The sequence below is a fragment of the Marmota flaviventris genome, chromosome 2 (genome assembly GCF_047511675.1).
Source record: "Marmota flaviventris isolate mMarFla1 chromosome 2, mMarFla1.hap1, whole genome shotgun sequence".
Taxonomy (NCBI): Eukaryota; Metazoa; Chordata; class Mammalia; order Rodentia; family Sciuridae; genus Marmota; species Marmota flaviventris.
The window spans coordinates 199,295,337-199,437,297 of record NC_092499.1 but is presented as its reverse complement, the minus strand read 5'-3'; the positions used below and the strand labels follow the sequence as shown (position 1 = coordinate 199,437,297).

Sequence of the window (141,961 nt, the reverse complement as noted above, 5' to 3'; positions counted from 1 at the left end):
GTTGGAAACTGAGCAGTGTTGTGTCTGCCTGGGAGAACAAGTTGTCAGAGCCCACAGTAAGGAGGCCATGCACACAGAGGTGTGCCCTGGCATAAAAAGTTGGAGCCCAAGATGGGTGTTATGGTTTAGATGTGAGGTGTTCCCCCAAAACCTCATGTGTACGACAATGCAAGAAAACGTAGAAGTGAAATGATCGGATCATGAGAGCTCTAACCTAACTGGTGCATTAATCCACTGACATGGATTGACTGGATTGTTGGCCAGGTAGGGCGGGCTGGAAGAGACGGGTTGCTGGGGGCATGCTTTTGGAGTTTAGATTTTGTCTAAGTAGGAAAGCACGACAGAGGAAGGCAGCCCTCTGTTTCCTGACTGCCAGGTGCTGAACTGCTCTCCTCCGTCGTGCCCTCCTGCCAGGATTCTGCCAAGGCTCTGCTCACCTTGGGCCCAGAGCTATGGAATCAACCATCTCTGAACTGAGAACTTTTAGAACTGTGAGCCCCAAATAAACTTTTCTTCCTCTACATCGTTCTTGTCAGTTTTTTTTGATCGCAGCAACAAAGAAGCTGACTGAAACACCAGCTGAGAAGGGCGTCCACCTGAGGGGGCGGTATTTGAGGAGTCCACCCACAAATGGGACGTGACCTGGAGTAGGAGGTTTGAACCCCTGTAGGGGGAAGCGGGAAGTCCCACCTAGGAGGAGCCTGGCATGTGGGGGAGCCAGAGCCCAAACCTGAAGAAGATATCCTGGCCTGGAGATCAGGACTCACTTGAGGGAGCAGGGCTTCCACGCAGCGTGGGCGTCCTAATATAAGACATTGGGTATGGTCACTGGGAGAAGGATTTATCAAATAATCAAATATTAAGGATAATAGAAGTTAATTTGTCTGAGATTTGCTACAAATATGCAAAGGGAGAAATCAGAATAGAGATAATAGTGTAAAGTCTTGGCTTCCAACATACAGACAGATACATCGTAGATACACTTGCTGAATATACACGTTCAATATGTGGACGCACAACATCCACACTCAGGGAGAAGGCAGTGTTGATTTGCTGGTTTTGACCACCAGAAGGAACAAGGAAACGTTCTAGGGAGAGAGTGTGCTCAGGCTGAAATGATAGGGACAATTCACCAGCTAGCAATGCTTAGCCTCATGAATGAGGTTCTAATGGTGGAGCGTTCAGAAGGAGCGTTGTCCTTGGTTACTGGGAACTCTTCAAAGTCCTTCCAATAGTTCCCATTTTCTCTCCACTGAGACAGTCTTGCCTTTGCTTGGCATAGAGCTCAGCAGCAAGACCTAAGCCAGTGACCAGCTTCTTTCCTCTTCTGCTGATGCATAGCATCATTGGGTGTCCCTTATCTCAGATGTGGTCCATCTGCTCCCATCTTGGTTTGAGCACAAGGCCTGAAGTTTGGACATCACTGATGCTCTGATTGTGCCATGTCCAACATATTCATCTCTCTTTACCTCATCCCTGGAAATCACTGATATTTTCACTTTCCCCATAGTTTTACCTTTTCTAGAGTTTTCATCTCACTCCAGTCACAATGGCATCTATCAAGAATACAAGTAACAATAAATGTTGGTGAGGATGTGGGGAAAAGGGTATGCTCATACACTATTGGTGAGACTGCAAATTGACACAACCACTCTGGAAAGCAGTATGGAGATTCCTCAAATTGGAACCACCATTTGACCCAGTTATCCCACTCCTCAGCATATATCAAAGGATTTAAAATGAGCAGCCTCCAGTGCTGCAGCCACATCAACGTTTACAGCAGCACAGTTCACAACAGCTGAGCTATGGAGTCAACCTAGGTGCCCTCTGACAGATGAATGGACAAGGAAATTGTGACATATATTGTAACATATAAAATAGCCATAAAGAAGAATAGCTTTATGACATTTGCCAGTAAATGGATGGATCTTGAGACTACCATGCTAAGTGGAATAAGCCAATCCCCCCAAACCAAAGGTCAAATGTTCTCTGATACGTAGAAGCTGAACCACAACAAAGATGGGGAGGGGGAGAAGCGAAGTAGATTAGCCAAAGGAGAATGAAGGGAAGGGCGGGGGATAGGTATAGAAAAGACAGTAGGATAATTTTCCTATGTACATATATGAAAATGCCTAAGTACATCCACCATGTGTACACTCACAAGAATGGAGTCCAAATAAGAATAAGGTATATTCCTTGCTTGTATAATTTTATCAAAATGGATTCTGCTGTCGTGTATAATTAAAGAGAACCAACAAATTGTTTTCGGAGAAAAAAGAAAAAAATTTTCTTGTTTTACCTTCTATTCTCATGCATTCTTTGAAGCTCTTGCTTTGTATGGAGAGCTAGTTTGCTGATCTATATCATTTTCCTTCTCTCTTAAGAATTCCTTTGACATTTATTAAAGGCTGCACTACTGGCCACAAATTCCCTCATTTCTTTGCTTGACAGCATCTTTATTTCTTCACTTTGGAGGGACAGTCTGTCAGGGTGCAGGGTCTTAGAGAATATTTTTTTCTCTCTCAACACTTCATTCTCTTCTTGTTTTCATGGTTCCTGAGTGCTCAGGTGTATTTCTCATCTTTTAGAATAAGATTTTTTTTCCTATGGTTTCCTTCAGGATTTTTTCTTCATTTTTAATTTTTTATAATTTGAAAATTAAAAGTTTGAGGTTCGGGGTGGGGGGCACTTCTCAAACCTTGCCCATGGATGTGTCTTCTCTGGAGTTGAGTTTAGAGACACCTAGAGGGATCTGCAATTCTCTTTTTAGAGGAGTTCCTGATCTCCTGCTCCCTCTGGCGTCTGTCTGCTGCATCACAAGTTCTCTGCAGGTGCACGACAGGGCAGCCCCAGAAACTAGGGTATGTGAGGTCCTGGCAGGGCTCCGACACAAGGGACACAACCAGTCCCTGAGCACCCCCTCGGGAGAAGTCTGAGTGCTGGCAGTGCTTTTCAGTCTTCTCTTCTCTCTTCAGGGAGAAGTTGGGGGTGGTTGGCAGTTTCCCAGTTTGTGCCACACTGAGCCCTGGAAGAAATGATGGCAAGAGAGTGCCACAAATATGCCTTCCAGCCCTGATGTGTGGCTTCACGCTTGCCTGGGATACGGGAGCCTTCCAACTGGTCCCTGCATCTCTCAGAAATGGAATTGGGCCATGTATTGGTTTTGAACTGGTATCAGGTGGGAGAGAGAAAATCCAGGGCTCCTTATCGAAACTTCTTGCTGAAGTCACTCTCTAAAGAGCAATTTAAATTCAACTAAATTTAAAGTAAATATTAATAAAGAAGGGTTTTTAGAGTCTGGTTGTTTTATTTTCAGTGTGCTGAATATATGAAACTATTTATTCTGTTAGTGGATTAATGAAATAAATATTCAGGTGTTTAGGATTGAGTGTGATATAGACTTCTTTAGAGTTGTTAAATCCATCATGTCTCTTACATAATTGTCAAATCGAGTTTAAAAAATAAAACACCTTTACCTAGCTTAGCTTGTTTTCTGGTGCTGTTGACCTACAAGAGAAAATTCTTTTGCATATACAGGTGAATGTTTTTCAATTTATGTATATAAGAAATTGTAGGCATTAAAGATATTTTATAGATTAAAAAAAGAAGGGCTTCTGCCCTTTGCTATTTGCTTTCTAATTGTCTTACATCTACTTTGTTTCTCGATTCCATTACTGTCTTTTTTGTGTATATCTAATTTTTTCTAATATACCCTTTTGATTCCCTTTTAGTTTACTTTTCTGTGTTTTAAAAATTATTTCTTAGGTATTAGCCAAGCCAAGCTGATGATCCTACATAATCATTCCACTTTTTTTTTTTTTTATTTTTTGGCACCAGAGATTGAACCCAGGGGTATTAACCACTGAGCTACATCCCCAGCCATTTTTATATTTATTATTAAAGACAAGATCTCACTGAGTTGCTTCAGGGCTACTTAAGTTGCTGAGGCTGGGTTTGAATTCTCAATCCTCCTGCCTCAGCCTCCCAAGTCACTGGGATTACAGGCATGCACCACGGTGCCTGGCAGTATTCCACATTTGGAGACTGGCGCCAACTCCTAGACTGTCTAATTTTATATACAGGAAGAGGGTCTACACCTGCATCATGGAACAATTGTGGCGGGTGGTACAGGAAGTTTATTCTATGAGAAAGCCTGAACCCCACAGTGCTATGGGGCAGCTGGGGAGCTGGAGGTCTATAAAAGAATTTCTGATAACCCATCAGAACATGCTGTTACCCTGTTGCGCATAACTGCGGGGCCAGAGGTGTGCCGTTCTCTCAGGGTGCTCTGCTCTCCCCAGGCTCCGCTGGTTTCTCCTGCGGCCCTCCCTGGGGCATGTGGTGGGCTCTGGGCAGTTGCTGTCACTGTCAGGCCTCCCGGGAGTGCAGGTCTTCACCACTCCCCTGCCTTGGCTGCCCCAGAGCTGTGGGGCCTGCCAAACTTCCCCATGACTCCAACACAGCTCAGTGGCTTCTTGTGCCTTCTGGGTCTTCAGGTGGCAAGAATTGATCTTCCAGGCACATCCTGGGCTTTCTTCTCTTGAGTTTCCATTTTTTATTTGGTCCCAGTGTTATGGCTGAACTCACACTGACTGGACTGTTCGGGTCCCTTTCTGTTCCCTCCCATCTTTAGAGGCACAGGAGTCCGAGCGGCTGCGTCAGTCTCGCCTGCCAAGTTGAGTCGGGAGAGAGAACCAAGTCCTCCTCTAGTTATTTCTCTTTTCTTTTTAGTTGTTACAATTTGCATACCAGGAAATTCGCCATTTCAAAGTGTGCCGTTTAGTGGCTTCAGATATATCCACGAGGTTGTGCAGTCACACTGCTGTCTAGTCCAGGACATCTTCATCACCCTTAAAGGACTCTGTACTCATTAGCAGTCGCTGCCCTCCCTCTCCCCCACCCAGCCCCTGATGATTACTGACCTGCTTTCTGTCTGTAGGAACTGGCTTCTTCTAGACTTCGGAAGACAGGGGGCTTTTGCATTGGCATCTTTTCCTTAGCACGTTTCCCAGGTTCCTTCTGGGTACACCCATCCGCACCGCATTCCTTTTGATGACTTACTGTTCAATTTTGTGGGTAGACCACATTTTAAATCCTTTTGTTGGGTTCGTTTCCACTTGGGGGCTACTATGAATGTAAGTTTTTATATGGAAGATGTCTTTTAATTCTTCTTGGTCTGTGTCCACGAGTGGCATTGCTCAGCCACGTGGTAACTCGATGCTTAATTTTTCTGAGGTTTTTTTTCCCATGTGTTTACCTTAGTGGCTGCGCGTTGTCTGATCCTGCCCGCAAGGCGCACGGTTCCAATTTCTCCACATCCACCAACATTTGTTATTGTTCACAGTGTTTTTTTAAAATCATTCCATTCCAAGGGTGGTATTGATATGTATTTAATTTGCCTTTTCTTAATAAGCAATGACATTGAGCCCCCTTTCATGTGTTTATTGTTCATTCATACATCTTCATTGACAAAATGTCTATGCAAATACTTTGCCTATGGTGGTGTTTTAAAAATTTCTGATTTGGGGGTTTTGTTTCTTGAAGAATTAATGGTGAAATCCAAGGCTTCACACATGCTCTGCAGGCCCTCCACCACCAAGCCACGCCTCCAGCTCCTTCGTCTGGTTTGAAACTGGATTGCTTCTTTTGTGGTTGAATTGCAAGAGTTCTTTATGCATTCTGGATACTAAGCCCTCATCAGATCTGTATTTGAAAATATGGTTGCCTTTTCATCTTCTTGATAAGATCCTTTAACACATAAAGATTTTTGATTTTGAGGAATTAAAGTTTTCTTCTCCAGCTCCTTGAACTTTGAGTAGCCACGTCTAAAAACCCCTACCTAATCCAAGGCCATAAAAATTCATACACTGATTCTTTTCTAGGAGTTTTATAATTTTAGTTCTCATAGTTTTAGGTTACTGTTTTGCATTAAGAATTTCCTTAATGCATTTTGAGTTAACTTTTGTATATGGTATAAGTCCAAATTCACTCTTTTACTTGTGGCTACCCAGTTGTTGAAGACTATTCTTAATCCATTAATTATCTTGCATAATAATTAAAATTAATTGTTAGAATTTATATTTCTTTACTTTCAATGAGACTATCTTGATATCTAGTTTATAATCTATAGCTCCTTTTTAATTTTTAAATAAGTGTGGTTTCATTTATTTTAAGACTGAAGACAGTCACCATAGGGAATACTAGATAATACAAAATCATATGACAGTTAATATCCTATACAAAATAACACAAAGGAAAATTAAAAAGACATAAAATTAAAAAATCAAAGAACATAATGAAATGAGACAACAGCTTAAGAGATTTAGTTCATATTCTTGATATCCTTTTTATTTCCATGGATATCAGTATTGCTGTCTTGTATGATAGCTTTAGAGTTAAATCCCTTCCCCAAATACTTAAAATTATACATATTTATTATATAAATATCTTTCAGTATTTTAAAAAGCTAGTTAAGAGCATCAAGAAGTAAATTAAAATTTTAAATCATCAGAGACTTAAAAATTCACCACATATGAACTGGGGATGTGGCTCAGTGGTAGAGTGTTTGCTTAGCATGTGTGAGGCCCTGGGTTTGATCCTCAGTACCACATATAAATAAATAATATAATGATCTATTGACAATTTAAAAAACCCATAATTTTAATTGGAACAATTTTTTCTGTATCTGAATTCCCCCAACATTTTCTGTTCTTTGCAATAATCAGCTCCTACATGATATAAACATATTTCATATTTCGAGCATACTTGACATATAATTTTTGCGTGCATAAAAGTGATTTTATTTCACTCAATTTCTTTCAAGTAATGTTCACACATTCTGGCCCATTTCCAAACTTTAATAAGGATTAACATGGGTATCTCTAATTTTATATTCTTAATGACTAATTTATTACCAGAAAAAAAGAAATTCAAAGTTGCTTTCTTTGAGCTTACCTAATAGCTAATAAGTTTTCCACATCCCAAACAGGACAACCAAAAATTTGGCTTAATATTCTGGACCTCAGTAGGAATAGTAATTTATTTAACTTAAGTGGCCCCTGATCCTACGATCTCTAGAAACTTAAGGAGTCACTTCATCTCTTGGGCAGTATGGGGCGAGGGAAGAGGCTGATGATCAAACACACAGAATGACAATATGTTACCACCTACTGTTAAGCTAACTAAAGGCTTCTTGTGGCCCCGTGTTGAAACCTTTCTTCTACCCTGGCTTGCAGGGAAGACCTGTGGCCTCCCGGTGAAGAGGCCTGGAGAAAAACTGGACTCACCCTCAATCTGCCCTCTGCTCTAGGGCTCCTCGCTTTGAGCAATTTTCACTGGAGGCAGCTTGATTCCCTCCTTGTTCTTGGTTCTTCCTTTTATGTTCAGTAGCAGGAAAGCACAGCTCTGTTTCATTAACCCCTTTCTAATGGTGCCCCAGCTTCCTCATTGCTTCTTCAAGAAGTCTGATTGCTTCCAGGGTATGAGAGACGCAGGACAGTGGACATGCACGGCTTGCCCGGGGGCTCTGACTGGCTACTACAGTCAACCCAGTGAAATCGTGACTCCTAAGAGCAGAGAGCTTTTCTCTGCTCCAGTGGGTCAGAGAGATGAGCCAGAAGGAGAGATGTGAAGTGTGGGAAAGACTCAACTTGCTGTCCCTGCCTCTAAACAGGAAGGGAGACCAAGCAACGTGGGTAGCTTCTAGAGGCTGAGAACAGCCCTCCGCCAACAGCCAGCAAGGAAAGGGGCTCTTGGTCCTCCACTTTGAGGAACTGGATTCAGCCGACAATCTAAATGGCCAAGAAGTGAATCCTCTACGGGGAGGAAAGGCATCAAGGAACGAAGCCCTGCTGAGCCCTCATTTCCGATGAGACCCGAGCCAGACTCCTGACCCACAGAACTGTAAGGTAATGATTTGTTGCTTAAGCTACTAAATTTGTAGTGATCTGTTAATAGCAATAGCAATAGAAAAAAAAACACAAAAAACCCACATTCATGTTTCAATACCTTGTTTAACCAGAGGCCCTGCTTCTGCCTTGCGCTTCCCAAGCCCACCTGGATGTTCCTGCCCCTCTCCTGTCCACTCCTCTAGAGTTCTTCCGCCAGCTGTTAGATGTCTATGACTTTTGCAATGGGCAAAGACTGTTCTTAGGTTATTTGGCTTTATTCCTAACCTAAAGATTCCACGTAAACTCCATACTTCTGACAGTCGAAGCCAAATCTTGGTAGTTGCAAGCACAGAAGAACAATTCTCCTCTCTCAAATATCAGGAATAACTTTCAAAGTGATTTTGGACCTCAGATACATGAGCGCAAATGGTTCTGTCCATATTTGTTCATTTTGTGATCTCTGTTCCCAAAAGAAACAACCTTCAGCTTCATGTCCTCGTTCCAATGGTGGCAGGGCTTGGTGGAAAAGAAGGAATCACAGAAGCATAAAATAACAACTTGATTAATATTTTCAATATCCTATACCACGATATCATCTTTTTAAATCATTAAGGCCTTTATTATAAGACTCCCTTCAATGTTTTAAGGAGCAATCTATTTCATTGACTTCTAGTTTTGCTACGGTTTGAATTTTCTTACTTTAACTAATTTTTTAAAGAATGACTAATTGTGTGTGGGGGGGTGGATAACAGGGATTGAACTCAGGGGCACTGGACCACTGAGCCACCTCCCAACCCTATTTTGTATTTTATTTAGACACAGGGTCTCACTGAGTTGCTTAGTGCCTTGCCGTTGCTGAGGCTGGCTTTGAATTCCCGATCCTCCTGCCTCAGCCTCCTGAGCCATTGAGACTAATTTTTTAACATGAAAAAAACACATAAAATAAATTCACCTGCAACATGTGGTAGAATAAAATGTATTCTACCATATATTCATAACTGCATGCACCATAACAACAGAATGGGTCTCCAGAAGCATTACATCTTGCGTGACTGAAACGCGATACCCACTGACCAACTCTCCATTTATCTTTCCTACAGCCCTTGGTATCCACATTCTACTTCATGATGTTTCTGAGTTTGAACACTTTAAAAGCCTCGTAAGGGGGCTGGGGCTGGGGCTCAGTGGCAGAGCACGCATCTAGCACGTGTGAGGCCCTGGGTTTGATCCTCAGCACCACATAAAAATAAATAAACAAAATAAAGGTATCGTGTCCATCTCCAACTAAAAAACAAAAATTTTTAAAAGCCTCACAAGTAGAATCATGCAGCATTTGTTTTTTGTGATTGGCTACTGCACTTAGTGTGATGTCCTCAAGGTTCATCCGTGTTGTAGCGTTTGATGGGATGTGGTGACCTCCACAGTCTCACTTTCTTCATGTCCATGAGGAAAAAAAAAATCACACCAGAGCCTTGACCGCTCTGTGACCCAATCAGCTTTAGATTGTCCCCAGCGCTGATATAAGTAACTCTATCATTGCCCCAAACATTGAAAGCCGCTGGCCCTGGCCCTGCGCCCAGTTCCTTAAGCCTTCTTAAGAACGCCATGCCCTGGCCTCCTCGCTGCAGGCACTGTAGGCAGAACACCCCTTTCCTCGAAATCCATTTTGAAGACAGGCTGCAGCATTCAATAAACAAGTTCCCTGGTGAGTGCACTGGGCAGATCACCCTGGAATTCAGCATTTCTTTCTCTGGAATCCCGGCTGGCCCTTCAGGACGACACGGCAGAAAGCTCACTGGGCTCAGTCCGTACCGTCCAGAGCCTTTGTGTCTGTGTCTGCGGGGCTGACAAAGGGGCAGTGCTGTCCGTGTGTCCACATTTTACTGATCCCTGGGATTCCTTCCACTTCTCGGCCAGTGCTCTTTTCATTATAATTATTAGCACATATTAGTTGTATGAATTAATTGGACTCACTGTGATATTTCCATACTTGCAAATATCATGTGTCAATTATATCTATTCTCCCTGCTTTTACCCTCCACTCCTTGTTCCCTGCTTCCTGACCCCCTTACCAATCCCTTGTGGTTTCTCTTCTAATTTCATGTCATTTTTTTTTTTAACTTTCCATGCATGAGAGAAAACATATGATGCTTGTCTTTTGGTGTTTGGCTTATTTCACTTCATGTGATGCCCTCTTGTTCTACCTATTTTCCTGCAAGTGACAGGATTTCATTCTTGATGGCTGGGTATTACTCCATTGAATGTATATATACCATATTTTCTTTATCCAATTGTCCATTCACAATATGCCAATTGCTCTTTTGCTGATATTGGCTAAGTCACATCTTCTCTCCTTTCCACCCCTCATGACCCAGGCTTGGCATGTGAAGGTAGGAAAGGGATGTGATATTGAAGTAGGGCACCCAAGAAGACAACACTTTCCTTTCTTACTGCTTCTTTGGGGATAGCTCTATGTTTTTCTTGACATTTTTTTGGGGGGGGCGGTTAGGAAGGAATAACCATCTTCATTCTAAAGAACTGCAAGTCCTCCTATCCCCCAAGGTTAAGGCAAAGCCTAATTTCTGAAGAGTGTTTACCTGAATCCCTCATTCCTGAACTTTCCATCAACCCTTTTAGTTCCTCTGAGCAATAAGGTACTAACTAGTGTTCTCTTGGACCCTAGCCCTTGCCTGGACTTTTTCTTTGATGTGTCATATCCCCAAACCTTTGGTTGGGCTATGAAGTTGATCAATACAACATTCAGACTCATCTACCTGAGACTATCTTGTCCTCTGTCTCGGGGGCCGGGGAGATGAGGGGAGGCATGAGAGTGGATACATAGTAGGTATGCCAGAAATTCCTCATCAAGAGGAAGTCACATCTCTAAAATGATTTTCTGTACATAATTCAGGAAAATTATATGAGCAGCCCTGCATTCCCTGAAATCTCAAGATATGAATACTATCACCAGGTAAAACTGCCAGGCAGACAGAACTGACCTGATAGGCGAAAGAGGAGACTAGGATGGCAGAGAGATGAATCTATTCTAGAAGCTCCTGGTACCCACCTGGAAGGCAGGATGCTTTCTATAATGACAGAACAGTCCTATTTCTTACAAGGAAAAGTGCTTATTCTGTTGGACAGAGTGAGATGGAGGCCAGGGCCTTGGGTCTTTGCTGAGGACTCTAGCTCTGCATGAGTTCTCAGATCACACACTACCATGTGTTCAGCAAATTCCATTTTCTTTTCTTGAAAACACTGCTAGACTACATTTCCCAGCCTCCTTTGCAAATAGGTGGTACCATGTGGTTACAGGAGGGCCAATGGAGGATGAATAACAACTATGAACTCTGCTTCTAGACCAGTCTGTGAACATCTTCTGTATGGGCCGCTATGCTAACTCTTTTCTCTCATCTTCTGGCTAGATGTAGAGGAACCAGCAGAGGAGGCCCTGGGAGATGACAAGCTACAGGTGGAAGAACTTAGGTCCCTTATGGTGCAGATGACTGCCTACTGACCACTTTGGGTGACATCTATTGTGAGTAAAACTGGACTCACTTTGTAGTTTTGCTACAGCCATTACCCAGGCTGGCTAACACATAGGTCTGATGAGGAAGGCAGAACTGGGTACCTATGTTCCCAAGGTAATGGGAACAAGTCTTGGGGGCTTGTAACAAGGGAAATTAAATTGTAGGGAAGGAATACAAGCTCTCAGGCTTATGATTGATATATTAGTTTATTTGGGAAAAACCTTGAACCTTTTCAGGATGTAGAGATCGAGGAGATTCCAGCAAGATCCTCAGCTGGAGCAAGCAAGTGTCCCACCAGGGAGCCAGGCAGCACTCTTCCCAGACCACACAGCCATCCCGCGCCCACGCCTGAGTTGGGTCACGCAGAACCTAGGGGTTTAGCATGGTTTTCATGGGCTCTCTGGAAGAGAAATGCTAGGTGATTAGAAGTCAGAAGCCCTTGGGGAAATCTGTTTCCAAACTTACTAGCATCCTCTGTTCCAGAGGAGAACAGAAACTCTTTCTGTTACATCAGGAGTCACCAAATTCCAACCAATTTTTTTTTTTTTCCAAGAGGTTTGCTGACTTTCCAAACAGCTGGAGATCAGGTCTCCTTGGGTCTGGTTGAGAGAAAGAGTCCAGTAATTGGGTCCTTGGACAAAGGAAGGATATATAGAATGATGTTTTGAAATACAAAATGAAACTGGAGGAAAAAGTTGCTGTCTTGGTTATTTTGCAGAGTGGTGGCCTGGATTTAGAGACTGGAATTCGGGTGACTGTAGTCTTCTAATGAGGTGACCAGCTTCTGACTGGTGAGTGCAGAGCAGACATCAAGCACACCCAGGGCCTAACCTCCCAACCAACCAACTTACTCATTGTCCAGGCAGATGTTTCCACAGTAAGTCCAGCAGCATGTATGGTTTGGAATTAAACAGCTCAGGGACTTCGTGCACCTTTTCTCACAGTACTTTGATGGAGGCTGCACCCAGCACTGTTCAGTTTCTTTTTCTTCAACTGAAATGGAGATGGTAGAAGTTGGCGGGGTCCCTCCACTTACAACCTGAAGAAACCTTTTCAAGCTGAAGAAACCTTTCCGGAACTAGGGCTTCAGGTCGCAAGCGAAGTAGTTCTCTGACCTCCAAGAAAATTCCTTCCTCAAATTCTAACCAGCATCTCTTCCCCAGAGATGCCTACTGACCACTTCTGGTGACATGTATTGTGAGTGAAACTGAATCTCACTTACATGACATATGCTCCCTCCTTCCACGTTACCACAGGCCTGCAGGATTCTGGGTACTAAAAACAACACCTGGGATACCCTCACTGTGTATGAGACCACACCACTAAATTCATTCTCATATAACCTTAGTTTTAAGGCTAACAATATTCTCTAGCTCCAATTTCCATATCTGATTAGCAGAACGGGAAACCTGAGCTAAGGGAGAATAGGAACCTAATTGTCTCCCTTCCTATTTGTCCCCTGTTGATACCACCAATGAACTCGCCCTCTTCCTAGATTCTATGCTCTCACTGATCACCACATTTCTGCTCAGTTAGCCTCACTTTTTAATCATATGACCCCACGATCCATTAAAGACTCCTTATTTGTCTTTTTCATTTTTTTGTGTGTTCTAAGATGTTCTTCCCTTCAAATTAAATATGCATGTGTTAAACATCATCCTTTTGGCCCTCATCAAAGGCTCATCCCCTTGGGGCACAGAGATCTGAAAATATGGCCTCAAAGGGAAGCTCTGTGTCGATATTTCCTTTATTCCAGCTGGATACCCTCACATTGGGAAATATTATTCCCTGCTAGTTCAGGATTGTAGGCAAAAGCTGTGCTCCCTTTCCATACACTCAATTTGCTTCCAGGGATGGGGAGGGAGCTTGGAGGGATGCCATCTTGCTTGGATGTCTCGGTTAAAGAGGGCTCTGGTTCTTTAAAGGCTGATCCTGGAAATGTGGGTCCTGAACCAGCTATGAGAGATCCCCAGAACTGGACAGAGCACCGCCCCCCTCCCACACCACCACCGCTACCCTCTTTGTTCCTGAAGCTTCCCAGAATGGGCGGAAGCACTGCAACCCCACAGGCGAACAGGATCAGCAGGAGAATCCCCAGCCTCATGGTTGGCTCTGCGTGTGTTGGGTTGACTTCTGGCGGAAGAAGGGTGGAGGTAGAAAGGGGGCCGAGGAGAAGAGGGTAGGAGAGAGAGGGAAAGTGCTTATTATCATATTAAGTTATTCTTTTTCCTACTCTTCTTCCTCTAGTACCGACCACAGTTCAACCTCCAAGCTAGGCATTGCTTTTCTTTTTAAAAAAAAATTGCATTGTTTTATGATTTAAAATGACCAATCTTCAGATTATATAATTTGTAAAATAAATCCGTAGTTCACCACCTAGAGACGACCAGTACATGAGTATACTTTAATGTCACAGTCATTTTTTATGAAATCGGACACATTATGTGTCCTGGTATTTAATCTGAAAATATATGTAATGGGGGGGGGGTGTACAGTGGACACTTCAGTGAAGGCATTAAGACAAGAGGTCCTGGATCAGACCAGAGGTGTGGAAGAGCCTCTACCACAGCCTCCACCAGGAGTCAGTCCGGCTGACACCTTGGTCTTGGACTTCTAGCTTCCAGAATTGTTACAAAATAGATCTATTTTGTTTAAGCTGCCTCACTATGATACTTTCCTAAGGCAGCCCTGGCAAACTAACATAATGCATGACAAGTGCTCATTAAATATTAACCAGTATTCTTAGCCCTGTGCACTTTCAATCTAACTATACTAGGAAAATCCTGTTTTTACTCTTAAGTTCATTTTCCAGATTTTTTTTAAAAGGTCGTAGATTGATTCCAAAGTCAAAGAAACTGTTCATTCAGCAGAACTTGAGAAAAGTTGTTGGCAACAACAGGTTAGGGCTCATGAAACACCCACAGAGATGATGCCGAGTTGAAGGGATTGGAAAGAGGATCTTCTTCTGCTTTTTTTTTTTTTTTTTTAATGGTCCTGGGGATTAAACCCAGGGCCTTGTTCATGCGAGGCAAGCACTCTACCAACCTGAGCTATGTCCCCAGCCTGTAAAGGGGACCTTGAAGTGAATGTGAAGGCCATCCTGAGAGTTTACTGCATGTCCCCAGAAGTGGATGGGCACCCAATATATTTGTGTTAGGGTCAAGAGACTCTGAAAGTGTGGGCATCTGGCTAACGTGGCTTTGGTAGCAGAGAGGAGGGCTTCAGTTTGGGAGGTGTCCAAGTTATAACTGGCCAGGTGACATTTTATGTCTCCAAGGAACCCGCGAAGTCTCCTCCAGAAGAGCCGGGAGGTGAGCACAAAGCCAGCTTATGATGCTATCTGACGTGCCACGACTCTCCCCACTCCTCTCCGTCCTGGGAGACTCTCCCCACTCCTCTCGGTCCTGGGAGACAGTCAGCTTGGGCAGGAGGAGCAGAAACCTGAAGCACTAAAGTAATAGCATAGGAGGGATCTTGACCATGTCCTGTGACTTCTGAGGGAGGAGAGAGGCCACGGCTCTCAACAGCTTATGGGGTTGTTAATTGCATGGGCCTGGGCCAGCACAATTGAATTAATAAATTGAGAAGCTAGCCTGTGGTTGAAGAGTCACATAAAATTTGTCTTTTCTAAGTTTTCCTGAAGAAACAAAGGAAATAACTAGCCATTTTGAAAAAAACAAAAACAAAGACTTGATGACATCATACAAGTCATGCCAACAGTCCAATTATTATCACTCCTCATGTTCTGAAGGCCTGAATATCTCCTTCCTTCTTTTTTATATTTATTTTTTAGTTTTAGATGGATACAATATTTTTATTTTATTTTTATGTGGTGCTGAGGATCGAACCCAGTGCCTCACGCATGCCAGGCGAGCGCTCTACCACTTGAGCCACATTCCCCAGCCCCCCCTCTCCTTTCTTCTTGACAGAAGAATATCCAGATAAACCTCCTTACCGCTGAAGTTTGGCACATATGATATTGTTTTTTATAGCATGAGTTAATGGAGAAGCGTTCCTGGGCTCTGCTGCCACAAAATCGCTGCCACAATTTTCTCACCAAGAGTTGAGTTGCATTTCTACCCCCTGGACATGGGCTGCTCCCTCCCTGCACCTGTCCTACCCTAGGCAACACCAAGGTCATTTGTTTGCTGCTTAGTATTTTACAGAAGAAAGAATGTGGGCACCAGAGTAAGAGAGGCTTGAGCTGGAATCCTAACCCCCACCTCTCAGCTCTGGAACCTGGGCCAGCCACCTAACTCCCAGGACTGATGGAGGAGCGTCAGGGAGGGAGACTCCCTCCCGCCCACCTCTGCCCCCTTCACCCTCTGTCTGCTGCTCTATCTTCCTGAGACCAAAAAGGGAGGAATATCAAAGAGACACAGCAAAGGGTAAAATTCTGATATTGTGACAACAGGTGGTGATTGTCCATCTCTCTGAAAGTCTTCATGCTTGTTCAGAAGTTTTCAACCCAAACGGAGGAGACTCGTCTATACTGTCCAATAGGACAGCCCTTGGCCACATCATCATGTGAGCCATCATTCAAATTTATTAAATCAAATTAAAAATCCAATGGTTGGCCATCTTAGGTACTCAGTAGCCACAGGTAGCCAGGGGCCATTACTTCAGGGTAACTCAGACAGAGCATTTCTATTATCAAAAAAGTCCTACTGAACAGTGCTGCTCTAGATACCCACCAAGACTACTCTGCTGAAAAGCAGGTGTAACTGCAGAGATCACTTGAAAGGAACTGTGAAGACTCTTTCTCCTCTTGGCATTTGTGAAATTTGGAAGTTGGAAAAATACATGTTTTAGGTACATGGATCACTAGATACACTGACTTTTAGGAAAACTGGTTTTAGAAGATTGGAGGAGAGGCAAGAGATTAAGGAGAGAAAGAAAAGGAGAAATTGTGAACAATCAGGTGTTTGGGGGTTTCCACTCCTCAACACTTGTATCTGCTATTGGACCTTCTCCATTCAAACCAAGTCCCTGCTGGCTTGCCTCAGTGGGCAGGATGATAGAACATTGCCAAGTTGAGAAGTTGAGACTTCATTTACCACCGGGTGACATTTATGACAAAAAATACAGCTTAATTGGTGAAGGCCAATTAAGAGAACTTCAGGCTATCAGAGAACCATCTTTGAAGCATGGTAGATTTCCAGAAATCCTGCAAATCACTCGCATTCTTTGCACAGGGAAGTTAACTAACCAGGGCAGTTTGCCCAGCCTTTGAACCCAAGGCCCTGAGTATTCTGATCCCGCGAAGACACCAGCAAGCACCGTGTGAGGTGGGCATGCAGTGCTTAGACTCTGTGACCCACTTCCAGGTGGGGATGCGCGGTATGGGCCACCTGGCTGAGGGTGGGCATGGATTGCAGTGGGCCTCCGGGTTCCTGGCACCTGCCTTTTGCATAAAAAAGGAGGAAGACTGGAACCTAGAGACAGAAACCCAGTAAACCCAAAGCCATTGGTTCTATGAGGCTGTTTCTTTGTATTCAAAAATATCATCCTAGACTCAGGTTTTCCAGAGCTTTAAGATCTGTTCACTTAGAAGGTCACATTCTTGTTCTAACATCATGGCCCCCAAGAGGTGTTCAGGATCCTGGAGATCCCCAATCCCTTTCTTGCACACTTTAAGAACCCTGAATTATCTCAGAGGAGAGACGCCATCACGGCCGGGACACATCTCAGATCCTGTCCAGGCTGGGCGCTTCTCACATACAGAGTTCTAGGTGAATTCTTTGGTCATCTGAGATAAAGTGCAAGATAATTAAAAGATCTACAGGTGTCAGAATGACACAAGAGCTACTGCTGACCCCCAAAATATGGGATCCTGGGTTTCCCAGATACTGTTACGAGAAAGTTCTGGATTTAGAGTCAGGAATGCTGGTTTTGTCTGTGCCCCTTTTGCTTTTCGGGACCTCAGACAGGTCACATTACCTCTCTCTCTGTTTCCTTATTTGAACAAAACAAGAAGGTGACCTAGGGATTGTAGAAATGTGGCTCCTAAGAACAGCATTGCCCCCACCTGGACGGGAACACACCCAAGCACCCCACAAACAACAGCGCAAGCCTCAAGACCTGAACCCCACCTACCTCTGGAGGTGACTACGGACTGGCTGACAGCTCTGTGTCTTGCCTCTTGTTACTGGGACGGGGTGACTGAAAGCTGAAACAGAGGCCAAAGAGCAGGAAAACAAAGTGTAAAGGTCTAGAAATCAATAGTGATTTAGGTATCAGATATTTGGTTCTCCCCAAAATTACTGTTGGCTGTATTACAGACATTTTTTTAAATACTCACCCATCCAGAAGTATTTTCTTTGATATAGTCAGTGTCTCCTGTAAGCTGGAAAGAACACTGTGTACGGGTGATAGCTCTGGCTACCCACGGGATACCTAAGTGACTCGGCTCCAAAGTCTATTGATGCGTCTGAGTTCGCCCACAGATAGGGGTCGAGGGCAGAGTCTGTCTTTAACATCCATCCTGCTCAGGACTGATTCTCCTTTGCCAATAAATCCACAGCCCTCTCTCCCACCAAATGCTTTCCAGATCTTCTGTAGATAAAAGGAGACGGAAGGGAAGGATTTTGGAAGAGCCTGATGACCAGCTAACAGATGAAGGAAATGAAACGATCAAATCCAGCGGTTGGCACAGGCTTGTTGGTAGAGGGTGGAGAGATGCAGTCACCAAACACCAGGGCGGGCATCACACCAGACACGTCCGTGCTGTTTGGGGATCTTTAGAAAAGGTCCAGTGGACCAGAGTCAGGGGCCCTCGAGGAGCAGACTTCCTTCTCTAAACCCGTCTCCAGGAATGTTTACACAGAGGCAAGAGCAGCCCGTGTGTCACACTTGTTCCCACAGGAAGGACCGCCAGGAGGAGGACGAGCCAGTACAAAGACAAGCACGGAGCGCAGAGACCTGGGACCAAAGGCCTGGGATAAACCGGGGGCCACGTGCCAGAGGCTTCGTCCCCAGCGTGGTAATGTGAAGAGGTGGTAGAAACTTTAAGAGATGGGCGGGTCCTTGGGGACACCGTCTTTGGGAAGGGTTAGTGCCTGTCTTGTGGATGAGTTAGTTCTCACCAGTAGGTTGTTATAAAAGGAAGCTGCCCCACACTGGGGCTCGTTCTGCACACAGCTGTTTCCCTTTTCACTCCTCTGCCAAGGAAGCCCTCATCAGAGCAGCCCAGGAGGCCCTCATCAGAGGTTCAACAGATGAAACTGCCCAATCTTGGAATTTCAGCCTCCAAAACAAAACATTGTTTCCTTTTTCCAGTTTCAGGGCCTCACACATGCTAGGAAAGCAGTTTACACTGATTTACATTCCCCATCCCCCAATACCTTTACTTTATAGAGTTCTCTAGCCTCTGGTATTTTGTTATAGCAACAGAACAAATATAGTGCTTAATCTAAAATAATTGAATTATGCATTTCCAAGACATTGGTTCATATGGCAGGAAAATTATGTTCTGTGCAGAGCAATCATTATCTTTTGCTATGTCTGGTCCAGATCCTGATAGTCTTAAAAAGCCTATTTCCTCCATAGAGTTCAAGGTCAATGACTACTTCCTATAAACTTGCCCTGAGCCCTTGGCTGATAGGTCCCACCTTGTATTAGTCAGCTCTCTGTCACTGTAACAAACACTTGAGGTAGTCAGCTTATAAAGAGAAAAGGTTTATCTTTGCCTGAAAGTTTTGGAGTTTTCAGTAGATGATTGGTTGACTCTGTTGCTGCTTTGGGTAAGGCAACACATAGGGCAGGAGCTTGTGGTAGAGCAAAACGACTGACCTCATAGCCAGAGAGAGAGAGAGAGAAAGGGAGACGGAGACAGAGAGGTGTCCCACCACCTTCTTCAAAGGCATGCATGCTGTCCATGACCTAAAGACAAGTCCCCATCTCTTGAAGGTTCCACCACTTCCCAATAGCACCAAGGCCTGGGGACCAAGCCTTTAACACCCAGTCCTTGGGGGTTGTTACAGATCCTAAAGTCCGCATGTGGCTTCTCTTCCTGTCTGAGTTCTAAGATATTCATGTGTACACACACTGGCCCTTTCCTCCCACGCCCTCCACTACCCTATCTCTCACTTAGGAACATACACACCTGTGTGTATTAGGCACATTTTAAACTCCATGACGTGTCCATACGTTTCTGCTAACTGCAGGGTTGGGTGTGGGGGTCTGCTCCCATAGTCCCCCTTCCTGACAGCTATTTGCATTTTGAAAGGGGTCTGGCCTCCACAGGGGGCGGGAGTGGCAAATGACAGGAACAGAAGCATCACCTAGAGATACTCCTTGGACCGGAGGCCTGTAGGAGTGACCCCAAAGGGTGCGGACCTGGTGTCTTTGAGTAAAACTACCACACCCCGAAAACAAGTTCTTGGGATGGAGAGAGGGGACAGGAAGCAGAGGAGGAGGCAGCTGGAGGGAGGCCGAGGGGTCAGGAGCTGTGCGGAGGCAGGACTGCTGCGGGCTGAAGGAATTTAAATTGAAAAATGAGGTTGTCATTGACTCGCAGCCACACGGGGACGAGGAAAGGCCAAGCCCGCGTCCTACACCTGCCTACACCTGCCCACCTTTGGCGGTCTCTAAGAGAGGAAAGCCACGCGTGGCCAGTGTTTGAAGTGGCTGTTCTGGGCTCTGAGTTCCAGTTCTGCTTCCTCCACCAATCCACACGGAGTCGGTGAGCAGCTCGGCTGAGTGTTCAAATCTCTTGCCCATCCAGGATCTCCCTTCAGGGGGCTGTGAATCACACCCAGGGGGGTGAAGAGATGCCTGAAGGTTCTGGACCTGGTGCTGTGATGTGGGGGGAAGAAAAATAGACTACATGGAGCACCTACTGTGTGCCATGATGGTGCTGGCACATATCGCCTATTGCATCCTCACAGCTGAAGTTCAAGACACCGTGGTCCCATGCTGTCGGATGGGTGTGACAGAGGTCATGACTGGGTCTGTAGAGGTGGTGGGATTTCCCCAGTGTTACGAGGCTGGGGAATATTGAAGACAGGATTCGCACACAGGTACCAGAGCATAAAATGTTTCCAAAGTTCCTGACAGAAAATACCCACAAGACTCTAATGAGTCTTGCTCCATTTATTCTCTGGTATTTTCCGTGATTTGCAGAAGTTAGTATGTTCATACTCTCCACAGAAAAACAGTTTATTTGAAAGTCAAATTGCACTCTCTCTTTTTCTCTCCCCCCACCCCCCCCCCCCCCCCCCGCTCCTGTATGTGGGAGGTATCTTGGGGAGGGAACAAAAGGAAGAGAAAGGTGCAGGGGGTTGAGAGGATCCTAAGAACAGTGAAGGGAGGTCTGTAGACTAGAGGAAAGGGACCGGGGTGGGAGGAGCGTCGGGAAAGGGGAGAGAGTGGGGAACGATACTGACCAATTCTGTCGTTACGTTGTGTGATTGTGCAAATATGTAATAACAATCCCACCATATGTACAAGTATAATGCACCAATAAAGATAGGAAAAATGATAAGCCAAACTCACAGAAGTAGAGGATAAATGGTGGTCACCAGAGGTGGGGGATGGTGATGGGCGGGAAAGAGGAGATGTTGATGGAAGAGCACAAGATTTCAGGAAGACAATAGGAGCAAAGTCTCAGTGATTTTTTTTTTTGCACAGGATCATGACTTTAATAAATAGTAATGCATTGCACATTTTGAGATTATTAAAATGTAGATTTAAATGTTTTCACCCATGAATAAAAGTCAGGTTTGTGAAGTGATGGATTGTTAAATTATCTTGATTTAATCTTTCCACAATGTAGACATATATCAAAACATCACATTGTACCCCATAAATATATGCAATTATTGCTTGACAATTAAAAATAGTAATTTTTAAAGGGAATCAGTGTGAAAATACTCGCAAAAACAGGTTGAACCAACACAAAATTACTCAAAAGTTCAGTCAAATTTTTTTAAAGTTTAATTGCATTTTTCTTCATTCCCCACTTTGTGTATTGTTAATATTAACTATGGATAACAAATCTACTTAAGACCATGTTTAAAAAAAAGAAGAAGAGGAAAGAAAACATGCCTATCCACTTGCTCACTTAATTCTTATGGTACCAGTGGGTTGTACTCTATTATTCTTGTTTGTACATGTGATTGTGAGTTTCAGAGAGACAGAATAACCTGCCAAAGTCACACAACTAGCAAGTGACAGAGTCAGGTTTTATAGCTGTGTCTGATAAGCCTACACATTAATCATGGCACTACACCTGTGTGAGCTTCCAACATCCCACGGCTCCTCTGACTTATCTCTGGACCAGCCAAGGTGAGGGTCAGGATGAGGGGAAATGGGCTGACCCATGCTCTGTTGGTGCAAATATAACCCACATCTTGTAAAAAGGAAAAATCTTGTAAAAAGACGAATCGTGTTTAATTCCATTTTTATTTATATTGTCTTTCCCAAGGAATAAAGAAATACTCAAGGAACTAGTTATTTGTGTAACTAATAATAGTGAAATGATTTATTACCAGGAGGAGAAACTAGAACCACCAAGATGCCCAATGACTGGTGATTAGTTATCAGAATAGTCTGTTGATCTATGAAGTTTTATAAAATATTTAGGACTATAAGAAAACATCTTACCTGTTAAAAATTTAAATATTTACAGGATTATCCACAATTTAAAAATAGATGTGCACAAGAAAAAAAAAAGACTCCGAGGATATATACATAAATATCACCACAGGGTAACAAATGAACAGTGATTTTGGAATTTCAAAAGTCGTCTTTATGGACCCATAAGGTTTATACACTAAGCTTGGATTGCTCACTAATTAGTATGAAAGCAAAAAGTGATGCTGCAAAGAAATATTTTTTTTTTTGTACAGAAAGACGTGAGACGAAGAGATGAGGGGCCCCACAAAGAGGTCAAGACCGAGCATACACTGTAAACTAAGAAGAGGGAAGGAATCGAGCTAGAGAAGAGAATGTTAGGGCAACCCGTAGGCTTTCCTTCTCTCTTCTTCTTCCTCCTCCTCAATCTAGCCAAGTAATTCTGGGGATGCCCCACACGCCAATCAGGACTTACCCAGAGCTCCCACAGTCAATGTGGACCCTCATGCTCCTCTGCTATCTCGTAAGAGCATCTGGAAAGAAGGCTTGTGGGATGGGAGTGGACCCAAGGGGCAGCCTGGCTTCCAGGTTCAGGAGAAACCAGGGGCTCCATCATCGGGCATACCTGGCCCAAGACTCACTTCCTTCCAAGTTCTCCATCTGCCACTTATTGGCCATGTGGACTTAGACAAGTTGCTTAAGTCTTCTGTGCCTCAGTTCCTGCATTTGCAAAAGATTAATCTAATAGTACTAAACTCAGGGTCTTTGAGAGTATCCATTAGCAATATTAAATATTTTATGCTTAGTGGATTTGGTACCAAACTGGGTGATTCTGGTACTTGCCTTGGCAGCACACATAACAAACTGGGTGATTCTGGATATTTCCTTGAGTGTTTCGTTGGTCTATTTGCCAAACTTTACACAGCACTCCCTTCCTATCAGTCATTAGCACTAAGCACTCAATGGATGATTCATGGAATCCCCCTCAAGAGCGCTGTAAGGACAGTGATGTTCCCCCCACTTTATGAATGAGGAAACGGATGCTCAGGGATGATTAGTGATTTGCCCAAAGTAAATAGGAGCCAGGATCTGAATCTGGTTTAACTCTTTTAACTCTCTGCGTACTGTGGCCCTTTCCAAGCCCTCTTGGAAAAGATCCTGTATCATTGGCTCAAAACCCACAAGATATTGGAGATACAGCAGTGTTAGGATGGTGCTAGCAACAGAGAAATGGATATAAAGCTGGACAGGACTTCAAAAGGCCATCCAACAACGTTATAGAAAAAGATATTCATTTTTTTGAAGCTATTGTAAATGGGGTAGTTTTCCTTATTTCCCTTTCAGAGGATTTGTTACTGATATACAGAAATGCCTTTACTTTATGGGTGTTGATTTTATATACTGCTACTTTGCTGAATTCATTTACTAGTTCTAAAAGTTTCCTGGTGGAACTTTTTGGATCTCCTAGGTATGGAATCATATTGCCAGATCAGATACAGCACTAATCACTAGGGTATATAAAGAACTCCAAAAGCTAAACACCAAAAAAACCAAATAACCCAATCAATAAATGGGCCAAGGACCTGAACAGACACTTCTCAGAAGATGATATACAGTCAATCAACAAATATATGAAAAAATGTTCATCATCTCCAGCAATTAGAGAAATGCAAATAAAAACTACTCTAAAATTTCATCTCACTCCAGTCAGAATGGCAGCTATTAAGATTACAAACAACAAAAAGTGTTAAAGAGGATGTGGGGAAAAGGCACACTGATACATTGCTGGTGGGACTGCAAACTGGTGCAGCCAATATGGAAATCAGTAGGGAGATTCCTTGGAAAACTGGGAATGGAATCACCATTTGACCCAGCTATCCCTCTCCTCGGTCTAAACCCAAAGGACTTAAAAACAGCATACTGGGGCAGGGGCTGTAGTTCAGTGGCAGAGCACCTGCCTCACACATGTGAGGCACTGAGTTTGATCCTCAGCACCACATAAAAATAAATAAATATATATTTTTTAAAAAAACAGCATACTACAAGGACACAGCCACATCAATGTTTATAGCAGCACAATTCACAATAGCTAAACTGTGGAACCAACCTAGATGCCCTTCAGTAGATGAATGCATAAAAAAATTGTGTTATATATATACAATGGAATATTACTCAGCAATAAAAGAATAAAATCATGGCATTTGCAGGTAAATGGGTGGAGTTGGAGAATATAATGCTAAGTGAAGTAAGCCAATCCCAAAAAAACAAATGCTGAATGTTTTCTCTGATATAAGGAGGCTGAATCATAGTGGGGTAGGAAAGGGGAGCATGGGAGGAATAGACGAACTCTAGATAGAGCAAAGAGGTGGGAGGTGAAGGGAGGGGGCAGAGGATTAGAAATGATGGTGGAATGAGATGGGCATCATTATCCAAAATAGATGTATGAAGATTTGAATGATGTGAATATACTTTGTATACAACCAGAGATATGAAAAATTGTGCTCCATATATGTAATATGAATTGTAATGCAACCCCCTGTCATATATAACAAATTAGAATTTAAAAATTAAAAAAAAAGAAAAAGAGGGGCTGGGGATGTGGCTCAAGTGGTAATACATTTGCCTGGCATGCGCGGGGCACTGGGTTCGATCCTCAGCACCACATAAAAATAAAAAATAAAGATGTTGTGTCTACTGAAAAATAAATATTAAAAAACTCTCTTTTCTCTCTCTCTCTGCTCTCTCTCTCTCTTTTTTCTCTCTCTCTCCCTTAAAAAAAAGAAAAAGAAAAAGATATTCATAGATCCTTTCTCTACTTCCACAGTCACCCAGACTGCTGTGAGCGTGTCTCAGGGGAGGAGAGTCCGGCAGGTTCACATCATTCCATCTCTGTCTACTTTGCCTGCAGCAAAATGAATTAAAAAACAAAAACAAAAACAAAAAAAAAACACTCCTTGAGTAGAAAACCAGGGTCAATGTTCTGTATGTCCCCAATTTATGATTTGGAACAGAACTCCCAGATCTGCCACAGCCAGAAGGATGATTACAATCTGAGTTGTTGGAATTCATTCTGCTCCTCACTCACCCTGAGTGCTTGGGTCCCACAGTCCTGCAGGTGAGGAAGAAGAGCTGCTGGCCATATAATCACACAGCACCTCCGGTTCAGACATCTTCAGAGGTATGTGGAGATGAAAGTTCTGGGCTGTAAGTGCAAGAGCCTGTGAAAGCTCTCATTTGGGGTTTGCTTCATTGGGCTCCCAGGGCACGCCATGTCCCCTCACGCCGGCACTGTTGATGGAATTGATTGTTGCTCTTGTTGTTAATTGTTTCAAGTAGAGAAACAGAGGAGGTTGGCACCGATGGGCACTGGGTGCCTCCACATTGCCACATGCTGAGAAGAGCACCACGTCATTTATTTACATAGTGCTCCCATGGAGAAGACCTCCCTTGAATCTAATTATGAATAAATCTCAGACCAACCCCAAGTCAGGAATGTTCAATTAAAAGAAAAGTTTGGCTGTATTCTTCAAAAAATGTAGACAGATATATTATCGGGTAAATTGATAAAACGGAATACTCATAGTAGATTAAATTATATTTTATCAGCATTTAAATGAAGGTGCTACTTATGCCATGATCATCAAGAGAATTACCTTTTTGTTAAGAAGTGATTACCCTTTTGTTACAGAAGCGATTAGAAATGAGAGCTATGAAAAATAAAATTTACTCTCAAATCATTCAGAAAAAAAAAAGATATGAGAGACAGAGAGGGAGACATAGAGACAGAAACGGAGAGGAAGCAACAGAGGTAAATCCTTAAAAATAGGTGAATCTGGGTAAATGGTCAATAGATGATGTTTGCACTATTCTTACTCTTGCAACTTTGAAGTTATTTCCAAAAAATAATTTTTTAAAATTTATTTATTTATTTTTTAAATTAAAGGCAATTCATTTAAAGTTTCAAGTGGCTCAAAATTTATTGTTATTTTTTATAATCTTTCTTATATGCCAAGAGGAAAATGAATTTAGCTCATCTCAAAAGTTTTGCACCTTAAATAAATAAATACATTCTGTATATAAAATTTTGCACATTGCAAATTCCCAATTTTGAGATTTGAAGGGATCTCAATGAATGCATGTAGTACATGTAGGTTTTCTTCTGCTTGGTTGAAAATGTTGAAGCAAAAATAAAGACTTTTTTGGAAATGGTTCACTTGCAGGGAAAGGTTCCATGATGCCTTCCATGACTACATAATATCCAGACTTCTCTTTTGTATTGACTTCTCCTTGCATCTGCGTCTTCTATCTTCCTTCAGGAGAGGAAAGAAACAGCTGGGAATAAGAGAGTAGTAAAGAAGGGCTGGGACTTTAAAAAAAAAAAAAAAACACTTAGGGCTAAGGCTGCAGCTCAGTAGCAGAGGGCTTGCCTAGCATGTGGGAGGCACTGGGTTCTATCCTCAGCACCATGTAAAAATAAATAAAGACATTCTGTCCCCATCTACAACTATAACAAAATTAAAAACCAAACCAAACCATGCTTAACCTCCTTCTTTCAAGCCCCAGCTCCACCATGAGCTGCTTAAAACAAGAGGCAGCATTTATTCTGCATACACTGTGTTTACTTTGCAGATCCCACACCCTTTCCTAGTTCATTCTGTTCTTCTTCACACCAATATCCATATGATACACTGGGTATTTCTTTTCTGTATCTTCTTTACTCCCAGTTCCTCTGCTAGAAGTGAGCTCAGTGAGAGGAGGGTTTACAGCTGTACCCTCAGTCCTTGTAATAGTTCCTAGATTACAGCAGTCACTTTACATAAATCCTTGTAGGTTGAATGAATTTAGGCTGGATAAATGAAGGTAGAACCTTACTCAATTGTAAGAATTTATTTCAAGTAGATTAAATAAATAATTGATAAAAAAATTTTGAAGTCCACAACAAAGTCAATGAGATTTAATAACCTTTACCCTTCTGCGGGCAGAAAAAGAAGTCTAAGTTTAATAATAATAACCAACATTTATTTTGCAAGTACTGTGAGCCAGGCCCTATGCCAAGTGCTTTGTGTATTCAACATTTGCAATGTGGGCATTAATAGAACTCACATTGTAGATGGAGAAACTGTTATGTCAATCGCATAGCTTCTGTTGATTTAAATGTATTAGGGTTGAGAATCAAGCCCAGGCCCCTCGGACCCCAGTGCCCATGTCTAGACAGCACCAACAATCTTCAGTACGGTGGCGAAGGGGAGAGAATTTCAGGGAATATCTGTCATCTTTCTTTGCCATAGTTTAAATAGGGGTTGTCCTCAAAATTCATGTTGCATCTTAATTGCTCGATGTGGCAGTGTTAGAAAGTGAGGCCTCGTGGAAGGGGTTTGCGTCATGGGGGCAGAGCCCTCAGGAATGATCAATGCTTTTTCCATGGACATGGGGAAGCTATCATGAGAGTTTCTCTTTTCTTCTCTCTTCCTCATGTACCCATTTGCTGTCTGCCATGAGGTTCTCAACAGAAGCCAAGCAGACGCTGGCTCTGGGCTCTGGATTTCCCAGCTTCCATGCCCATGAACCACAAAAATTTATTTTCTTTCTAAACCACCCAGTGTCAGGTATTCTGTATTAGTAACAGAAAACAGATTAAAACAGAAAATTGAAAACAAGAAGTAGAGATGCAAATGAATCACCAAACTTGAATTATGAAGAAATAGAAAACATGAACTGACAAACAATAAACCACGAGACTGAATCAGAAATGGAAAGTCTTCCAACAAAGACGAGCCCAGGATTGATCTCTTCACTGCAGAATTCTACCAAATGTTTAAAGAACTAATATCAGTTTTTCTCAAACTACTCAAAAAGATTGAAGAGGAGGAAACTCTTCCAAACTCCTTCTGAGGTCAGCATTGCATTGATACCAAAACCAGATAAAGACATAACAAAACAAGAAAACCATAGGTCAAAATCCCTGATGAAATAGAAACAAAAACGCTCAACCAAATACTAGCACACTGAATTTAGTGGCACATTAAGAAGATCATTCATTATGAATAAGGGGGATTCCTCCTGCAATACAAGGATGGTTTGGCATATGCGAATCAATAAATTTCATAAACCACATTAACAATTTCATGCACAAAAACCATATGTTCATCCTAATAATTGCAGAAAAAGCATTTAATACAATTGTGAAAAACAACATATTAGGTGTAGAAGGAACGTTCCTCAACAAAATAAAGACTATATATGAAAAACTCACAGATAATAATTGAATGGGGAAATATTATAAGCGTTTCCTCTATGTTCTGGAACAAGACAAATGTGCCCACTTTTACCACCTGCTACTGGAAATCCTAGCCAGATCAATTAGGCAAGAGAAAGAAATACAGGGTGTGCACACTGGAACAGAGAGGGTCAAATTTTCTGTGGGCAGATGACATGATCTTATACACAGAAAACCTTAAAGACTCCACATAAAAAAGTCATTGGAATTAATAAATTCAGTGAAGTTGTAGGGTACAAAACCAACACATAGAATTCAGTGGCATATCTATATGCTAATAGTAAACTATCTGAAAGAGAAATCAAGAGGACAATTCCTTTTACAATAACTACAAAAAATTAAAATATTCAGCAATAAATTTAGACAAAGATGTGAAAAATCTCCACAACAGAAACTGCAAAACATTGATGAAAGAAATCAAGGAGAATATAAATAAATGAAAAGTTATCCTCAAGAATTAATATTCACTGTTGTTAATAAATATTTTAACAATAATATTATTATTATCCAGACTATCCAAAGTGATCTACAGGTTCAAGGCAATCCCATCAGAATATCAATGTTATTCTTCACAAACTTAGAAAAAATAATCCTGAAATTTGTGTAGAGCCACAGAAGACTCTGAATCACCTGGGTGATCTTGAACACAATGGAGAGATCTTACTATCAGACCTCAAAATATACCACAGAATTATAATAATCAAAACAGCATGGTGTTGTCATAAAAACAGACATATCCATGGAGAGAGCCCATGCATTTATAGCCAACTGTTTTTTGATAAAAGATTCAAGGACCCACAATGGAGAAAGAACAGTCTCTTCAATGAGTAGTGCTCTGAAAAATGGATGTCCACATGAAAAACGATGAACTGAGATCCCTATGTCTTAGTTGTTGATAGACTTTTAAAATTTTTTTATTCATATGTGGTTCTGAGAATCAAACCCAGTGCCTCACACATGCCAGGCAAGTGTGCTACTGCTGAGCCAGGGCTCCAGCCCCCGAGATCCCTATCTCTTACCAGCCACAAATATAAACTCCAAAGACATTAAAGGCTTAAAAATAAGATATAAAACTATGAGAAGAAAAATATAAGGGAAGGGCTGGGGATGTGGCTCAAGCAGTAGCGCGCTCGCCTGGCATGCGTGTGGCCCGGGTTCGATCCTCAGCACCACATACAAACAAAGATGTTGTGTCCGCCGAAAACTGAAAAATAAATATTAAAAAATTAATTCTCTCTCTCTCTCTCTCTCTCTCTCTCTCTTAAAAAAAAAAAGAAAATATAAGGAAAATTATTGGGTCATTGGCCCCAGGCAGTTATTTTTTGGTTAGGAGCCCAGATACACAGATAAAAATAACAGAAATTGACAAATACCATATCAAACCAAAAAGTTTCTGCACAGCAAAGGAGCAATCAACACAACGAAGAGATAACCTACAGAACGGGAGAAAATATTTACAAACTATATACCTAAGCAACCAAGAAAATCTCAACAGCAAAACAAACAAACAAAAATAACCCAGTTTTAAAAGAGGTTAAAATATGAATAGACATACCTTAAAAGAAGATATAAAAATGGCCAAGAGATGTATGAAAAACTGCTCAACATCACTAATCACTAAGGAAACTGAAATAAAAACCATGGTGAGATACCATCATATCCCAGGGAGAGTGGCTATTATCAAAAAGACAAAGTAAAAATAACGATCTAGTGAATATGTTGACAAAGAGGAAATGCACACACTGTTGGTGCAAATGTAAATTAGTAGAGCAATGATAGAGAACAGTATGGAGGTTCCTGAAAAAACTAGAAACAAAACTATGATACAATCTGCAATCCCACCCCTGGGTACATCCCCAAAGAAAGTGAAATCAGTATGTTGGAAGGACACCTGCATTTCCATGTTTGTTGCAGTATTATTCACAATATTCAAAATAAAAGTCCTGGCAGTTGAATGGATAAAGAAAACATTTTATATATATTTACATATATATGTAAGCTATGAAGATGATGTTTCCCAGATATATATATATATATCTCCAGTGGAATACTATTAGCCATAAAATGCATGAAATCCTGTCATTTGGACTTGGAGGACATTATGTTATGTGAAATAAGTGAGGGACAGATAGACAAACACCTCACAATCTTACTCATAAGTGAAATCCCAAGAGTTGATACCATCGAGGTTGAGAGTAGAACAGTGTTTAGCAGACGCCGAGGAGAAGGGAAAGGAGTCGAGATGGGGAGAGGTTGGTCAGTGGGTACAAAATGGTTGTTTGAGGAGAAGGAAGAGGGCTGGTGTTCTTGGGCCCAGCAGGGTGCATACAATGAACAATAATTCATTACATATCTCAAAATAGAAGAGAGGGATCTGAATGCACTCACTATAAAGAAATGGAGGTCTGAGGTGATGGATATGCTGATTACTAGAGTTGATGATTATCCAGTGGGTTCATGAATCAAACGTATCTTGTACCTCATGACTACGTACAACTCTGTGTCCATAAAAGTAAAAAGATACACTGAAGAAAGGTTAAATAAAAACAAGAGGGAATTCACCAGACTACACTGCCTTACAAGAAGTGTCAAAGGGAGTCTTTAAGTTGAAATGAAAAAAAAAATGGCATGTGATTTCCATTTTATAAAACGATTCATATACCTATCTATGCACATACAAAAAATGAAATACCATATGCCCAAACAGTAAGTTACTAGAAACATCTCACTTTCTTTTTTGTGCGTTTTATATTTTAAGTATTTTGTAAGACGAGTCTGAATTATCTTTTAATCAAGGGAAGGCAACACATTTAAAAAATATTTTACTCAGGAAAAAGGAAAGCATGCTGTGAGATGAAAAGATGGCGTGGGGCAAAGGCGGCTCTCCACTAAGGTGTGAGTCTGTGGTGGGTGGTAGAGGGCGAGGGAGGACACCCATAAGATAAAGTGTGAAGAAAGTCTATGAGCACTTTCTCTTTATCCACCCTTTACCTCCCTCTCTTTACCTCTTGATCTCTAGCATCAACTGGGAAGGAAAATAAATCTCCCTCGCAGCACATTCTGCTCACGTGGTCAGCATCATGAAGTCCCGGATACCCCTGTACTTGACATTCCTCTGTGTGGTGCTGCTGTCCGTGCTGGGAGAAATGAAGTCAAAACATGATGGTAGGTGGTGAGACTGCGTTGGGAACAGAAGGAGAGGGCAGTGCTCATTCCTGAGCAAGTGAAGGGGCATCACGTCTGGTGGATCTGACTCAGGACCCACTTCCCAGAATCACCCGCTGGAGAATCACTTTTATACGCACAGAGATCCAAGACATTCCCAAGCTGAGGTCCTTTGGTGTTCCCTCTTCCCACCTTGAAAATAGCAATGAGCATCTTTCAACGTTATACAAATTCTGTAAGCTATGGAGATGATGATTCCCAACGTCTTTGAGGTTGGGTGACGATACAAAGCTGTTCTACTTTCCATAGTTCCATAAGCTCTTGCCCTAATAAGTTCACTCTGATGAGGACCAAATGGGCATGTAATGTATACACACCTTTCAGAATGTGACAAGATGGCAAAAAGGCACGAGAATAAAATGAAATCACTGGAGAGACTAAGAAAATTTACCAAGAGAGATAAGAATTTGGAGAGAGACCGAGTTCTGAAAGGCAGAGTCAGCAAGGAAGAGAAGGAGGGAGAAAGTCGGGTCTCTGCTCTGCCAGCCAGACCCTGAAATCTCCTGTTAAGTTAGCACAGATTTCACGGGAGGAGGCATGAATGCTGGGGTTTGTGGAGTCTGGTCTCCAGGAGGCTCAAAGAGGGCCCAGGACCTGCAACACTGGTGGGACCTGGGGGAGGGGACAGCGTGGTCCATGAAGAGGCAGCTCTGAGTGGGAGCTGAGGAGGCTCAGAAAGGGAATTTTCTTTTTAGGCAGATAGATACCTTGCTGGGGGCTGGGGGCAAAGATTCTAGAAGGAGCAGTGTATGGAGGGTTTCTTCTCCTAGGTCTGGCAATGACACAGCCTTACCCACCTCTTTAAGTTCCACTTTCAGGAGATGACCTGCTGGTCGAGGAGTGCTCAGGAGAGCCAAACATAGTAGACTGTGCCCAGAAGTGCTCAAGGACCTTCAAATGTGCACAAAAAAACCACGTGTGCTGCTGGACCTACTGTGGTAACCTCTGCTGGGAAAAAGTGAGTTGGGAGATGCGTGGCTGGGTCTGTGCCTTCACCCACGACCGCCCTCTCTTTAGAGCCCATGATTCCCAAACAGATGACTGGAGTTTCCCAAACCCAAGACACAAAAATAGTAGGAGACAAAAGTCCCCGAAACCTGGAAAGCAGTTCACTGGCAAATACAAAGTGTGAAGAAAGAGCTGAGAGCCCACAGCCTCTTTCCTTATATAATCAATGTCTGTACAGGGCTCTTCCGCTTTGCTAGTCCAGCTTTCTGACCGCTGCCTCCGCAGTCAGACTTTCTGTGGGCCCCTTTGGCTTAGCCAGGCCCAAAGGTCCCTACCCTTCACCTGGTCCAGGGTGGACAGTTTCTGTTGTTACATTAAGATATTCCTGCCTGTCGGCTGGCAGGTGTGGGCACAGTCAAGCCTGGGGATTAATGCTTGTTTCTCAGAGTTTCTTGGCTTCTGTCTAAATTTTTTCTCTTTCTCTTACAGGAAAACCTTGAAAACCTGTGAGAATCTGAACTTCCCACTGGCCCACCACCTATGTCCACTGGGAGATGTTTAAGAGAACCCAGGGCAGTGTTGTGGGACCGTGGGACTGCTGAGCTCTTCTTACTGAGAAGTGAGCCGGAGGAAACCTTTGATAAATATACACATTTACCAAGAGTGGGGATTTTTTTTCCTTCCCCCTTCATCCTACTAACTCTAACTACCTTTATTATAATCCCCAAAATTGTTTCCACCCCACAATGTACAAAAGCTTACAATTTTTTTGCCACCCCATTTAATAATCTTAGAACTGATAAACGAATCTCCTGGGCTTCTTAGAATAAAAGTTTATTTCTCACTTGCCATTTCAACATGGGGAATTGACAAGCAGGCCTTTCATTGAGTTTTTTGGAGAGCAGGTCTCTGGTAAATGCTTCATGGAGGTTTGTGTTAACAGTTCTGAAACAACTTTACATGTAAACAAGATCAAACAAGCAAGTAAATAACTGGGAGATAATAAGAGTCAGGTTTCTAACTGTTGGTAAAAATAAATTATAAACAAGTCTACGTCAGACTTGCCTTGGTGCTAAACCAGCCCGGGTGGCATCAGGCTCTGTGCTGTTCCTGGAAGCCCCAGTCACTAGGCCAGCACCTGTGGACCTTGCCTCCAGGCCCCCCAAGCAGAGGCAGCCCCTAGGCTCACCTGGTGTGCCCAGATAGCTCCCATGGCTAGGCCAGTGCACTCCACCGAGCCTCCGGGCCCATCCTATTTTTACAAGATTTAACCAGTCGTCCACAATGTGGTCAGACAGTGGTGCACCACCACCAAAAGCCAATCGAGAACACGGACGCCTTCTTTCTCTACAATAACGTCACGGGCTGCTTCACATCCTCTTACTGTTGTGGTAACACCGTTCTTCTTAAGTTCCCCTATGAATTTGTGTAAGGTCGCCTTGCTTGGACTGGTGTCATAAGGAACCTCGTGTTCCAGTACGTGACTTCCACAGGAGCAGGGCAGTTCATCTGAGCCTTGTTAATTAGTTAAAAAAAAAAATACTCAATGAAGGATTTTTTAAAACCTTCTGAATACAGAAATGATGCAAAGTAACTGAAGTCTACTTCAACAGACTCCTCTAGATATCTCCAGAGCTTTGAGTCTGAAGTTGGGAGGAATGGGGAATGAGAAGAACTACCAACAGGAAGCAGCAATTCTTTAATCCAGGAATACTCAGGCCATAGAAAGGAAGGTACCAAGGCCTACTCTGCCCAGGTCAGAACTCTTAAAGGTGCCCTGTGGATTTCAATTCAATGTTTCTGTGTCCAGGTCAACACAACATGGGGGCTTCTTGGTGGAGTAGAAATGAATTTCTGCGGTTCACGTGTCTGCATAGAGGTAGCGCTGTGCCTGCGGGACTCTCCACTCTTCTGAAACTCCAGAAACATGTGACCAAGAGCACCACAGAGTGAGGAATAGCCTACTCCTACAGCAGGTCCCAAAGGCAGAGCAGTGTGGCTGCAGAGAGCAGGTGGGGGTGGTCATCTTGGGTGGTAGCAATGCAGGTGGTATCGATGTCACCAGACTACCATGCAGTGAATAGAATCCTTGAATCAACATGTTAAGGGGCAACCTTACCCAGCAAAACCAATTCAGAATGATTTCAGAAATCAGAAGTTTAATGCACTATGACTTAGAGTCTGGCTTCCCCATTTTACCACCCCTCTCTGAAGATTTTCAAGAAGAGAATTCTTCCCAAAACAGTGGATATGTTAACTGATGGGTATTCTTTTAAAAATATTTTTTTTGGTTGTAGATAGATCCAATACTTTTATTTTATTTATTTATTTTTATGTGATGCTGAGGATCAAACCCAGTGCCTCACACATGCTAGGCAAGCACTCTGCCACTGAGCCACCACCCCAGATCAGATGGGTATACTTTTTAAAAATGTAACTTTACAGTTTCAGAGTTAGGAACAACTTCATCTGGAGAGAAGATTGTTCTTGAATGCTACGTGAAGTATATATTCTAATGGTATTTTGTCTATACACTTTTCTTTTTACCATTATTTTTATTTGTTCTCCTTAGCTGTACATGACAGCAGAATGCATTTCAATTCATTGTACACAAATGGAGCACAACATTTCAATTCTTTGGTTATTCAGAAACGTGTGACCAAGAACGTCATTCATTCAATCAATCATATATGTACCTGGGGTAGTGATGTCCATCTCTTTCCACCATCTTTCCTACCCGATAACCTCTCACCACCCTCCCCTTTGCCCAATCCAAAGTTCCTCCATTCTTCCTATGCCCCATCCCCATCATAGATCAGCATCCACTAATCAGAGAAAATATTTGGCCTTTAGTTTTTGGGGATTGGCTAACTTCACTTAGCATAATATTCTACAACTCCATCCATTTTTCTGCAAATGCCATAATTTTATTCTCGTTTAATGCTAAGTAATAGTCCATTGTGTATATACCACAGTTTTTTTAATCCATTCATCTATTGATGGGCATCTAGTTTGATTCCACAGTTTAGCTATTGTGAATTCAGCTGCTATAGTATGCTGATTTTAAGTTCTTTGGGTGTAGACCGAGGAGTGGGATAGCTGGGTCAAGTGGTTCCGTTTCAAGTTTTCTGTGGAATCTCCATACTGCTTTCCAAAGTGGTTGTACCAATTTGCAGTCCCACCAGCAATATATGAGTGTATCTTTTTTCCCACATCCTCACCAACACTTATTATTGCTTGTATTCTTGGTAACTGCCATTCTGACTGTGGCGAAATGGAATCTTAGAGTAGTTTTGATTTGCATTTCTCTAATTACTAAAGATGTTGAACAGTTTTTTATATATTTGTTGATTGCTTATATATCTTCTTCTCACAGTGTCTGTTCAGTTCCTTAGTTCATAATTGATTGGGTAGTTTGTTTTTTTTTTGGTATCATCTTTTCGGTTCTTTATATATCCTGGAGATTAGTGCTGTATCTGATGTGTGTGGTAAAAATTTGCTCCTATACTGTAGGCTCTCTCTTCACCTCAATGATTGTTTCTTTTGCTGAGAAGAAGCTTTTTAGTTTGAATCCATCCCATTTATTTATTTATTTAGTTAGTTAGTTAGTTTTGAGAGAGAGAGAGAATTTTTTAATATTTATTTTTCAGTTTTTGGTGGACACAACATCTTTATTTTATTTTTATGTGGTGCTGAGGATTGAACCCAGCACCCGTGCATGCCAGGAGAGCGCATTACCACTTGAGCCACATACCCAGCCCTAGAGGTTTAATCTCATTGTGTTCCATATGGATTTCCCCTTTTCCCAGCACCATTTGTTGAAGAGGCTATCCTTTCTCCAATGTATGCTTTTGTCTGATGCACTTTTCTCAGTCGTTGGTACTGTGTTCAAGACTAAACCCATCCCTTGCATTTCAAATGACTTACTGTTGTGCATGAATTAGGCAGCCTGGGTTTGGAAGGAGGCAGACTGCTACCAGAGGTAGGAGTAGGACACACCTTGCTGGTGATGGTGTTGGTAACACCCATCTGTGAATTTCAGGTGCAGGTGTGTGAGGAGAAGAAGATCCTTCTAGAATCTTTTCATTTAATCACATAGAGAAAGGAGCAGATCTGGGGCACAGGAAAACAAAAACGCAAAGCCGTGGCAACCTTGGTCTCCAACAGACCCCTCTGGCTCTTCTGCAGGCCGGAACATCTAGAGACCAGAGCCTGACAGACTCCCATTGGCTTCCTCCTCTGCCTCCACGAGATTCTGGTCTCCAGGAGTCCTACGTCCTCGCTCCCATGCTCTACTTAACCTGGGGACACACAGATGCTTCCACCTGAGGCAGAGCACAGCCATGACCAGGAAGGAGTGACTCCTTCCACAACCAGCACCTGGGTACAGCCTCTGGTCTGGGGCACTGAGGGGTGTCCCGAGGGCTGCCTCCCATACTAGTCAGGTCCATCTCCCTGGTCCTGAGCCAGTGAGAGGGAATGGTCAGCCTAGCACTTCCCTCACCCCTTGGCCTGGAAAGGTGCTTGGAAAGTGAGGCTGTGGGAGGGAGACAAAGCAGGTCTTACTGCCCAGCAACTTCAGTGACGTCTGTCTTGGTGGTTGGTCATGCATCTTTGCTGAGGTCCCCTTGTCCAAGAGCAGCCCTTGTCAGAGGTGGAGATGAGCCTGAAATACCTGGGGCCCCGTGAGCTTATGAGGCAGGTCAGGGGCTCTGGTCGGGGGGAGTTTTCCCCCTCTGCCCCTCTACTTGGAGCAGCCCAGCAACCAGCACTGGGCTGGAGCCTCGGGCGGCCCAGCTGCCCTGGGCAGGGCCGGCCTGCCTGCCTGAGGTCTCTTCACATCTGAGGCCATGCCCCAGGTGGCTGCATGTCACCCAGCCCTGGATCCAGCCCCAGGATCCTTCACAGGAACGGTGACTTCACCCAGGAGCAGAGACTGTCCCCCAGGGATGGATTTCCACTAACAGTAGGATCCAGGCAGGAGCCCTGGACACCTGTGCCAGCTAACCCTGAACCTCAGCATGGACCACCTCTCCCACCACCTTGGGTTCCTCTGGATCAAAAGAGAACAAGAGCACACAGGAAGGGGTTTGGGGTCAGTAAGGAATATTCAGGAAGCAGAGGGCCTGGAGCCTCAGATCCCAGCCCGAGGTCGGGCTCCGTCACAGGAGTGGCCGTGTAGGTGGGGGCGGGTACTGTGAGGAGAGGTTGCTGCAGGCCCTCCTGTCTCAGAGGACGCGTGGAAGTGAGCAGAAAGGCCGTCCAGACCAGACGTCCTCTCTAGGCACCGCGTAGCCCCTCAGTCTCTGAGTCTCCGGGACTCACTGTCCTCATTGGAAAGAAACCCTGATCTGAACTTGAGAAGGAGATGGGGGAAGTGGGGCCGGGATGGGCCAGGAAAGCCGCTTGGGGCCCTCCCAGGCCCAGGCTCTCCCTCCACCTCTGATCTTCACCAGGTCCTCGGCTCCAGGTGAGCCGTGTTCTCCTTAGCACTGGGGGAGCTGCACGTGAGCAGTCTGCCCACCGGGAGAAGGGGTTCAGTGGGCAGAGCAGCAGGAGCGGAGCCTCCTGGGCCCAGTGGGGTGTGTGGCAAAGGGACAGAGCAGAGAGCACGACCAGGAGGAGAGTGGAGCCCTGGGCCAGGGGAGGCAGGGTGCTGCCGGTCGCCTGGGGTTCTGGGTGCACACCGCTGTGGGAGTAAGAGGCCAGGTGCCATTCCAGTTTATTTGACAGGGACCAGGGGTTCAGACCTGGGGAGGTGGCTCTGTGGTTGATGGTCTTGTGCTGGGATTAGAGGTCCTCAGGCTTCGGGGGACTCAGTCTCTGCGAGGAGGGATGGGGGGCAGGAAGCAAGCCCCCCGCCCCTGCTCACAGGATGCTCAGGCAAACGCTCCCACAGAAGGTCAAGCAGCACGTGCTGTTTACTTGACACTTTTGGAAATAGGAACAGCGGAGGCTGCAGCGCTCAGCACTGGGCCACTGCTTACAGGCCGCGGCTTCCGGAGTCCACGGGGACGCTGAAAAGAAACAGGAGCCGCTGGGTGGGGGCAGCTGCCTAGAGAGCCTCCTTCCCCAGCTTCAACTCTCCAGGAATCTGAGACCCAGCACCCGTCCACCACGCTCCTGCACTTTCCTGGGAACTCCCCTGTGCCCTCACCAGACCCTGGGAATCAGCAGTGTCCTAAATCCTCACCCTTCCCCGACACCCCACCTCCCCTGAAGACATCAGTGGCTGGTCGGCCTGGGTCTCTGCACACACATCCACCAAAGACCTGTCCCCCACAGACACGGCCGTGGTGGAGTCACCCCCATGGAGTCTACACTCTGGCCCTGGGACCTCAGAGAAGCCTAGACATCTCCCAAGCCTCCCCACCCTGCAGGATTTGCAGATGCAGAGGGGAAGCTGAGCCTGCCTGTTGCCCCTCTCTCCCCTCTTCAGGGTCATTCTCCAGCACCTGCTCCTCCAGTGGCTCGCCTGACACTGCCACCCTTCTGTTCCCTCGGATGGAAACTTCACCTTGGCTCTGTCTTCCTATCTTCCCACCCAGTGTCTTTCTCTCCACACCTACACCGTTTCTCCACCACCTCCAGCCCCTGCGTACCTCTGCGTGTCCCCACAGATGTGCACAGGTCAAAGAATCACGTCCTGTTGGCCCCTTAGACTTTCCCCTCAGCAGGTACCATTTGTTCCTGATCTTTGGAATGGAGGGGGAAGGAGAGGTGCAGGGCCTTCCTCCAGCATCACTGTCCCCAGGTTGGGTCACAGGCTGGACGCCAGGCGTTGGGACAGCCCAGAGCCTCCACAGAGCTGCAGTCCATGCTGGGTGTGCAGAGAGGTGCCGTGCCCGGGTCCTCCAAGATGGGTCCCTCTTGTCCCTCCCGTGTACCCACACACCGTCACCTACCTGGGGCCCACTTACGTCCACGGTACCCTCCCTGGGCCTCCAGCGGCAGCAGCAGCACACAGAGGAGCAGGGGGAGCCTCAGAGCCGGGGGTGGCATGACTCTGACCAGAGCCATGAGTCCGAGTCCAGCCAGGATGGCACAGCCTTCCCCAGGGAGCTGTGAGGAGAAGGATCCCCAGGACAGACTGACTCAGCTCCTGGCTGTCTCTGCTGGCCAAGCCAGGAGAGCGCAAGGCGTCCTGTCCCCCTCTTGTCTGCCCCTCGCCCTGTCCTATTGTGTGCAGCTGGGCTCCTGCAGGATGACGCCTCCTCTCTAATAATACACGGCTGAGGCAAAACCAAACATTTTCTCTTTTGTGATACCCATGTTTTGGAACACACTGCTGTAGGGCACTGGAGATCCAGTTCAAAGGAAGCTCTTGGTCCCTGCCTAGCTATTATCATTGGCCCCAGAGGCTAACTCCGTGGGGACATCCATGTGTAGAAGAACACTAGGTTGCTGATTCATCTCTTTAACAAACTCCCAAGGCCTTGGACAAGTCCTGTCTCTGACTCACAAAAGCAATGAAAGACTCAAATGAAAGTATTCACTGAAATGATGCTTTTTAAATTCCTATGCACAGGACAATGCCCTTGCTGCTATGTACTGCAGCATGGATCAGATTCTATTCCTGGTTCTATAAGATCATAACATAGCAGAAGAAAAAGGAGATTAAATAAACACAATGCAACATGACAAGGACTACAGATGGAGAGAAGAAGGTATCATGGAAGCCCAGCAACTGGGAGGAATCATTGAAGAATTCCCAAAAGAATTATCCTTTAATGTGAAACCTTAGGGAGGAGTAGAAGGCAATCTTCATCTTTCAATAACAACATTTTAGAGAGTCGGTAGAAGGAGATGTATAGGAGCAGAGTTTTTATTATTCATATTTAAAATGTATCCATTTCAGAGCACAAAATGACAATTCGTTCTCTCATGCCCATTAGAGATGTTCCTCATACACATCAACAGAGATGGGGGTAAACATTTTGTTCTTTACAGACTATTACATTATGTCAGTACTAGTACTAGATCTGATTTTACATTCTAAGTTGATCGATATGTAGACAATCTTTATTAGAGCTTTATAGTTATACATGATCACTGGGTTCATTCCAACAAAATTATACATCATGAAATTCGACTTCAGTTCACAAGCCTCTCTTTTCCCCCTGTCACCCCACCTCGCGTTTCCCCACCCTAATCTCCTTCCTCTGCTCTTCTAGACTTCCTTTCAGGATCAGACTGTTTATATTCTTTTGAAGCTAAATTGGCATGAGTTCAAACTAGATTCAAGTTTGAGAAGGTAATTGTAATCCAAATAGTAACTGCTAAAAAATTTACTTTAAAATTTACAAAAAGAGAAATAAAGAGGAAGTCAAAATAATACTCTGGAAAGAAAAGTCAAATAGATATAAAAAAGGCAGTATTGGATCCATTAAGGAATAAAAAGAGAGCAACAATAAATAGTGAAAGTTAAATCCTTCCTTATAGTAATCACTTTAAATGTAAATGAATTAAACTCACCAATTAAAACACAGAGGTCAACAGAATGGATTTTAAACATGAATCAACTATATGCTGTCTAAAAGAAATTTACTTTAGCTCCAAAGACAAATAAGTTGAAAAATCAAAGTATGGAAAAATGTATTCTACACAAAGGATAACAAAAAAAGCAGCTATTCTAATATTGGGAAAAATATACTTTAATTTGGAGAATTAATGTGGAATGTGTTACAAGAGAAAAAAAGGTGATGTGAAAAAAGATTGATAAAAAACCAATTCATCCACAGACATATTATAAATATAATACATGCCAAACTTGAACACATATGAAGTCAACTGCTATCTATCCCCAAAGGTCTATGTGGTAAATACTTGGTCCCCAGTATGGTGCTATTGGGGCCTGTATACTACCAAAATCAACATACACTTTCAATGCAATCCCCATCAAAATGGGGTCCATCACAGGTACGGGCACTGACTTCCTCAACAAGACCCTTAAAGCTCAAGATATAGACCAAGTATATATAAGTAGGATGCCATCAAATTATAAGGTTTCTACACATAAAAGGAAGTGACTAAGAGAGTGAAGAAAGAGCCTGCAGAATGAGAAAAAATATTTGCCAGCCGCCCCTCTGACAGGGGATTAATATCCAGAATATATAAAGAACCCAAAAAACCCAAATAACCCAATCAATAAATATGCCAAAGAACTAAACAGAAATTTCTCAAAAAGAAGAAACAGAACCAGGCACAGTGGCACATACTTGCAATCCCAATGAATTGGGAGGCTGAGGCAGGAGGATTGCAAATTCAAGTCATGCTGGTAGCAGGCCCGCCCGGGCCCCTGGGGACTCAACATATTTTTTTAAAAGGCCAGCAAACACAGGAAAATATGCACAACATCTGTTATAGTTTGGATGGGAGGTGTCCCCCAAAAGCTCATGTGTGAGAAAAGGCAAGAAAATTTAGAGGAGAAATGATTGGGTTACGGGAGCCTTAATCCACTCTTCGAGTTAATCCCCTGATGGAGATTAACTAAGTGGTAACTGAAGGTGGGTAAGGTGTGGCTGGAAGAGGCGGGCATTGGGAAGTGGCTTTGGAACACATTTTTTTGTATCTGGCAAGTAGAGTCTCTCTCTGCTTTTTGATCATCATGTGAACCACGTTCCTGTGCCACACTCTTCTGCCATGATGTTCTGCCTCTCCTTGAGCCCCCAGGAGTGGAGCTCGCCTTCTATGGACTGGGACCTCTGAAACTGTGAGCCCTCTAAATAAACTTTTCCTCTCCTAAAATTGTTCTTCTCAGGTCATTAAGTCACAGTAGCAAAAAAGCTGACTAAAACAACATCATTAGTTATGAGAGAAGAGCAAGCAAACCACAGTGAGATGCCATTTAGATGACTACAATTTTTTCAAAAAGAAAAAAGTGTGTAGGGAAATTGGAAGTCTTGTGAATTTCTGAAAGAAATTTTAAGTGATTCAGCTGATTTGAAAGGCTTGGAATCCTCAAAAAGTTGAACATTAAATTAACTGATGATCCAAGTTTGCTGGATATTTACCCAAAAGGATTTAAAACAAGTACTCAAAACAATATGTGTACATAAATGTTAATAACTGCTCTATTTGCAATCAGCAAAGGGTGGAAATAGCTGAAATGTCTATAAATAGATGAGCGGATAAGCAAATGGTAAGACACATATACAATGGAATGTTATTTAGCCATAAAACTGTACCGATTGTGGTACATGGTAAATGAACCTCAAAGACTACAGGAATAAGACTTCTCATTTGTTTTGGCAAACACTCAAAAGCATGATGATGCATTCTATCAGTGAGGCCGTGGGAAACATGCTTCCACTGTTAGTGGCGTAACAATGGTCCACTTGATGCTTTGAATACAGCCCTTGCTTCTCTAAAATTGACATCTTTTTTCCTCTTCCCGACCTGCTCCTCCTGACGTGCTCCTCCCTGATCCTCTCCTCTTGATCTTCTCTTCCCTGATCTTCTCCTTCCTAATCTCTCCTCCCTGATCTTGGGAAACAGAGCGCATGGGAATGTACCTTTGAATCACCATTTTCCCCCTGATGGGCAGAATCACAGACTCTGGGAGAGGAGTCCCCTGTGTTTCTCCTTTGGCAGCAAAGCAATAAAACTTCTTTTTCCTTTTTCTCAAAACTGGGTCCTCATTTATTGGATTGGCATCAAGAACAAGGATGAAGCTTTTGGTGACAGTAGCAGTACAAAATGGTGCAACCTTAATGGAGTGGAATTTGGCAATATCTAATAAAACTATATATGCATTTCCCCTATCTTTTTCTTTTCCAGGTTTTTGCCCCCAGCACTAAAGATTGAACCTAGAGCCTCACACATCTAGTCAAGTGCTTTACTGCTGAGCCCTTCTTATTTTACTTTGAGATAGGGTCTTGCCAAATTGTCCAGGTTGGCCTCAAATTTGTGATCCTCTTTCCTCAGGCTCCTGAGTAGCTGGGATTGCCAGTGTGTACCACTGCACCCAATTTATGCCTTTATCCTTTTAACCAACAATCACACTTAAAATTCCAACCGATGCCATACTTCCGACATCGCAGAAAACATACCCATGCTTTTTCATTGCAGGTTATTTGTACTAGCAAAATCTTAGAAAGGACACACATGTCCATAGAATAGAGACTGGCTAGACGACACACAAAAAGGAGAAATTTAAGAAGCTTCCATTTTAAATCGGGTATTAGATTTCTATTCAACAATATACTAGGGAGCCTGCCCAGCTCAAGACACAATAGAAATGGCGTAAAGCTTTGACGAGGAAAAGGACAACCGTTATTATCTATAGATGATGAGCTCTGAAAAGAAGACACGGGAAACTTAGGATGAACAATGGGAGAATACAGCCAGCTCAGACACGGAAGCCGTTTCTCCTCCTCCAGCATCATACAAAAGGAAAAAACCAAAAAGTTATGATACTCTTCACAATTTCATTTTTAAAATGTAAGCCTCTGGGAATAAATGTAACAAAGACATGTAAGATCTCCCCAGGGAAAACTTATTTTAGACACATTTTGAAGTTGTAAATAAGACTTCCATGGTAGAACATGCACTTGGCATGCCCGAGGCCCTGGGCTCCATCCACAGCATCATCAGAAAAAAACACCCTGTGTAGATGGAGACCTACCGAGGTGAAGATGATGGGCTGGAGGAGGAGTGGATTTGGAAACACTGCGGGCCCTGTACTGGGTGTGCTTGGGAGGTGCTTGGGTTTCTGCCAGGCCCGCCTTGATTGGAGTATGCAGAAGAAGCCAGGCCCAGGAGGCCTCCTGGGCCGCTTTCTCTCTCTCCTCCTCACAGCAGCACCTGGTCAAAACCAGCTGGGCCAGGACGTACCCACCCATCCTGGTGGCACCATGGCGTCTGTGCTGCCTCTCCAGTTCCTGCTGGTGCTCTGTGTGGCACTGCAGCTGTTGTCTGGGAGTCTCAAGGAGCGCTTTCTGAGTAGGTGAGGGGTTGGGGTCCAGTGGGGGGGAAGCGGCCTCCGCGGAGAGGAGAGGATCTGTGAGCAGACCATCCAGAACATGTCATGAAAAAACAGGGTCGTGTTCAAAGCCCGAGCTTCGTTGTCAACAAGATCTCAGTTTGAACCTCTGCTGTTTGGTGACTGCATGACCCTGGGCCAAGTGTCTGGATTGGCACTGAGATAGTTGGGAGGAAAAACTGAAATAATGTGTGCAGTCAGAGAGCTCTCTCCCTAGACCGTGGTACATGTTCTGTAAGTTTTACTTACTGTGTTATCGGCCTCATCCCCACTATAGCCTTGCTGCCCTGGTTCCTTTCAAGAGGCTTGGTCCTACTTTTCAGGCATTTAAACAGGCAGGAGAATGAAACGGTACAACTCAAATTGCAATCTACACAGCCTTGGCCTCGGAGCCTGTGTGGGGAGGAAGAAGTCTTTCATTGTATTTCACTTTTTAAAAATCCAGAGGTGGGGCTGGGGTGGGGCTCCGTGGTAGGGCACTTGCCTGGCATGTATGAGGCACGGAGTTAGAGTCTCAGCACCACATATAAATAAATAAAATAAAGGTCTATCAAAAACATATATCAAAGGTCTAATCAAAAAACATATATACATATCTATCTTCAGAGGTAGTGCACGATCACCAGGAATCATCATCAACTGGACAGTACAGTCTATCTCAGCCACCATCGCTGTCCAGCTCAACCTAACAAGGGAAGTAATGCCAACCTTGACCTGAACAACAAATGGGAACAGAACTACTATTCTTCCTGAATGCACTTTTCTGTGGGGAAACCTCTTCAGAATGTTTGGGGCTTGGAAAAGGAATGTGTCTGATAGACGTGTTTCAGAGCAGGATAGGTCCTGTTTCAGGAGCTCGGGGCAGACGCGATGCAGGAGGACTGGAGGGGGTAAGCGAGCTGCAAGAGCGTAGGAGTACCCAAGGCCAATTAACTGGGGAATCAAGGGCTAGAATCTGAGGAGAGACGCCAAAGTCTTTAGGGAAGACTGGCACGTGTTGGAGTGAGACTGGAACCAGACACCCAGACAGGAGCAAGACCTGAGGAGAGCAACCTCTCTGAGCTCCCTGGCTCATGGCCTTCTTTCCCACACTGCTCCACTGAACCCCAGGCTCTTCCAAGGGGAGACTGGCTCCAATTTCTTGCACTGCCCCAGTGAGTTGTGTCTGGGAAGTGCCGAGTGAGCGCTGGTGACTGATCTCTGGAACTCGGCTTCCTTCACCCATCTCTAGTGCCAGTTGTTTAAGTGACAGCCCCAACTTCGTTCTTCATTCATCTCTTTCAGGTCATCAAGATGTCCTACAGATCTCCCGTCTAATTGCAGATTTTTTTCAGAGCAGTCAGCCAACTAATTGGCAATAGATGCCCCGTCTATGAATTTGGCCCCAAAGAAAGGACAAATCATAGAATACAAAAATGAGGGCCTGGTACAAGTTGGGGAGAGGGGTTAATGGGGCCCAAACTTAATGCCTTAGATTCAGGAACAGAGAGGGACTGTGAGTTGGGGCATTTGGACAGTATCTCTCACTGGAAGTGGGTCTAAGCTTTGAAATGAGACGCGTGGGGGTGTCAACGTGAAGATTATTCTTCTTTAACAGTAGGAAGTAGGGCATCCTGGGCTCTGGGCTCCTAATCAGTAGATAGCAGGGGAAAGAAGATGAATCATGGCACCACATTCTGAAATTCACACCCTTCTCACCATGAAAGAAGTCACTCCCAGAACTCACCTATGAACTGGGTCCTTCCTCTCTGATCCAATACCTTCAGTTGGTTGTGTGGCCTTTATCCTTTCCCAAAACTGACCTTCCGTTTACTCTTTCTCTACCCAAACAGCCTGTGTTAGGTTGACCCTACAATAAGTATGATGTTAAAGAGAAGATCTATGACTTGCTTAAGACCACACAATGAATAAGTGAAGAAAGGTACACAATACCTCTTCTTACTCACCTTCCACCTTCTACTCATACCCACGACTAGACCCAGCCAGAGTCTATGGGGACTAGGCGTCGGACTTACAGTGGTCGTGAATGACCAGTGGATTCAGGTTTCTGCCAAACTCTGTCTTTGATCAAATATCCAAACCCTGGTTCACCGATCAGAACTCAAGGAAGACAAAACCCGATTCCCTCCCTGGGGACCACACAAGAGAGAATAGGTGGCAAGTTCCCTGGGCTTTCTGAGCTTTGAGTGTTACTTCAGCCTGTGGCTCAGGCCCTTCGCCTACTTGTTCTTGTTTCAGAATACATCTTGGAGCCTCCACCCTGCAGATCAGAACCTGAGAACTGTTCCAAATTCTGCACGGTCCAGGAGGATTGCAAGGCCCAAGGACTTAGCTGCTGTTCTGCCTTCTGTGGGACGATCTGTTCACTAAATAGACCTCCGGAACCCTCAGAGTAAGGGAGCTCCCTGATCCTAGAGCTGCCGGTGGGAGTCTCAGCCACTGTACGGTTCTTTGTTTTTTGGTTGTTATTGTTGACATATTACCAACACTCCTTCTCTTTCCAAGATCAAGATTTCCACCAAGTCCTGACTAGAAGAGCCTCCTCCATTCCTGAGCGACCTAACCCTTCCTCCTCACCACTACATCCACGAAATCTCTGACTCTGCTTCTCTGAACACACCCCAAAATGACTACATCCACAGACCTTCCCCTGGCCCAGAATCCACCTTTATCCCCAGACTGCCTGGAACACTATACCCGGGGTCTGTAAGTGTCATCAAAACCCCAAACAAGTTTGGGTCTCTGCTTTTGGCCTGCCCTCCTTTCACCAGACATCATTTAGAGGACCCTGCATTCTGACCCTGGAGGTCCAGCTCCAGAAAGCTGTAGTTAATGGCCCTAAATCTGCGAAAGGGAGAATGCTCTGGGACCGAGGAAGGACATGAAGGTGCGGCTGAGACATCTGGTTTTGAATCTTGCTTTGGGAATATGTCTATCACCTTCAGGAAAATGATTCCTCACTTTTGATCTTTCTTTTTCTTATGAATAAAATGCAGACTCTGTTTTGTTTTGTTTTTTCCTGCTAGCAAGACCAGAATGAAGTCTCAAAATCCCACAGTAGGAAATTGACCAAAGAGCTTCTTGAGAGAAGCACAACTGTCTTGTTCTCCTCTGTTTCCCCTGCCCCAAGCGCAATCCCCACCCTTGAGACAAGTTTGGAGCACTCCGGTGTGCACTCAGAGCCAAATAACCAGTCTCTACCACTTCTTAGCTGAGTGACCTTACACAAACTAACCTCTCTATGGGCATTAGCCTCCTCATTTTAAGGACGGAACAATATTAGTAAAATTAAATTAAAATAAACAATCCATATAAGCTTTGCTTGGCACATAATAATTGCTCAGTAAATTTTAGTGATCAGATAAGCACTTTTCTCTCAAGAGACTGGCCCTTACAAATAACCTTATACATCTTTCAAGGCTTTGTGATAGAACACCAGAAGCCAAAAAGATGAGTCTTTGTCGTCACCGAGGTTTTTGAGGTTCTGCTTGGCCTATGGCAGGAGAACTCCGCTTTGTGGTCTAGTTTCAATGGTGGAAGTCATAGAAAATAAAAATTAAGTCTCCAAGAATAAACTGCACTGGATATCACTTGAAGATGTTTTTCTTCAGGGACAGAAATGTTAGTGAAGGAACTTTGGAGACCCCATGCCTGACAACTGAGGTATGTTCCCCCAAAGCGTTTTGTAGGTGCAGGCTTGCCTGGCCTCTGGGATGGCATCTCCCAGGGCTGCTCCTTTTCCTCCTGTGGCTGCCCAGGGTCACCAATATCCCCACAAGCCCAGAACAGTCTTTTGAAGGCCAGTTTGCCTGGTCTTCCATTAGTCCCCTCCGGGTTCTATCCCTGTGCTCCCTGGGGCGGGGTACAGTCCCAGGAGAGTTCTGCAACACAGAGCAACAGAGGGCAGAGCTATGACCCAAGGGGAGCACAGGGCACTCAGATCTGAGGCTCTGCCAGGAACTGGCTCTTCCTGCCTCCAGGTTGACAGTGCCCTAGGCAAGGAGTCCAGCGGAGCGCCTCATGTGTGTGACTTTGGTCATCCCACTGTGCTTTTCCAAGACCGTCGACTCTTTCATGTGGAAGATGACAAGAACATCCATGCCTTGGGGGATTGTGGGGACAACACAAAGCCACATGGATGAAGAACTTAGGCATTTCCTTTAAAAAAATAAAACAGGTGGAAGATCATCTTTAGAACTTTCTCAGTGTTATAAGCTTGGGAAAAAAAATGCAGGCTCCTATAACTCCACCACCCAAACAATAATAGTCATCATAATCTGGTGGCTTTTGTTTCAGAGGACTTTGGGGGAAATTAGGAATCGAGGGTCTTCTCATTGTCCTGATATCACTACAGTAAACGTGGTGTTGAGCTGGCGCTGTCTTGGAGCTTCACGCTTGTGCTAAGCGTGGACAGTGTGGCAGGTGAGGGACAGTGCAGGGACACAAGTGCATGAACTCCTGCTCAGGACCCCGTGGGCCCATCGAGCTCACTTCTTGCGGCACCTTGGGCATAGCTGACTGCTCACACCAGATGTCAGCCATCACCCATGTGTCTACAAGGTTAGATCATCCGGGCTCCTGCAGCAGGTAAGTGGTAAGAACCCTGCTGTTAGACCCAGGTAAAGGCCAACTAAATGTGGCTGATGACACTATATTTTTATTGCAATGTCAGGGTCAAATGGCTACATAATGGGTACATATGACTTTGTAAGTCTCACTCTAATGCTTTGCCCAGTGAGGCAGGACTTCATCTTGGACAAGCAGAAAAACATGATCATGAACCTGAGATGTCTTCTATGGGAACTGGAAGTGCCAATCCTATTATCTTCTGATAGGCTTCCCATAGCACATTACTGTCACATCTGCTGTCTCCATGGGTCCTGGGTTCCTCCCCTTCCCCAGTAGCCCATCTCCTGCAGACTGCTTGTTGTGGACAGGCCTGTGGAGCTGGGTGGGCGGGCCCGGGGAGGGGGAGACGGGGTGCAGGAGAGGGCCTCCAAAGATGCTGAACTTGTTCCCTTGAGTTCTCCAAGGCCACCTGGAAGGGAGGACCCTGGGGCCAGGCCAGCCTTGTCACAGTCTTCCACCAAACCGTGGGCTCTGGAGACTGTGGTTAAGGGCTCCCAACTTTTTAATGTCAACTAACATGGTAGGCCATCTAATTTATTCCTCCCCGCGGCCATGATTCTCAGGTCACAGACAAGGAACCGGGAACATAGAGCTGAAGGGATCGGAACCGTCTCCATCAACTAGGGAAGCAAGGGTCAAACTCAAAGCTTGAGATATCTGAAATGCCCTTCCCAAGGGCTGGCCACGGGCAGCTCACCTGTTCTGAGTGGGTTTCCTGCTTCCACTCAGTTGATCCTCTTCCCCCTGCTTACAGCTCAGGCCTCACAACTCCGCAGTCCCTTTCTACTAGGAACTGCCCTACTGGACCGTCCCTCTCTCCGTCCCCATGCAGTCTCTCCCTCCACGTTCTACCCTCGCTCTTCTCTCTGCCCTCAATATCTTTCCCCCAGGTTCCTGCTGAGCTACTCCTTATGCTTCAAGGTTCATATTCAACTTAAAACTCCATGGAAATTTCACCAATTCACTCCAGACAAAAGTAGTCACTCTCTGTGTCTCCTCCCAGCGTCCTCCCACCTACCACAAACCATAACACACTGTGTTGTGATTATTTAAGTGACTATTTTTCCTGTCTGGAGTCTGAGTCCCACGAAAGCAGAAACCATGTCTGATATTTCCCTAGAGCCCTGGCACCTAGTGTCACGTCTTACACACAATAAGGACAGAATACAGACGTTTCCAACAGAAATGAGAAGAGGCTGCGGGAGCAGGTGAACCCTGACCTCCGCCGATGAGCTGTTCTTGCAAGAAAAATCCTCGCTGAACGATCCAGAGTCCCTCAGATGGAAGTTGCCTACTTCAGTTTCCCCCTGGAGTCAGACTCATTTTTTAAACTATTTTTTAACTGATTTATATTTGCTTATAGAAAATTATAATATATAGGAAAACAAATAAAAAAGAAGTTTGAGAGGATCTGTTCACATAGGGTATGAGAAGAGAAAGGTCCCTGCTACTCTGGGACTCGGTCCAGCTCTGCCCTCATCATGGTGATGCGGAGCCTCTCCTGAGTCCTCAGAGCCCTAGTCTGTCCACCTGTAAAATGGAGATTAAGAATACCTAGTCTTCAGGTGTGTCGTGAAGATGCAATGAGGTGACAGCAGAAACTCTCATGCTAGATTGCCGGCAGAAGGCCTAGGAAGAATGTTCCTGTTATTATTCAAGCCTGCCAATCCTTCCTTTATCCAAGATTCTTATTTTATAAAGGGATCACCACATTCATGCTACTATCAACTTTACTTGCGTGATTGACTGGTTGTTGATTTTTTTTTTTTTCATTTCTGCAAATGCCATATAAATTAACTCAAGTTAATGAAGACAAGTACAGTATTTTCTGAGCTACTAAATATCATCTCAAAAAGAAGCAAGGCACAGCTGCAGAAAGCACTGCGTCCTTGAAAGATACTGCGATTAAACCTCACAATGAAAGATCAGCAGATTTAACAGTGACCTCAACTTCTCGACCAAACATCTGATGAACTAAGCCTCCAAATTCCTTTTGAATGTTGCCAACTTGAAAATTTATGGCAACTACTCCCACAATTCTGCTTTCCTTTCAATTACATGTTTCTGTGTATGAAACTTTCTTGAGATAAATTTATCACGAGTCCATCCTTACACCTTGATACTTTTCTAATCTGGCTGACTTCCTGGTAACCCCTGGACCCGAGCAGGAAGAACTGTTCAGAAAAGTCTGCAGGCTTCTGAACTCCAGAAACTGACCAGATATGGTTCAGGTGACCTGAGTCAATGTACAGGTTGACCCATTCAGAATACAGCAATCACTACTTTAATAACTGAAGTTGGAACTGGGGATGTAGCTCAGTGGTAGAGCCCTTGCCTAGGGTGCATGAGGCCCAAGGTTCCATCCCCAGTACCAAATTAAAAAAAAAAAAAAAATTGAAGCTTGATCTATCTGTCCAGTACTATAAGAACAGCTCACAAGGACCTCTTAAATGTAAATATATATTTATTATAACACAATAAAATATTCAGTGAGTTTCTCAGTCTTGTCATTTCAAACATTTAATAACCATGAGTAGTTGTACTATACCTCTCAAATAAAGAAAACCTCCATCTCACAGGAAGTTCTAATGGAAAGTACTGCTTCAAGCTATATAAAGTTGATGTTCATGTAATGATAGCAAATTAAAGATTGCAGTAACAGATAATTTTACGAAGGTTTTATGGTTTATAAGAAGACTTTTTTTTACATGTAGTGTATTAATGTTTAATTCTAATTATTTGTGAAAGAAATAAAATTCCAATATATGTATACTAATTGTTGAAACATATATTTGCACTTTGTACTCTGGAGACAATGTAAGAGTGTAATATGAAAACAGTATGAGGAAAGTACAGGGAGTAAAGAGATCCGGAAGTGAAGATTTCCTATGCCACAGGCAACCACCGTACAGATTTTCCAACTAGAAGAAAGAGATGACGCAGTAATAAGCCTGTGTTTTTGGAGGACTGGTTGGGTGTTAGGACTGGAGGACCCGTAGGCATCACACCAAGTAAAGATCATGTCTAGAAAAATATAAGGATGAAATAATGATGTGGACAAAGATGTTCATCCATATTATTTATAAATGCAAAAACATTTGAAACAATTTTGGTACTCGATAGAAGACTAGGTATATTGCAGTAGATTCATGGTATAAAGCATATGCATGTGTGATCATTATGCAATCAGTTCTCTCATATTTTAGCTGACACTTCAAATCTAGAGGCAATTATTAATGAGCACCCATCCATTTGAAAAGTAAAGTATGAAATACGTGTAAAGAGACATGTTCAGAAGAGGCCAGAGTAGTCCAATGGTCACCACCAGACTAAGAGGAGGTTAGTGTTTTATCATAAAGGAGAGGATTTGTGGAGATATTTCGTAAGGATGCCACAGTACTAAGGAGTGTTGTGCTCCCTTCCACGAAACCATATGAGGGACTTTAAGAAAGCCAACCAAGCCCAGCTAAACTATAGAACCTTCCTAAGTGCCCTTCAACAGACGAATTTTTAAAGAAAATGTGGTATGTGTATGTATATATGTATAGATAGATAGATAGATAGATATTACTCATCCATAAAGAAGAATGACTTTATGACATTTGCCAGTAAGCGAATGGATCTGGAGACTATCATGCTAAATGAAACAAGCAAATCCAGAGGTCTAATGTTCTTTCTGATATGTGGGTACTAACACACAGCAAGGTGGGGATGTAAAATAGAAGTTCATTGGATTAGACAAAGGGAAATGAAGGGAAGGGCGGGGGTGGGACCAGGAAAGACAGTGGAATGAATCAGACGTGACCTTCCTATGCTCATATTTGAACACACCATAGTGAATCTCCACAACATGTACATCCCCAAGACTAGGATCCTAATTAGACTAGGATATACTCCTTGTTTGTATAAATATGTCAAAGTTGGCTCTCCTGACATGTATAACTAAAAAGAACAAGTTAAAAAAAAGATGCATCTTGTCACAGCAAAAATGTGAAAGTCAAAGGAGTACATCCAACCTGCAAGAACATTTCAAGCCTGAAAACATCTCTTGACCAAAGAAAGCAAGAGGCAGGAAGGAGCGAGTTAAAGGTAGGGAATACAAAGAAACTGCAATCTGCTCTCTTGGAGGCCACTGGAAGAATGTAGATGTACAATAATATTGATAAGATAATTTTTAAAAGAACAAGGTGAACTTAAATACTACAAAAATGTGATAGGTCTAAAATACTCATCTATTCCTCTTCAAAAAAGAGAAATGTTCCTTTTGAAGGGCCCTTAAATTTTTAGAAGATTGGGATATTTAATAGTGTTTATGAAGATAATACTAGAAGTAATAGGCAAGATAAGGGGAACTAAAGAGGGTGGAGCAGGAAGACAGGAAGGAAGGCTGGACTTCTGACACTCCATCTTTAAATAATATTAAAAGAAGGAAGTGCTAATGGGGTGGTCCCAGTCAACACGGTGAAAGAAACCGGAAGCCAGATGAACAAAACCGTGAGTAAAGGGGAAGTGGTCTAACCAAAAGGAGGAGTCACAGACAGCCCTGGTTGGAATCCGGGACTCTCCTGATGGGCACCCAGTCACTGTCCTTTTGTGCCCACTCAACACATTTTTATGGGAACAACTTCCCACTTTAATTCAACCAAAACTACATGAACCTCTGAGTAGTTACAAGAAGTCGTTTCGGTCAGAGATTCTGGAAGTGAGGTTTTCTGCCTTGCAGGAATGCTACATCATCACAGAAGCTGGCCCGAGAAGTTGAAAGTCCAAGGAAAGAGTTGAATGCAGAAACTTTCCATTAGACACATCCAGGGAATCTTCTGGAGCAATGGTGGAGAAAAGTGTTTGACCTGAAATCAGCAAGCGGTGTTAGACTTATAAATAAAATTAATAAATACAATGTCTTGCATTTGGAGTCACCAAAGGAGCAGAAGGAAATCCCAGGGCGATTGGTGGGTGGTTCTTCTCTGTGAAGTTGGTGGGTTGGTGTCCTGAGTGGTTGGCTGTAAGGATGCCCAGCTAGCTCCTTAAACGTCAGTTCAGGGTGTGTGGGTCTGCAAGGGTGTTTCAAGAAGGCATTAACACTTCAGTGAGGAGCTCAGTAAAGCAAATGGCCCTCCCCGAGGTGGATGAGTATCGTCCAGTCCCCCAAGAGCCTGACTGAAATAAAGAAGTGGAGGAGGGTTGAATCTGTTGTCTTGCTGAAATTGAGCTGAGCGTTGATCTGCTCTCAGTGCTTCCGGTTCTCAGACCTTCAAAAGACACCACCAGTCGGTTTCCGGTTTATAGGTGACAGACCTAGGACTTGGTGTCCATTGTGTGAGACGATCCTTACAATAAATTAAGAAATAAATACGAGTTGGCTCTGCTTCTACTGATGCAGTATGGCAGTTTCCATATGATATGTGGTGAAAAGGTCAGAAGCCCCTGGGCTCAGTCCTTAAGGAAGAAATGCAGACAGCGTGTGCATGGTGAGTGCCCAAGTAACACAGAGTAAGCTCCCTGGGTCCGGGGGTCTCTTCTTAGAATTCCCCTCTTCATTCTAGGCCTATAACATACGGTGAGCAAAAGGACGAGAGGTGGGGGAAACTACAATAGGATGGGGGATAAAGTCCACTGTTTAGAAATCCCAAAGGTTAAGGTCAGCAACACAAAAACTCTTAACAGCCTTAATAGGAAACAGAAGTTTAATCAAGATTACTGGAAAACAGCAAATAATCAGCCCCAGATGCCTCTGTTCATCTTTAAATCAAATCAAATCCTCATTCCTGGGCCTTCATTTACTCTAGTACCTCCCCACACTAAGTTCTGATTTTTGGCCTCCTGATCCACACCTCTTATAACTAAAGAGAAGAGCTCCGGCACCATGGACACTTCTCAGCCTCTGGAGTCCCTCTGCATGTTGTGAGATGCTTACTTTGAGGAGACACAGTACCCTCCCATGCCTCTGTAGTCAGAAATCTGGGCTCCTACCCAGATTAGGTGGACTTCAGGCAGCTGAGCTGAAGTTCAGTGAAGCAGCACCTGGGTCGGTGTTGAGAGCAGGGCCCAACTGCATTCAGTTCAGCACCAGAGAGTCAAGGGAAAAGTGAAACTCAACGAACTAGGTATAAAAGGAATGTACCTCAACACGATAAAGGCCAATGTTCAAACACTTCAAGCCCTTCCTCTAGATCTGGAACAGACAAGGCGCTCAGTTTCATCACTTCTGTTCAACACAGCACTAGAAGTCCTGGCCAGAGCAATCAGACAGACGAGAGAATACAGGGCATCCCAAACTGGAAAAGAGGAAGGCAAATGATCCCTATTTTCAGATGACATGATCACGTATATAGAAAACCTTATAGACTCCACTAAAAAATTATTAGAACTAATAAATTCAGTTCAGTTGCCAAATATAAGTTCAACACACAAAAATCAGTATCATTCCAAATACCAATAACAAACTAACTCAGAAACAAATGTTTATCTACTTACTTTTTGGTACCCAGGACTAGACCCAGAGTGCTTAACCCCTGAGCCACATCCCTAGCTCTTTTTTCATTGTTTATTTTTAAATTTTGAGATAGGGTCTTGTAAATTGCTTGGGGCCTCATTAAGTTGCTGAGGCTGGCTTTGAACTTGCAATCCTCTTGCCTCAGCCTCCAGAGCTGCTGGTATTACAGGAGTGCCTGGCTTCAAAAAGAAGTAAAGAAAACAACCCACTTATACAAGCTAAAAAAATAATTAAAATACCTAGGAATAAACTGAGTTGGAAGATATCCACAATGAAAACTAAAAAATATTAGGGAAACAATTTGAAGAGGACAAAATAAATGGAAAAGATATTTTATGTTCATAAACTAGAAAAACTAATATGTTAAAAAGTTTTATACAACCCAAAATGATCTACAGACTCCATGCAATCTTTATCAAAATACCAATAACATTCTTCACAGAAATAGACAAAAATTCCTAAAACTTGCACGGAACCACAAAAGACCCCAAGAAACCAGCACAATCTTGACAGAAAGAATAAAGCTGGAGGCATCATACTACCTGACTACAAGACATACCTCAAAGCTGTAGTGACCAAAACAGCAGGGTACTGACATAAGAGCATTCACTTAGACCTATGGAACAGAAGAGAGAACCCAGACAGAACTCCATACAGCTAGAGCAACTGCTTTTCAATAAAAGCACAAAGAACACACATTGGGCAAAAGACAGTCTCTTTAATAAATGGTGCTGGGGAAACTGGATATCCACAAGCAGAAAGATGAAACTAGATCCCTATCTGTCACCACATGCAAAAATCAACTTGAAATGGATTAATAGAAGGAAGGGCAACAGGGAGAGTGGTATGATAAAGTACAGTGTATGCATGTCAGAAAATGTCCCAAAGAAACCCATTATTTTGTACAATTAATATGCACTAATAATTATACTCTTAAATGGATTAAAGACTTAAATAGTAATACTAAAACTATGAAACTGCTAGGAAAAAAAAACGTAGGGGAAATACTTCATAGTATTGTTCCAAGCAATGGTTTTTTGGGTAGAGTTCAAAAGCACAGTCAAGCAAAAATAGATAAGTGGGATTACATCAAACTGAAAGAGCTTTTTCACATCAAATGGTCAACAGAAAGATCCAGCAATCCCACTCTATGAGAATGGAGGATATTACACTAAGTGAAATAAGCCAGACACAGAGAAGTAAATACTTCATGATTCCACTTATATAAGGCCCCTAAAGTAGTCAAATTTATAGTATCAACAGTGGAATGGCGTTTGCCAATGACTGGGTAGAAGAGAAATGGGATTTACTAATGAACAGTCAAAAAGTTTTAGTCAAGCAAGATAGATAAAATCTAGAGATCTGGAATACACTACCATACCTATAGTCAATATAATGTATTACACAATGAAAAATATATTAATAATCCTAACTAGAATAAGTTATATTCCATGTTTGTATAATATGTCAAAATACACTCTACTGTCACATATATCTAAAAAAACTAATTTTAAAAATTACTTTAAGTAAAACAAGGATTTGGAAAAGAAAAAAGAATAGGAAACTTGAAAAGTAAACCAGTAATAAAGCTACTAAATAGAGAAAATCTCCCCAAATAGAAAACACAGAGTACACATGATTTGCAGAAAAGTTTGCTCAAACCTATAGGAACAGACTATTTCAATTCAAGTAAGATCTTCCAGATGCTAGAAGTAACTGTTTTGCAATTCAGTCTTTGAGGCCAATATAATCTTTACACCCAAACCAAATGGAGACAGTACAGTAAGAGAAATGAAATTTACTTACCAACCCTACTTACAAGCACAGATAGACAAATCTTAACAGTTTACTAGAAAAACTCAGTAGTGTATAAAAAGATTATACATCACAAGAAACTATAGCATAATTCACCAAATACCAAGGAAAATGTATGGTTATCCAAAAAATACAAAAACTAGTTTACAAACTTCAAGGTCCATTTACAGCCAACTGCAGTGGCACAGGCCACTTTAGTCTCCTACAAGGGGACTAAAGCAGGGTGATCACAAATCTGAGAGCAACTTGGACTACTTAATGAAATTCTGTTTCAAAATAAAAACTAAAAAGGTCTGGGGTGTAGCTCTGTGGTACAGCACCCCTAGGTTTAATTACTAGTACCACAAAACAACAAAGATCCATCCGTGATATTTGAACATTTTTTAGCACATGGGGAATAAAAGGAAATATCCTTGACAAGATAAAACCCTAATGTGTACATCATTCTTCAAGGTGAAACTATTAGAAAGATTCCCTTAAGATCTGAAAAAAGACAGAGATGAACACGCACAGCTTCTATTCCACAGTGTACTCAAGACAGTATCTAGAGCAATAAGTGAAAAAAATTGAAGTTTGGAACTCATAATTAGAAGAGAATGCACAAAACTGTCATTAGTCACAGATAATTGCCTTTATAAAAGGCAAAAAATAAAATAACATGTAAGTTTTAGGAATAATGAGAGAATATATGAGTGTAGCTGGATATAAGAGCAATATATAACATCTCTCTCATTTTTGTATACCAAATTAAACAGAAAGAAATATAATGTTTGAGATGCCATTTACAAAATTATCAAAAATATAAATAATATTATAATATCTACATGAGAAATATCAAAAACCTTTCTTGAAAGATTCGTGAAAAACCAAAAGAGATGGAAAACCACATTCATAAGACAATATTGTTGTGACACCAGTCCTCTCAAATTGATCTCCAGATCCAATGCAACTCAAATCAATGCCCAGGATCGGTTTTCTGAGTAACTTATCAAGCTGACTCTAAAATCTATATAAAAATGCAAAATCCTAAGGTAATATAAAGTTCAAGATATTAAGTGTGGCTTTGAGACAGAACTATTCAGTGGAGTAAAATAAAGAGCTCAGAAAGAGTAATTCATATGAAACATATGAATGATTGTGTTTATATCATGATTCATACATATAATACATATAGTAAAAGTTATTATATGATTCAATAAAAGAGGAGTTCATTTATAAATGGGTCTAGAACCATTAGAAAATCTAAAAAAAAAAAACCACTTCATTTCATATTTTACCAAAAAAAAAAATCAATGTCAGGTGATGTTAGTTGTAAATGTGTGTGTGTGTGTGTGTGAACCACTGCTTTGGTTTCTTCTCTGTCAATGAGGAAAATAAATATACCTACCTCATGGGGTCTATGTGATGTTTAAATGATTAATCTTTATAAATTACTTAAAATAGTTTGTGGCATGAAGGAAGTACTTTGGCAATTATAACTAACCCTATTACTGAGCACTTATTACATTCTGGTGTGTTAATTTTTTTTCTCTGCTGTAGATGGTTGAAGAGTAGAAAGGAAGAATCCTTTTTAAAATTTCATGCTCTGATGGTTCAACTCTGGTTGAACCTTCTGCAGAAGCTCTGATCCTTAAGTTTCTATGGTTTCTACATGAATATGGGACTTACTATCAGGGGTCTGATCGGTTTGGGACCTTCAGCTTCATGGCTGGGTACTCAAGCACTCAGTGTTCAACTCAACACCTAGCAATGCCCAATCCTGGCCCTTGGGGTGGGTAGACTCAGCCCTTTTAAGTATCAAGGCCAAACCATAACACCAGTGGATACCAAGATCCTCCAAGACCTGCTGCTTACTGCACCATGAAGCCTGCTAAGCTGGGATTTCTTCTCTGGCTCTTCATCTTCTGCGCTCTAACTACCCCTGTACTGGGTGGTATGGCTAACACTTTTGATAGATTATGCAAAGAACAAAAAGGTATGACGTTAAGGCAGAAAATAAATCCAAAAGCTAATTATGAATGAGGAAAGTGGCCAAAAAAGTGTGCCATCTAGGTGGGCCAGTAGGGTCCTCTTTTGTGGCAATATCCATAGATTATTAGTCTCTTGATTCAGGTCACTACTGAGGGGGCTCATAGATGTTTCATGAGGAGAAGAAAACAGAAATAAGTCATTTCCAGATAGACAGCTTTTTGTAGGAGGTCAAAGAGATAGGAAGTATTTTGAATTAGGGGTTTTGTGATAGATTTCAAAGAGGGCCAACCTTTCAAGAATATATATTGAACTGGGCATGGTAGAACATGACTGTAATCCCAGCAACTGGAGAGGCTGAGGCAGAAGGATCACAAGTTTGAGGCCAGCCTTAACAGCTCAGCAAGACACTGTCCCAAATAAAAAATTTTAAAGGCTGGGGATGTAGCTCAGTGGTAGAGCACCCCTGGGTTCTATCCCTGGTACTAAAAAAAAAGAAAAAAGAAAAGAAAGAAAAAGAAAAAAAGTATTTTTGGAATAAAAGAGAAAGGGTTTTAAAGACTGAGAAGATTCCAGCATTTGCAATATCTAGGCTCTGAGCATATAGAGAACACTTGAACACATGATCCTGGTTTATAGGAGTTTATAATGTGGATGTGAAAAGCAATGAGATTTTCTTGTACATTTATATGTACAGGCTCAGTGCTCCCAGAGCATGACAAAGTGACACAGTCTACATCTTGAGTCAGACTCCAGACTCCCGTCCTGTCACTTAACAGAAGCGTGCTCTTGGACAAGTCACTAAACCATTGATCAGGGCTTAGTCTCACTTTTCCCATGTGTAAAATGAAGATCAAAAAAGCATCTACTTTGGAGGGTGGTTGTGAGTATAAAATAAGTTTATACGTGGAACTGTGCCCAAACAGCTAGTTTTGACAGAGAGAATGAATTCCAGACTGGCTACTCTCGATTAGGGTAGCATTAATTGCTAGGTTGCCAACCCAACCAGGATTGTGGCTGTTTTGACCATTTACCAATAAAAACGGAGTGTTGCCTCTGGGAAGGCAAGAAGGGCGAAATGACAGGGAATGAGGGTGAGCGCCTCACCCCCGTGGTCATGCATCCTGCTTTGGGAACAGTTATCTGAATCTTGAGGTGTAGAAGTGTTGTGAAACTGGGGAGTGAATGTTCTGAATTGTATGTCTTAAGGAGGCAGTTAAAGGGATAGGAAATGAGGGTATGGCGAAGAAGGAGGATAGTAAACTTCAATAAATTGTAAAGATGTGAAATGTGGGGGACCTCGTCACTTTGTACAAGCTCCTTTTTGATAGTTCAGTACTTTTCCAAGTTATTGACCACAGCCATAATTTAGAGTTAAAAGCAGGTTGAATCGCTAAGCCACCCTGATTCCAAGAGAAATGACCCTGAGTCTGAGAATGTTTCCAAGCTAAAGTGAGAATTTTCAAGAGCCCACAATGGCAAGCCTTCCTGATATATCCCACTCATCTTCTCCTAACTCAATGGGAACTTCTCACGCAGATCCCTGTGTGATGGATGTGAATCCTGGAGACTGCTTTGATATATTTATTAGATATTTCTACAACCAAACTTCCAAAAAGTGTGAATATTTTTACTACAGTGGCTGCAATGGCAACCTTAACAACTTCGTGATTAAGCTAGACTGTCAGGTGGCCTGTGATGAAGAATTCAAAAAGTAAGGAATTCTTTACTATCCTTGGTCTTTGAGGGGATGAAAAAGAGAGGGTCTGAGAGCTTGGGAGAGAAAAAAAAATTGGTCAGGGTTTAACCCTGCCTTGGGATGGGAAGAGGGAGGTTTAACATTTGGGTTGGATGTCAGAATCATTTACTCATTTTGCAGTTAGGAAATCAAACATCCAGAGAGAAAATAGTAGACAGCATCTAATAAATAATTACCATGGGCCAGGCATTGCACTGAGCAGCTAATGTATGTTGATATGACTTTAAATTAAAATAATATAAAGTAGATGTATATTATTATTTTCATGCGACCGATGAGGAAACCAAGCCCAGTTGTAGTAACCAACCAGCTCGAGATCCCATGAAATGGCATAACAAGTCTTAGACATCTCGTATGTGCTAAGATCACACAAATCAGATCCTTGCAACCCCAGACTTTTAAAAATCTTCATAGCAACATGCTGTTCTATAAAACTCAGCTCCCAGCCTGTTTTCAGGACAATGGAACATAATGGGGCGGTGGGGTGGGTGATTTCCTAGAGAGTAGCCTTAGGAGTAATTCAAAAGCATGAGTTTTGTTTGACTCCTTTTATATGTCTCGTGAATCTTTCCAATGCCTGGAACATCATAGGCAATAACTAAATTTTGAGCTGATGAAAGAGTGAGAGATTAACCAATGAACTGAAGGAACAGTGAAAGACAATGGATCCTCTAGGCTTACCTTAAGACAAAAAAAAAAAAAAATGATCTGCCTTAATCCAAGGCAACTTTTCAAAATCTATAACACAGACTTATTTTTTCCAGGGGCTGATGAGAGGATGTGAGATGGAGTTTCTTTGACCTGCCATCTGAATTAAAGATATAAGAAAATTCAGACTAAATTTGAAATCTTTGTGAAATGTCCATTTGTCTTTCCTAAGAAATAGCTGAATAACTATTAAAATGCAAGAGCCTTTGTGTCAGCTCTTTCTCCTCTTGGAATTTCCCTCCCTCTTCCTTACCCAGATAATGACAACTGGCCCCAACCATTAGCTCCCCCACACTCCTGAGTCACTCCTCATCCATGAGCTACAGGAGTGTAGCTGGCCAAATCTGCGTTCATTTATATCACCTCTCCTTTTAAATTGAGCTGATAACTAGGGCAAAAATACCAAATCTGTGCTCCTTTTTTACTTTGACATCAAACCCAGCAGTGGCCCTCACATTTACATGGAACATCCCTTCACTCATAACAGAATCTGCTTTGTCGGTTTCCCTGATTCATGTCCCCAGGCCATGAGCCCCACTTGGTTTAACTGCCCCCCCCACCTGGCCCATGTTTATGAGTATTTATTTGGACATTTTTATGGCCTCAGTTATTGAAATTTGACTTGGTTATTGGCAAACTTTCTCAAAAAGGAACACTCAACTCCAGGCCAGGAACTGTTTTAGTTACCAAAAGAATGCTAATCCGAACACTGAAACACAGGTCTCCTAAGTGGAATGTCACCGGACTCAGCTTGCTGTGATCTGCCCAACTACAGGATTCTCGGGTTGACCATTTCAGACACCCCAACTAAACCTGCACTGAAGTCAGAATGCCTATCCTGATACCTGTAATTGCCCTCTGCTTGCCTACCCTTCCATCTCACAGACCACATCCAGTCCCCCACCTGTAAATCGCATAGGGATCAGTGGTAGCTCAGACCAATATCAGAGAGATCTTAAGCCATTGAGATCCTATAACTAGACACACATCCTGAGGAATCTCAATACTGAGATTTAAAAAAAAAAAAAAAAAAAAGACAGCAGATAGAGCAAAAGTAAAAGCTGATACTTTGAGAGGCTTAACAGAAGAAATGAACCATTGGAAAACCAGTCAGCCAAAAAGGGAAATGTTTACCAACAATAGAATGAACAACAAATTATGTCATATTCATTCAAAGATGATGTGGCCATAAAAATAAATGAACTGGACCTCCACAAAGCAACATGGATAAATATTAAAACCATGATTCTGGGTACAAAAGGCATGTATCCAAACCAGGATTCAGCAAATATCTTTAAAAGTCAAGATAGTAGTAAACATTTCAGACTTTGCAAGCCAACGGGCAAAACCAAGGACATTATACTAATGTGAGAAAATAAAGCCAGGTACAATGGAACATGCCTGCAGCCTCAACTACTCTGAAGGCCAAGGCAGGAGGATTGCTTAAGCCCGGGAGTTGGGTCAGCCTGGGCAACACAGCAAGACTCCATCTAAAAAAGAGAGAAGGAAGGAGGAGAAGGAGAGAGGGAGGGCGAGAGGGAGGGAGGGAGGAAAGAGAAGGAAGGGGGTCCGATGGTAGAGCGATTGTTTAGCATGCATGAGGCTTTGGCTTCAATCCCCAGCACCTCAAAAAATGAGAAGGAGGGAAAGAGGGAGAGAAAGAGAGAGAGAGAGAGCAAAGAAAAGAAGTATACACCATCAAAAATTTAAGTAAGAAAATTTAGACCAATTTGAGATCTTTGTTTAAAAAAAATCCTACATAAGAAAACAAAATTAATTTCCATTAAAAATTTTACTGAAAATATTTAAATACAACAATAAGAATTGAAGACAGATTTTTATAATACCAGTCTACTGATCAATAAAATGGAACTCAGGTTTTTTGGGAGGAGGGGATAAACATTTTGCTTAATGGGAATTCAAAGTTAGTGTTTCTGATTCATCAAAATTGACTTCAAATGTTCATTTGTTAATGCTGATCTTATTTTATGAATTTTTTCTATAAAAATGTCTTTTTACGCAAGCAGGTACTGCTAGGTATTTCAATTCATGACCATATTAATCACTTCTAAGCTATTTATAGAATTCTATTAGAGTCTTCCCTTGGTACTTTCCTTTAGCATACCATTATATAGCAGATTAATCACTTCTAACCATTCGTTAGGTAGAAGCAAATATCTGAATTCTGGCAATATGGATATTACTTTTTTTTCTTCTCCAACAAAACTTTCTTCTGGGGTCTGACATCATGGGACCTACACAACCTACCTGGGAATTTTTCCTCTCTCTTATTAAGGGTTGTATATACTGCATGTGAGTATAATCTCCTTCTTGAAAAGATTTTCAGAATAATCCTACAGTAGCAAAGCACTTTTAATAATATACTCTGCAGACAAAGACTTGGAGGCAATGATGACCCAAAGTCCATTCTAGCCTTAGGCTCTCAGATGCATTCTGTGCTGTTAAGTTATTGCTCAAAGTTCTTTCTCACTCAATTCTAGATTTGCCTCTAAGAAAAAGATATGTGTAATGCTGTCTCTGGTGCTGAAGGAAATTTTTCAACACATGCCCATTAAAACTGGAAAGGAAAACACAAACCATTGAACACATGTGAGTCTTAAAACAAAACCACACAAACCCGTGGAGCTTGGGCCCTGCCAACACCCGCAGAGCCTCACGCTGGGTCCGGAGACAGCTTACAGTCACAACACTGCATGCTACAGAGCTGCATCTTTGAACACATCATTCAATGACACCCCCCTGTCCCCCTACCCAACCGGACACTCTTTCGCTGAAAACAGCCACCTCCCTCTTGGGACACCTACATAGCTATCTTTAGTTGGGGCAACTCCTAGCTTGGAACACTGGCTGGGCAGGTACTGATAGTCCTCAACTCCCCCCTGCCCCAGTAGCCGCTAAGCCTGCACAGTGGCTGCCCAGTGCAAAACAGCTCTCCATGATAGGTGCGCAGCCCCCAGAGCGCAACCTACAAGATCTCCGGAGAGAAATGTCCCTGATTAGGAAGTAGAAAGGGAGAGGGTGAGTGAGATACAGTTCAGAGACTAAATTAGAGACCAAGAGTGAGATCTATGGGTGATATAAGGAGATAAGACCAGGCACTCACATCACAGAAGTGGGCCCCAAAGGAGATCCTCAGAGTGCAGTCTCTCATCAGGGACCGGCTGGGACATACCCCACTTTCGGGTTACCTGCACCCAAGACCAACCCTCCCACCCTGGTAACCTTCCTCATCCGGAAGGTGGAGATACCAGCAAACAACAGACAAACCCACCCACTGGATGAGAAGGGAAGCAGAAAAGACCCTGATCTCCAACGAAAACAATCCTTGATTCTTCCTTTGATTTTTTTTTCTTTTTTTCTCCCTCTTTATTCTCCTGCCCTCAGATCCCCAACATATGTGAAAAGAGTGTAGATCACACAGTAAAGATGGTAAGAAGCCATGAGCAGAACATTCAAGAAATATGGAATAATATAAAAGGACAAAATTTAAGAGTTATTGGGATGGAGGAAGGCATAGAGTTCCAAATCAAAGGAATGAACAAACTATTTAATGAAATCATAGCAGAAAAGTTTCCAAAAATGAAGAATGAATTGGAAAACCAAATACAAGAGGCTTACAGAATGCCAAATGTACAAAATCACAAGGCATATTATAATGAAAATGCCTAGTATATAGATTAAGGAGAGAATTTTAAAAGCCACAAGAGAAAGCAATCAGATTATACGTGGGGGAAACCAATCAGGATATCTGCAGGTTTTTCAACCCAGACCCTGAAAGCTAAAAGATCCTGAAACAACATATACCAAGCACTGAAAGAAAATGGATGCCAACCAAGAATCTTATATTCAGCAAAATTAAGCTTTAGATTTGATGATGAAATAAAAATCTTCCATGATAAACAAAAGTTAAAAGAATTTACAGCTAGAGGGGCTGGGGTTGTGGCTCAGCAGTAGAGTGCCTGCCTAGCACATGCGAGGCCTTGGGTTAGATCCTCAGCACCACATAAAAATAAATAAATAAAGGTATCATGTCCAACTACAACTAAAAAATAAATATTTTTTAAGAAAATAATTTACAGCTAGAAAGCCTACACTATAGAACATCCTTGGCAAAATATTCCATGAGAAGGAAATGAAAAACAACAATGAAAATCAGCAGAGAGAGGTATGACACTAAAGGAAAAACTAATCAAAGGAGAAACCGAGTCAAGTTAAATACCAAAAATAAACAAAAATGGCTGGGAACACAAATCATGTCTCAATAATAACCCTGAATGTTAATGGCCTAAACTCACCAATCAAAAGGCATAGACTAACAGATTGAATAAAACAACAACAAAAAAAGACCCAACAATATGCTGACTCCAAGAGACACATCTCATAGGAAAAGACATGCACAGACTGAAGCTGAAAGGTTAGGAAAAATCATACCACTCCCATGGACTGCAGAAACAAGCAGGGGGGGTCCATCCTCATATCAAATAAAGTGGACATCAAGCCAAAGTTAATCAAAAGGGACAAAGAAGGACATTTCATACTGCTCAAGGGAACCATACAACAACAAGACATAACAATTATAAATATATATGCCCCAAATAATGGAGCATCTACATTCATAAAACAAACTCTTCTCAAGTTCAAGAGTCAAATAGACCACAACACAATAATTCTGAGTGACTTTAACACACCTCTTTCACCACTGGATAGATCTTCCAAACTATAGAACTTAATAATACAATCAATAACTTTGACTTAACTGACATACATAGAATATTTCAACCTTCAATGAGCGAACACACTTTCTTCTCAGCAGCACATGAATCCTTCTCTAAAATAGATCACATATTATACTACAAAGCAATGCAATTCTTAGCAAATACAAAACAGTATATTCTACCCTGCATTCTATCAGGTCATAATGGAATGAAATTAGAAATCAATGATAAGATAAAACATAAAAGCTACTGCAACACCTGGAGACTAAATAATATGCTACTGAATGAACAATGGGCCACAAAAGACAACAAAGAGGAGATTAAATAATTCTTAGAGGTAAATGAGATCACTGATACAACATATGGAAATCTCTGGGACACTATGAAGGCAGTACTAAAAGGAAAATTAATTGCATGGAGTTAATTCCTTAAAAGAAGAAAAAGTCAACAAATAAATGACCTACATTACATCTCAAAGCCCTAGAAAAAGAAAAACAATGCAACAAAAGCAGAAGATCGGAAATAATTAAAATCAGAGATGAAATTAAGACAAAAGGAACGATTTAAAAATTGACAAAACAAAAAGTTGGTTCTTTGAAAAAATAAAACTAATAAACCCTTACCAATGCTAATAAAGAGGACAGAGAAACTCAAATCACTAACATTGTGATGAAAAAGGAAATATCACGACGGACACTACAGAAATACAGAAGATAATTGGAAATTATTTTGAGAATTTGTGCCTCAATAAAATAGAAAATATTGAAGGCATCAACAAATTTCGTCAGTCATATGATTTGCCCAAACTAAATCAGGATGATATACACAAGTTGAACAGATCAATTTCAAGCACGGAAATAGAAGATGCCATCAAAAGCCTACCAACTAAGAAAAGTCCAGGACCAGATGGATACACGGCTGAATTCTATAAAACCTTCAAAGAAGAACTAATACCAATAACCCTCAAATTATTTCAAAAATAGAAAAAGAGGAGACACCTCCAAACTCATTCTATGAAGCCAATATCACCCTGATCCCAAAACCAAACAAAGACACATTAAAGAAGGAAAACTTCAGACCAATATCTCTAATGAACATACATGCAAAAAAATTCTCAATAAAATTCTGGCAAATTGAATACAAAGGCATATCAAAAATATAATGCACCACCATGAAGTAGGGTTCATCCCAGAGATACTTGGGAATGAATCTAACAAAAGAAGTGAAAGACTCCTACACTGAAAACTACAGAATATTAAAAGAAAGAAATTGAAGTAGACCTTAGAAGATAGAAAGATATCCTATGTTCTTGGATAGGCAGAATTAATATTATCAAAATGGCCACACTACCAAAACTGTTACACAGCTTTAATGCAGTTCCTATAAAAATCCCAATGACATTCTTATTTTTTTAATTTTCAGTATGGATGGACATAACAACTTTATTTTACTTATTTATTTTTATATGGTGCTGAGGATCGAACCCAGTACCTTACATATGCCAGGCGAGTGCTCTACCACTGAGCCATAACCCCAGCCCCCCACCAATGCCATTCTTTATAGAACAAGAAAAAGCAATCATAAAATTCATTTGGAAAAATAAGAGACCCAGAACAGGCAAAGCAATCATCAGCAACAAGAGTGAAGCAGGAGGCATCAAAATACCAGATCTTAAACTACACTACAAAGCAATAGTAACAAAATGGCATGGTATTGGCACCAAAATAGACATATAGACCAATAGTACAAAATAGAAGATACAGAGACAAACACATATAAATACAGTTATCTCATACTAGACAAAGGCACCAAAAACATACATTGGAGAAAAGATAGCAGGAAAACTGGAAGTCCATGTGTATCAAAATGAAAGTAAGTACAGTCCTACTAAACCTTGATTCCAGACCTTCGGTCTCCAAAAATGTGAAGAATAAATTTTTGTTGTTTTAAGCCACCCAACTGGTGGTAACTTATTACAACAGCCTTAGGGAACTGGAAATGCATTTTAAAGAGTGAAATAAAGGGGCTGGGGTTGTGGCTCAGTGGTAGAGCGCTTGCCTAGCAAGCGAGGCACTGGGTTTGATTGTCAGCACCACATATAAATAAACAAAATAAAGGCATATGTTCAACTACGACTAAAAAAAAAATGAATGATATAAAAACACAACATGCAAAACACTATGAGATACAGCTAAAGCAGTACATAAAGAGAAATGTATTGCTGTAATGCCTACTAGAAAATAAGAAATTTTAAATCAATTCCCTAAAAAAAAAAAACTAGAAAAGAGAAGCAAATTAAACCTAAAGCAAGCAGAAGCAAGAAAATAATGAAGTTTAGAATAAAATAAATAAAATATAGATTACAACGAGAATATGCAAAGTGCACGAGACAAAAACCGATTCTTTGAAAAGACGAGCAAAAATGATAAACCTTTAGCTGAGTGACCAAGACAAAAAAAGGAAGGAGACTCAAATTACTAAAATCAGAAAATGGGACAATCAGAAACAATTCCACCACTCTAAACATAAATAAAAGTAATAATAAAGAAACACTATAAAATCTGTATGCCAAAAAAAGTAGATCACTTACATGAAATAGATAAAATCTTTAAAAAACAACTACCAAAATCAACTTTTAAAAAATGGGGAGTCTGAACTATAAGAAGAGCTTGAATCAGGTTTGTTTTTTTTTTAAATCCCAAGACCAGGTGATTGATGTGACTGCTGAATATTTTGAGATATTTACAAATTTAACACCGATCATTTACAGACTCTTCTGAAGGGCAGAAGAGGGTGGGGCATTTTCCAAATCATTCTGTAAGGTCAGGCCTCATTAAAAAAACACAGACATTATTAAAAAATTGTAGAGCAATATTCCTCATGAATATAGACAGGAAAATCACCCAAAGGTAGTAAAAAAAATTCAACAATGCATTAAAAAGTTTATACACATTATTAAATACCTTGGAATTTGTCTTTAGAGTGCAAGTTTATGTGAACATGCAGAAATCCATGTTAAACACCATATTAATAGAGTAAAGGACATAATACACTTAATAGACACACAAAAAAAGCATTTGGCAAGATCCATCACCCTTTCATGTTAAAGACATTCATCAAATTAGGAACAGAAGAGAACTTCTTCAACCTAAAAAAGAACATCATGAAAAACCCACAGACTATCTTCACCAGTTATCCTCTCTTCTTTCTCTTTAATTATCTTATTGTTTTTGTTCCAGTTTTTCAGGCTCAAGGATTAGTTTGTTGACTCTCAAATTTTCACATTCACTTAATAAATAATTTATTTATGACTATTCATTAAAAAGATATTGATGTGCTTCCTGCTGGGCATGGTGGCTCACACTTGTAATCCCAACAACTCTGGAGGCTGAGGCAGGAGGACTGCAAGTTTGAGGTCAGCCTTGGCAAATTAGCGAGACTCTGCCTCAAAGTAAAAAATAAAAATGGGCTAGGGGTGTAGCTCAGTGGTACAGTGCTCACAGGTTTAATCCCCAGTAACACACACAAAAAAATATTTATCTATCTATCTATAATTAATGTCCTGAAATCTTAGTGATCCTGGGCTATACAGGAGGTGGACCAAGGGAGGCTGAGTTTCACCCACAGGGCTCTAACAAACCATTGACCTTCAAGCTCTATGGCTGGGTGCCCAAGTACTTACTGTCCTATCCACGAGACTGATTCTGGATGCACCCGAACTCTGCCTTCAGTGGAGCCCTGGGGAAATGAAAATAGAGATATAGGTTCACAAGAGAAGGATCTCCACCTCAAGATACAATCTCAGCATAGCCCGGGACTCTCTTACCTGCTGTTGGGAACTCCATGAAGCCCGAACGGATCCACTTTTCTCCGTGGCTCTTTGTCTTTTCCATGCTCCTCCATACACTGTCGGGTGATCTGGTGCCTAGAGACATCAAAAAATACTTATGTTATAGTGGAGCTCTTGGAGGTAAGGCAAAATACGAAAAGACAAACCCGAAAGGAATTGTGAAGGAGAAGGGGGTCTAGGCAGAATGGGGGGTGTTGCTGCCAATAACTAGGATCAAGTCCTCCTTTGATCTCAAATCTTAGGGCTCTAGGGCATCTGACTACACCGAGTGCCCTCTCTGTATTGAAGAAAGAAAACAGAAAGTGGAATCAACTTAGTTTCTTACCAAGGGCTGTCAGTACAAAAGGAGTGGGGATTATGAAAATTGGGTTGATGTCAAGCATATCCAAGAAATTTCTTTGGAGGGGAGGGTTGTTACGTGACTTTCCGTTCTATCCAACACACGTGTGTAGACCAGGGTTGCATTGCACTGATGCAGAGATGCAGACAGAGGCCATCATTTGCATGTTTAGGGTACTCTCGTTCTACTTACTTAATTTTTCTCTTGATTCAAATTATAATGGGCATGTATGAAACACTCAAAGTGAGAGAGACTGAAGCTCTCAGCTGGGGAGAGGGACTGTAGTTGGACTTCAAAAAGATGGACGTTAACTCCTTCTTTGTCTCCAACATGGTCATCGTGGCTCCTGCTCTAACCACCTTCATCCACGGTCTCAGTGCGCCCAGGTGAGTCTGGATGGGTAAGCAAAAGGGAAGCAGAGAGACAGAACACAAACTCTGAGGGAGGAAAAGATGGGCCAGGCTAGATATTTTAAGCCTCTCCTTCAGGAGTTACGTGTTGGCGGTAAAGGGTTTTTCTAGTGTGTATATTTGCAGAGACTCTGGTGGGGATAGGGCAGTAAGGTCTCTGAAATGGTGTGTCCTGAGGGGAACAGGTTAGAGGTCACTTTCAGTGCCATGGGAAGTATGGAATATGTCTCATATGAACAAGAATACCGAGAAAGAGGGGGGATGTCTCCAGGGCTCTCTGCCTCGAGGTCTGCTGTCAGCTTAGAGGAAGTACAGCTGCCTTCCTGTCCTTCGCCAACTACCTCTCTGCGTCTTTGACACACGCTGTAGCCCAGAATCATTGCCCCATGTCGCCTACACAGTAAAATTCATACTTGAGGAACTGGATCTTGTCTCCAGTGATAAAATCAGGTAGATTCACATGGGTGGATGAACTTCAGAAGTCTGAGCCTTTGAGAAAGAGAGTGTCAACGAGATGGTAAGGACTACCTAACTCTGGATTCTGTCTCCCAGACTACTGCAACTATCCTCCAAAGATGGGCACGTGCAAGTGGATTTTTGTCAGATATTACTATAACTCTCTAACAAATCTATGTGAGCCCTTCGTATTCTCTGGCTGTCGAGGCAACAGAAACAACTTTCAACAGAAATATCTCTGTGAAAGCTACTGTATTGCTGAAAAGTAAGTCTCCTGGTATTTTATCCCACCCTTAAGAATGCTGAATAGCAGAGATCATGTCCCCCCGCCCAACCCCCAGGAAAAAGCAAGTGAGAGGCTAAGGGGAATGAACAAGGAAGCAAGAAATTACATCTGTTGAGGCTGTGCCCAAGGAACAAATTTCAGTGTCCCTCATCATTTAATCCGGCACTTTCTTGAAATTATGAAAACTGAAGCCCAGAGAAGCTGATGGTTTGTTTAAGCTCCCTCTGAGGAAGGGTATAGATGCAGAGCCCCTAACTCTTCACCCAGCATCTTACTACTACCATGGGGGCCTCAGGTCTTTGAGATCCTGTCCAGTACCTTATTGTTTCACAGTTTAAAGAAAAACTGAGAATGTTAGGACAGTAGGAGAAGACACCCATCATTGTTCTGTATCTAAAGTGAATGGCTAAACAATGATCTCAAGAGCAGAAACACTGCTTTATTAATATGCATATCCTCAGAGTAAAGCACTGTATTTGCTTTTGAATAGTTTATGGCCAGAGGCAGTGGTGCATGCCTAAGATCCCAGCAGCTTGGGAGGCTGAGGCAGAAGGATCGTGAATTCAAAGTCAGCCTCAGAAATTTAGTGAGGCTCTAAATGAAATATTTGAAAAAAGGGGTTGGGAATGTGTCTTGGTGGTTAAGTGCCCCTGGATTCAATCCCTGGTATCAAAAAAAAATTGATGGATAGGTATATGGATCTGGAGGGGTATTAGCACTAATGACATCTGTGAGTTCTGCTGATACATAAGGGCCCATAATTGAGTCCTAAATAATAGAATGACCATATGAACATAGTAATCACGAAATCTATTTGTTTATTAACAGGGATCATGAAACAAAATAATAGGTCAGAAGGAAGAAACAAAGAAAAGGAATATGAAAAACTATGCTAAAATTGTTCCTAGTAAATAAATTAAACATTTCTGGAAGTTTCTTTGATCTCAGAATTCTTGCTAATTTCCTTGCCCACATTTACCTTTTATACTAATTAAATGTATACATTTTTAACTGAAAATTGACAGTCCATCTCTCTGATATGAATTCATTCATGACTAAATGCTTCCCACATAAACTACAGGTGACCTCTCTGCAGGCTCCATCCATCAGCCTATGGGAGGGCATTTTTTGCTCTCTCTTCAGTGTGACTGACCAAAACTGAGGGTTTTTTTTCCATATTTCACAGACTCCAGTGGATTTCCATGTAAGTGGCACTAAAATAATTGCCATTAAATTCTTCCATCTTCCACAAACCAATGACCATTCAACTCCTAATGATCCTCATGCTCTAGGGAAATGTCCCTGGTGCCCCAACATAGAAGCAATACAGGAGCTGTGGCTTTACAGCCAGGCACTCCAAGTCTTAAGCCCAGGTGAAGCTCCGTTATCCCAGCATGGAAGGTGATCCCGCTCTGCTCTGACTGCCCTATTCGCGTTCTCGTTGGACCTGAGTCTCACAAGTGAATCCACTGATAGGAGCAACGTAGGCCACTCTCCCAGTGGCCATGAACAATCGGGAAAACTGAATTTGCTTGGGGTATTCTGCCTCAATCTCAACAGCAGCAAACCCTGATCCTGAATTATAGACACAACCTTGGGGGAATCTTGGGAATTAGCAGAAAGCATGGATTAGAGACATTGCAATACCTGTCCCCTGCCCCAGGAATTTTTCCTATTCAGGAAAAAAGAGAATAAAGGCAACAAGAAGGTTCCCTTAGCCCATAAGTCAATGTCCATGATCCCAAACCATGTTGAGTCCCATGAAAACTTAGTTCTAGGAACTAACATCATAGCGTATACTTCACCTGGTGTTCATTCATGGATTCTGAAGAGCGTCCTCTCTGATCATTGTGAACCACAGTGTTATATAAATAAGACCCAAGAGTCATTTCACTGAAGGTCTTTTGGGACTATATTCTAGTTTAAAGAATTACTGTGAGTCAAGTACTCCCTGGAGACAAAGAATTGATAACCTAAGCCTTTCTAGTCCCAAGTTTTCAGGTCTCTTCTGGACACCTGAGTAATTGCCCAAGTTTTCTTCTCAGTTGATCCTAAATTTTCTCTCAGTAAAAGGTATACATGTGTATGTTTTCTGTAATACTAAAGGAAGATTTTCACAAATATGAGAGAAAGGTCAGTAACAAAGCACAGAGCCACGGTTATATCATAAGCCTTTGTACAGAACCACTCATCCAAGGACCAACATGGATATAAACCCACAAGAAACCCAAGTTGGTTTCATGTTAAATTCAAGTGAGATATTTTAAAGGGACAAATCACTGAAAAAAGAGGAACAAAGGTCAGAACAAGGTCTTAGGGTATACACCAAAGCCAGAATGGAAAGATGGTATTTCTGACTCTATTCTCTTCCCTGAGTTGTGTGTACTCACTAGAACCAGACAAACTGGAAGGAAAAAAGAGAAATTAAAAGGAGTTTAAGAATGATTCTAGTTTCTGGTTCCAAGAGTCCCTACAAGGAAGGATTTGGTGAAGTGGGATCTGGAATGTAGAACACAGCATGCTCAGAGGGATTCAAGAATTGTGCCCTCCCTCATGTCTGGGTGCAGAGCAGGACCTGACCCAAGATTAAAGAGGGAAGGTTTGTGATCATCGTAGACTCTTAACTCCTTCCTGACCAACATTTCTACTCAGAAAAGACAGATTAGAAGAGAACCTCTAATCCCCAAGGATGGCCCTCATGGGTCTGATGAATCACTCCTTCCTTCTCATCTCCATATCCAGCACCCTGACACCAGTTTCATAATGCCAAAGGCTCCTTGTTGGGCTCATTCATGACTTAGCTACTTCCAAATCTCATTAAGCCTATCTGCTAGTCCCAGAATAATTGTTCTCTAGGGTCACTTCTATTTTTCAGGCCCCTAATCTAAGACATGAGGTGTCTTTGGTGAAAAATCTTACTTTCGCCCATGTCTTAAGTCCCCCATGTCTGTTCCGTATGGTTATTGTTACCCATAGTATGCTTTTGTCTTGAGTTTAATGGGTATCATAGATTTTGAAGATTGAAAGTGACCTAAAAGATCAACTAGTTCAACATTTGAAACTGCAGATTTGAAATGTGATATCAATTGACATACGTCTCCTGGTATCTCAGTTTCATAGAGTACCCTCGTTTGGGGAATATCTTCCATGTACAATGCAAAACCCCCTACTTTTCATGTACTAAACACATTTATGAAGCACCCACTGTGTATGAGTCAGACACCATACGAGGCATGTGACAAAGTGATGAGCCAAGAGGACCAGACCCTGTGGTCATGGAAGTGACAGTGTAGAGAGGACCAGACAGTACTCTGATAACCACTCAAGTGTTTTAAGTGAGTCTTGATCTTCAAGAAACAAATAGGATGCTATTAGCAGGGGTAGGTGGGGAATTCAGTCTATCCACAGACTTCCAGATTCTTTCCAGAGGAAGGGATATTTGAGCTGGCGTCTGAAGCCCAAGCAGACAAAAAGGAGACAGGGTGCTCATCAGAAGGAGCTTTGTGTGCAAGCCTTGAGGCAGGACAGAGCATGACCTTCTCAAAGAAGGGCCCCAGAGGGCTGGAGGCACAGTAGAAGTCATCAGGATCCCGGTCCTGAAGGCTCGATAGGCTGTGATGGGCAAGAACAGAGGGTTTCAAGGACAGTAATGTGTCTTAAGACCATTCGGGGAATTCTGGGTCTAGTAATGGCAGAATATGCGATATCAGACAAACTACTGCACAGATAGAAATTACGATATCTTAATAAAATGTAAAAAGCAACTGCTTTCATGCACTAAAGAGTGACCAAAAATAGGAAGAAACTGGGTAGACAGGAATCCTACTGGGAGAGATCCATCTTGACATGGATTTTTCTTGGAGGATACTACCAAATCCAACCAGCTAATGGCATCTAAAACTCAAGCAGGAAATGAGTCTTGTGCCCTGAGGAGTCACAGGGATGATGTTTCAGATGGACTGCCAAAGCGGCTATATATTAAGGGGGGAAATCCCAGAAAGGAAGGAACCACAGAAGGTTCCAAAATCTTTATGCAAACTTCTCTCAAATCCTTGGTTGACTCCTCGATCTCTTATGTGCAGGTGCGATTTCAAGAATCCAAGGTAAACAGTACTTGGAAGGCCGAAAAATTGAGCAGATATTTCAACTGAAGTTCAGATTTTTGAACCCTGATACGCTAGAGAGGTAAACCCCACAGCTTTAAACTGAAACCCTGGAAGAATAGTGACGCAATAGGAAAGGCTACGTTTCGGGACTAAGCATCCACTCTAGAGCTAGGAGTTGTTGAAATACGTCTGTCCCCCCCCCCGCCCCCTAAAAAAGCATAAAACGAAGCCATCATAAATTCAGGGTGATCTGTCAGTGATTTAACTGCCTGCTAAGACAAAACACAATCGTATTTGGCAGCTCTTGGAAAAGGCTATTTACCTCTGAGCCTGTGTTCTCATCAGCTAAATATATTAACCCTTGCCTTTACGACTTCATTTGATATTGAGTAAAATGTGCCCAAACACTAATAAAATAGGGAATATCAGAAAATGGGAGAGAATATTTAAAGTAAATACAGCGAGAGAGAAAAGTGCCGACCAACAGAGTGCAAAATCCTAGAAAAAGGTAAGGGCCGATCATGTCCAATTCGCGTTTTTATCTCCAATGTCCGGAAACAATGAGTGTTCTATAAACACTTATTGAATGAAAGATCAAAAGCATTTAAAACTACCCAATGGAGTGGCAAGACGTCTCAGGACACACACTAGAGGGAAGGAGAATGTTCTGGTTTAGATCTGGAGGCTCTACCAAAGTCTCATGGGTAAAAACCAGTCTGTAGTGCTGTTGGAAGGTGGTGGGACTTTTCAAGGGTGGTCCCCAGCAGGAAGAAACTGTCGCTGGGGTGTGTCCTCAAAGGGCATATTGGGACCTCAGGCCCTTCCTTTTCCTCTCTCACTTCCTGGGAGCAGTGTTGCTCCACCACACATTCCTGCCACCGTGTGCTGATCGCCACACGCCCAAAGCCCTGGGGCCAATAATCATGGACACCAACCTCTGAAACCATGAGTAAAAATGGATCTTTTCCTCCTGGTTTGTTTGTTTTTTGGTGTGTGTGTTGGGGGGGGCGATACTGGGGATTGAACTCAAGGGCACTTGACCCCTGAGCCACATCCCCAGCCCTATTTTGTATTTTACTTAGAGACAGGGTCTCACTGAGTTGCTTAGAGCCTCACAGTTGCTGAAGCTGGCATTGAATTTGCGATCCTCCTGCCTCAGCCTCCCAAGCCACTGGGATTACAAGTGTGCGCCACTGCACCCAGCAATCTTTTCCTCTTTTAGGCTGTTTATCTCAGGTATTAAGTCACGGTGATAGAAAACTGACTGACATAGAGAGGATTTTAAAAACAATGGAAATTCAATCCAATTCAAATATTTTTAAATGCATACTGTGTACAAGGCACTGTGTTAAGTGCTGGGAACTCACAAAGATAATAGAAAACATGAAGGAGCCAGGTGTGATGGTACGAGCCCGCCATCACAGCAACTGCAGGGAGCATCACAAGTTTGAAGCCAGACTCTGCAACTTAGCAAAACCCTGTCTCAAAAGGGGCTGGAGATGAAGCTCTGGGGTAGAGCACTCCTGGATCCAACCCCAAGTACTGCACAGAGAGGTTGGGTGGGGGTGGGGGGTGTCAAGAAAGAAAGGAGGTAGAAGAGAGCCAGAAAAAAAAGGGAGGGAGGAAGAAAGAGGGGAGGAAGGAAATAGGAAACAGACACCAGACATTCTTAGGATCACTGGGATTACGTACATATGTGTTTGTTTGTTTGGGTGCTAGGAATTGAACCCAGGGGCGCCTAACCACTGAGCAACATCCCCAGCCCTTTTTATTTTCTACTTAGAGACAGGGTCTTGTTAAGTTGCTGAGTGAGGCTGGCTTTGAACTCACTATCCTCCTGCCTCAGCCCCCTGAGCCACTGGGATTATAGGCATGCGCCACTGCGCCTGGATACACCCTTCTTCAACCCCCTTCTTGCCTGGTTGCTGGAGTACAGATGCGAATGGAACGCAAGAAGCCAATCTAGACCGTAGAATAGATGCCACCTGCTAAAGTGGGTGGACTAATAAGGGAGCAGGATTCTGAGTGAAACTTCATGAAGCTGCCCAACCAGCCCTGGTTGAATCGCCAACATAATTCTTTTACATGAAAAATAAACTTTGATTAAATCATTATTTGATGGGGTCTCCTGACATATGCAGACCATTTCATTTTAACTGAAACACGCAGCCCTAGAACTGCCTGAACCTCTCCAACAACTCCCAACCTCTGGCTTCCACCTTCCAAGGGCACTGCACCTTGAAGCTGGTGACTCTCCCTGCCCTGGGACACCCTTCCTCCCTGGAAGAAAAGAAGGCCTTTGGGCCACTAGCACCGACCTCTTACCTGTCACCAGGGGTCAGACACCAGGGTGTGTGTGTGTGTCCTTGTCCTGGAAGAATGCATAGATGGGCAGCTCCATGTGGACCAGGGATGATTACCACCAGATCCCAGCCCAGGTAAGAACTCTCAGACTCTGCGTAGAGGCCTAGGGCCCAGCCCAGTGGAAGTCCCAAATTACCTTAGAGATTTTGAATTTTGATATTGAAATTTGAATACTTTTAAGAAAGAAAATATTGCTTTTGTAATTGTTTTAATTGTGTGAAAAAGGAAGAAAATAGCATGAGAAAGACAATAATACAATTATATATAATTATATTATTATCATATTATAATAACATTATTATATTATAATATTATAATTTATATATATACACTTTTTTTAAACATTTTTTTTAGTTGTAGATAGACAACACAATGCCTTTAATTAATTTATTTATTTTTATGTGGTGCTGAGGATCGAACCCAGGGCCTCACAAGTGCTAGGCAAGCGCTCTACCACTGAGCCACAACCCCAGCCCCTATATACACTTTTTTATACCAGGAATTTAACCCAGGGGCACTTAACCACTGAGCTATATCCCCAGCCCTTTTTATTTTCTATTTTAAGACAGGGTTTTACTAATTTGCTTAGGGCCTTGCTAAGTTACTGAGATTGGTGTCAAACTTAACTATCTTCCTGCCTCAGCCTCCAGAGTGGCTGGGATTACAGGTGCATCTTCTGCATCATTTATCTGACTTCCATCCGTAGAATATGAAATGCTCTGAGCAGGGATCTAAATAGCCTTAGAGATGTTCGTGTCCCTTTCTCCTTCCTAAGAACAGCCTGTTTTCTTTCAGGGAAGTCTCTCTCCCTACTCCATGATGTCTTGTGTGAGGGCTGTTCCAGGTGCCTGCTAACCGCCCCAAAGCTGGGGAAGTCATCTTTCCGGTGCCGCTGTGTCTTCCAACAAGGGTCGCTGCATGTAAGTTAAGACAGAGGTTTTCAACCCGAGAAGAAGTTTTACCCCAGGGGACATGTGGCAGTGTCTGGGGACATTTTGGATTGTCACAGATGAAGGAGTGAGCTACTGGCATCTGGTGGGGAAGAAGAAAGGATGATGCTAATGTCATAATACCAAGACAACCCCACACCCAGGATGCACACACAAATAATCATCTAACGCAAAATATTAATTGGACCAAGGTCAAAAACACTCAGCAATTATATTCTCCCTCTCTCGGGAAATCGGAATCTTGAAGAAGGAGCAAGAAGGAACAGAACACTGAGCACCGCAGTCAGAGCTGCCCTATTGTGACCAGACTCTTCCCATCTAGACGACATGCTTCCTCCCGCTGGGTCCTTCAAAGTGCCAAGTTCTCACCATGGAGCCCTGGCTCTCCATGCATCACGCTAGCCCCAGTACCCTTCCAGCACACTTCCGTTTGCTCACTTTCACTATCTTTCTGTTGCTGGTAACCAGTGAACCTGACATACAAATTAGATGAGGCTGCATTTTAGGATAAACCAGGGGTACCCAGCTGTTGAGCTAAGCAAGCACTCAAAGCATTACTAAAACAATTTGAAAACTTTAACTAGGATTTCCAACTAAGGAGAAACCATATATTTACAGTAGGGATTGAGCCCAGGGTCTCACTGAATCGCTTAGCCCCTCGCTTTTGCTGAGGCTGGCTTTGAACTTGCAATCCTCCTGCCTCAGCCTCCCGGGCTGCTGGGATTACAGGTGTGCGCCACCGTGCCCAGCAGGAAGAAACTATTTTAATTTCAGTATAAATGTAAGTTTTACATCAAGTCCCTTAAATTGTTAATTATTAGAGACCCTGGTGATCTGACCATCAGGTGGATATTGGAACAGGCCTGCTGTCGTTTCAAGTTTTAGTTCTAACAAGCAAAAGAAAACAGGGAAAGAGAATGGATTCTGTGGTTTATCTTACCTGAACCCTGTAAGAAAGTTCTGGAATGAAAAGCCTATGTTTAATGGAAAAAAATATATTAAAACTGGTAAAATATTAAAATGGAAAGATGTAACCTACAAAGTGGATCACTGCAGAACAGAAGAATCCAGAATTTTTTTTTTTTTTAGAGAGAGAGAATTTATTTATTTTATTTAGTTCTCGGCGGACACAACATCTTTGTTTGTATGTGGTGCTGAGGATTGAACCCAGGCCGCACGCATGCCAGGCGAGCGCACTACCGCTTGAGCCACATCCCAACCCAAGAATCTAGAAATTAAAATCAAGAATACTACCTGTAAAGAAACAGCAATATATCTTCAAGCCAAGAAATATTACAGAAAGAATGAGGATTTTTCTGTCTAAGACACTTGTTGGTTTGGCTGAAATAAGATTGAAAATAAAATCCTTTGAAGAATTTGGGAAAGATCATAAGAAACAGGACAAGCAACAGCTACAGAGTTCCAGAGCCTTGTTAAATTAATAAATAAATAAATATTTAAGAAAATAAAATTATTTAACAATTAAAAATCATATCTAAAAGATGGTGGAATGAGATGGACATCATTACCCTAGATACACGTATGAAGACACAAATGGGGTGACTCTACTTTGTATACAACCAGAGAAATGAAAAATTGTGCTCCATATGTGTACTATGAATTGAAGTGCATTCTGCTGTCATGTATAACAAATTAGAATAAGTAAATGTTTTTAAAAAAAATCACGTCTGTTACATATTGTGGAATGACAAAAGCCTATTACAGCCAGGCACAGTGTTGCACGCCCATAATATCCGTCATCAGGAGGCCTGGCAGGAGGGATTGTAAGGTGGAGGCCAGCTTTGGCAGTTTAGTGAGACCTTGTCTCAAAATGAAAGATAAAGAGACTTCTCTGGAGCCAGGGCAACTGCATGGTCTCAGATCATCCCTTCTGAGGACTGCTTGCTTGCAAGTGTCCATCCGTCTGTGCCAAAGCAACAGCCTGCCCCAGAGTGGGCACGACATCACGGGAGGCAACTGGGAGGTGGCCTGAGCTAGCCACGTCAACTCAGCTCCACGCCACGGATGGAGCTGTTCCCCCCACCCTTTTGTTTTGCTATGTTTCACATTCCTGTAATCCATCCCAGCAACTCGGGAGACCCAGGCAGAGGGTTGCAAGTTCAAGGCCAGCCTCAACAACTTAGCAAAAACCTAAGCAATTTAGTGAAACCCTGTCTCAAAAATTTAAAAGGCTGAGGATGTGGTTCAGTGGTAAAGCACCCCTGGGTTAAATCCTCAGTACCAAAAAAAAAAAAAAAAAAAAAGAAAGAAAGAAAAGGAAAACAATAAATAGACAACTGTAAAAACAATGAAGAATTAAAAAGGGCTGGGGATGAGCTCAGAGCACCTCTGGGACCAATCCCCAGAACAAAACAAACAAAGCCTATTACAGAATAGCCAGAACAGAATGCCCCCGTGTCAACACTGCCTGTCATTACAGTTTGAATACAGGTCGCACGACCTCCAAGGCTTCATGTTCTGAAATGTTATTCCCATTAGGAGGTGCCAAGAGAGGGAACCTGGCCACTGGAGATGTAGCTCAGTGGTAGGACCTGTCTAGCTTGTGTGAGACCCTGGGCCCAATCCCCAGTACTAAAAGAGAAAGAGTAGGAACTTAACCTGACCACAGTGTTAAGAAGTGGGCCTTGGAAGGTAATTAGGACTAGATAAGGTCATTGAGTTGAGTCCTCAAGATTGAATCCTGGCAGCTTCATAAGAAAAGGGAGGGAGACCAGACAGACCTACAGATAACACCGGCATGCTCCCTGTCTATTACCATGTAATGCTCTGTTCCCCCTCAGAACTCTGCCACCAAGGCTGGCATGATGGTGCACACCTGTAATCCAAGCGACTTGGGAGGCTGAGGCAGGAGGAGTGCAAGTTCAAGGGCAGCCTCAGCAACTTAGTGAGACCTTAAGTAATTTAGTGAGACCCTGTCTCAAAATAAAAAAATAAAAAAAGGGTTGGGGATGTGGCTCAGTGTTTAAGTGCCTCAGGGTTCAATCCCTGGTACCAAAAACAAAAACAAAAAACTCTGCTGCCCAGAAGGCCATCATTAAATGCAGTTCCTTGATTTTGAACATCCAGAACCATGAGCCAATAGACTTCTTTTCTTTATAAAGTACTCTGCCTCAGGGTCTTTCATTATAGTAATGAAAATGGTGTGATACATATACATAAAGCAAATCTGGAAGGATGCTCACCAGAATAGGAACGGTACTTATTTAGAGCTGGAAAGATCTTCTCCTTTGAATTGTTCTATATTACTTGAATATCACAACAGTAATTCTGCATCCTTTTTTTAAAAAATCACAAATTGAAAAATAAAAAGGAGGAGGACAAAATGGAAGAGGAATAAAAAAAGTAATAACAGAAAGCCTCATGATGCAAAGTTTATAAACAGCCCTGAAGTTACAAGGAAGCTGGGGAAGGAGAGAGAGAGAGAGAGAGAGGGAAAGGGAGGCTGAGACTCAAGATCATCAAACCAAGCTCCAACCCCACCATCTGGACTTCCTGGTCACCAATTGCAAAGATGAAACCTCAGGCTCTAGAAAGGACCCATGACAGAGACAGACAAGATGGACCAGGCCTGGGAGGTCATCTGCCTGCCCACTCTCACCTTAGCTCAGAGAGAAAACAGGTCTGCTCTGGAGCTTCACAGGGCACCAGACCTGTGGCTTTGGGTAAGAGACACGGTGGATAAGGCCGTCCATATAAACATTGCCCAGAATGCAGAAGCATGCCACATCCTCTGAAAAGGAGAGGCATGATATCAGGCCTAACCTGGACATTGTTACTCATTTATAATAATCAGGCAGAAGAGATGGATCTCACTGTGCGTATGTGTACTCATAGTAACATCATTTGGTCAATTCCTTTCCTCAGGACCTCCCGTTGTGCACCCTTCTCTGGGTGATGGCCTTCCTCTGCCCACTGGCCTCCCTTCTAATTCCATGAGTTTATTCTTTCTTTCTTTTTTCTCTCTAGGTTCTAAATGTAAGAGAAAACATGACCCGTGGTTTTCTGAGTCTTACTTATTTCACGTAACATGATGCTCTCGAGTTTCATCCATTTTTCCTGCAACTGACAATTTTGTTCTTCTTAATGACTGAATAAAACTCCGTTGTGTGTGTGTGTGTGTGTGTGTGTGTGTGTATATATATATATAATTTTCTTTACTCATTCATTTGTTGACAGACCCCTAAGCTGGTTCCATAACTTGACTGCTATAAATTGTGCCACTGCAGCAGGTATGGATGTATCTCTGTAGTATGCTGACTGTAATTCTTTTGGATAAATACCAAGGACCCATTCCTAGCCTGTTGAGGAACCTCAAAAGAAATCACTAATTTCCACAGTGGCTCTCTACTAATTTACATTTTCACTTACAGTGTGTAAGAGTTCCCCTTTTGCCAGGCGTGGTGGTGCACGCCTGTAATCCCAGAGGCTGGGGAGGCTGAGGCAAGAGGATTGTGAGTTCAAGGCCAGCCTCAGCAATTTAGCGAGGTGCTTAGCAACTCAGTGAGACCTGTCTCTAAATAAGATACAAAATAGGGCTGGGGATGTGGCTCAGTAGTTGAGAGCCCCTGAGCTCAATCCCCGTACCAAAAAAAAAAAAAAGAGTTCCCCTTTCCCCACAGCCTCACCAGCATTTATTGTTGTTTGTATTCTTTTTCTTTTTTAATATGTATTTTCTAGTTGTTGATGGGCCTTTATTTTATCCATTTATTTATATGTGGTGCTGAGAATTGAACCCAGTGCCTCATACATGCCAGGCAAGCGCTCTACCGCTGAGCCCCAGCCCCAGCCCCATGTTATCTGTATTCTTGATGATTGCTATTATAAGTGGAGGTGAGATGAAATCTCAGTGTAGTTTCAATTTGTATTTCCCTGATGGTAAAGATGTTGAACATTTTTTCATAAAATTTTTGGCCATCTGTACTACTTTTGAGAAATGTCTATTTAGGTCATTTGCTGATTTATTGATTGGGCTTTTGGATTATTTATTCGTTTGTTTGGTTTAGGTGTTAAGTTTTTGGAGTTCTTTATATCTTCTGAATATTAATCCTCTGCTGGAAGAGTAGCTGTAGACTGTTTACACTCCTGATTTTTTGTTTGTTTGTTTGTTTACTATACAGAGGCTTTTTAATTTGATGCTGTTCCATTTATTGATTCTATATTACTTCCTGAGCTACAGGAGCCCTGTTAGAAAGTTGTTGCTGTGCCTGTATGTCACAGTGTTTCCCCTATTCTCTTCTAGCAACTATCAAGTTTCGGATCTTATTCCTAGGTCTTTAATTCATTTTGAGTTCACTTTTGTGCAGAGTGAGAAATAGGAATCTAGTTTCATTCTTCTACATAGGGATTACCAGTTTTTCCAGCACCATTTTTAAAAAGCTATCTTTTCTCCAAAGTGAGTTTTTGGTGGTGACCTTGTCAAAGATCCAATGACTGTGTTTCTGTGAGTTCATCTCTGTGTCTTCTATTTAATTGGGGTGAGTGTGTGTGTGTGTGTGTGTGTGTGTGTCTTCTATTCCATTTAATTGGTCTGTGTGTGTGTCTTCTATTCTATTTAATTGGTCTGTGTGTGTGTCTTGTATTCTATTTAATTGGTGTATGTGTGTGTGTCTTCTATTCTATTTAATTGGTCTTCGTGTGTGTGTATCTTGAATTCTATTTAATTGGTCTTTGTGTGTGTATGTGTCTTGTATTCTATTTAATTGGGGTGTGTGTGTTCTATTCTACTTAATTGGTTTGTGTGTGTGTCTTGTATTCTATTTAATTGGGATGTGTGTGTGTTCTATTTAATTGGTCTTTATGTGTGTGTGTGTCTTCTATTCTATTTAATTGGTCTCTGTGTGTGTGTCTTCTGTTCTATTTAATTGGTGTGTGTGTGTGTGTCTTCTATTCTATTTAATTGGTCTCTGTGTGTGTGTGTGTGTGTTCTATTCTATTTAATTGGTCTTTGTGTGTGTGTGTGTGTTCTATTCTATTTAATTGGTCTGTGTGTGTGTGTCTTGTATTCTATTTAATTGGGGTGCGTGCGTGTGTGTGTGTGTGTCTATGCCAGTACCGTGCTGTTTTAACTAGTATACCCCTGCACTATAATTTTTAAATTGGGTATCGTGATGCATCCAGCATTCTTTGGTGCTCGGCATTACTTTGTTCCAGATCTTTTGTTTTTCAATATAACATTAGGACTGCTTTTGTTGCTACTGTTCTTGTCGTTGATTGCATCAAATCTGTAGACCACTTTTGCTAGTATGGCCATTTTAACAATATGGATCTACTTATCCATGAACATGGGAGGCCTTTTCACCCTCCAGTGTGTTGTTCTAGTTCTTTTTTCAGTGTTCTAAAATTTTCCTCCCTAATGGCTTTCACATCTTTGGTTTTTTTTTTTTAAATTTTGTTTGAGGCTATTGTGAATAAAATTGTTTTCCTGATTTCTTTTTCAGCTGATTCATTGGTGTACTTAAAAGCTGTTGATTTTTGTATGTTGATTTTGCATTCTGCTACTTCATGAAACTTAGCTCTAAAATCTTCTGGTGGAGTTTTTTATAATAGGAAGAATATAGTAATTTATTTATTTTTAATTTGAACTTTTCCTCATTTTATTTATATAGTTGTTGATGGGATCTGTTTATTTATATAGATGTTGATGGGATCTGTTGTTACATAGTCATACATGCATATAATATAACAATTAAGTTAGCCAATATTACACCCCAACATTTCCCCCCTCCCTCCCTACCTCTCACCCATTGACTGGTAGAGTTTTCTGGGTCTTCTAATATAGGATCACGTCATCTGCAAACAATTATAATTTGACTTCTTCCTTTCCTATTTGCACCCCTTTTCTTTTCTTCTCTTGCCTAATTACTCTGGCTGAAATTTCAAATACTGTATTGGATAGGACTGGTGAGAGTGGACCTCTTTGTCTTGTTCCTGACTTGAGAGGAAATGCTTCCAGATTTTTCCCTTTCAGTGTGAAATTGGTTTGGGGTTTGTAGTATACAGCCTTTATTATATGAAGTTCCATCTGTCCCTAGTTTCTTCAGGGTTTTTTTTATCATGAAGAGGTGTTAAATTTTGTCAACGGTTTTTTCTGCATCTGTTGAGACAATCATGTGAGTTTTGTCCTGGATTCTATTTGTGTGATATCACCTTTATTGATTTGTGGATGTTGAACCATCCTTGCCTCCCTGGGGAAAAACCAACTTGATCATGATGCTCTGATCTTTTTGATGTGTCACTGAATTTAATTTTCACATATTCTATTAAAAATTTTTGTCACTATGTTCATCAAGGATAGTGGTCTGTAATCTTCTTTTCTTGATGTGTCCTTATTCTGTTTTGGTATCCGGGGAATTATGGCTTCATGGAATGAGTTTGGAAGTGTTCCCTCCCTTTCTGCTTTGTGGAATAACTTGAGGAGTATTGGTGTTAGTTTTTAAAGATCTGATAAATTTCAGCTGTGAATCCATCCGGTCCTGGACTTTTCCTTGTTGGGAGGCTTTTTATTACTGCTTCAATCTCATTGCTGGTTATTAATCTTTTCCAGTTTTCCATATCCCCTTGGTTCAAATTTGATAGGTTATATGTGTCTAGAAATTTATCCATTTCTTCTAGGTTTTACAAATTATTGGAATATAGATTTTCAAAACAGTCCCTTGACCAGGCATAGTGGCACAGGCCTGGAATCCCAGCAACTCAAGAGCCTGAGACAGGAAGATTGCAGGTCTGAGACCAGCCTCAGCCATTTAGTGAGACCTTCAACTACTTAGTGAGACTCTGACTCAAAAAATAAAAAAGGGCTAGAGATGTAATGCAGTGGTAAGGCACCCCTGGGTTCAATCCCTAGTACCAAAAACCAACCAACCACAGTCTAGAATGATTCTCTGAATTTCAGTGATATCTTCTTGTAGTATCCCTGTTTCCATCTCTGAGTTATCAATTTGGGTCTTCTCTTTTAATTAGTTTGGCTATGGGTTTATCCATCTTATTTATCTTTTCAAAAAAAACAAATCTTTGTTTCATTGATCCTTTGTATTTTTTTCATTAATTTTAGCTCTTCTCTTTATTACTTCTTTCCTTCTACTAGTTTTAGGATTGGTTTGTTCTTGTTTTTCTTAGTAGGGCTTTAATTTGTTGTGTAATTTAGCAGGGATCCAAAAACACAGAGAGATATAAGCTTTTCCTTTAAGCAGCCTTCTAGAATGTCATTTTATTTAATAGTCTATGACTTGGACTTATGTTGCCCTCTAGTGACTCTGAGAAAAAAGCACTCGGCAAAGAACGTTTTCCACTCACATAAGGGCTTCCTCATTCTTTACTTGTAATTGTGAATCTATAGGAAGCTGGCCTTTCTATGCACCGTCCCCTTGACAGGAGGGCGTGGCCTGGGCAGGAAATAGAAGACTCAACTCAGGAGCAACTTCCCACCCTCCTCACACCACAGACCCCACTTACTGAGAGCATAATGCCCCACCAGACACAGCAGTGAGATGTAGAACCAAAGCAGAGAGATGGTATTGATCATGGTATTGCTGGGGCTGAGGGCACATGTGGAGTCAGATTTCTACAGACAGATTCTCAAAAAAGTGGGTGAAAAGGGGAGAAGCTGTGAAACTCACTGGCTCTGGTCAAAGAACAGGACATTGTCAGCCTAGCTTAAGGAACGGCAAATCTCAGAGCCCAGGAATTTCTGCCCACCATGGGGAATCTGAGATGGGGAGGTGTGGGTGGCTTTTCACCGGGGTGGAAAGCTAATTACAGGGCTGGGGTGGTGGTTCATTCAGTGGCAGAGACTTGCCGAGCACATGTGAGAAACTGGGTTCAATCTTGAGCACCACAGAAAAATGTGAATAAAATAAAGGCATTCTGTCCATCTCCAACTACCAAAAAATTAAAAAACTAACTGCAGGATGCAGGGTTAAGGGGACAGAATTAGGATCCACTGAGACATATTTTGCAGAACTGAGGTTGGAATCAAATTAAACCTTGAGGAGGATGGTTATGGGGCCTTCTTTGGTTTAGGGTACATCAGTAGGAAAAGCTGTCCAGAAAGCCCTAGTGGAAGTTAAGGGGAGATCTAGATTTGGCCCCATCTTCACCCCCCACTCTCTCCTTTGCTACACCCCTCTCCCCTCATCCCCACCCATTGCCACCCACAGGTAGGTCAGCAGCTCCTACCTGAACAAGGTGGGTGGGCCAGATAAGGAATGATCTGGAACCACCGTCCCACTTACTCAAACCCATCACCACAGCTCCCTCTTCAGTCCCACCCTCCACCAGACAGGAAATCATCCTACGGTATTTTAAGATTCCCAGACTGTTTTTTTTTTTTTTTTTTTTTAGTTGTAGATGGACACCAGTATCTTTTGTATATATTTTTATGTGGTGCTGAGGATCGAACCCAGTGCCTCACACATGGGAAGCACTCTACCACTGAGCTACAACCCCAGCCCCCAGACTATTATTTCTGTTGAAAGTTCTACCGTTCCAATTTGTTAAACTTCATGTGCATACAGCTGGGCACCTGTACTCCCAGCTATTCCAGAGTGGGGAGAATCACTTAAGCCCAGGATGTTCAAGACCAGCTTGGGCAACAAAGTAAGTTCTTGTCTCAAGAAAAAAGAATATCTGTGCATGTGTGTGTGTGTGTTTGTGTGTACACAGGTATTATTTTAGCTTTTTAATAAACAATAAAATGATAAGCAAAATAATGGAAAAGGAGTTTATTAAGAATTTTGCATCTATGTTCATCCTTATGATATTAGTCTGAAGCTTTCTTTCCTAGATTGTCTTTGTCTGGTTTTGATATCAGGGTGATATTAGCTTTATGAGTTTGGAAGGGTTCCCTCCTTTTTGATTTCATGGAATAATTGGAGAAGTGTTAGTGTAGTTCTTCTTTGAAGGTCTGGTAGAACTTAGCTGACCATCCACCTGGTCCTGGGATTTTCTTTGTTGGTAGGATTTTGATGGCATCTTCAATTTCATTGCTTGAAATTGAACTGGTTATATTTCTATGTTCTCCTATTTCAAAATCCTGGCATATTGCATATAAAAACATATTAAAAAGATAGTGCACCACGATGAAGTGGGGTTCATTCCAGGGATGAAAGGTTGGTTCAGTATACGGAAATCAGCAAATATAATTCATCACATAATCACATTTAAAGACAAGAACCATATAATTATCTCAATAGATGCAGAAAAAGCATCTGAAAAACTTCAGCACCCCTTCATGTTCAAAACACTAGAAAAACTAGGGAGATTAGGAACATACCTCAACATTGTAAAAGCCATCTATGTTAAGCCCAAGGCCAACATCATTCTAAATGGAGAAAAATCTAAAGCATTTCTTCTAAAAACTGGAACAAGATAGGGATGCCCTCTTTCACCACTTCTATTCAACATAGTCCTTGAAACTCTAGCCAGAGCAATTAGACAAAAGAAAGAAATTAAAGGGATACAATAGGAAAAGAAGAGCTCAAACTATCCTTATTTTCCAATTACATGATTCTATATTTAGAAGACCCCAAAAAAAAACTGTATTGAAAGACTTCTTGAACTCATAAACGATTCAGCAAAGTGGCAGGATATGAAATGAACACAAATCAGTTGCATGCCTATACACCCATGACACATCAGTGCAAAGAGAAGTCAGGAAAACTATTCCATTTAAAATAGCCTCAAAAAAATACCTGGAATCAAGCTAACAAAAGAGGTAAAGACCTCTACAAAGAAAACTACAAAACACTGAAGAAAGAAACTGAAGATCTTAGAAAATGGAAAGACCACCTCCCATATTCTTGGATAGGCACAATTAATATTGTCAAAATGGCCATACTACCAAAAGCACTATACAGATTTAATGCAATTCCCATTTAAATTCTGACGTTCTTCATAGAAATAGAAAAAGCAGTCATAAAATTCATTTGGAAAAATAAAATAGCCAAAGTAATCCTTAGCGAGAAAAGTGCAGCAGGAGGCATCACAATACCAGACTTTAAATCATACTACAGAGCTATAGTAACAAAATGGCAGGGTATTGGCACCAAAACAGATGACCAATGGAACAGAATAGAAGACAGAGACATACCCACATAAATACAGTTATCTCATACTCGACAAAGGCACCATAAACATACATTGGACAAAAGATAGTCTCTTCAGCAAATGGTGCTGGGAAAACTGGAAATCCATAAGTAGTAGACTGAAATTGAACTCACCCTACACAAAAACTCAAAGTGAATCAAGGACTTTGGTATTAGACTAGAAACCCAGCACCTACTAGAAGAAAAAATAGGCCCAACCCTCCATCATGTTGGTTCAGGAACATACTTTCTCAATAAGACTCCTAAAGCGCAAGAAGTAAAATCAAGAATCAATAAATGGGATGTTTTTCTTCATAGCAAAGGAAATAATCAAGATCATGAACATAGAGCCTACATAATGGAAGGAAAATCTTTGCCACTTTCACCTCAGATACAGCATTAATCTCCAGGATATATAAAGAACTCAAAAAACACACCACAAAAATAAATAAATAAATAAATAACCCAATCAATAAATGGGCAAAGGAACTAAGTAGACACTTCACAGAAGAAGAAATACAAGGGTCAAAAATTTATTTAAAAATGTTCAACATCTCTAGCAATTAAAAATGCAAATTAAAACTACACTGAGATTCTCTCTCTCTATGAGATTGGCAATTATTAGAATACAAGTAGTAATGTTAGTGAGGATGTGGGGGAAAATGTTCACTCATACATTGCTGGTGGGACTATAAATTGGTGCAACCACTCTGATTCCTTAGAAAACTTGGAATAGAACCACCATTTGACCCAGTTATCCTGTTCCTTGGTTTATACTCAAAGAACTTAAAATCAGCATACTACTGTGACACAGTCACATCAATGTTATAGAAGTTCAATTCACAATAGCCAACCTATGAAATCAACCTAGGTACCCTCAACAGACGAATGCATAAAGAAAATGTGGTATATATACACAATGGAATATTACTCAGCCATAAAGAAGAATAAAATTGTGGCATTTGCAGGTAAATGGATGGAACTGGAAAATATCATGTTAAGTAAAATAACTGTGTTCCAAAACATCCAAAGGCCTGGGGCTGGGGTTGTAGATCAGTGGTAGAGTGCCTGCCTTGCACGCGTGAGTTCTTGGGTTCTATCCTCAGCATCACATAAAATAAATAAATAATTAAAGATATTGTGTCCATCTACAACTAAAAAACAAAAACAAAGGTCAAATGTTCTCTCTGATACGTGGATGCTAACCCTTAACAAGGAAGGGTAGGAAGGGGAAGTATAAAAAGGGGAAAGAAGGGAAGGAAGGGGGTGAGAATAGGAAGACAGTGGAATGAACTGGACCTAACTTTCCCACGCTCATATATGATACACACCCAGTGTAAAACCACATCATGTACAACCCCAAGAATGGATCAGAATGGGAACATGTTGATTCCACGTAGGTATAATATGTCAAAATACACCCCACCTTCATGTATATCTAAATTCAACAAATAAAAAGATAAAAAAAAAATTTTCATTCTAAGATGCACACAAAAAAAGAATATATGTGATAACATAAAAGATCTCCAAGATACATAACATGGCCCATTTTGGGTACACACATAAGAAAAACCACAATTTTTCAAAATCACCTTGTTTACCTGGAGTGAAACCACACGGAGGGGACAAAGTGCCTTCAAGGAAGAAGGCCTAAAGTGGGGACATTCAGGCAATAAAGTAGCCAGCCTCCCCTGTCCCCCCCCAGCTCACATTCTCCAATTTAAAAGGGGGGGGGCAAACAGGCCCCAAAAGAGGAACTCCCCCAGCCCACCTCTGCAGCTGGAGGAGGACACTACTTCCACCCATCTCCCTCCCAGCCACACCCAGCCAACACCCATTTTTATTGTTCCCCCAGCCTCCCTCAGCAGCCTCCCAGTCCCGCCTCACCTGAGCCCAGACACACAGACAGAGGCCAGCACCAGCCTTTATTGGGGAAGAGGCGCACCGACACCCACCCCAGCCAGGACTGCTCCTCCTGTGCTCCAGGCCAGGGAGGAAGAAAAGCAGGACACAGAGGGCTGTGAGGGCCCCGGGAGCGTCACAAGCCGCAGGATGTCAGCCTCTCCTGGCTGCCAGGACGAACCTCCTGGAGTCACTAATGAAGCTCCAGACAAATCAGGACAAGTAGGGCACCGAGGCCTCTGCAAGGGGAAGAGAGATCAAGTCACCACGGTGCCTCCGGCCCCAGCCACCCACCGTGTCCTCCCTCCACCCTCAAGAACCGTGGCAGACACTGCTCTCAAAAGTGGACATGGCTACCTGCTTCCTAAATAACCCAACTGCAGACTCTGGTCACTCAGAAGTCCACCTTGTATCTCCTGTCATCAAAAAGAGGAGCTATGCCTATTCCCTTATCCACTGTCCCTCAGCCCCCACTGCCCAATCACGTACACCGTGCCCACCCTTTCACTTCCCTAACAATCACACCGCCTGTCTGGCATACTGTCTGCGCTAGCCCCACCTTGACACACCCAGATCACACCCCATCTCTACCGTACCCACCTTAACACCTACAAGCCCGTACTGACCACAGCAGTTTCGCTCGGTGACACAGGATCTTTCTCCCTGACCAGAGCCATCTGAGCCTTCAGCAGTCCCCTTCCCAGGACCTAAGCTGCTCTTTGCACACAGCGGTTAAGTCTATCACCTTGATATTGGTTGTTGAGGGGACTGTTCTCACCTAATTCAGATCAGACCTGAGGGTCCTGTTGAAGTTCAAGGACTTTTGGGGTGGCGGGACCGGTGGGACACAGAAACGGCCGCATCCTGACTTGCAGCACTTCTCCCCAGCTTGACAGTTCTCATCCATCATGCATTCGACGATACACAGGCCTACCAGAAAGGTGGGACAATTCCCAGCCCGCCCTGGGGGGAAAAGGACAGGTCAAGAGACAGGGCATTGGCTCCACTGTCCCCAGGTTCCATCTAGAACTTAAGACACGGGGACTCCCAGTGAGTTGGCTCTTGACCCCTAACTAGGTTTTAACCAATCTGGCTGGAAGCCATGAAGCTAGAGTATCTGAGAACCTTAGGCACCCAAAGACTCTGAGCCAAGAGTTTTCAAATAGTGTCCCAAAGAAACCCCCTGGAGTCACTCAGGGGTTGGTGGCTAGGCAGGTTTGGGGTAGGGACAAGTGGACTGCAGGAGGACAGGCTCCCCTCTGTCATGCTTGGGCTTGGGGGCGTCACTTTCTTGTCTGCCGCCCCTGATGAGGGGCGGTGCGCTGCGGCGCACTTCTGAAGCACCCGTCCCGCCTCTTCTCGTCAGACTTTATTGTTCAGATGGTCCCCAGCTCAAGACGGTTTGAATGAAGGATCTCAACTTTAGGATGGTGAAAAGATGTACCTACTCAGTAGAAACCACACTTCAGATGTTGGATATTTACCTTTCCCAGACTACTTATAAGCAGTACACTATTCTTGCAAGGCTGGGCAACTCAGCCACAGGAGGTGGACACAGAACAGAACCTCTACAGTGGGCCATGACAGTGCCGAGCTAGAAGGTTTTGTAGGGTTGGGGTACTAAATGCACTTTCTACTTATGATGTGTTTTTTGGGTGTGAGCCCATCATTAAATCAAGGAATATCTGTAATTCCTTGTTTAATTATCTGTATTCCCTGACAAGTTACATGCCACAGAAGGACAAAAGGCCAACACTTGGAGCAATTCCTGGGAATCCCAAGGGACTAAACAAATCTGGGCCAATGGTTCTGAAGTGGAGTTCCACAGTACACAAAAGGAGCGCTTGAAAACACACACTAGCTTTTTTGTAATATTGAAAAACCAAAGGAATTGGAACAGGAATACCCACCCGGGGCCCTGTGGCCCTGGAAGGAAGGGTTGCCTTAGGCTGCCGCCTGGGGCATAGGAAAGTGACAGCTCTGGCTCCTCCCAGGAGGGAGAGCAAAGGCGGCCAGGGAGGGCTGCGTCTCAGGTTGATTCTGCAACCCAGGGAGCACCTCAGAACTTCTTCCCACAAGAGCCAACATCCATCCCTAGATTCCTTATAGTGGAACCACCATTTGACCCAGCTATCCCACTCCTCGGCTCAAACCTAAAGGACTTAAAAACAGCATACTACAGTAACACAGCCACATCAATGTTTACAGCAGCTCAATTCACAATAGCCAAGAACCAACCCAGGTGCCCTTCAACAAATGAATGGATAAAGAAAATGTAGTATATACACACAATGGAATATTACTCAGCCTTAAAGAAAACTGATATTATGGCATTTGTGAGTAAATGGATGAAAATGGATAACATCATGTTAAGTGAAATGAGCCAGTCCCAAAAAACCAAAGGCCAAATGTTCTCTCAGATATGTGGGAGCTAACACATAACAAGGGAGAGTGGGAGGGGGAGTATTTAAGTTCTTTGGATTAGACAAAGGGAGAAGAAGGGAAGGGAGGGGAATGGGAATAGGAAAGACAGTAGAATGAACTGGACATAACTTTCCTATGCTCATATATGAGTACACAACCAGTGTAACTCCACATAATGTACAACCACAAGAATGGAATCAAAATCATAATGGGCTGGACACAGTGTGCAAGCCTATAATCCCAGCAGCTCAGGAGGCTGAGGCAGGAGGATCATGAGTTCAAAGCCAGCCTCAGCAAAAGTGAGGTGCTAAGCAACTCAGTGAGACCCTGTCTCTAAATAAAATACAAAATAGGACTGGGGATGTGGCTCAGTGGTCAAGTGCTCCTGAGTTCAATCTCCATACTCCCATCCCAAAATTGTAACAGGCTGCATTCCATGTATGTATAATATGTCAAAATACATCCTAGTGTCATATATGTCTAAAAACAACAGATAAAAAATAAAGAAAACAGACCTCCCTTGATGTCTCCACGGCAGGTGTGGCCACAGCCGGTGCTGCAGCATTTATGCCCCAGAGGACACGCCGCATCCCCGTCACACTGCTCCTCACAGGGAAGGGGGTCGTCGGGACATTCACCGTCAAACCCTGCCAGAGAATCAAGCATTGAAATCCAGAGGCTCTCAAGTCCCAAGTGTGAAACACACATTTCACTGTGTCATATGTTGACACATACATATATGTATATATGTACATACTTACACATGTCCTGTATGCCATGTGCCCTGATGTTTCATATTATTTCTATTCTTCTTTTTCATGCTGGCCATAAACTGATTTTAGCACTCACAGTCTGAAAACCCCTGTTCAGCTCTAAACCACTAGAGTCATTCTGCCTTCTTTCATACTGCGGAAGACATTCACACTACATCTCCCGGCACTCATGCCCGGGTAAAGCCAGTCCATAGTCACTCTGAACCAAGGCTTACTTCCACCAATGGGACATTCACAAGAGTGATACAAGCAGAGACTTAATAAACACTACATTGGGACTTGTCCTCTTGGAACCCTTCTTGGAAACCAGCTGCCATTCTGGAAAGCAGCTTGAGCTAGACTGTGAAATGAGGAGACCCCCATGGACAGAGAAGCTGGGGTGGAGAAGCCATCCTGGACATGCCAGCTGCACTCAAGTGCCCTGCATGGGTGACCTCAGCCTCCCATGTGTGTAGGTGAGCCCCCCAGCTAAGCCCCAGTCAATCCCGTGAGACAGAATAAGCTGTTACTACTTTGGGCCACTACATTTAGAGATGGTTTGTTACACTGCAATATATAAGTGAAACACTCCTTAATAGAACCCCATGTTTGTCCTGAGAGGCAATAAATCCACTAAAATGATTCACTTCTCCGTATTCTCTGGAAGTAGGGGTGACCAAATTAAAACGTAAATTAGAGAAACTTGTGCATTTCTGATACAAATTATCCCCTCATTCTTCCTTTTTCCAGTCCAAAGACAGACCATGTGGAAAGGGAGAACAGCCTTCTTCAAGACCAGGAGGCAACTAGCAAGAGGACACAATCAGGAATTGCCAGGGAGAATGAGAGAAATAACTCTATCTTGTTTGTACCACAGAGCCACCAGACCAGCCCTGGTAACTACTTCAGGATTTCTCGTTGTGTGAGGACAAGGAACCCTGCTCTATTGAATCTTCTGTGGTGGGTAGCTAAACATATTCCAGAGGTTCCCCCTCAACATCGCTGTGAAGATAATGAGATCCGGAGGAGAGAATGAGGCTTTCCCAGAATGACAGCTAAGAGTAACAAAATTCAGCCTCTTCATTTGCAATGAAGTACTTTCTGTGACACCATCCTTAAAACACGCAGTCAACTAAGCCAGTCCTCAGGAGCTGGCACACCCAAAGAAGGCCTCATCCAAGCCAAACCAACTCACCATGACGCATTTGTCCTAGGGTTTATTCCAGGGTTTTGTTTTCTTTTTTTAAATGGAGAGAGAGAGGTGACAGGCAATTAATGGCTTCCTAGAAAACCAAACCAGGAGCAGCCCAGTGCCTCTGCATAGCAACAGGTAAGTGTGCCTGCATTGGGTGACCCCAGGAAGTCTGCCGCGGGGAGAAGAGCAAGGGCTGGACTCCAGGGAGCACAACTGCAGCTAAACAGCCAGGCTGTCTGATCTCCCCCTGAGATTTTCCAAATGTTTCATGCCATTGTGAAGTCAGTCAAGACTGTGTCCTGAGTTTTTATTCAGAAAATGTGGTCACTGGAACCACCTGACACACCTCCCACACCTCCTCATCTGCTTGACCAACACTCAAGTTCCATTTAAACAAAGAACAAAAGACTTTTATCCCACAGTTGAGAGGGCTGAGTATAAAAATCTCCCTGGTGGAAAAACCCAGTGACACAGACTTCTCGGAGTTATACCATGAACCCTAGGGAGAGGGGCCGAGAGCACCTATTTCCCAGATTTCACCATTGTGCTGAGCAAGGTTCTGATGTGGCCAATGCCAAGAGCATCTCTGCTCTCTATCCTCATCCCCAGGACAATGCAGAGAGGCCCTATCTCTACTCCCTTCCTTGCTGGATATCCTTGAGGTCCCTGGGATTTTGCCAGATTTTAGAAGCCATACAGGTCCTGAGGGTCACAGCATACCCCTTTGACTTGGTGCCCGGCAATAATGTCACCCTGACTTTCGCTCAAATACCTGCCAAATAATTCCTTTCTTTCAGCTCAAACATCTGGAATTAATGGGGCCTTCCTTCCTCTTTTTGTCTTTTTTTTCTGTTATTGTTTGTTTGTTTGGTTGGTTGCTTGGTACTAGGGATAGAACCCAGGGATGCTCAACCACTGAGTCACAACCCCAGCCCTTTTTATTTTGTATTTTGTATTTTGAGATAGCATCTTGCTAAGTTGTTTAGGGCCTCACTAAATGGCTGAGGATGACTTTGAATTTTCAATCCTCCTGCCTCAGCTTCCCAAGTCGCTGGAATGACAGCATGTGTCACCGCCACTAGCAGACTATGTCATTCTTATACTCCAGCAAGGCAGTCTTTATCGTCCTTTATACTCACCTGGAATCCAGTTCTTTCGAAATTCTATCCACTGGTTCTTTTTCTATTACCAGGACCTTTCAAAAACATGCCTCCTTCATCTCTTGGATAAGATCCTCTGCCTTTCACTTGGTCGGGCTAGGTAAGCTCAGTTCCTCAAAAAGCATTGGTTCCCCATCACCTCTTAATGATCTTATGAGGAATCAGGATGAGAAATAAGAATGGCAGCCCAAAACTGGGATGGCCACCCAATCCCTGCATCTGTACCTCTCCCAAGACCCCAAGGGATCACACAAAAAAGTAGTAAGCAGAAGTCCAGAAAATGCAGGCTTACTGCCGCCTCACCCCAACTCCCACTCTGACTTCACCTCTACTTTCTTCCAGAAGGATGCCAATTTTTGTCATAAAAGTGAAATTTCAGAACATCTTAAGCCAAGAAAGGCCCTCTGAGCTATCAAACCTACTCCCCTTTTCTTGCAATCTGAGGTCAGTAGCAGCAGAACGAGGTCCCATTGATGGCAGGCACCAGGTCTTATGTCTTTTGAACCACATAATTTTCCCCTACCCTTCGGTAAGGATCACTCAAAAAATAATCAACCAACACTGAGACCCACTCTAATACTGCCAAAAGAGAAGATCCAGAGGCTGACAGTTTTAGGGCTTTGGAAAAGTTATAAACCAGCATGTCAGGAGCCCTCAAGACCACTCACAGCCTCAGTGATTCCTCGGAGGACTTAGCATATAGTCATACTCATGGCTGTGATTTATTAGAGCAAAAGAATACAAAGCAAAATCACCAAAGAGAAAAGGTACATGGGACAAGTCACAAGGAAGCCAGACAGGTTTCTAAGAGTCCTCTTTCAGGGGAATCACACAGGATGCACTTGATTCCTCTAGTAGACAATTGTGACAATGTATGTGAAGTGTCGTCTCCCAGGAAAACTCATTCGAGATTCAGTGGGCACAGTTTTACTGCAGGCTGGTCATGTAGGCACCCTCTGCCCAGCACATACCAAAGTCACACTCCTGGAAAGAAAAGCAGGTATTCATCCTAAGCCACATTGCTTGCACAAACAGTCTGGGCACAATGAGCCACTGTTATCAATTAGGAAAGTAGCAACACTCCCAAAATCCAATTTCCCAGAAGACAGCCAAGGGCCAGTCTTGCCAGCAGACTTTTCTAAGAACAGCAGTCTCCATCTTGCTGTACTAACTCTGCTTTGTACAACCTGAAGTGGGGATTTAGAAGAAGGTCGGCCAGCCAGGCATGGTGGCACAAGCCTGTAATCCCAGCAGCCCTGGAGGCTGAGGCAGGAGGATCGTGAGTTCAAAAGCCAGCCTCAGCAACTTAGGCCCTAAGCAACTCAGTGAGACTCTGTCTCTAAATAAAATACAAAAAAGGGCTAGGGATGTGGCTCTGTGGTTAAGTGTCCCTGCAATACCCAGTACCAAAAAGAAAGAGAGAGAGAAAGAGGTCAGCCAGACACAAGAGGAGCCCAAGCCATCAACCCATACAAAGGACATAACACGCGTGTGTTATAATAAACAAAGCAGGCTCACAGGGGATCTGGAGTGATCCAGTTTCATTCACTGCAGAGGTGAGCCATGAAGAGCCCACAAAGACAACTCATGGACCTTAATCTTAACCTTTTCTACAAAGTCTCTTCCTCCCCAGGTTCTCCCATCTCAGTCTAGAGCACAATTATCCCCTCATTGCTCAAGCCTGACTTAACATCGTTCTTGACACGCCCTTTCCAGAGCCCCTCACTGCTTTAGTAGTGCTGTCAACTCGATCTTCAAAAGGACTCCAAGTTTTCTGAGGAATCTCCATACTGCTTTCCATAATGGTTGTACCAGTTTGCAGTCCCAATCCTCAGACCAGAACTGAGGCAAGTCCCAGAGTCTACCCATGCCCTCGGGCAACCTGACTGCCCCTCCACCTTGCCAAACATTCTGGCACTACCCATGCTAAACCTCTGGCAATGTCAGAGCTTAAGGAAAGCAGGAATTTTTCTTAGCCCAGGAAGAAGAGTTTCCTAGCAAACAGTCCCACTGGGTGAGTAGCCAGCCCTTCCCAGGAATGGAGCTGCAGAAAAATAGTTAACTAACAGACAATCTCACCTACCAGGCTGGGGACCCTGCTCAGTCAGCAGGCTCTGAGACAGTGTCAGATCACCATTCTGACCTGCCTGCCTAGCTCCAGGGGGGAAGGAAACCCTTTGGGCCAGCCAGGGCCAGAGCAGCTCACAAAGGTACTGTGCTGGAATGCCAGCCTCGCTCTCAACCCCGCAATTCAGCTCTCAGCCTCAGACACTGGGAAGATTGAACCAGAACCTATGAGCTGCAGTGAGTGACCCGCCTGAGACAGATTCCCAGGCTTTGATTCCAGAGCTGAGCCTCAAGAGTCCAGGCAAGGAGTACAACCTTCTATTCTCTCATACAGGCAGGCTGCCCAAGACGGCTACCTGAGCCAGGCACAAACAGCCCTGTGGACACAGGGAAGGCATCTGCTACCTGTGGAGGCTTGGCTGAAAGGAAATGTCATGTGCTATGCAGCTTCAGAGTCTCTGAGAGGAGGTGATGGGGAAGGAGAAATTGATCCTGGTTCTGGGTAAAAAGGACAGGTTAGACACTGTACTCCTGACTGGGCCCCCTTTCAATGCCAGGAAGAAGAAATCCACTGTATATTAAGGGCCAAACATCTTAAATACTCTGAGTCATCAAAACAACCTTCCAGGGTTTATTCTTTCTATCTTACAAATAAAGGAACTGAGGCTCAGAGAAACAGAAGAGACTCGCCCAGGGACCTGCTGGCCAGTAGCTGGTGAACATCAGGCCTGATCCCAGGCCCCTGACATCCCAGACCTGTGCTTTCCACTCTAACATGCTGCCACATGCACTCAGTGAGAGGATGGCTCTAGCTCCTTCAGGAAATAGAAGACCCCGTATTTCAGACAGCAGAAATGCCTAGGTGTAAACTTATTGATAAATATTTTAAAACTACGAAACAACATGAAGTATACCAAGCACACTCGAACAATAGGAAGAGATAAAGATTCAATATTGTAATAGTTAATTTATATAACTAGCATCACTTCAATAAAGTGTCCTTATACATAGGCAATAAATTAAAAGTGGCCTTATAAGTAGGTATGATAAATAAGCAGTATAATAATAAAATATACTGGGAAGCACAAACAAGCAGAAGTAGAGGAGAATCCTAAAAGAACAGGAAAATAAAAAGGGGGACTAGACATGGAAGATGTGACTAATTTCTAATACCTTTTAGGAGCCTCTCAAGGGCCTGGTGAAGGAGTTGAAGAATACAGCAGAAAGCTGTCACTTCAACCTCCACAGTCCGACTGCCACCTCCATAATGTCAAAGGTCTCCATCCTCGGCTGGCTTCATTCCCCCCCTTTCTGTCTCTATGCCAACCACACCAGCTTGTTTTCACTTTCTTAAATGGGCGATTCCTTGTCATCTGAAGACCTCACCACCTGTGTCTCACTCTTCCTACCATATCTATCACCCCTTCACCTGGCTGACTTCGGCTCCTTCTCCAGCCTGCAGCCAGGGCATGGTGGTGAACGTCCGCAGTCCCACTGACTTTGAGGCTCAGCAAGAGGACTGCAAGTTCAAGACCAGCCTCAGCAACAAGATCCTGTCTCAAATTTTAAAATAAATAAATAAATAAATAGGGCTGGGAATGTAGTTCCTGGATTCGATTCCCAGTATCAAAAAAGCAAACAAACAAAAACAGTCACTACCTCAGACACACCTTCCTCGACTCCTCCTCCGAAGCCAGTCCCCTCATTATTCTCTCTCAGAGCCTTATCACAGTTGGACATTATGTATTTACTTACATGCTTGTTTGTTAATAATCTCTTTCTTTCTCCCCTACTAGGTGATAAACCCCATAAACGCATGGACAGAACTACTTTGTTCATTATCACATACCCAGAACCCATCACTGGATCTGATAAATAGAAAGCATTTAATAAAATTTGTTGAAGGAATGAATGCATAAATGGAGAAATAGAACCCTGTAAGAGGGAAATTTTTCTTTCAAATATCTCTCTACCAGAACCAGAATAAACAAGAATCCATTTCCAACGGGAGATGGCCATCTCCTATGAGTGCACAGAAGGGGTAGAGTCTCAGAAGCAAATGATTGGGGTCTTTCAAATAAGCACTGGATTCTATTTCACTATCTCTTTACATATTCTTGAGCTAAGGTTTTAATAGGGAATATTGCAACTGGTAATTGGGAATTACCCAATAGCTTTCAAACCTGCCTACAAATAATAGGCCCCCATCGCCCTTCTGGCACCTTCCTCGCCTAGCTGGGCCACATCCTACCAATCATCATGGCTTCAGTACCATTTGCATATCTTTTTCTTAAAGTTCTCATAATAGGCACTTAATCATTGTTTCTCAAAGTGATGTAAGAGTGCCAGAGGGTGTGTGCATTTTGAAAGAGAAACCAGCGGGTCAATCAGACCCCAGGGTGCGGGGGTGGGACGTCTTACCCAGCTTGTAGTGAGAGACTGGGGCCACACAGGCTGTGCTGCAGCCAAACGTACAGCACTTCTTTACACCTGGACATGTGTCATCGGTGGTGCAACTTTTAAAACAGGATCGTTTACGAACAATCCTGGGACAGATTCTTTTCATCCCTGTAAAGAAATAGAGATGGCAACAGGAAGGAGATATGGTGCCCTGTAACACCTAGAAGTACAGCGTAAAGGAGAAGCAGAGGAAGGGAGCCCCCAGGTGTCACTAAAGCCACCAACAATAGTCAACACTTATGAAAACATCTATTGATATTCACCTTTTACCAGGAACAACACATTTGATTCTCACAATTATCTCTATTTTACAAATGAGGAAACTGAAGATGCGATTGAGAATGTAGCTCAGTGGTAGAAAGAATGCTTTGCATGTGCAAGTCCATGAATTCAGTCCCCAACACACACACACACACACACACACACACACACACAAAGAACCTTAAGATTTTAAAGTTTGTTTAAGGCTTAAGAAGGTCTGTCTGCTCCTAAGAGAAATCACTATCTTAAACAGGCTCCCCTTCAGAACTCTGCCCCTCTTGTGACTTACAGGAACTCAGTCCAAAGTAAAAGACATTGACAATCAGTGGTGTGCTCTTTCCTGATAGAAGGCAAAGAACTGGAGTACTGAATAATAAAGAAAGGACTCCTGGCTGGGGACGTAGCTCGGTGGCAGAGCACTTGCCTAGCATGCACAAAGCCCTGGGCTCAACCCCCCATGCCAAAAAAAAAAAAAAAGACAAATCAACTTATGAGGAAAGGAGACCCCCCAAAAAAGGAAAAATAAGAAGTTCTTTAGGCAAGTTAGATAGCAAGAGCCAATCTGAGAAGCAGGGAGCTCTTGGTTTTATCCATCCCAAAGGCAAGGCCAGAGAGCATACTGGTATTGTGTCCTCCATGCCAACATACCTATGGGAATGTATTCTCGGCAGACCTGACCACAGCCCGTGCTGCAGCACTTCTGCCCAGGAGGACATGACTCATCCTCCTGGCACAGCTCTTTACACGGGTTCTTATCAGGAGGGCATTCTCCCTCTTTCACTGCAAAAGAGAACAAAGGAAGTTGGGATACCTGATTAGGCCTTGAGAAATGAGGAATGGAGCCCAAAAGTGCTTCAAGAACTTCAGCATCTCCAAGCATTCCTATCCAAAATATCTCAGCACCCAGCTTCTCCTCCTCCCACACAACTACTAACTCCCTTTCACCACTCCTAAAGCACCAGCTGTGCTGCACATACAGAGCTGGGGTGATCCTGGTGGTCTCATTTAATGATCTCTAAAGAATAACTGGAACTTCTAGTAAGTCCTGTCTCCTTGTTCAGAGAAGGAAAAGAAAGCCAAGAAGATTTACTCTTACTGTCCTAAGAATCTATTTATCCAGTCCTGTCCTACAGAGATGATTGTCTCCACAAAAGAGGAACCTCACACTGGGAGGAGGCAGGGGAGACTTCTCCTCTAGTCACTTTGTTATGTTAGCCAGGGATCCCAAATGATAGCTCACCATGCTCTTCTGCTGTTACCCAGGATGCCAGGAACCCAAAAGCTAGAAGTGCCTTCAGAAGAAAGAGGTAGCTTAACATCCTGATGATGCTGAGGTTGAGATGTGAGCCCATTTCAGGCCAGAGGTGAACACCTTGCCCAGAGTATCAACCAAAGAAAGGGCAGGACCAGAGAATCTACCTCAACCCAGTCCCAAAGTCTTCCCTTATGCAATACTGCCCAAGAATGTCTTCTCCTGACAACAAGAAGAGTGATTGGTTGGTGATGTGTGGGAAAATTCCTGGCACTACCACATAGGGCACATGTGATGGGGTGATCAAATTCTGTAATGCAACTTCACACAGTACCCCTAGACAACAGTGAGGATTCTAGTGGGAAGCTGGAAAAATGGAGGGAGAGTCATTGGATAGAGGATGAAGAGAGCCTCCAGGCCTTTCGAAGGACTCGGGTGAAATGACAAAGGGAAGGACTAGAGGCACGACTTATAAGAGAACAGCCAAGCTAAGCAAATAACAAAGTTTACCAACATTGTAGTTCCTGCTCATCAGAGCAATCTAGAAGAGACAGAATGAAATGGCCCCTTAGAAACTATCAAAAAAAAAAAAAAAACTATAGAGCAGCACTACTTGAGTTTGTTCAAAGCTAATGTGAATGCACCAAAACCCTACATTTTGGCTAGTTGGTAAACTCAAGAGAAGAGTTGCTATGACTCACAGCACATATGCCCCCTTCCCCTATCTCTTCTTCCTCTGTTTTTATTTTATCTGTCTTGCTCGTGTATTTGGTCAGCTGTGATACCTAGTGGTGTCCACTGGCACGGCTTAGCACTGTAGGGCTAAAGTGAGGGAACATTAAAAGTACAAGGTAAAAATCTCCTTAATACAGCCAAAGAGTTTGGTGCAAGAAAGTTGCCCTTAATGTTAAAAGGCTGATGTTGGAGCAACGAAATAATTAAAACTTGTTTAATATCTAGTATGTACTTCATATACATTATTTATTTTAATTCACACAATAATCTTGCAAAGGTAAGAAACTTGATATAAAAGCCAGGTATGGTGGTGCGTACCTGTAATCCCAGCTACCCAGGAGGCTGAGGCAGGAGGATCTCATGTCCAAGACCAGTTAGGGCAACTTAGTGAGACCTTGCCTCAAATTAGAAAATAAAAAGGACTGGAGATGAAGTACCCAGTATAAAAAGAAGGAAGAAAGAAGGAAGGAAAAATTGACTCAGAGAGGCTGGAAAGAATGTCAATAAATGGTAGCCTCTGGAACATTGGAACAGTAACAGTATTATTTGAAGGGCTAGTTGTACCATAGTTCTAAGCACTTTGTATTGGGGGTGGGATGTGGATCAGTGGTAGAGTGCTTGGCTGGCATACATGATGCTCTGGATTTGATCCCCAATACCAGGGGGGTAAAATTAAGTGGTTTGTAAGAATTAACTCATTACTCCTCATTACAACCCTCTAAGGCAGGTGCTATTATTCCCACTTTACAGTTGAAAAACTAAGACAGAGTTTAAGAAAGTGGGTCACACAGCTAGTAGGTGGTAGAACAAAAGTAGGTAGTCCAATTCCATATCCAATATTTTTTGGAGGATGGGGGGCGATACTGGGGACTGGACTCAGAGGCACTCTGCCACAGGGCCACATTCCCAGCTCTATTTTTTTTTTTTTTTAAGAGACAGGGTCGCCTGGCCTTTGCTTAAGTTGGCTTTGAACTCGCGATTCTCCTGTCCCAGTCTCCTGAGCCGCTGGGATTACAGGCCTGTGCCACTGCCCCCCGCCCATATCCAATATTCTTAACCACCATACCACATCACATTTGAACCCTGATCTTTCTGACTGCAGAACTCCTGCACTTTCTACTACCCGATATTGTGATCTGGCAAGAGTCATTTTCATTACCACCCATAAATGAATCCAGTTCTATTCCGGGACATCTTACCTCTGAGACAGAGCTATGGGGGGGGGGGGGGGGCTGGGGAATGACACAGTTAAGCCCATCCTCCCAGCTCATCCCAGAACCACTCCTCCGGGAAGAGAAGCCCAGCTCTCTGCGGCAAGGGAGGTTCACAGAGCAAGACCCAACCTTCATTCTGCTGCCCTGGAGACAGCCCTGAGGTCAGAGCGTGGAGAGAGGCGGTGCGTGTTTGGGATGGCACAGGCCACGCTTTCCCATGTGGGGTTTCTGGTCCACGCATTAGGTCCCTCCAATTTTGGAGGCTCCTGCCAGGATATATTAGAAGCTGTAGCCCGCGCGGTGGCGAACGCCTGTCATCCCAGCAGCTTGGGAGGACGGCGAGTTCCAAACCAGCCTCAGCCAGAGCAAGGCTCTAAGCAACTCAGTGAGACCCTGTCTCTAAATAAAATACCAAATAGGGCTGGGGGTGCGGCTCGGTGGGAAAGTGTCCCCGAGTTCAATCCCCAGTACCTGACCCCCCCCCCCAAAAAAAAAAGCTGTAGTGTTCAAAGACCCAACTGCAGGTGTCACCGTCGGACCGTGCGTCCCCTCAGCTCCCAACCTCAGCCCGCGGACACCTACTCCACTCCTCCTACCCCGCACTCGTCCCGGGCCTTGGCCCAGCGGGGAAAGGCCCTGAGACACCCACAGTCCCCGCGGAGGCTCAGCGCTCCAGGGAGGGAGCCCCAACCGCCACACACGCAGGGTCTCCGAGGGCCCGCGACCCGGGTGGCGGTTCGGTTCCCATGGTAACCCCGCAGCTGCGGGCGTCGCGCTTTCCGGGCCAGTGGGCGGCGCGCTCCGGTGACGTCACGGCGCCACTTTCCGGCCGGTGGCAGAGTCGGGCTGAAGTTGTTGGGGTCGGGGGCGCCATGGGGGCCACTGGCGACGCCGAGCAGCCGCGGGGACCCGGCGGGGCTGAGCGGGGCGGCACCGAGCTGGGTGACGCGGGCGCAGCGGGGCAGCTGGTTCTCATGGTGAGGGCGCCCCGGGTGAGGCCTGGGCTCGGGCTGGGCAGGGCCTCGGGCTCCCAGGACCCTGGTCCGCGGGCGAGAGAACGCGGCGGCTGGTGCTGCCGAGGGGTTGCCGTTTTCGCAGTCGGACGACCTGGATTCGAGTTCTGGCGACGCCCTCCTGGCTAGGTGCTGAGGGCCAGCCTGGCATCCCCCCGAGCCCGGGCTTCTCTCCTGTAGGGCGGAGATGATTAGTCCCGGCGACCTCGTCAAGTCGTGGCGAGGGGATGGTAAAAGCCCTAACGCGCCCGGCAAAGCAGCCTGCCACCGAGTAGGCTCTGGGTGTTCCTCCTGCTGCTCCAGGAAAGGCGGCGCTGGGACTCTGAGGCAGGAAACTTTTTCTCGGTTCTTATTCCCTAGCAGCACCTTCCAATCACTGTCCTCCCCTTCTCCCCAAAGTGGGAGAGGGGGCGAATGGATCCGAGAAGGGATTTCTAGGCTAGCTTCATACTCATCCTCCACCACCCCAGTGTCACAGGCCTTAGTGACATTTGCTCCCTTGATTCCCACAGAACCCTTGGAACATAATGATAAAGCACCGGCAGGTGCAGCGAAGGGGCCGCCGCTCACAAATGACAACAAGGTAAGGCTGGCCCTTGTGGGACTTACATCCCAGGTACAGAGGTGGGCGAGAGTGTTGGGATCCCCACTGCACATGGCTGAGAAGAGATCTGTAGACAGTAGAAAGCACTGGCCTGGGAAAAAAGAGACTCATTCTCAACTCTGTGTACTTGAGCAAGTCACTGATGAATGACTTGCTCTGACTTCCCTCTCTGAACTCATCTAGAAATGGAGGGTAGAGAGGTGGATTTAACAACAGTATCCAAGATCCTTAACATTCATTGACGCTGCACTTGGGAGCTCTAAAGACGTCAGCATGGAGGTTAAAAACACAGGCTCTGGAGTCAGACAGCTGTGTTCTAATACAGACTCTGTATTAACTGAGTAACTCTTGGACAAGTCCCTAACTTCTCTGAACCTCTTTTTTCTCAGTCTTGCAGGGGGTCCAATAGTAATATCCAACTCAAGGAAGTGAGGGAGTGATTCACTCAAGGAAGTCATGGGCCTTAAGGATGCCATTTATAATTTTTAACCTGGGTAGTGATTGGTCATTCACCATAATTGTTTAAGTGTATGTATTTTTCTGTATAAATATTATATTTCACTTTGAAAATAATGCCCACTTTATTTTTATGAGAATGAAATAAAGTCAAGCATCCATGTGATCTTGCCCAGAATCTGAGCACATGACTAGTGTTTAGTGAAAGCTATCTAGTATTGCTGCTAAAGAATCCCATGTCGCTGGGCATGGTGGCACCCACCTGTAATCCCAGTAATTCAGGAGGCTGAGGCAGGATCATATGTTCAAAACCAGCCTCAGCAATCTAGCAAGACCCTGTCTCAAAACAAAAAATAAAAAAGGCTGGGGATGTGACTCAGTGGTTAAGCACTGCTGGGTTCAATCCTTGGTACCAAAAAAGAAGAAGAAGAAGAAGAAAGACGGAACCCTATGTCAATAATTGGCTGGGCACACTGGGAAAGGATATGTTTGGGCCACAGCTGCTGACTCTGTCTCCCTCCTAAATGCAGTTTCACAGATCCTGCCATCTCCATGGACCTCCTCCGAGCTGTCCTGCAGCCGAGCATCAATGAGGAGATCCAGACTGTCTTCAACAAGTATATGAAGGTGAGAAGGACAGAGAGAACACTCATGGGGAAAGACTCCTGAGCAGCCAGGGCTTCCCTGCAGCACTGCTCTCTGTCTATATGGCACTCAGACATCTCAAGCTTTCTAATTCTGCCAGCTACCCCCCAAGAATTTTTTCCCCTCTTGGAGGTAATTCAGATATCTTTTTTGCCAAGTTTTTGTAAGGTAGAAATGACTTAAGTGTAATGTGCCCACCATCCTTGCTTGGAACATACCAAGTGTTCAACCAGTATTTTATTACTTGATTAACATTAGCACCATTTTTGTTAATTAAAATTACTTTCTTAGCCTATCAATAAACTTCTCCATAGCTCTATCTGCATATCCCATGGATGCTTCAAACTCAGTATATTCAAAACTGAACTCTGAATTTTTTTGAGCGGGGGGCTGGTACTAAAGATTTATTTTTTAAATTCTGAGACAAGGTCTCACTAGGTTGCCGAGGACCTCAGTAAGTTGCTGTGGCTGACCTTGAATTTATAATACTCCTGTCTCAGTCACTGGGCATACAGGCATGTGCCACCATGCCCTGCCAAACTCTGTTTTCTTCTCAAACCTTCTGCTTATGTATTTTGTTGTTGTTTGGGGGAAAAAAATTTTTTCCCAGCACATGCCAAGGCCCTGGATTTGATACCTAGAACCCATATATACACCAAATATATATATATATATATATATATATATATATAAATATATATATATATATATTTAGCTACTACCATACTGCCAGACACTGTTCTAGGTATTAGGAATGTAGAGTGAAAATACAGACAGTAACCTTGTTTTCTTTAAGCAAATATGTACTACTTTAGGGAATGAGAGAAGAGAGGACCTCTGGGACATGGGGTTGCTTTTTTGTTTTATTTTTCAGAGGTGCTATGGATTGAACCCAGGGCCTTCTGCATGCTAAGCAAGTCCATCTTATTTTATTTTGAGATAGGGTCCTGCTAAGTTGCTGAGGCTGGCCTCAAATTTGGTGATCCTCTTGCTTCAGCCTTCCAAGTAGCTAGGATTACAGTCATGTGCCACAATGCCCAGCAAGATTGCTGTTGTATGTTTTGTAACTAAGAAAGAGAAGACATTTGAGTGGAAACCTGAATAAAGTGAGACGGGGCAAGCCATGCAGACAAGTAAGAGAAAAGTGGTCTAGGCACAGAGAAAACGACAGAGGCCCTGAGGCAGGAGTGTGCTTGGCACATTCAAAGCAATAAGTTGACCAGTGTGGAACAGACTAAACTGGGAGAGTAACAAAGTGCTTGGGAGGTAACAAGCCTAGCTCTAGTAAAACTTTTGAAGCCACAGTGAGGATTTTAGATTTTAGGCAGTTGTGGTGTTGCACACCGGTAATCCCAGGGAATTTCAGAGACTGGGGCAGAAGTATCGCAAGTTCAAGCTCAGCCTCAGAAACTTAGCAAGACCCTGCTTGAAAATAAAATAAAAAGGACCAGGGGGGTTGGGGTTGTGGCTCAGTGGTAGAGCGCTTACCTAGCATGCGTGAGGCACTGGGTTTGATACCCAGCACCATATAAAAAAACTAAATAAACAAAATAAAGGTATTAAAAAAAAAAGAAAAAAAGGCCTGGGAATGTAGCTCGGTGGCTACATTCAATCTCCAATATCAAAATTTAAAAAAAAATTTAATAATACAAATTATATAGATTACAAGATGATTTATGGATGGATAGATGAGTACATTAATAGATATGTGATGGAGAAACATAATGTTAATTGTAGTCTTCGGTGGTAGGTATTAGCTATTTATTAAATATTCAAATTTTCTATGTATTTGAAATTTTTTAATAAGAAAATACTAATTAAAATTATACAGCCATGTGTGGTGGTTCAGACCTGCAATTCCAGTACTTAGGAAGCTGAAGGAGAATGCTCACATATTAATAGTCAACGCGGGCAACTTTAAAAGGCTAGGGCTGTAACTCAAGTGGTAGAGTGCTTGCCTAACATGTGCCAGCCCCTGGGTTCAATCCCCAGTACCACATACACACACAAAGATACTTTTTAAAACAAGAGCCAAAAGTCACTAAAATTCATCCCAAAGATACCAAACTCGGTTTTTTACATGAGTATGTAGGTTGTGTACATGTTTATATACACATATACAAACTGTTCTGTAACTTAATTTATTTCACTTTTGGTCATGTTTTTAGGTCAGTGCTTCTCTTTGTAATAGTTGTAGAGTTGTCTGTTGTATGGATGTTCCATAATTTAATTAGCTAGTCCCTAGAATATTCAGTTGTTTCCAGTTTTTCCCTGTTTCATACAACACTGGAATGAACATCTTTGTTCACTTGTGAGACTATTTCTGGGGATAAATTCCTAGAGATGGAATTAGTGAGTAATAGGGAAAAAAGTCACTCTCCAAAAAGGGTGTGTTATTTTGCATTTCTGCCTGTGGTGCTTGCAGACGCTTCATTTGTGTTCTGATTTCGTTCTCAGATCCAGAGGTAGCTTACATTCACCCCTATATATCCATTGTACTGCTCTCCCACGGGCTGCTTGGAAAGCATCCAGATTATTTTAATTGAACTTTTCCCCTAGCAATAATCAGCATTGAACACCAATACTTATCGCCAGTTTTCAGATTTTTGTTTTAAAGTCAAACTCATCCATATTGAGAATATAGCTCAGTTGTAGAGTGGTTGCTTAGCAGATCCCCAGCACCAGAAAATCAGTCAGCCAAACATCCAGTCATTTAATTTGGCATGAAGAATTTTTCCTAAACACTTGAGGTCTCGGATTCAGTCTTTTCACACACTTCTTGATTTGATGTTATCAACAGAGGCATTTGACTTTGCTAAATATAACGTGGCAGTGTCTCCCCAGAATTGTCTCCCACAGTAGGAGCATTGATTATAGTTTTTTAAAGTTTTCCTATACCCCAGAGATAACTGGTACTTTCTCTGGAGTCACAACGTGGACTCCTAATGAATGTATTTTCGGGTACCTCCCAGGTATGTCTGGGGACCCTATCACCTTGTCCCCAGTGTTTTAGGAAGTATTTCAGGCTCAAGTTCTCCCTCTAACCCAGAAGAGGAACCTTCTGCCAGGTTTCCCTTTCCTTTGCTGGTATCCAAGGGCCTTTGCAAGGTCACCCTTTCTCCCATCCCACAGATTGGGGATTGGGCAATGAGAATCCTAATAGGACTTTTCTGCTGTCTTGATCTTTTCTGTGCCTGTTCACTTTAGGCACAAGCTTTCTGGGTTTTTTCCTCCTATGGAAATACTACATGTACATTATAAAAATTAAGAGGCTATAGATAAGCAAACAAGAAAACAATCATCCACAATATCACTGCTGTTACTTAATATATTATCCTTAAGTTCTTTTGTCTCTGTTTTTTTGCTGTTGTACATAAATAAGCTTGTTCTATACCAAACTATTTTATAACCTGCTTGCTTTACTTGTCATTTTATTAAGAATACATTTTCATGTCAAAAATATATTTTACACTATCCTTACCATGATTTTTAATATTTGCATAGAATTTCATAATTTATTTAAGCTATGCTTGGACATTTAGGTTACTCTTTGGTTTTGTACTGTTTGCAGATTAATTTTTGGGGCACCTCTGTGATTATATCCTTAAGAGAGGAATAGTGGCGGGAGGTAGAGCCCAGAATACGAATCTAAATCTGTCTGATCCCAAAGCTGGGCACATGATCACATTTTCCTTCTGTATGAGAGCAGGATAAAAGCTTCTGTTTTATTTTTCAGTTTCCTTCAGGTTATCGTAAATTAGCAGAACTTCTGACCTTGTCCTCTGTTGTGCATCCCTAGTTCTTCCAGAAAGCAGCACTGAACGTGCGAGACAATGTTGGGGAAGAGGTGGATGCAGAGCAGCTGATCCAGGAGGCCTGTCGGAGCTGCCTTGAGCAGGTGAGACCAGAGGCCAAGACATGCGGGCACAGGGTTCAGCCCTCAGGGTTCTGCTAAGAAATGTGATCCTATCATCAGTGGTATGCCCAGAAAGCCACTTATCTCCAGGGCTTAGAAATGTTGTTGACATACAAGGCAAGAGAAGTAGGTACTAGGTGCCAGGTATAGTGATAGATGCATTATTTCATTTATGCCTCAGAAGAAACCCTGTTCATAAGGTTTTTTTGTTTTTTTTAATCTCTATTTTACAGATAAAGAAATTATGCTTAGCAAACTCATGGAAGCAGAGAGTACACTGGTGGTTACCAGGGAAGTAGGGAAATATTGGTTAAAGAGCACAGACTTTTGGACTGGAGTTGTGACTCAGTGGTAGAGTACTTACCTAGCATGTGTGAGGAACTGGGTTTGTTTCTCAGCACCACATAAAAATAAGTAAATAAAAATAAAAGTTCATCCGCAACCAAATATATATATATATATATATATATATATATATATATATATATATTTTTTTTTTTTTTTTTTTTTTTTTAAAGAGAGAGCAAGCACAGACTTTCAATTTAGATATGATGTATATCAGCGTGAGTTGCTAATAGTACTTTATCGTGTGCTTGAAATTTACTAAGAGAGTATATCTTAAGTGTTCCACACAAAATACCTATATAGTGATGGATGTGTTGGTTATTTTAATTATGATCACTATTTCATAATATAGGTATATATACATCAAATAATCACATTGTCCACCTTGAATATGTAATAATTTCTGTTTGTCACTCATATCTCAATAAAGCTGAAAAAAAATCAAATTGGGCAAACCAAAAGAAGAAAAGTAAATTGTAACTTAAGACACAAGAATTAGACAGCTAAGATCTATCTCACCCCTGAGGGTGCTTGGTGGATCACCTTCAAGTTGTCGTAGTCCCTTTTGGGATCAGGAGAATATAGCACACTTGCTATCTCCCAGCCTCTCAGGTGTGGTCAGGAGGCATGACATCAGGTCTGTAAATGACTGTGTTCCCAAGACAATAGAGAACACCAGCTACTGTTATTAATAGGAATTGTCAACATCACCCAGATTCTTTGCTTTACTGTGAAACTATTAGCTGTGAAAAATGGAAATTTCTTCATAATCAGAGCCATAAGGATTATTGTGAGTTCACTCCTATGAGGTAATTGTAGTGATATGAAAGAAAAATGCCTTCTAAAAGGCTGGCTGCCTACTCAGATGTAGCCTTAGAAAAAAGCAAGACCTCAGTTCTTGAAGGGCAGAACCCCATCCTATCTGTACAGTGAAAACCAATCTGGTTCTCGTGGGCAAGTGCTATGAGAAGTTCTGATAGTCAAGTTTAAGCTAACCAGATTCCTAAGAGGCCAGATTCATTAATTCACTCCATGACTTCGGTGTGTTATGATCATGTATAACAACCGCTAATAATAAGACAGAAATAATTTGTGTGTGTGTGTGTATGTATATATATATATATATATTTTTTTTTTTTTTTTGGTACCAGAGGTTGAACTAAGGAACACCCAACCACTAAGCCACATCCCCAGGGTTGAACTAAGGAACACTCAACCACTAAGCCACATTCCCCAGCCTTATTTTGTATTTTATTTAGAGACAAGATCTTACTGAATTGCTTAGGGCCTCTCTAAATTGCTAAGACTGGCTTTGAACTTTCAATCCTCCTGCCTTAGCCTCCCAACCGCTGGGATTACAGGCATGCGCCACTGCACCTGGCTTGTTAATAATATTCTTATAAGTTGGAGTTGAATCAAGATTAGATTGATGCTAGGTGCTGTGGTACACACCTGTAGTCCCACCAAGTCAGGAGACTGAGACCAGAGGATCCTGGGTTCAATCCCCAGTACCAAAAAAAAAGCTTAAATTGATAAAACATTTACTCATTTGCATCCCAAAATACTTTCTTGAGTTTATCTCTTTGACTGATATTATTGAGGGCCTACTGTGTACCCATTACTATGCTGCTATGCCAGGCCCCAACAGTGGTGTGCAAACAGGCATAGTCCTTACCCTTAAAACTCTTGACATTACTCAAGTAATCACACAGTGTATCTGTAGTTACAATCTGTTACAAGTGTGTAAGTATGGAGACAAGACCAGGGACCAAAGGGAATGCAGAATGCCTAAAAAACAGAAAGAAGCCAGGAAGGCTGGTTTAGAGGGTGGAGAGAGTGAAACATGGTAAACTGTAGAATCAGGCAGAGGCAGATTACACAGAGCATGAACCAAATTATAGATATGGAGTTGTAACCAGAAAAGTGGCCTAATGAGATTTGCACTTTGAAAAGACTTCTCTGACTGCCTTAGGAGATTGGTTTGGAAGGGAATTTAGGAGACCTTTGAGAGGGGTTCAGGTAAAAGATGAACTTAAATTGGGCATAACTTGAATTCAATAAATGGTTATACCTTTCCAGTCTCCTGAATCCCCATGTTTACCCTCCAGAGCTTGCCCTTACCAGTACTGATAAGAAGCCAGAATATGGAATAGAAGGCTGTGTGGTCACCATAGACTCTGAGCACAGGGAGGTAAAAAGCCCAAAGAGTCTCATGCTCACCCAACAGGAAACGAGACAAAAAGAAACCTCAAGCAAGTCTTTAACCTTTCTGAGCTTCAATTTCCTCATCTTTAAAATTAAGAATAAAGCCACTCCCTACAGCCAGTAGTTTGCTGTGGGGATTAAATGGGATAATATACATAAACAAAGCATAAGTGCATGTGATGCAGAACAACTGGATATTAAATACATTGTTACATTCATAATTACAGAAAGTATTTCTAACATCAGAGCTTAGCTTTCAGATGGCCATCAGGATAGTTGGAAGGTCTTTAGGGTCCACTTGTCTAAACCATATGCGGAATTTCTTGTTACATTAGAGATTCTTCAGCCAGGCGGCAGTGGTACAGTCCTGTAATCCCAGGTACTTGGGAGGCTAAGGCAGGAGGATTGCAAGTTGGAGGCCAGCCAGGGCAATTTAGCAAGGCCCTGTCTCAAAATAAAAAGGGCTGGGGATATATCTCAGTAGTAAAGCACCCCTGGGTTCAATCCCCAGTACAAAAAAAAAAAAAAACCAGATTCTACAGATTCTAGACTGGACATGATGGTAATTAGACTAGGAATTTTTTAGCTTTGAGTGGATGAATTCTTGGCATGTTTGCTTTGACTTCTAATACTACATCTGGACCATCTCTGCTAAGCTCCTTCACTATGCCCTTTCAGGTATTTCTTAGGAAGAAATGACTGATCTTATCTACCACATGTTGCCCTGAGTTTTTTGTTTGATGGTTTTTGTTTTGCAGGGTAGGTATTTTATATATACAGATTATATGCATTTATTAAGAAAAATTTGACATGGTGATTAAGACTATAAGCTTTCTCTTGATTTAAACTGCCCCAGTTGGAGTCCTTGACTAGTTGTATGACCTTAAGAAAGTTACCATACATTAATAATCTCAATTTTCTCATCTGCAAAATAGGGATAGAGGTTCTACCTCATAGGATTATCTGAGGACTCAGTGTGCCAAAACTCCTAAAATATTTAGCTCAGTAATAAAACTTAGTAGATGTTACTTGTTACCTTAAATTCAGAAAACAAATTGTAAGGAAGAGCCAGGCACAGTGATACACACCTGTTGAGAGCCACAGCCAAGTTGGAATGGCCCCTGGCATTTTGCCAGAAGTAATGGTTGAGAGGCGAGCCATTAAGATAATGCTGGATTGGATTGAAACAGGTTGTGTATTCAATTGTATATAGACCCCTGCTGTCCGCCTCAGGCGCCCGCTACTTTGGAGTTCTCACGGGGATTCCTGGGGAGTTCCAGTGGGTTGGTGAAGTTCCGGTGGAGGGTGTTCCGGTTGGTGTGTGGTGTGCCTAGAAGGGATGAGCAGTGAGCCAGGAAGAACCTGAGGAGATGGAAGAGGCAAAAATACAGTAGGTGACATGCTTTCTTGGGAATACCAAGCAGAAAATGCAGGCACACCATACACCAACAGGAACACCCTCCACCGGAACTTCACCAACCAACATGAACTCCCCAGGAATCCCTGTGAGAACTCCAAAGTAGCGGGCACCCAAGACCGACAGCAGGGGTCTATATACAATTGAATACACAACCTGTTTCAATCCAGCATCATCTTAATGGCTCACCTCTCAACCATTACTTCTGGCAAAATGCCAGGGGCCATTCCGACTCCACTGTGGTTCTCAACACACACCAATAATCCCAGCTACTTGGGAGGCTGAGGCAAGAGGATCGTAAGTACAAGGCCAGCCTAGGCAACTTAGCAAGACCCTGTCTCAAAATAAAGTTTAGAAAGGGGTCAAGGATATAGCTCAGTGATAGAGTGCTTACCTAGCATGCAGGAAGCACTGGGTTTAGTCTCTACTCTCATAAATTTTAAAAATACATTTGAAAAATCTCACTACCCTGCAGTAACCACTAATAACATTTTCTGCTTTCTCCGGATCTTTTTCCTATATGTGTCTTTATAATATGGCTTATTCATTGGGGCACTGGGGATACAGTGGTGAGTAAACAGACCACCCTGGAACCTGCAGTCCCTTCAGCTGCTACACCGTTTCTTTGTTCCCATTTCAAGCCACACTTCAAGAAAGGCTGTCAGCAAGCTGGGTGTGGTGGCACACACCTGTAATCCCAGCCACTCAGGAGGCTGAAGCAGGAAGATGACAAGTTTGAGGCTGAGGCTAGCCTGGGAAACTTCGTGAGACCCTGTCTAAAAAAAAAAGCGGGAGCTGTCAGCAATCACTGGCTCCCTTTCTCACCCACTGTCGTTCTCTGCTCGCTGTGTTTGGCTTGAGTTCTCACCACTTCACCAGGGAGCCTTTTAGCATACCCCGTGCTGTCATCCCTGTGGGTCCTGACTGTGCTCAGCTGACTCATGTGGCATTTGTCGCGTGGGCTCGTTTCATGTCTCTTGGAACATTCTCCACTCTTGGTTCATTTCCTTTTGTCCAGCCTCCGGCTAGTGCTTCCTGCCTCCCTGACTTGTAGCGCTGCTGCTTCCTGAGTTCCGTCCTCAGACCCTTTCTGTCCATTTGCTTCCTAAGATGAGTCCATCTAATCCTCTGGCTTTGAAGTCATTTGGACCGATGATGATTCACAGATTTATATCTCAGGCCTGCGCTGCATCCACTCTTACCTGCTTCTAGTCCCTTCTAGCAGCAGCAGACTAATCTCTGTAAAGATGAATCAGATCATTTACTCCCTCTTTAAAACCCGCTAGTGACTTCCCGTTACAGATAAAATAAAACTCTAGTGCCTTCCCTGATCCACGGAGCCCTCCTGGACCAGCTCCTGCTGCGTGTTGACTGCATCTCGCCCTGCCGCCCCTCACGGCCTGCTCCAGCCATTCTGGCTCTGTCCCGCTCCTCCAGAACTGTCACTTGCTATCCTCTTGCCCAGCACGCTCTGCCCTGACTCTGCGTTTCTTCAGATCTCAGCTTAACTGTTACTCGTCAGCCAGCCCATCCCTGACCACGCCATTGCAGCCCCTCTCTCACCTTCAGTCACTCTCTGTCATTGAACAGGTTTATTTCTGACATTTATTTGAACCTGAAATTATTATGTTCACTTGCTTATTTTCCACCTTCCTCTCAGTCCTTCCCCTACTCTGCTAAAATGCCGAGCTTTACAAGAGTTCAGGCACAGTCTTTTTCATCATTGTACTCCCAGCCATGGAATATGACATGTACACTAGGTGTTTGCCGAATGTTCCAGCAACTGAATGAATTAACAGGCAAGTGAACAAATAGGCTTCCTGCCCTCATAGAACTTACAGACTAGTTAAGCAAAGAGCTAAGAACTATTATCACACAAATGTATGCATAATTAATTACACATTGAGACTGGTGAACTCTTTTTTTTCCCCCTTTCAATGCTTTATTCACTCAAATTACTCAATACAATTTCACTCTATAGGTTCTTAATCAGTCCTTAATGCTAGGCACTGCAAAAGACATAACCAGTTCCCAGTAAACAATTCTAGATTAATTCTAAGCACTGCGAAACACACTTAATCAGACAGGCTAATGACAGACATTCTCTCTGCATGCTAAGTTCAAAAGTCTTAAGCCTTAGGCTTTAAGTCCAGCAGATGCACACTCACTCAGACCACAGTGACCAGGTCCGGAACCAAGGCAGGCTTCTCCTGGCATGGAGTGGATGACCAGTTGAGGAGGGGGTCGTAGGGAGAAGTTGCGGCTCTCACCAAGGTCCAGATGAGGCTTAGAGTTTGAGAGCGGTGAGGATCACTCAGAGGCTCAGGAAATGGTGACAAGTGATGGAATGTCAGGTTCTCATCAGGCTCTCCAGCTCAAGTGCACCCTTGTTTCGGCTGGCTCGAGACTGGTGTACTCTTACCTGAAAAGGAACAAAATTTGGCAGAGACAATCATGTTTTGTATTTAACAAAACTGGGACGTCCAAGCACGTGCATGGGGCAGGCCATTTGGTTTCTAAGCCTGGACCTCAAAGGATATCCTTTCCGCCACAACTGAAGATTTTTAAAAATCACAGAGTCCTCAGTTTGTAGATGTTAACTGCAGCTGTGAGCATCAATGAGAGCAGATAGAATATCTAATGAAAGAGGATGGAATGGAAAGAGGCAGATCGAGGAAGATAAGCCAGCAGATGAGGTTAAGAAAGAGTGGTCAGAGGAGGAGAACACAGGGAGCATGGTCTCAGAGGCCAGGGGAAGAGCGTATCCAGAAGCCCCATCAGTACTGCTCCAGAGCTGTTGAAACCCAGCTCTGCACGTGGCCTGCAAGGTCCCTGCAACCCTCCACCTGGCCTCCCTTCCCAGGGTTCCTCGCTCCTCACCTCCCTTTGCCCATTACTTGCCAGGCCAATCTTTTCTTCCTTGCTTGAGCCGAGTCCCCCCTTCTTGGGGGTTCTGCACTTCTTTCTGCTGCCAAAACACACCTCTGTTCAGCTCTGCTTTTATTTTCTTTGTTTTAACTTTTCTAACCTGGAGGTATCACTGCTTACCTAGGCTGGTCTCAAACTCGTAGATTTAGCCATCTTCCTGCCTCCGCCACCTGCGCAACCCGACTGCAGCCACGCCTCACCGTGCCCAGCTCTGCTCAGCTTTGTTCTACAGCCTGCTCCATCTCAGCTCAGGGGTTGTTGCCTTCTCCATAGGACCTTCCCTGAGCACCCCCTTAAAATAGAATTCTTCTCTGACGACGGCCACTTCTACCTGGAGTTTTTCTTCTTTGCTGTATTTACCATGACCCCAAATCATCTTGTTGATATACAAAGCAAGGAACTCCACAGTATCTTACTCACTACTGTGTCCCCAGCAGTTATGTCCTAAGAATTCAAGATTTATTAAATGAAAAACAGCAGTTATTAAGGAATATGTATGATAGTAATGTATTCAGTTAAAAAAGCATGAATATATTTAAATGGGAAAAGTGAATTAGAATTTACATTGAAAAGTTAATGCTAGTTTTCTGTGAATAATGAAATTTCAGATTTGATTTTTAAATTTTGCTTCATTACATTTTCTAACTATTCAACAGTGATCATTACTCAGATTATTTTTAAAATAAAATAATATAGGGCTGGGTGTGGTGGTGTACACCTGTAATCCCAGCTACATGGGAGGCTGAAGCAGGAGGATCAACAGTTCAAGATCAGCCTGGGAAACTTAGCAAGCCCCTGTCTCAAAATTTTTAAAAGGCTGAGGATATAGCTCAGCGGTAGAGCACCTCTGGGATCAATTCCCACTTCTGCCAAGAAAAAGAAAAGGCTTCCCACTGACCTCCCCTTCCCCTTTCCTTCAGCATGCCCTGCAGGCAGAAGAGGAATGTGCTACCAATGAAGCCTCGGATTTACTTTTTGTAAATAAATACATGTATCTATGTCTTTCTATTTTATCTATTCTTTTAAATAAATATATGTAACCATGCCTTCCCATACTGACTATGAAAGGTTTTAGGGTTTTTTGTTTGTTTTTTCATTTGGGTACCAGGGATCAAACTCAAGGGCGTTCAACCCCTGAGCCACATCCCCAACCCTATTTTGTATTTTATTAGAGACAGGGTCTCACTGAGTTGCTTAGCACCTTGCTAAATTGCTGAGGCTGGCTTCACTCAAGATCCTCCTGCCTCTGCCTCCCAAGTTGCTGGGATTACAGGTGTATGTCACCACACCCAGCTTATGGAAAGCTTTAGACCAGTTTGGAGTTCTGTCTTAAAAAATACAGGCATTTGGGCTGGAGATATGGCTCAAGTAGTAGTGCGCTCGCCTGGCATGCATGAGGCACTGGGTTCGATCCTCAGTACCACATAAAAATAAAATAAAGATATTGTGTCCACCTAAAAGCTAAAAAAAAAAGTAAATATTTTTTAAAAAATAGAGGCAGGGGGGCTGGGGTTGTGGCTCAGTGGTGGCACACTTGCCTGGCATGTGTGAGGCCCTGGGTTTGAATCCCAGCACCACATATAAATAAAGGTTCATCAACAACTTAAAAAAAAAAATGTTTACCAACCAAAATAGTGATTGTTAACACTTGATCTTTTCCTTTCAGGCTAAGCTACTATTTTCAGATGGAGAAAAAGTAATACCTAGATTGACCCATGAGCTTCCAGGAATAAAGGTTAGAGGCACTGTGTCTGGGGGTATTGGAGGGGAAAATAAATCGGGCTGGGAGGCAGAGGAAGTATGTAGGCTCAGAAGTTTCCTGCACCACCCATTGGTAGGGTCCAGGTCAAAGAGTACCTGAATGGGCTGCAGGGGCCTGGGTCGGCGGCAGCCAGAGGACTACAGGCCAGGGAATCTGTCTTCTACACCCCAGAAGACCCACAGCTCCCAGGCACGGCCTTCCACTGATTCCCTTCCCTTTTCTTCCAGCGTGGCCGGCAGGCAGAGGAAGAATGTACCCATCGAGGAAGCCCCGTTCCCAAAAAGGTAAGCCATTTTCTAGCTGGGAGAGGGTACTTCCTCCTGTACTCTAGGCTGTTCTAGGGACCGGAGGCCGAACCCTAGAAACAGTCACACTGTTTCACTCCCAAGCATCATTTGCACTCTCTGGAAAACTGCCTTCACCAGGGGACCCTGGATATGCTGTTAGGGCGGGGTGGGAGGTTGGTGGGGAGTGTTCCCCAGGGTCAGGGCTCTGACAGCTGTTCTTTGTGGCAGAGGAAAGGACGGCCTCCTGGACACATTCTGTCAAATGACCGGGCAGCAGCCGGCATGGTGTGAGTAGAGGCCGCCAGTGTGGTGAGAGCTGAAGGGAGCAGAGGGACAGTTGTGGTCTCGGAGGGAAGGAGGCCACAGTTCTGTGCCTGTGAAATCAGACCTACCTGCTTAATCCCATAGAGGAGTGTTTCCCTGGTCTAGGAGTAAGGAGGTGCGCAGTGAGAATTTTATCCTGGTTTTGCCTCAGAACAGTTCAGCCCAGCTTGAAACACAGTCATTTTCATTGTGGTGTATATCAAATGCTTGTGGTTGGCCTAAGATACCTTTTGGACTTCCCTTTTTAATCCTTACAGCCACCCCCTTAAAGAAGGTATAATTCATTTAGCAGACAAAGAAAAAGAGAAGAAAACAAGAGGAAAAAAAGAGAAAGACTCAGAGAATTACTTGCCCAAGGTCATACTGTTAGTAAGGGAAAACTATACCACACTGTCTATGGAATGAACCTTTGCAAAGTTTTGTTTGTTTGTTTCACATTCATAGGAATTTTGAACCCAGAGCTTCACACATGCTGGACAAACACTTTGCCACTGAGCTACATCCCCATTTTTTTTTTTTTTTAAGAGCACTTTTAGGTTCATTACAAACAGTGGAAGATAAAGAAGTATTCCATATACTCCCTGCTTCCCCATTTGCACAGCCTCCCCGTTATCAACCTCTGGCACCCACATGGTACATTGGTTACAATTGAGGAATCTACTTTGACGTTACACCAGAGTCCACAGTGTACATTAACACTCACTCGTAGTGTTGTTCATCTGTGAGTTTGTACAAGTGACAGGTATCCACTGTTATAGTATCACACAGAGAATTTTCACCAACTAAAAGTCCTCTGTGCTCTACCTGTTCATCCCTTCCCACCCCTGAGGTTTAAAGAGTTTTGAAGCAGCAGAATCTTTTTTTCAAACACAACTTCATGGAAACTCAGTATATGAAGCAGATAAAGTCATTCTTCTGGTAAAGGGGAATAAGGATAGTTTGAAACCACTGACATAGGAGAGAGAATAGCATTAATTGCCATCCCTTAGATTTGTCTCCTCCTGGGTCAGTTTGGTTCCTCATGAACACAAAATGGGTAGGGCAAGGGCTGGGGGTGTGACTCATGGATAGAGCACTTGCCTAGCACGTGTGAGGCCCTGGGTTCACTCACTCCCCAGATGGCACAAACAAAAACAAAAACAGGTCATCTGCTGCTGTTATCTCCTGCAGACAGATGAGAAAGCTGCAAGTTCCTGGACTTGCCCTCCTGCCCAGTCATATCAGAGCCAGGGCTGAAGGGAGACTGTATGAGGCCCTACTACCATTAGCAACCTTCCTTCCAGTCTTGGCCCACCTTGGAGAATTCACCTTTCTTCTTTTCCTTTCAAGCAGATGGAAGCCAAAATCCTCTGAACCGATTCGCCGGGAAGGCCCCAAGGTATAATTTTGTAAGCATGTTATGTGAGCATGGCAGTGACCAGTATCCCAGAGAGACTCAGCCAAGGCTCTGGGGACCCAGTGAGGGAAAGGGGCATGGGTGGTATAGGATGTGTTCACACATTCCACAGCCATGTTCCCTTCTCTACCTCCAGCAACCTGGTCCTCCTGAGAAGATCCCATGTGAAAATTGGAATGAGACACAAAATAAAGAAAAGGCCAGGCTGGGGCTGTAGCTTAGTGGTAGAGCACTTCCCTAGCATGCGCAGGCCTTGAGCTCCATCCCCAGGGCTGCCAAAAAAGAACAAAATTCTATAACAAAGAGGAGCAGGAGTCCCTTATTCCACAAGTTCACGAGTGGTCTGATACTTTGCTCATTACCTAATATTGACAGGCACTGCCTAAATCTTTGTTTGACTTATCTCATTTAATCTTTATATCAAATTTATGAGATAGGTTCTATTATCATTTTGTAGTGAGGAACTTCCTTTCCTGCCAACTCCCCTACAGGTAAAAATTATCTTCTCAGTTATCTTATGCTCTTAGTACACTTGAGTTTTGCCCAAATCATACAGCTAGCGAGAAAGAGCCAAGTCTCAGGCCCAAAGTCTGTTGACACCACTAGCCTCTGCTGTTTCCCAAACAGTTGTTTACAAGCTTTTTTAAGGATTGAATCCTTTATTTCAATAAAGTAATTGCTGGAAGCCCAGTAAAATAGATAAAAGTACCGCAGTCTTCATCGGAGCTGTGTCTGGAAGACACTGGCCTCCTCTTCCCCCGGTCCTCTCTGCTCTCCCGCTGGTTGTCAGGCCTGCCTTCTAAACTCTGCTTACTCCCTTAAAGCTGGTGGCCGTGAGCTCTCCCAGATCTTTCTGTTCTCTCCAAATCTCCCTCTGTCTTGGTGAGTTCTTCCTCGGCAGTGGCCCTTGGTTGTCCCCAGAATACTCCCCTTGGCCCACTTCACCTAAAGCTTTTCGGCGAATGATCTAAATCATCCACTCTGTGGTTTCAGGGACCACCATCTGCTAAACTCCCCAGTCTCTTGGGGTATCACAAACCTTTCTTCTTTAAAATCTGTATATCCTCCTGTCTGCTAGACCTTTCTGCCTGCAAGTTCCATAGGCATTTCAAAAGCAGCATATCTAGGGCTGGGTTGTGGCTCAGCAGTAGAGCGTTCACCTAGCACATGTGAGGCCCTGGGTTCAATCCTCAGCACCACATAGAAATAAATAAAAATAAATAAATAAATAAAGGTTGTTGTGTCCAACTACAATGAAAACATAAATATTTTTTTAAAAAGCATCATATCCAAAATTGAACTTGGAATCTTTCCTCACTGACCCTCCCTTACATTGCTGCCCTCAGTCATCGTCCCTGTTCTTTTCCACCGCCTCCCTACATCCACTCAAGTGCTGAATGACTCCACCTTCTGAGTACGTTCAGTCCCTATTACTTCTTCCTCCTCCTGACTGCTGCCTACCTCAGCCCTAGTCTTGCTTCAGTTCTGCTTGATCACAGCAGCCTCTAAACTGCTCTCCCTGCCTGTCACCATGCCCCTAAACCCATCATCCACACTGCTGGAAGGTGAGCTATTTTTGAAGCATGGCTGATTCTTATATGTTCAGAGGCCTTCAACAAGTCCCCAGTGCCTGAATAAAGAAAAGGACAAACCCTTAAAGGTGGCTTCCTGTGACCTCCCTCCTCCGTGTCGCTCTCTCCCGCCTCAGCAGTTCTGCTCCCTGGCTGGCTTTCTTCTTTAGCAACACAGAATTGCTCGTGGCTTCTCCAGCATGCCAAGAGCTCCCATCTGCCTCTACACATGCTGCCCTCTGTCTGGAAATGCCCGTCTCCTCCCCTCTACCCTGTCCAGCTCATGCTCACCTTTGAGAATTAACTTGAGGACTAGCTCTTCGAGGAAGACTTCCTGACTGACCATCTGCTTTGGCACCACTCACAGCCAGCATTCAGCCTTGTCATTGCCCCATCACATAGTGGCCTGATTATTTGTATCTATGTCTGTTTCTTATTCATCTCTTTATTTCCACCATCTAACACAGGGCCTAGTATATTAAAAGTACTTCATTTCCTAGTAAACTATTGAACGAGGGATAAAGACAATGGTGAGAAGTGGTGGGGACAGGAGTGTTTCTGTCCTGCTCACCACATTAACCCCACCCTCACCAGCCTCTCTTTTTTATACAGTGGGACCCAGCTCGGCTGAATGAAACTACCACCTTTGTGTTGGGCTCTCGAGCCAACAAGTGAGTCTAAGAGCTTTGGTGCTAATGGAGGGGCAACTCGGGGCTCAACTACTAGAGGCTCTGCCTGATGGAATCCTTACCACTCATCTTTTACTTTCAGGGCCCTAGGGATGGGGGGCACCAGAGGGAGAATCTACATCAAACACCCACATCTCTTTAAGGTAGGTGAGTGCTGGGATGTCGGCAGGCCATTGCATTGGGAGCAGATGGCATTGGGACTTGTACATAGCACAGACAAGCTTGGAACACACACTGATGTGTGAGTCCGGACATCTGGGTTCTGGTTACTCCTTCCTCATTCACTTTTTTACCTCTTGTGATTTACTCAGACTACTTTGCCTCAGTGATCACAGCTGCTTTCCTTGCATGATGATTGTGTGCCAAACACGGTTTTAAAAGCCACACTTACATGATGTCATGGAACGCTCCTTTAAGATAGGTATTGTAGCCAGGCGTGGTGATACATGCATGTAATCCCAGCAACACAGGAGGCTGGGGCAGGAAGAGCACAATCAGACGCCAGCCTCAACAGCTTAGCAAGACCCTGACTCAAAATAAAAAGGACTAGTGATGTAGCTCAGTGGTACAACACCCTGGGTTCAGTCTCCAGTACAAAAAAAAAAAATATATATATATATATATATATATATATGATGGCATTAGCCAGGTGCCTATAATCCTAGACAAGGGAGGCTGAGGAGGGGGAACTGCTTAAGCCCGGGAATTTTGAGGCCAGCCTGGACAACACAGGGAGATCTGCCTCAAGGAAGAAAAAAAAGTATTGTTATATTTATCCAAAGGTGAAAAAAGTAGATGTCAGGAAGGCTAAGTGACTTGGCCAGAGTTACTCAGCTGGTAAGTAATGAGTCGGGATCAAATCCAGGACTGCCTTCACCAGAGCCGAGCGCCCAGCCCCTGTATCCAGTTGTCTGTGAAATAAAGCAGCTGGAGCAAGGCAGGCTCCCCTCTTCAGAAGAGATGACTCTTCCCTGGAGAGCAGCTTGCTGTGGTTTCCACTGTTTGAGAAAATAATAGGGGAGATCTTAAGTTAATCCACTCTTAGATGGATTTATATTTCATCAATTACAAAACATCCACATAGATTAAAATATAGTACTGCAGCCGGGCACAGTGGCACACACCTGTAATCCCAGTGGTTCAGGAGGCTGAGGCAGGAAGATCACAAGTTCAAAGTCAGCCTCAAAAACTTATTGAGGCCCTAAGCAACTCAGCAAGACCCTGTCTCTAAAATACAACAAAGGGCTGGGGATGTGGCTCAGTGCTTAGGTACCCCTGAGTTCATTCCTCGGTTCCAAAAAAAAAAATAGTACTGCATATGTGTTCCAGACAGTTTTTGCACCTATACATAAGGCTTGCTGCTCCTTGCCAGAACTGTGTAGCCCCTTTGGGGTCCCAGATCTGCCTGCCACACCCTGTGCAGCTCTTTGAGTGCTTTGAGGGGCAGAACTGCTGGCTGTTTCCCAGCATTCTGACCCAGGACTTCCAACACACAGAAGTAGCCTACTTGCTACTTCTTTATTTTCCTTAGTGTCTTTACTTCTGCTGTTCCCTTTACCCAGAAGACCTTTCTCCTCCACTTTATCTTCCTGTTATTTAACATCTGCCTCCCCCAAGAACCCTACTTGTGTCCTCCCCTAGATGGATATTCTCTGGGACTTGCTGTGAATTCCCATCAACGTGGTTAAGAGTATGATTTCAATCCGGGTTCTATACTTACCAGCTCAGCCATGTGACCTTAAGCAAATGGCTCCACATTTCTGAGTCTGTTTTGTCATATACAAAATGTAAAATGAGAATGATGATAGACCAACCTCTTGGAGTTAATTAAGAGAGAATGTAGTAAAGCACCCAGCATAATCCTGTCACATAGAAAGGGACTCAGCAAGTGTTAATCATTTTTATTAGCATAGTTCCCCAATTCTAAGATCTATTTTCTGTAATAAGCCCCCAACCGCCTTTCACTTTACAGTGGGTGTTACCTCTTTTTTTTTATTTTTTCATTCTAATAAATGAAGGGAAACTTTTTATTGTTTTCCTTCACAGTTCTCTGTTAGTGATCATAAGCATCTTTTTAGTCATTTACAATCTATTTGTATTTGTTCTGTAAACTGCTTAGTACATTTTGGCCCATTTTTCCATCCTTCAAAAGACATTATTTGAATTCTTCATTTCCTCTTTTAAACTTTGTAATCACAGAGATATAAATTCATTCTTCTCATTAAAAGATTCAAGCAATACACAGGAGGTAATAGGGAATAAGACACAAGTGCCCCTCACTCCTGACTCTGTCTTCCCTCCCTGAGGTCACCAGCAACCACAGTGGTACATATCCTTCTCTGCGAGCATGTGCCTAGAGTGTGTGTGCAGGCATAGTGTGCATGCCTGTGTTCTTGTCCTTTACTGATATTTTACTTATTCAGATGATACTTTACATAGTTGTCTCAGGTTTTATTTTGTTCACCCAAAAATTGATTCTATGTTTTGAGAAAGGAAGCGTGTGAGGATTCGGAGTATATTATTAAATCTCTGGGATTAGTTCACAATCCCTGGCTGCCTGGGCTTACTCTGGAGATTAGTGAGGCCTCTTTATGTACATGCTAGACAAGGTCTTGTGGTAAGAACTGCTCAGGGGCCAGGAGGAAAGCCCTTCACACGAGGCTAATGTCTCCTCCTGTAACTTCATCCCTCACAGTATGCAGCTGACCCCCAGGACAAGCACTGGCTGGCTGAGCAGCATCACATGCGGGCAACAGGCGGGAAGATGGTAAGTCTTGTTCACTCACATACTGCTCGAGGCCCACCCTGCACAAGGACCAGGATTCTGGCTATTGGTGACAGCTTACCTTCAAAGTCTGAAAGATTTCCTAAACCTTAAGGATGTGGCAAGGGACATACAAGGCCCATTGCTTTGTGCTCAAGAGCAGACCGTAATCCCTGTGTTCCCTTCCCTATCGGTAGTGTTCTTTAGCTCCTCACTTTCCCTCCCACCCATTTCCAAGACCACTTTTTTTGGATCGAATTAGTTGTGCATAGGAATGGGCAGTTTAATACTTCATAGTACTTTTCCCTTGCCTGCCCATGGGTGGATTTAACTCATTGATCACCACAGTCTTCTTCTAAACAGCTCTAGAATCTTCTCAACACAGTACTCCAGGCAACACTCGTTGTCAGTAGGAGTTTGCACATGCAATGAAATGTGTGCCATGCCCGGCAGCCCCTTCCAGGCTCGCTTCCATTCTAAGAGTTCTCGGTTAAATCGAGCAGTAACCTTAGGAAAGCTGTTGTGGTATATATCCTAAAATAATTTGTAGGGCTTTGCCCATCACATGCAATGTCACCTGATGACTCAGTCCCTCTACTGGGACCGCTCCTGATAGAATCTAAAGGCCTTGTAAACTGGTGTGCCATCTCCTTTCTGACAATGAAAGCTACTTTTATTTTATTGTATACTGTGCCCACACTTCATTTCACAAAATATTTAAGGGAACTTCCTACTTATATATAAATAATAATAATAAATTGATGGGTAACGGGAACAGAACCTAAAGTTAAGCCACCCACCAAGAGTAGTTTAGGGACAAGTTGGGTTTTTTCCCGTTGCTGACCTTGGAGACCTTCTTTGAGTAGTTGTGGATTCATCTCTAGGCCCCTTTCAAGGACACCTGATCTGTTACATAGTTCACAGAACCCACAAGATGAAGGCAAAGTACTTAAGGGACTCACAATTAGTCCTGACCCTAAGACTGGAACCAGAGTGTCCCACAGAAGAGTTTCTTCTATGGTGAATAACATCCCCTGTAAGGTGAGCTCACAAGAGGACCCTGGCCCCCTTCAGACCACAGTGTGCAATGCCGTTCTACAGGGCCCAGGGCAGTACAGTGCAGCCCCATTACTAGACCACAGTGCTATTTATCATGTTCTCTCTTTTGCCACAAAGCTCAAAACCAAGTTATCTTAATTGCCAGTTAGCAAATAGCTTCCTCCTTCTGTTTCCAAGTATATTTTGCCACTCTCTTACCATTTTGTTATAGTTCTACTCGACACCTTTCTTAAAACAGGAAAGGCCCTAAATAAATTAAGTCACCAGAAGCCCCAGGAGGTGGTGTGTGCCTGTATTACCTAGGAAGCTAAGGCAGGAGGATCGTTTGAATCCGGGAATTTAGGGCCAGCCTAGGCAACTAGGCAACGTGGCGTATCCCTATCTTGGGGCTAGGAATGCAGCACTTGCCTACCATGTATGACGCCCTAGGTTCAATCCTCTGCACCATAAAAACAAAAACAAAACAAACCCCCCATCTCAAAAAGAAATTCTTTTTATTTAAAAAATAGTCACCAGTCCCTATTCTCCCCCACTAAAGTTTGTATGTGAGTGAAAGATTTTCTCAAGGAACCATTCTCCTGACAGTCTTTCCATACTTACTCTTCCCTACTGAAGCAGGCACAACATGTTTAATAAAGTGTTATCAAGGTGGCATAAAATGAAACAGGCATTTGCCATTCTCCTTTCTTCCTGGCAGGCCTACCTCCTCATCGAGGAGGACATCCGGGACCTTGCTGCCAGTGATGACTACAGGTAAAGCCAGCAGGTCTTCTGCCCCCCACCCTCTCCTCTGCCTCAAAAGTGGCCCCTGGGATTGGGCGAGGCCCACATCTTCCCTTGCTTTAACTTTCCTCCTCAATGTCTATTCTAGAGGATGCCTGGATCTGAAGTTAGAGGAGCTGAAGTCCTTTGTCCTACCCTCCTGGATGGTTGAGAAGATGCGAAAGTACATGGAGACGCTACGGACAGAGAATGAGCATCGCACTGCTGAAGCACCTCCACAGACTTGAGGCCAGGACCCCTGGCTACATTTGGCAGCCCACCTCTAAGACCCTCTTCCCCACACAGCTGAGGCCACCACTGGGTCTCTTCCTAGGTGGATCTCAGCGGCATTAAGCTGTGCATGAGCTAATTTGTAGTGACTCACTGCAGAGCACCCCCAGACTGGCATATGGTTCTATATTTGTAAAGTTATTGGGATAAGAAGCAATTAAAACAGTTTGTAATAAACACAGATGGTGAGCCTGCTGTGTAGTCTGCCTTGGGGGGGCTGACAGCACATCAAGGGCTCTGGAAGTGGGTGCAGGAAAAAAAGGACAAGTACTTTTCCCCCATCTCATTGACCCAGGTTCTAGAAGACAAAACTGGGAACATATACTTTGCCATCCTTCCTTGTTCCTGGTTTCTAGGGGTTTTTTTCCAACTAATGCACGAATGTGGCAGAATGTGATGGCTTGTGTTTGTTTTTGGTACCCGTGATTGGACCCAGGGGCGCTTAACCACTGAGCCACACCCCTAGCCCTTATTATTTTTCATTTTGAGACAGGGTCTCACTAAGTTGCTTAGGGCCTAAGTTGATGAGGTTGGATCTGAACTTGCAGTCTTCTAGCCTCAGCCTCCACAGCCACTGTGATTACAGGGATGCATCACCACACCCAGCTTTTTTTGTTCGTTTTTGATTTGGTTGTTTTGTGTGTGTACCTGTGTGTTGGGCCGAGGGGGTGCTGGGGATTGAACCCTGGGCCTTGCACATGCTTTGTTCCTACTTAACTAGCTGAGCTACATACATCCTCATCCCCACCTTAGGGTTTTTGTTTTTGGGGTTGTTTTTGTTGTTGTTTGTTTGTTTTTGTTTTTTGTTTTTTTTTTTGAGATGGAGTCTCACTAAGCTGTTTAGGGCCTCGCTAAATTACTGAGGCTGGTTTTGAATTTGAGATCCTCCACCCTCAGCCTCCTGAGCCGCTGGGATTACAGGTTAAAACAGGGCGGGGCGCAGTAGTGCACGCCTATAATCCCAGCTACTCAGGAGGCTAAGGCAGAAGAATCTTAAATTCCAGCGGTAATTTTAAGAAGACCTTATCTTAAAAGGCGGGGGAGGGGAGGAGATGTAGCTCAATGGTAGAGTGCCTGGGTTAAATCCAGGCGGGCCCAAAGTCACAGCAAACCAGTTGGAGAGGCATGATAAATTCTCTAGTAGGGAGTCTGCTGTTCTAAACATCAGCCCATTCACCGTTTCCTAGGATTTTCAAATAACTTGGGACTCCAACAAAGGCATCCGGGTCATTGTAATAGGGGGAGCAAAGTCTTCGGTTTGGGGAAGGGCACCAGCGCTGCAAGGCTGGAGGCCCTACCTCCTCCAGGAAGAAGGGATCGGGCCAGGCGTGCCTGCTATTTCCCAGCAGAGCTAGGCGTTGACCTTAAGCCTCATCCCACGTGGACGTTTTCTTGGCCCTTTAATGGTCGGCGTTTTCCAAAGGCCACCAATCCACTGCAGGTTCGTTAGTTAGCGGCAGCATCTCCTGCCAATCGGCCTTCAGCGGCAGAACCACCGCCGCCCAATAGTGATGCGCTGATGGGCGGGCCTAGCGGTTGCGCAGTGACAGAGCGCTCCGGCGCCTCGCATTGGCTGGATCAAACCCAAGCGAGCCTAGGATTGGCCGACCTTACCGGAGGGTTACAATTCAAACGCGGGCGGGCGGGCCCGCAGCCCTGCAGTTGCCGTCCTGTTCTCCGAGTTCCTGTCTCCCTACCAGCGCTGCTGGGATGGCCTCGCAAAACCGGGACCCAGCCGCCGCCAGCGTCGCCGCAGCGCGTAAAGGAGCCGAGCCCAGCGGGGGCGCCGCCCGGGGCCCTGTGGGCAAGAGGTGAGTGGGGCGGAAGTAACGCTCGCCCGGCCTGGCATGTCCTTGGCATGGGGACCCAGAGCGAAGACTTCCGGGACCCCCTCCTCCTGGAGCGGGTACATACACGAAGGCGGGAGCACCCGCCAGGAGCTCATGGCCTGGGCTTCCTTCTGCCCCCGTCCCGGAGCGGGTGGGTAGGTGAGGGGCCACGCCAGGAACTTAGGCTGCTTTTTGAGACTCCTGAGGGAAGACGGGAGGGTAAGTACGCTGCCAGGATTCTCCCAGAAGACGCCAGAGTAGTGAGGGTTAAGAGCATGCCAGAGTCAAACTGCAGGAGCCGGGAATTAAGAAGGGTGAAAGCTCACCAGGGTCCTCCTGTGGGGATGATGAGTCGGACCTGGGAGAAGGGGGAAGCCTGCATGACAGCTGCTCGGAGCAATTCCAACAGGAGAAGATGCTCCACCTGGAAAACTGACCCATCCAGACTTCCAGGTGACTCTGAATTCTTTTTGCAGGCTACAGCAGGAGCTGATGACCCTCATGGTAAGTGACTAAGTGCTATGAGATTCCAGTCAATTGGTGCGTTCTCCCGTCTCCACCCACTTATCAGTAGCTTCCTTCCTCTATCAATCAGACTCCTTGCTAGGTAAAAAGGTTCAGTATAATTTTTCCGGGAAGCCATTTATACTCCCACCTGTACCTTTTCTTACAGCAGTTCTAGCCCCCCCACAAGGCATACAAGTCCTTCCCCGTTCTGCCTCTTTTCCTTACCTCCTGGCCACAAGCTTAACCCTTTTACCCACCCCCAACTCCCCACCTTGGTATTTCTAGTCCGGTCTTACCTTGGGATTCTCCCTTCCTAGTTGTCCTTTGCTAATTTATCGCTAAATACTCATTTCAAAACTTTTGAACATATTTCCAATATCGTATATTTGAATTATTAGCAACAAATGCAGAGTTGGCCTCTGCTTCCCTTACTACCTCTCCCTCCCTAACCTGGTGATGTATCTCTTGGTTGGGTTTGGTGGCTCAATTTGAGATCAGAGTATGAGGAGATCAGGGCAGGGGATCACCCACTGACCTTTGCTATGCCCTAAAGTATACGCTGCAAATCAGCAAGTGTTGTGTTTCCTCCCCAGATGTCTGGTGACAAAGGAATTTCTGCCTTCCCTGAATCAGACAATCTTTTCAAATGGGTAGGGACCATCCATGGAGCAGCTGGCACAGTAAGTATAGGGTTGGAGTGGATGAGTGTCACTTTGCTGAGTTTGGGGGAAGATAGGAGGTGAGATCCAAGTGCCAGGTCTGCTTCAGTCTGTTAGCTGGGCGAGAGAGTTCCCTTGTGTCTGTTCACAAGCTCTGGGCCTTGTGATGACCTTGTTATCTCCTCTGTGCAATGAAAGGGTAGGTTTAAAGCAAAACTGTCCAAGGGACCAGACAACAGTGAAGTAACAGCAAACACTGGCTAGTGTGATGGCACAAGTCTCAAAAAGGCAACTTCCCATTGCTGCACATCTGGTTTAAGATAACCAGCCAGGCGTGGTGGCACATGCCTATAATCCCAGCAACTTGGGAGGCTGAGATAGGAGGATTGCAGGTTCAAGGCCAGTCTCTGAAAAAAGTGAGATGCTAAGCAACTCAGTGAGACCTTCTCTCTAAATAAAAATAGGGCTTGATGTGGTCTAGTGGTCAAGTGCCCCTGAGTTCAATCTCTGGTACCAAAAAAAAAAAATAACAGACCAGGCATGGTGGCACTTGCCTATAATCCCATGAACCTGGGAGGCTGAGGCAATAGTTTGAGGCCAACCCCAGCAACTTAGCATGGCCCTGTCTCAAAATTTAAAACTATCGTAATTTAAAAAGCAGGGGTAGAGCCTGGGGATGTGGCTCAGTGGTAAAGCACCCCTGGGTTAAATCCCCAATGCAAAAAAAAAAACTTGGAAATCCAGATCTGTGGCAGCCCTCGGGATGCCAATGTGTAACATTTATACTGAAGGGTCACTGATGTCCCCCTCAGATAAGAGGAAGACCCCAGAGCCAATGAAACAATTTGTCTACTGTCCAGTCTCAGACAAAACTTCAGAAGGCCCTCCCTGGCGAGCCCCTGGGTGGCCTGGATTGGGCGTGAGGACAGGGCAAGCTGCTCACTTCTTCCTCTCCTTCCAACACCAGGTGTATGAAGACCTGAGGTACAAGCTGTCCTTAGAGTTCCCCAGTGGCTACCCCTACAATGCTCCCACAGTGAAGTTCCTCACACCCTGCTACCACCCCAACGTGGACACTCAGGGCAACATCTGCCTGGACATCCTCAAGGACAAGTGGTCTGCCCTGTATGACGTCAGGACCATCCTGCTGTCCATCCAGAGCCTGTTAGGAGGTGACTTCTGAGACCACCCCTTCCTGTCAACAGGGGCCTGTCAGGCTTTCTGTGGGTCGGCCTCTTCTACCCCTGACCATTCTCTCTCCTCCACAGAACCCAACATCGACAGCCCTCTGAACACACATGCTGCTGAGCTCTGGAAAAACCCCGCAGGTAGGTCCTTCTTGAATATGGGATGATCCCTCAGAAGGAGCTCAGTGGGTGGGCTGAGGGGAAAGGATGGCGACCACTTCTGATCAGCCTTGGTGCATTCTAAAGTGACAAGTTAGTCCCCTCCTTGTTCATGGAACTTGAGGGGCCTTTGGTAGAATGGGTCACTGGCACCCTCCCCATCTTACTGGAAGCAAGTCCATCAGGAGACGATGTCTCCTGTGAGGGCAGAACAGTCCCTCCCAAGGTGCACCTCGAGTGTGCTTCCCGGTCAGCTGCCCTCTGGCCACCTCACGGGCTCTCCCGTTTCCAGTCACTCATCCGAGACCTGCCTTTCTCTTCCAGCTTTTAAGAAGTACCTGCAAGAAACCTACTCGAAGCAGGTCTCCAGCCAGGAGCCCTGACCGGGGTTGTCCAGCTCTCTGTGTTGATTTCTCCTTAGGTAGCCTGTCCTCTTCTTGGTTCTTGTATAGGACTATGTATCTTGAGCTGTGGTATTATTTTTGTTTTGTTTCTGTCTTTTAAATTAAGTGTGGTTGAGCCCCTGCAATGTATATTAAATAAATACATTTTGGTTGGTTTTTGTAAAGTTGCTGCCTTGTAATTACCCTTGGGTTGGAGGTGCTCGGAGCAGGCAGAGGTCTGGCTTAAGACAGGGACTCTTGCCCTGTTACAGGGGTTGAAGCAGCTGACAGGCTGAGAGGCAATTTGTGACCTTAGTTATTTTACCACTGTTTGTTCATCTATAAAATATGTCACAATAATGCCTGTTGGCTGGGGGTGTAGCTTGGTGGTAAAGTGCCTGCTTAGCAGGTACAAGGCCCTGGCTTCAATCCCCAGCACCAAAATAGCCATGGCAGGCACCAGGAACGTCGGCATTGGGGTGGCCCAGCTGTGTTGATGAGGCAAACCAGGCCTTAGACTGAAGGGTACACCTGTCTGTGCCCTCAGAGAGGGGAGGACCTGCCACCCACTCTGTGACAGCTGTTATGGCCCTGAAGAATAAAACTCGGGTTACCCTATAGCAAGTGCAGAGTCTGGGGAGACCACCAGGGAATGCCCTCCCACTGTGGGAATCCCCAGGTCCCCATGGAAAGCTCCAGAGGGGCACATTCATTTCCTGCTCCATCTCCACTAGCGGCTCCTCCATCTGCTGTACCCAGGTCCCCAACTGTTTAGGTTACCTTTCCTCTGGCTTATATCAGGATCTGGCCTTGGGACCCCTGGAAGGAAATGTCCATGCAGACCTGCTGGGTCCCTGCAGGGGCAAGCACTGGGAAGAAGAGCAGCCTGAGGTGATGGGCCCAGCCCAGGCCCTGCAGGAAGAGTCCTGCAGCAAGGTAGACGGCAGCATCCCAGTTGCTCCAACCTGCCTGGGTCTCTGCCTCAGCACCCAGCCTGGTGCCTGTCGCGATGATTTTCACCCACCTCTTTGACTCTTGTTGGCCAAGGTCCTTCTTTGCCCTGGGTTCCCCATCAAGCAGCCATAGGTAAAAGGAATTGAAGTTGTCGGGTCTGGGATAAGAACTTGAGTGTCCTCTGTCTGAAACTGTGTTCAGTTCTCTCTTATGCATAGAGCTTTCTCAATTTAACATACATAGAGACCTACCAAGGATCTTGTTAAAATGCAAATTTTGGGGCTGGGGCTCAGTGGTAGATCACTTGCCTAGCACACGTGAGGCACTGGATTCGATTCTCAGCACCACATAAAAATAAAGTTTCATTCACAACTAAAAATATGTGTGTTTTTTTTTTAATGCAAATTTTGAAGGGGCAGGGTTGCCTTTTGATGTGTGGTTCTTCCAGGAGCAAGGGCACCCCCCTGGAACTTGTTAGAAGAGCCAATTCTAGTTCCCAACAAGCTTTCCAGGTTCTGATGCTTTCAATTGTCAAAGTCACTCAGTTAGAGGATGCCTGGGAAAGCAAAGCTCAGAACCTGGTGCTAAACTGGTTCTAATTAAATGCTGAGGTGGTGGTGCAGGCCTGTAATCCGGCACCGCAGGAAGCTGAGGCAGGCGGACTAAAAGCTTGAGGCCAGCTTGCAGTGGCACATGCTGGGACTCTGGAGGCTGAGGTGAAGGATCCCGAGTTCAAGGCCAGCCTCAACAAATTAGCAAGGTCTTAAGCAACTTAGACTGTGTCTCTAAAAATAAATAAAATTTAAAAGGGGGAGATTGGGATGTAGCTCATGGTAAAGCACCCCCAATTTCAATCCCCAACACCAAAAAAAAAGGAATAGGGCTAGATCTTTTAGAGGTGGAGACTGAGTGCCAGAATTCTTGTCTTGGGCCCCATCCTCAGTATCAAGCCTGAGATGGGGAACACAGGAGAACCAGACAGAGGGGAGTAGGATTCATCCATTTAAGGCATGAATTTAATTTCCTCAAATGTAAAGTGGGAATAACAGCATCTGCCTCTAGGTGTGTTGTGTGGGTGAATGAGACAATGGCTATAAGGCAAGGGCACAGCCCAGAGTGGGCACTCAATAAATACTAATGGTTACCAAACCCCAGCACCAATTTCTGGCTGAAAATACAATCTGGGAAATATATGAATAGAACAAAAACAAGAAATAAACAGGACAGGAATGGAGAAGGAGGGCTGTAGCAAAAAATACAGTAACAGTGGGGTTCAATTTCAAGAATGATGATGATGATATCTAGCATATATATCATATATATACTTCTTACATATAATATTTGAGGGTTTGTTATTTTTGTGTTTTGGTACTGGGCACTGAACTCAGGGGAGCTTTACCACTGAGCCACATCCCGTTTTTATTTTCAGACAGGTTCTTGCTAAGATGCCAAGGTCGCCTGCAATCCTCCTGCCTCTGTCTCCCTAGTCACTGGGATTTCAGGTGTGCGCCACTGAGTCTGGCTAGCATTTTTAAATATTTACTATGTATCAGGCACTATTCTAAGCACATTGCACACAAGAACTCATTCTTAAAACCCTGTGAGATTAGCACTAATCACTATCCTCATTTACAGATGAGGAAACAAGCAGAGTGGCTTAATTTGTCAAAGGCAGTGAGGATTCAGACTCAGCCTGGCTCTACAGCTAAACTTCCTCTACACTTAATTAGCTATAAGGGGGCACCTGCTGTAACTGAGTTGTTGACAAAGAGCTTTGGGAGCTATATCCTAGCCAGCCAGGGTGGGGATCAAGCGCAGAGATGGTATGTTGTTGTGAGATGAAGAATTTATAAGAAGGAGGAAAGCATTCTAAGGAGTCAGAACAGCATGTGCAAAGGCCAGGGGCTTGGAAATGCGCCCTAGTCCACAGGAATGAGTAGTGGGAAGGTTGTGAGGGAGAGGAGGGGAGGAATTGGGAGCTGGTTCTAAAAGTTATGGAAAGCCTTGAAGCGTTTCAGAGGGGGAGTGGCCAGGGCCCATTTCATTTTTGCTCCATTATGCTATTGGCCTCTATGGAGTGCTGTGGAGGGGGCTGAAGGCAGGGAGCTGGAGGCAGACCGAGATAGGGGTCCTGGGTCGAGATGATGGGCTCAACCTCTTCTGGGCGCTCCACCCTCCCCTACAGCAAGGCACCTAGGAAGCTTGGAAGAGCAAAGTCGTTCAAGCAACAGTAATGCTGGCTGGGATGGATGGACACCCCGACCCTCCTCAGCCGGATGGCCCAGAAGGAGGCAAGTCGGACACCCAAGACCCAAAGGTTCCAGAAAAATAGGACGATGGAGAAGTGAAGAGACTTCACCCCTCTCCCCTGGAGCGCACCTTCACCCGACCCGCCGTCCTGGGCGCCCTCCTGGTGCCACCGGCTCCCCTGGACTCAGTTCCAAGTCCCTGCGGTCTCCCCTCCACTGCCAGGTGCAACCGCTGGCCCAGTGCCCGCGGCCCGGAGCCGGCGGCTACCCCGCAGGGCGCACCCCGCAGAGCGCACCCCAAGCCCCCCTGGCCGCACGGCCGCCTGGGTCTCACACCGCGGCGGGTCCCGCACTGCTGTGCAGCATCCCACCCAGGCGGCCCGAGAGCCGCGGTCCCAGTCCACCCGCCGTCACTCATGTCACGAGCTGAGCTTTGCAACTTGTGCTTTTATTCCCTCCCGACGCAGTCAGAAGGGCCGCGCCTCCCGGTGGGGCAGGGACGACCGGTGGGCTGGCGCTGCCCGCGCCCGAGGGACGCGCGGTCTCGGGGCAGACGGCCGGCTCCTTACTGCACACCCTCCATCATCTTCAGGAACTCTGCGGGAAGGGAGGAAGGGGTCAGCGGTCCCTCACGGCAGCAGAGGGTGCCACCCGGGGCTGGGAGGGAACTTGGCCGGCCCCACCCAGCCCACCCACAAGGCCAAGGGCACCCGCGTGAGTGCCATCCGCACTGGCACCGCGCCCCAGAGCTCCATGTGGCCCCTGCGGCCTCACCGTCGAAGTCAATGCGGCCGTCGTTGTTCTTGTCCCCGTCTTTCATCAAGGAGTCGATCTCCTCGTCCGTCACGTGCTCCCCAGAGGCCCGGAAGATCTCGGCCAGCTCCTCGGCGTCGATGTAGCCGTCCGCGTTCCTGCGGGGCGGGGGCGCGGGGCGCAGGGCGCGGGTTACCTGGGTTACCTCGGCCACCCGACACCTGACCCCCCCCCGGGCCCGCCCCGGTGAGCCGCCAGGTCCCCGCGCACCTGTCGAAGATGCGGAAACACTCGGCCAGCTCCTCCTCGCTCTTGCCCTTGGCGTCCTCCTTCATCTGGCGCACCATCATGACCAAGAACTCCTCGAAGTCGATGGTGCCGCTGCCTGAGGGAGCAGGCGCGCTCAGCCCCAGCCGGGCCGCCTGCCCTCCCCGCCACCCCCGCCTCGGAGGGCCACCCGCCTACCGTCCTCGTCCACCTCCTCGATGATGGCGTCCAGCTCCTCTTTGGTGGGTGTCTGGCCCAGCATCCTCATGACGGTGCCCAACTCTTTGACGCTGATGTCCCCGCCACCATCAGCATCAAACATGTCAAAGGCAGCCTTGAACTCTGCCAGGGGAAGGAGAATGGGGGGCTGAGGCGAGGCTGACGCTGCCCAGAGGCCAAAACGTTCCCCAACACACCCGCCGCCCACTGGCGACAGCTGCCCAACCCACTCACCAGCGATCATCTCCTCGCTGAGGTAGGACCGGGCCTCCGCCTGCTGGTCCGTCTGCAGAAGACAGAGCGAGTCAGAGAGCAGAAGGGAGCAGAGTCCCCCCTGAGCCCCGTTCTCCTCGACCTCCACTTTTTAAATTTTTATGTTTTGTGTGGGGGCAGTACTGGGGATTGAACCCAGGGGCTTTCTACCACGGAGCCACAACCCCAGCCCTTTTTATTTATTTATTTATTTTTTGAGACAGGGCCCCCCTAAATGGCTGAAGCTGGCCTCAAAATTGCAATCCTCCTGCCTCAGCCTCCTGAGTTTTGAGGATGGGCCACTGAGCGCAGCCTCCATCCCCATTTCTGTAGGGAAGTGCCCCTGAGTCCTCCTAAAGACCAACTTGGCACACACTTCCTGGGATTTCTCCAAGACACCTGGGTTCCAGGAAACTTCACGTTTTATCTTCTGACACCCACTAACTGCCCCTCAGTGTACCCAGATCAGGCTGAAGGAGACCCAGAGTTTTCTAGCAGCACATTCTGTGCTAAGGACAATGAAAAAAATAATAATTAAATAAAAAAAAACACACCAAGGTCTTTTCACTTGTCCATTGGAGGCCAGGTCAGGAATCCCCAACGACCTTGGGCAAGTCACTTTGCATACCTTCCTCTCAAGTGACTTTGGGGGGTAAGATGAAATCAGGAGTGATGAAGGGCTTGGCATCCTGTCAGTACACTCTAGCATGATCTTCCAATCTCCCCGTCCCCTAATGGTGGCTTGTACTTTAGTAGTTGCTCAATAAACATTTGTTCTCAAATGAATAATAATGCAACACAGTTATTGAGCACCTGCTAAGCGTTAGGCCTTAGACCAGACACTGAGACCACCAAGAAGAGATGGACATACAGTCTCTCCCCTCAGGGAATTTGCAGATGGGGAAATTTTAGGTTTCCTTCTCATACCTCAGTCATTGGAGTGAATGCCTCTCACACTGGGCAAAATGTTATGAGGCTTTGGTGTGAAAATACAGTTTCTGTGGGGACTTCCTGGGTCAGGGGCTTTGGGCTGAGGTTGGTGGTGAAGAACCACTGAGATATCCAAGGAGTTCTTTGGCCAGCTGGTCCTGGCCCCCTCCTTCTCCCCACCCCCACCTTCTCCCCTCTGCTGGTCCCTGCCAGGAAGACAGGCTATTTTTAGGTGGTCTGGGCACAGCAGCTGGCCTCTGGGGTCTAGTTACTCCTTGAAGCCAAGCAGGGAGGGGACCTCAGAGGAAAATGACAACCCAAAGTCAAGACCCCTTCTGGGAGGATGGGGTCTCTCTAACTCTAGTCTGTCACCTTTTGCTTCTTCTGATCATGCTCAGGACCCTGGGTTCCCTGAGACTCAGAGACCACCAAGAAGAGGTGGACAGATTGTCCCTCCCCTCAGAGAACTCGCAGACATGGGGATCTGGAGCTTCCTTCCTGCCGTTCGGTCATTGGAGTAAACACCTCTCAGACAGCCAGCCCCAGACCCTGTGGCCTTCCATCCTCCAGAGGACAGGAGGGTTTGGCTGGGCTTCAAAAGCCCACCCCTGCCACAGGGCTGCTGGCCGACTCACTGTGGCCCTCAGGGTCCGAGTCTCCACTATGAAGGAGACAAGCGAAGACCCCCTCCTAGCTCTACAAATGCTGGAAGGCTCAGAAGGTGGGCAGGGGATCTAGGCCCTGAGGATCCGACCCTGGACCACCCCAGCCCTCCTCATCCACGAAAAGTCAAAGGCCTTTTCCTGGGATTTCTCCAAGACACCTGGGTTCCAGGAAACTTCACGTTCTACCTTCCAACACCCCTAGCTGCCCCTCAGTGCACCCAGATCAGGCTGAACGAGACCCAGAGACTTCTAGCAAGCCAAGGAAGGAAGTCCCTTCTTGTCCTTACCATGGTTGCTGGTCACTGGGACTCCTCTGCTGTGGGTCACCTCCTCTCCACTCCACCACCCAAAGATGCTCTGGCCCACTCCAGCCCCCAGGATTTGTAGGGGCACCCTCTCCTCCCACCTCCCTGCTCCCCAGGACTGGATATCTTGCCCAATCAGATCCTGGGGTCATCAAGCCCCACCCCTTCCAGAGTCCTAGCCCATTACCTAATTTAGCCAAGGTCCCTTGCAGAGAAATTTAAGCCTCTGAGCAGGTGGCAGGCCTTGACGTAGTCCTAGATTCTTCTGAGGAGGGCGCGCCCTGCTCCACTACCTTAGAGGGCCCCTCCTCCAGAAGCACACTGGCTTGGAGATGGGTAAGATGGCGGAACAGTGACAAGGAGGCAGCACGGTGGGATGGGAAGA

The 141,961-nt window shown here is 43.9% G+C and overlaps 8 protein-coding genes and 1 long non-coding RNA gene across 11 annotated transcripts; 4 read left to right on the top strand and 5 right to left on the bottom strand.

Moving 5' to 3' along the window:
* Positions 1-11,788: 11,788 nt before the first annotated feature.
* Wfdc9 (WAP four-disulfide core domain 9) lies at positions 11,789-13,523 on the bottom strand. The gene is made up of 3 exons (XM_071607384.1): positions 13,430-13,523; positions 12,271-12,412; positions 11,789-11,819 (listed from the first exon to the last, which is right to left on the bottom strand). The coding sequence occupies exons 1-3, from the start codon at positions 13,521-13,523 to the stop codon at positions 11,789-11,791; spliced, it is 267 nt and encodes an 88-aa protein (XP_071463485.1).
* Positions 13,524-30,513: 16,990 nt separating this feature from the next.
* On the top strand, positions 30,514-32,954 carry Wfdc11 (WAP four-disulfide core domain 11). The gene is made up of 4 exons (XM_071607442.1): positions 30,514-30,523; positions 31,326-31,436; positions 32,315-32,454; positions 32,934-32,954. The coding sequence occupies exons 1-4, from the start codon at positions 30,514-30,516 to the stop codon at positions 32,952-32,954; spliced, it is 282 nt and encodes a 93-aa protein (XP_071463543.1).
* Positions 32,955-38,312: 5,358 nt separating this feature from the next.
* LOC114106950 (protein WFDC10B-like) lies at positions 38,313-39,446 on the bottom strand. The gene is made up of 2 exons (XM_027954167.2): positions 39,365-39,446; positions 38,313-38,461 (listed from the first exon to the last, which is right to left on the bottom strand). Exons 1-2 carry the CDS (start codon positions 39,444-39,446, stop codon positions 38,313-38,315), a joined length of 231 nt encoding a protein of 76 aa, XP_027809968.2.
* Positions 39,447-44,299: 4,853 nt separating this feature from the next.
* On the top strand, positions 44,300-46,823 carry Wfdc13 (WAP four-disulfide core domain 13). The gene is made up of 2 exons (XM_027954166.1): positions 44,300-44,387; positions 46,666-46,823. Exons 1-2 carry the CDS (start codon positions 44,300-44,302, stop codon positions 46,821-46,823), a joined length of 246 nt encoding a protein of 81 aa, XP_027809967.1.
* A 45,690-nt stretch (positions 46,824-92,513) lies between these two features.
* Positions 92,514-104,091, bottom strand: Wfdc3 (WAP four-disulfide core domain 3). The gene is made up of 6 exons (XM_027954165.2): positions 103,864-104,091; positions 103,272-103,403; positions 102,324-102,470; positions 95,244-95,375; positions 93,083-93,267; positions 92,514-92,543 (listed from the first exon to the last, which is right to left on the bottom strand). Exons 1-5 carry the CDS (start codon positions 103,973-103,975, stop codon positions 93,083-93,085), a joined length of 708 nt encoding a protein of 235 aa, XP_027809966.2. The 5' UTR covers positions 103,976-104,091; the 3' UTR covers positions 92,514-92,543.
* Positions 104,092-106,681: 2,590 nt separating this feature from the next.
* Positions 106,682-130,439, top strand: Dnttip1 (deoxynucleotidyltransferase terminal interacting protein 1). Of its 2 annotated transcripts, none has more exons than XM_027954287.2 (13): positions 106,682-106,801; positions 107,350-107,420; positions 108,428-108,524; positions 112,342-112,440; positions 121,020-121,088; positions 121,343-121,399; positions 121,631-121,689; positions 123,059-123,104; positions 125,306-125,364; positions 125,465-125,525; positions 128,078-128,149; positions 129,903-129,958; positions 130,077-130,439. In XM_027954287.2, the coding sequence occupies exons 1-13, from the start codon at positions 106,697-106,699 to the stop codon at positions 130,213-130,215; spliced, it is 990 nt and encodes a 329-aa protein (XP_027810088.2). In that variant the 5' UTR covers positions 106,682-106,696; the 3' UTR covers positions 130,216-130,439. The 2 variants fall into 2 exon arrangements, with proteins under 2 accessions (XP_027810088.2, XP_071465150.1); XM_071609049.1 differs by having other exon boundaries at positions 123,056-123,104.
* Positions 116,082-123,881, bottom strand: LOC114107014 (uncharacterized). The gene is made up of 3 exons (XR_003585271.3): positions 123,832-123,881; positions 118,594-118,847; positions 116,082-116,370 (listed from the first exon to the last, which is right to left on the bottom strand). It is a non-coding gene; the product is annotated as an uncharacterized lncRNA (long non-coding RNA).
* Positions 130,440-131,874: 1,435 nt separating the features above from the next.
* Ube2c (ubiquitin conjugating enzyme E2 C) lies at positions 131,875-135,167 on the top strand. 2 transcript variants are annotated; one of them, XM_027954247.2, is made up of 6 exons: positions 131,875-132,069; positions 132,564-132,591; positions 133,188-133,274; positions 134,221-134,425; positions 134,522-134,581; positions 134,924-135,167. In XM_027954247.2, exons 1-6 carry the CDS (start codon positions 131,969-131,971, stop codon positions 134,980-134,982), a joined length of 540 nt encoding a protein of 179 aa, XP_027810048.2. In that variant the 5' UTR covers positions 131,875-131,968; the 3' UTR covers positions 134,983-135,167. The 2 variants fall into 2 exon arrangements, with proteins under 2 accessions (XP_027810048.2, XP_027810049.2); XM_027954248.2 differs by lacking the exon at positions 131,875-132,069 and adding an exon at positions 132,192-132,306.
* A 3,503-nt stretch (positions 135,168-138,670) lies between these two features.
* Tnnc2 (troponin C2, fast skeletal type) lies at positions 138,671-141,609 on the bottom strand. Its single transcript, XM_027954330.2, has 6 exons — positions 141,559-141,609; positions 139,659-139,710; positions 139,404-139,547; positions 139,209-139,323; positions 138,960-139,096; positions 138,671-138,782 (listed from the first exon to the last, which is right to left on the bottom strand). The coding sequence occupies exons 1-6, from the start codon at positions 141,559-141,561 to the stop codon at positions 138,751-138,753; spliced, it is 483 nt and encodes a 160-aa protein (XP_027810131.1). The 5' UTR covers positions 141,562-141,609; the 3' UTR covers positions 138,671-138,750.
* Positions 141,610-141,961: the final 352 nt, after the last annotated feature.

Excerpts from the sequence above, each read along its gene's own strand:
- Tnnc2 (XM_027954330.2), bottom strand. Across the intron at positions 139,097-139,208 it reads TGTTTCCGCATCTTCGACAG|GAACGCGGACGGCTACATCG; the intron begins GTGCGCGGGGAC and ends CCCGCCCCGCAG. Across the intron at positions 138,783-138,959 it reads CGGCCGCATTGACTTCGACG|AGTTCCTGAAGATGATGGAG; the intron begins GTGAGGCCGCAG and ends CCCTTCCCGCAG.
- Wfdc11 (XM_071607442.1), top strand. Across the intron at positions 31,437-32,314 it reads AATGAAGTCAAAACATGATG|GAGATGACCTGCTGGTCGAG; the intron begins GTAGGTGGTGAG and ends TTCCACTTTCAG. Across the intron at positions 32,455-32,933 it reads GTAACCTCTGCTGGGAAAAA|GAAAACCTTGAAAACCTGTG; the intron begins GTGAGTTGGGAG and ends TTTCTCTTACAG.
- LOC114106950 (XM_027954167.2), bottom strand. The coding sequence starts at position 39,446 with ATGCCACCCCCGGCTCTGAGGCTCCCCCTGCTCCTCTGTGTGCTGCTG. Across the intron at positions 38,462-39,364 it reads CCAGGGAGGGTACCGTGGAC|CGTCCCCGTGGACTCCGGAA; the intron begins GTAAGTGGGCCC and ends GTTTCTTTTCAG.
- Dnttip1 (XM_071609049.1), top strand. The coding sequence starts at position 106,697 with ATGGGGGCCACTGGCGACGCCGAGCAGCCGCGGGGACCCGGCGGGGCT. Across the intron at positions 125,526-128,077 it reads AACACCCACATCTCTTTAAG|TATGCAGCTGACCCCCAGGA; the intron begins GTAGGTGAGTGC and ends CATCCCTCACAG. Across the intron at positions 129,959-130,076 it reads GCTGCCAGTGATGACTACAG|AGGATGCCTGGATCTGAAGT; the intron begins GTAAAGCCAGCA and ends TGTCTATTCTAG.
- Wfdc13 (XM_027954166.1), top strand. The coding sequence starts at position 44,300 with ATGGCGTCTGTGCTGCCTCTCCAGTTCCTGCTGGTGCTCTGTGTGGCA. Across the intron at positions 44,388-46,665 it reads TCTCAAGGAGCGCTTTCTGA|AATACATCTTGGAGCCTCCA; the intron begins GTAGGTGAGGGG and ends TTCTTGTTTCAG.
- Wfdc9 (XM_071607384.1), bottom strand. The coding sequence starts at position 13,523 with ATGAGGCTGGGGATTCTCCTGCTGATCCTGTTCGCCTGTGGGGTTGCA. Across the intron at positions 12,413-13,429 it reads CAGGAACAAAGAGGGTAGCG|TTGAAGAAAAAGAAACTGAA; the intron begins GTGGTGGTGTGG and ends TCTCCATTTCAG. Across the intron at positions 11,820-12,270 it reads AACATCTGCCTGGACAATGA|AGAGCCCATGAAAACCATGC; the intron begins GTAAGTTGGTTG and ends TTTCTCTTCCAG.
- Wfdc3 (XM_027954165.2), bottom strand. The coding sequence starts at position 103,975 with ATGGGCTCACATCTCAACCTCAGCATCATCAGGATGTTAAGCTACCTC. Across the intron at positions 103,404-103,863 it reads GGTAACAGCAGAAGAGCATG|TGAAAGAGGGAGAATGCCCT; the intron begins GTGAGCTATCAT and ends TCTCTTTTGCAG. Across the intron at positions 102,471-103,271 it reads CCGAGAATACATTCCCATAG|GGATGAAAAGAATCTGTCCC; the intron begins GTATGTTGGCAT and ends ATTTCTTTACAG.
- Ube2c (XM_027954247.2), top strand. The coding sequence starts at position 131,969 with ATGGCCTCGCAAAACCGGGACCCAGCCGCCGCCAGCGTCGCCGCAGCG. Across the intron at positions 132,070-132,563 it reads CGGGGCCCTGTGGGCAAGAG|GCTACAGCAGGAGCTGATGA; the intron begins GTGAGTGGGGCG and ends TTCTTTTTGCAG. Across the intron at positions 134,426-134,521 it reads CATCCAGAGCCTGTTAGGAG|AACCCAACATCGACAGCCCT; the intron begins GTGACTTCTGAG and ends TCTCCTCCACAG.